Here is a 144,179-nt window from a genome sequence, read left to right on the forward strand (position 1 = left end):
TACAAGCTCTGTTTTGCAATGTCACTTTTCACATGGAATATGGTCAGCATAAAAACAAATCAAAGCTTGATATACTTGACACCCAATTAAGTTTTCAGGAATCAGTCATCCCTGCTCTTTGGGGATTATGAAATGTTTTGTTCGTTCCTCCTCTGCTATCTAGCTAGCTTATGCATCAATATATTTGGTGGCACACCAAGAGAACAGATAATCCTAGAACGCCTCTACATATATCATAGGCACTAACATGTCCAAAAGTCTATTGACTGTAATCTAATGCTAAAGAAAATTTGTTGACTGTGAGCAATATTTATTGAAAAAAATACTTTTAATGGTTAATCTTTAGAATTTGATGAAATATTTACAGTACATTCTGTTATAAGACCCTGTTTACGATGTCACCAATATAAGCCTTTTGAATGGAAATGTAAGAAACTGATGGGGCTGAATCTTCTGACTGACGTGCGGGTTGCAGAGCCTGCACGTCAACGCTTAAAATGTCGCGTGAGCATCCCGATGTCAGCGCGTGGTATTGCAGCACGACGTGCACCTGACTTTAATTAAAGACCTCGTTAAGGCCATTAAGTGACCAAAGTGACCAATCGACTAAGATTTTGAGGGGCCTGTGCGAATTTCGGCTCGGCGCACAGGCCCAACGGGCAGGCGGCTAAGTGATGTTTTCACAAAGCTCATCCAGTGGCGGGACGAGGTTTGATTTTGGTTTTAAAAAAGTTGGCTAAAGTTTTTGTGTACTTCATTAACATGTCCCATCTCGTGTGACATTTTCACATGAGGGGGACATGTTAATGAATATTTTATTTTTCTATTTTTAATGTCTCACAGACTTTCAGTGATCTCCCTGAGACAGCACTTTGCCTCAGGGAGATGTGCACTCTTCCGCGCACATGCGTGAAAGAGCGCACTCTCGCAGTTGGGGAATTCCCCCCCCCCACCCCCCACCAACAGGAAGTGCATAGCGCTTCCTGTCGGGCAGCCCGCCCACTTAAAATGGCGGTGGGACCCATTTCGGCGGCGGCGATTGGCTGCCCGCCTGCCGCTGAGTTGGTTGGGCCCGCCCGCCCATCAAGGGCAAAATTCTGCCCATGTAGACGCAAATTGAACTCCAGATGGATAAGTGCGACACTACAGAGCAAGGGAACAACAGGAATGGGCATGCAAATAAATAAAGTGAAGACTGAATAAGTTAATGGATTCTGCTGTTTGTGACTTTGGATCACAGAGTACAATAAAGGGATTAGTTTGCTCGAAGGATTAGATAAAATGTATATACTAACTGCATTTTGAGATGTTAGTTCGTGAGAATAGAGCCTGAATTACAAATACGTATAACAAACGTTAAGGCACCCATTCGTTGTGAGCTTTTTTTTATGCTTGCTAAGTAACAAATAACATGAAGCAAGCAACCGACTCAGGGTTTAATCAATTTACATGGTTTAATTTTCCCCGTTTGGAGCTGGTTAATGACACTAGAGGAACTGGGCAAAGTTCAAGGAGTGAGCAGAATAGAATAGTTTACCACCTAGGCCAAGAGGAGTCTTCCGGTGAACTTTGAAAATTGTGCAGACTCATTCTATCAATGGTTCACTGGTTGCTAGAGTCCTTCATTTTATCACAAGAAAGTATAACTGTCCCTCACAGTCCATCAAATTGCTACTCACAGTACACACATCTTGAACAATATCAAATGTTTTTATTATTATTAATCAGATGTGTGCAATACTAGAATGGCAGTATATAATTCCTAGCCCGAGTTAGCCTGAAGACATGAAAGATTAGGCACAAAATGTATGATTGCGGTCACATGTGGACCAGCCCAGGAAGATGTGGCAGGTCCATTCCCCAAAGAACATTACTTAGATTCTTGTGAATTGGTCATTTTTCTAGTGTCAACCCACATTGTACTATGCTTATTAAAATTTGCTTTCACAAATTATTATAATGGCACTTGAACTCACAACCACTGATTTATATTACCACAGTTACCGAGTCGTCTCAAACCTTCTCTGAACCTCAGGAAAAATTGTGAAAATGATTATTAAGGACAGTTAGTTACTTTTCTGTCACTGGTGGTTCGAGTTTAGTAGCTGATTTTCTCTTCACCCTTTTTCTTTCACCACACGGTCGTTATATGTTTTGGCACTGACTCTGGACCCGGGCTGCGATGTGTTTCAAGCTGCACACTGAAAAATGTGCTGTCTCCCAATGCTGTTTGTTTCTTGTTTGGAAGCTTTTTAAAGCCTTTTTTAAAGTTTGCTCATTCTCCCTCGGTCTTTGCTAGATTTTTTGACTCTGCCTTTTGATTGGGATTTTCACCAAACCTCCATGTGCTATGTGACATCATGGTGCAGGTCCCTTTTGAGCTGCACAGTTGATCTCTTCTCTGCCTTTCAGCCTTCACGTCTCTTTTGGAGCTTTTCTGGCGACTTCCAACTGTTTCATTGAATTCTTCCATTTTGGCGCTTTTTTTTCAGGTCAGACAGCAGCTTTTTCCATTTTTATTTTTGGAGATTTCAGGGTCCTTCACTGCTGCCTCCATGTTGTATGTTGTTGTGGTTGTCTAAGGAGGAGACCACATGATACTTACAAGACGGCCTTAATCACCTCAGAATTCATAGTAGCCAGGGCATGCTCAGCATTAGCTGGTTGCTGGTAATTGATGTAAGCATAGCCCAGGGAGCGACGAGTGACCACATCTCGACACACTCAGATAGACATGATGGGTCCTGCAGGGGAGAACTTCTCGTAGAGCATTGTTCAGTGACATCATAGTGCAGGTCCCCAACATACAGCGAGGCAATTGGATGACCCGGGCCAGTTGCATTCATTTTTGGTGGCTGTTTAACTTGATATAATGTGGCTATCCTTTGTTTATAAGGAGGTTTAGAGAATAGGCCAGGATTTTCCAGCCTCGCTGCAGGAGATTCGATGGCCCAGCCAAAAATCCATTGACTTTCAACAGGACCGGGTGATCGTGGGGGGCGGTGCCGGAAAATCCTGCCCCCTAGAATCTGAACAGTAACTATTTATTGTAGAACATAATTATGTACAGATTATACAAGACAGTAAGCTTCTTCTGTCCAGGTGATGAGCTTTCTCCATTCAGACTACTACCAGACGACTACTAGTCATGTGACTCCCTTTATATCATCAGGTGAACAGTGCTGTTTCCGCAGTCCCACATTAGCCCTTTCAGTCCTGAATATCCTAATACTACAACATTCTGTCTTGAGATGTCAGTGTGCGGGTGGTACAAATGCTTGCTGGAGAGGAGTTATATTAAGGCCCAGGTAACAGTTGACAGTGGGGTGAGGGAGGGGGTTGCGAGTGGGTCGGGGAGACATGGACTGCAGCAGTTGTGGCAAACATTCCTCAAGGATTCGTTTTTTTAATGAGAACTAAAAAGAAGCCTTTCTGAAAACAAAAGGACATAATGTAAAACTTTTAAACACATAACTAAACACAAAGCTAAAAACTGTAGAAACTGAAAACATCTCTTGTCTGGCACCTGCTCAAAGATGGGAGTGCTACAGGCTACAGAGGTACTTGTGATGACTCCCTTTACCGACTTCCTCTTCTGGCTTTACAACCTTTTTGTAAAAAAGATGCAGGATGAGCACATGGTTGCAAAGTTGTTGCTGGCTCATGCCATGTTTCACAAGAAATATAGACACTGAAACAGCACTGAAAATCCTTGATTCAGTTAATGCAGGGAAATACTTTTAAACAACAAGTAATGCTGTCATCTTGACAAATGCCCAATACAGCCTTGCAACCCATGGCCTTCAGAGTAGTTGAGACATGAGATGAGAAACCTTTTCACACAGGGAGTAGTTAGGGTTTGGAATGCACTTCCCGGAATTATGGCGGAGGCAGTTCAATTGAGGCATTCAAGAGGGCATTGGATGATTATTTAAATACAAACAATGTACAGGGTTATGGGGAAAAGGCAGGAGATTGGTACTAAGTTAAAATGCTCAGAGAGCTAGTGCAGGCATGATGGGCCGAATGGCCTCCTTCTACACTGTAACAGTTCTGTGATTCTGTAACATCTTATCTAATACATGCAACCAGCAGTATTATTGAGCCATTGGGTAGAATCTCGTCTGACAGCTTAGAGCTGGCAAAAGACCCACGCTGCCCGTTTTCGGGAGGCCTACTGAACTACATGTCACTCAGGCAGTGGTGTGACCACCAGCAGGCCTTTCCCTTGAATCAAGACCCCAGGGTGGAAGTCTTGTCAACCAAGAGCTAACAGCCAATCAGAGGCTAGCAGCTCTTGTGCTCAGCAGTGCAATTGGTTGCACAGTTCCGCATATGCCACATGCGACAGGCCCATCTGCAGCTGGGTTAATACCAGCGGCTGTTGTCAAAAGGGCAGGCACCAGAATCCCGGGCTATGGAGTGACATAGGTAAGTAATGGGGGATGTGGAGCGGTGGGGAGGTTTCATGCGGTGGGAATTGGGGAGGTTGAGGGATGCAGGGGGTCAGCGGCAAGGGCATGGGTGACTCTCAGTGGGGCCCCCACTTCCTGATGTCCAGTCTCTCAATCAAGCATTGAGTGCCTTTGATTCTACCTAATTAACTGCCCTTCCCGTCTCCTAGCACACCACCAGCGATTCTGGCCTTGGTCTATGTGCTGCCAAGAATTGTTGGAAAACAATCATTTTCGCTGCCAGTTACCTGCCTACATTTTCTCAAATGCCAACTGCATTACTTTTGTACTTTCCATATGTTAAGCGCTGGTTAAATTTGGGTTAAAGCTACTCAAAAAGAAACATGACTAACATTTGTAACCTTATTGGTTAATTCCCTATGTGAGATAATTGTTGTCATACACTATGTAGTAGTATTAAATACTTGACCATGGTTATCATTTCAGTCTTAGCACTTATATATGTGTTGCTACATGCAGAATGGGGTTTTGACACTCTGCTGACTTTCTGCCTAGTCATGATCCCTTTCTGCTAGACTCTCAGTTTTATTATGCTTGATGTTATCCATTCCCTTGTGCCATCTGCATTGCCTTACATGGCCCCATCCAGGAAATAAGCCTTTCTCTCAACTAGTGCTTCTATTTAGGCTTTTCACAATTTTTTTTTCATTCATGGGCCATGAGCATTGTGAGCAAGACAGGAATTTATTGCCCATTCCTAATTGCCATTGAGAAGGTGGTGGTGGGCTGCCTTCCAGAGCATCTGTGGTCCATGTGGTACACCCACAATGCTGTTAAGGAGGGAGTTCCAGGTTTTTGATCCAAAGATGATGATGGAGCAGCGATATATTTCCAAGACAGGATGGTGTGTCATTTGGAGGAAAACTTGCAGGTGCTGGTGTTCCTGCTGCTTGCTGCCCTTGTTCTTCAAGGTGGCACAGAACACAGGTTTGGAAGTTGTTGTTGAAGAAACCTTGGCAAGTTGCTAAAGTTCGGATAGTACACATTATTTTGCTCCAATAATAGCCTCAATTGGCAGTGGGGCAGGATTACATCCCAACCAAGATGTAATCAGTGCAGCTGGCACCCTCACACCTGTTTAATTGTCTCCCTCTGCCTCCAAACTTGCCTTGGGGAGGACATTAAATTTCAACCCCATGAAGTAATTAAAATGCCTTGTAAATGACATATCCACTGCTGTAAACATTCACTTCCTCCACCATTGGTGTATCTTTGGGTGTACCATCTGCAGGATGCACTCTAGCAACTTGCCAAGGATTTTTTGGCAGCCTTCCCAATCTTACAACCTCCACTGCTGAGGAGAACGAGGGAAGCACGTGCATGGGAACATTATCATCTCCAAACTCCTCTCCAAGTTACACACTAACCTGACTTGGAATATATCTCAACTATTCCTTCATGGTCAGTGAAAGGACAAAATTGTGGAACTCCCTATCTAACACCATTGTTGCAGCCCAAGAAGAAGGCCCAACAGTACCTTCACAAGGACAGCTAGGGCTGGGCAAAATGCTGGCCTTGCCAGCATCCTGAAAATGTATAATAAAAAGAAAATTCAGTCTCACATGAGAAGCTCTTGCTAAATGCGGGAGAGTTTCCAGTTGGGAAAAATCACAATTAATGTATTCTGGACTGTACTTCGCTAACAAGAGTCGATTAGCTTAGATGGCTGGAGTGTAATGCTGAATGGCACCAATGGTGTGGGTTCAACCCACATACAGCTATGGTAATTTATAGAGGCCCAGTCTCCTCGCCTTGCTCTGAGCTTGCAGAATGGCACCATGTGTTGCCAAAATTACGTCTCTCCAATGGAGGGAGATGCCTTTGGACAATAGCTAAGGTGAGATGAGATGATGATTCCTCTAACATTTTGCACTGACTTAGTACCCAAACAGTTAAAGAGATTGCACACTTTCATTCTATTTCTGTTGTAATCTGAGGTGCAATGCACCTTTAAGAGAATGTGAGCAGATTGTTCACATGACTGTATTACCCAATTGCTGTGTAGCACAGGCTATAATGTTAATCAGTCGTTTAGAATAGGGTCTGATTGGAGAAGCACACGTGTTAGTGCTCTGTTACTTGTGTTAATAAACAGCATGTGCTTCATCTTACATTGGTCTCTGCATCTGCAGTATATTGTAGACCAACTCACTCATTAGTACATAGGTGTGCAATCATGTTCATTGAGCAAAGCGACCCGACAGAAGGAATATAACAACTGGCGATGAGGCAAAACCTGACCAGTTGACACCAAAGAAAGCCGTGAAAATTAAACAGAAGTAAATCAGCCATACCTTGCAAGACAATTGTAAATGCAGCCTTCATCATAGTCATTGAAGTTTTATCCCCACACTGTGCCACATCTGGGCCGTATCAGACTGTTTGATCACACCACCGATGACTGGTCACAGTATATCGCATTCTTCCTTTTGCCCAATGACTTATCGGGGAGGAGAAGAGGCGAGCGATCCTCTTATTGACATGTGGTAGTAAAAAATATGGCCTAATTTGTAGTCTAACAGTACCCAATGCTCAAGATTCCAAGAGCTTTGATGAGTGGGTAAATCTCGTGAAAACCCATTTTCAGCCGAAACCCTCAGTAACAATGCAGCGTTTTAAATTTAATTCAAGGCATTGTGCCCCTGGAGAGACAGTAGCTTGCTATGTAGCAGCCTTAAAACAACTGACTGAGCACTATGAGTTTGGGACATCAATTAACGACATGTTAAGAGATCAATTAGTATGTGGGATTAATGAAAATGCCATTCAAAAAAGGTTGTTGTCAGAAATTAATTTAGACTTCAGCAAGGCGCTGGAGTTGGCGCTCATTGAAGAGCGCAGTCAGGGATTCAGGAGCAATCAAAATAGCGCTGCCCTTCAGGACAGGAGGAGAGCACCAGTTAGAAATGGTGCAAAATCGCAGGGCTGTGCAGAAAGGTGGGAAACAGCCACCATTAAGAGACCAGCAAAAAGCAGTGGTTTAACAGAGAAAACCCACAATACAATGGAACCAGAAAATTGACAGCCTGCAAGCGAATGACAATTAAAAGAATCGAGTATTTCTACTGCCATTGTTATGAGCATATTAAGTGATAGTGTAAAGAGAGATTAAGACATAGTTTTTGCAAAGAACTTTGGAGGTGGGCCTAAAATGCTATCAGGTGAAGTTAGTGCTGCGACAGGATCCCTTTCCTATTGGTCGAAGTTGGATAATTAGGAGATACATAGATTACCTCAGGAGAAGGGAGACATTCCCATTGGACTCTACACCACATGTGGAAGGAACTCCACTTGGTTTGGAAGTGCCTGTAGGAGGAACTCCAATCGGTTTGGAAGTGCCTGTAGGATCCATTGAGCCTGAGAGAGTTGATGAGACAAATTTACAGGTTCCTACTGGAGAGCCTAGTGGACAGATGACTCCTGAGAGCGAGGCCTCAGATAAACCATCCGAAGTCATAGAACTACAACGTTCAACCCCTTTTGAAGAAGCTTCCAGAGAGACGGAATTTGTAAATAGTTTATATAAATAGTTGATATATTGTAAAGATTGTAAATTGTACTTTCGAGTAAAAGGGGAGGGATGTGGGACCACGTGACTGTATTACCCAATTGCTGTGTAGTGCTGGCTACAATGTTACTCAGTAGTTTAGAATAGGGTCTGGTTGGAGAAGCACACATGTGTTAGTGTTCTGTTACTTGTGTTAATAAACAGTATGTGCTTCATCTTACATTGATCTCTGCATCTGCATTATATTGTAGACCAACTCACTCACCAGTTTATAGGCATGCAACCGTGTTCGCTGAACAAAGTGACCCAACAGGAGGAACATAACTATTTCTTTTTATTTTGTTCCTTTTTAAGGTCTAATACATGAGCGCTATTGTTTTTGAACTCTGTGTGGCATATTTACAAACTTCAGTGCTGAGTATGCTTGAATAATGAAAAATGGTGCTCTTTTATCTCTCTCTATTCTGCAGCCACCAGACACACATCCTTGCTTTTTTTATTTGCTTTTTGCAGTTAAAGTGCAGTCCTGGAGCTGACAAAATATTTTGAATTCAGTCCAATGGATGCACTCAGTTTTCACTTATTTTACTGTTAAGTGGTGCCTGACATCTTGGATCCAATTTGTCAGACACAGTATGATAGTGAAAAGTTTATAAAATCAAAGGATGAAGATCACAAGATAAAATCATTCAAACCATTTTAGTTCATTTATCTAGAAAAAAAGCCATCATTGCATCTGAGCTAAGGTTTTTCACTCAATTACTTTACCCAGAAGATCATTCTGAGAGCCAATCACTCTTTGAGTGAAGGTTGTTCTTCATGATGTCAGTTCTAAATTGACCCTTGACTAGTTCTTGCCCATGTGCCAATTATGTCTTCTTGCTCCCAGTAGTTCAAAATAATCACACATTTAGACTCAAAATGCTGGGAGTGTTTTTCTGTGGCCTGATACATTGTTGCTCGGCACCTGACAGTCATGTATCAGTAAATGTGGCACCTTGGATGCGCAGCCTCATAAGAATGAATTCCTATTTCTTTACAAATTATATAACAATAATATAACAGTGCCCATGCTCTAAAATGTTATTTATCTTGCAATAGTGTTCTGAATTTACTATTTTAATAACATTTAGTTTTTACCATATTTCTATAAGATTCCCTCTCAGTTGCCTCTCTTTAAGACTTGAGAGTGCCAGTTTCTCAGCCTTTTTCTATTAACTCAGTCTTCTGGTGCCGGAGGTCAGCTGCACAACTTTATACATCTTGATCAAAAGAGATGTGCAAGTCCTCAAAGCACTGAACTACCAAAGATCTTGCCATCACTTTAAAAAAAAATTCCTCCCTTTTCCTTTCTTTCTGCCATTTGGTGCCTTTACTCATAAGAAAGGATAAATAATACAACATGAATTAAAATAGTACCTTTTACTACTCCAAGCTCCTTCTCAGAGGTTAAATGGTTGCTGAAGGAAAGAATTAGGGGGCACGTAGCTTTGAGGAGGATTTCAAGGATGGGGAGAAAAATGCCTATGGCAGAGGGGTTTGAAGATAGGGTGCCAGAGAGCAAGGCGAGATTGCTGAAGGCACAGTCACTGGTAGTAGACTGGAGTAAGAGGACATGCACAGAAGCCAGAGGTGAAATAGTAAAGCGACTAGGGTCCAGCACTGGAATGAAATTGAAGAGGTTGCGTCTATTTAGCTAGAATGGATTGAGACATTGGATACATTTTCAAGTGAAGTGTAAGATTTTGAACAAAATATATTGAGGAAGGGGAGTAAATTGTGGCTGATGAGGTCGGGAGCAATGGATGAGCAGGCCAAATGCAACCAATGGAAATTATGTAGAGTGAATCACAGGAGGCCAGCAAGGAGAATCAGGCAATCAAACAGGAATTCTTGAAATTTCGTGCTGCTTTGTATAATTTATGCATTTTTTCATTTCTCAACCATATCTTAGTAACATCCTTAGATGTGAGAGAGAAAGGTATAAAGAAATGTTTAAAATGTAAGCTGTTGTCCTTCCACCCCTGTTTGTGTTCTGGGATGCATTAGCTTCATGCTTGTGAATAATCCTATTGCATATCGTGGTGACTGATATATGTGTCTGCTAGGCATTATGCTTGAAAACTTCTGAAGTGCCAGTATCCCAGAACAGACATTCTAGGCTGAATTATACTTTATTAATAGGATTTCAGACCCATAAAACTGCATTGCCCATAAATCTGAAGCATAAACTTTAATACCAATGAAGCATTCCAGAGTCACTAAAATCTTACTTTTTTCCAATTATATTTTTAACTGTGATTTGTAGCTAACTTTATTGATCCTGTTTATTGGAGTGAAAGTAGGCCACATTATTTGTTCACTTAATTGTATTCAGCTGCTTAAGAGTTAAAAAAACTTGACACAGCATTCACCGTGCAATTGATTACATCTTTGGGATAAAGGGTACAACCAGATTTCAACACAAAACAAATATGTAAATCAATCTGAGGCTACATTGCTGGCCAATGACAGTTTTATCACAATATTTGAATTATGGGTCATGCCAAAATTCACATTATTCTGGTAAACTGGGCGCCTGACATTTATCTTGCCCATATAAAACGAGCAAGTACATAAAGTTAGATTTTAGTTGTCAAAATTGATTTCAAGTAATTGCATTTATGGTTGAAACATGGATATTTAGTTATATTTCATTCATTTTTAAAAAAAAATCTATTCTTTCATGGTGTGTGGGCATCACTGGCAGTTGGCCACTTTAGGACCTCTTCCTGCCCTGCTGCAATTTTCCTCATGGTCGGCTGACGAGGAAGCCAAATTTGAAGTCAGATTCCCCTCCTCGGGCTACTGGCAGAAAAGGTGGGGGGGTGAAGGGGGTCCTCTTTTATGGATCTATCGATTCCCACTCCCTCAATGGGCTTCCTCTCCCTCTAGGCCTGTACATCCTGCACCTGCCCCCCCAGCCACCCCTCAAAATTTCCTCCTCGATGGGGCCTCCTAGCCTGGTTTCAACACACCCCCGCCCCCCCAGCCTGGTTTCAACCCCCCCCCCCCGACACTCCATAATTTACCTCTCCATCTAGATCCAGTGATGGTCTTTGCTGGGGCCTGCTGCAGTCCCAACAGTGGCCACTGCTCTCAGTGGTGCTGCTGAAACCAAAGAGCTGCCAGCCATTTGATTCGCCAGCAGCTCTTGGAGGCAGGACTTCTTTCCCAGATAGCGGCAGAAGTCTCTCCCTGAACCACTTAAGGCCCTTTCAAACGTTGAGCGGCTGCAGGGCAGCCTAGTTACACCTGATTGAACAAGGTGTAAAAGGCACAGGTGCCATCAACTTTTTCACTGGGGGAGCAAAAGGTACATAAAATCCTGCCCAAAGAGTGGAGAATGGGAACACTTTTATGGAGCTCCTACTGTACTCATTGATTTAGATGAAGAGGAAAAGTTCATGAAGTTGCACCAAACACAAGTTGTTTTGTCAAAATGTGTCACAACCCAGGAGACAATTTTGCAGTCACAGCCCTGTGCAGGTCTTTGCTAGCCTCAGCTTCATGAGGGAGGATATCACTGAGCTGTGCCAACTCTATAGATTGACATGTAGACAAATTTTAGAAGAGGCCAGCCATGGTGGTTACCTACTGGATCCTTCTAAGTCATTGGCTGGGGATTCTATTAAATCAGCCATCTCTTCTAGAAATTTTCTGCGGTTGAGCCTGAGAACAGGCTTTTGTCTGAGTTGTGTCAAGGACGCAATCGGCATTATGTTTGCAGAACAATTCCATTATCACTTGTAATTAAGAGAGAACACAGAATTTTCATCAGCTATCAGGACTTCCAACAGTGTATGGCGTGGGAAATGGGATCCATGTGGCAACATTACACCAACAGAACCTACGCAAACAGAGAGGTCTGCACCAGCGGCAGGAGACAAGCTTGTACTGAATTGGTAGCTGATTTTTCACTGTACCAGTTTTTATTGTCCATTTTAGCTTAAAAATCTATTAATAAGTCATTTAACAGCACTCCACAATGACAGAATTGTTTTTCAGAGCAAGTTCTATTGCTCATCAAACATTATTAATCACCTAGCCACTACAAACCTAGCTGCACCTGATTGAACAAGACATGACTTTTTATGGGGTTTCTAACAGTGATGTGGGAGTGGCAAAGTTGGAGTTTTCACTGATTTCAATGATCATTGGCTCTGGTGGTGAGGCAGGGGGAGTGAGGTGCTGGGTGGTGGGAGTTCACAGCGCAGCCTGTGTTGGAACCCTAAGTGACAGACCGTAACTTCAGAGGGAGAATTTTCTCCCCGTTGAAGGGGCAGAGCGGGAATGGGCGTGGGCGGGCCAATTAAGGCCCGCCCAGAGTGACGCACACCCAGGAGCACTGAGTGCTCCCTGTGCGGGCGGGGGGAAGGAGGCTGAGTCAGGGCCGCGCTTCTTTGTGCATGCACGCGAAAGAGCGCAGAAATCTCTGAGGCACAGAGCTGCCTCAGGGAGTTTAATTTCATTATCAAAATGTCAGTGAAAGATTTTTAAAATCTTTCCCCTCATGTGACAGTGTCACATGAGCTGGGACATGTCTATGAATTTTATTAAAAATTTTTATTAAGCTTTAAAAACCTTCATGAAACCTCATCGCAGCTCTGTTAATTCTTTTAATTGATATTTAAATGGCCTTAATAGGCCTTTGACAGTTTTGCGGGTGCGCAGCCAACTCTGGTGCGCGCCTGCTGAACTCAAGATCTGAATGACGCGCAGTGATGTCGGGATGCAGGGCTGACGTCACTGAGCGTCATTATACATGTCGCCAAGCGGGGCCCGTCCCTGCACGCCGACCAGAAGATTCTGGCCCAGGATTTCCATGCTACTCTGTGCAAGCACTACATCTTGACGCTGCAGTCAGTTTTTGAGGGGTTGTGATGGAGAACATTGATAGCTCATCATCAACTCCCCACCAGCCCTTGCAAAATCTGGCCCAATATATTATGTTCCGTGCTCCAGTTGTGCAATATAAACCTCTGGGTTGCTAAATCAAAAAGTGATTATGAGCAATAATGAGAATAATAAAAAGAATAAATAAAAAAAGCCAGGCTGTTCTGTGGAGCAAATATAAGACTTGCAGCACTGAGGCTAGTCTTTTTGACATGGTAATGCATACTATGTTCAAGTGTTAATAATATGTGGAAGGGACAGCACGTTTACCTTGGCATTGTTGATACAAGAAAACATCTTCTGCACTTGTTTCGAGCCCACTTTTGCCTCAACAGGTTGGATCTTAGCTTTAACAGAAAGGCTTTCCACAAGAAAGAGGACCATCTTCTTTTGCTGTATCTTATGCAATGGAATCTTCAAGCCACCTCCAGTAAATAGGAAAGTTTCTCCCCACCTCACTGTTGCTTGCAGATATTTACATAGCTTTAGGAACTTTTTCCAAAGCTTGTCAATGTTACTGCACACCATCACAAATTAAGAGAATGGGTTAGACTTGCGGAATTTGGATAGGTCAGCCAGTCACGCTGAGGATGCCAGAACACAGGATGGAGTCCATTAAGACACGCAAGGAAATTATTACATGCTTTTACAGATTTAAATATAGCAAATGTATAATCCACATATTGGAAGTTTGCAAGTGGTAGGAGGTTAGGTGTCATTCCATCGAAGGCTCAGTTATCATGGAAGCCAACAAAGATGTTTGCGAGAGCTGGGCCTGGAGAGGATCCCATGGTAACCCCATATATTTGGGCATACATGGTGACATTAAAGCTGAACTCAACTGGGTGAGTGCCGAGTTCATAAACTCAATGAATACTGGTTCTCGCGATGGTGACAGGTCTAGATCGCCATAATATAGTGGTGCAGCACAAGTACCTATGGCTTTCTTAAGTCAATCATTGGTGAATCGGGTAGTAATGTCAAATGAGCACATGGACATTGAATTACTAGCTATGCAAGTCCTGTATGGTCTTTGCATGTTCCATCCACTGTTTGCAACAGGTAAGGTACAGAATGTACCCAACCATTATTTGGACTTGCAGAATTCAAAACACAGTGTCCAACATCAGATGTGGTTCCATGATTGGGCAGCATTTGCTAAATAATTCTCAGTGTGCTAAGAATTACGCTGTCAACCAATTTAAGATTGTATACGCACATTTGCGTGTACTGCAAGTTACATATATTAAAACACAGGGCCCTATTCTTTGCAGACAGAAAGAACATGTTTGCACATTGTGCCTGTTTTGGCTAAAAAATGTGATAGCCATTTACTGGTTCAATCCTCAGGGTGATGTTTTGACCAATCAGAGCCAAACTGGCTGGCGTAAATTTCAAACAACGCTTGGCAGTCAACTGTCAGTCACCACTAACTGGAGCATTCTCCATGGCAACACCTCTACAAATCAGAATCTACTTGCCAACCAATCAGCATAAAGACATTGGTATCCTTGCGATTGTCCTGATGAGTGCAAGACAGAAAGCTTCGAAAAAGTGTCTTTTTTCAGCAATACCAAAGCTCTGCACTCCCAAAAGACTATTTATTTATTTATTTGTGATTCGTAAATCCATGAGAAGAGCCATGATAGCACCATGGTTCGAAAGAATAGTGGAGATGTTAAGGTAAGTCAAAAATAAATGATTATAGGACATCAAACTATAAGCTATATAAGAATGGAAGACTGAGAAAAAAGGAAATGTACAGCATTGTAACTAAGTTTCCTCCCCATTCTCTTGTTCAGCATTTCAGAGTATAATTAAACTAGACTTACACACCATGAACTGCAGTGATTAAACAAGATGGCTCTCCAACCCCTGCTCAAGGGTAATTAGGGGTGGGCAATAAATGCTGGCCTTGTCAGCAGTGCTCATATCCCAAGAACGAACAAAAAAAGACATGCTAGATTTTATGATGCTATAGCTGTGAATATTTCAATAATTAAAACAGCAGTATTTGGATCATAGCTGAATATTATTAATTAGTCTAATGAAAACTTTAGCACTGGCAAATCACAGAAGCACATTCTGATCTCAGCCACAGAGGACCTGTGATAGTGAATTTAAGGAAGAAAGATGAGAGAGCTACTGACCCCATTTAATGCCTTCAATAATAAATTCTACTTCCAGTTTGCAAAAATGCAAAAAGCGTTCCATTAGATGCTCCGTCCATGAAATGCTGGGTATATCCATTAGGGAAGATGCTGTCATTCTGGAACGTTCTCTGTTTTCTGCTGTTGCGTAATGGCTCCATTTCCTTATAGAGGAACTGCATTGCTTTAGTTCCTATAGATGACAGAAGGTTCAGATTATACGACTCTGGGGACGTGTGTGTTGCATTTGTGTTTTTAGCCACGACTGGAGTTCTATATAACTTCCTTGTTTTATATAAAGCAGTAGCAGACCTGCCTTGGCATTTTCTCACAGTGAAATTTTGTTTAATAGTATGTAATGCACAATGTTTTATCAGGACTAATGGTTTGGGGTGGCTAATTAAGTCAAATTGTGTTTTGATTACAGAGTGAGCAATGTTTGTGGGCATGAGGGGGCTGGGGATATGTGAACACTAACGCAATGGTTATTATGAATTGGAAGCACTGAGGCAGGCCTACAAAGTTCTGATAACAGTATGGGAGAGATTTAGGAATCTCCCACTTGTGGCATAACCTGAGTATGCAAAGATTGGAAGGTGAGTCCTCGGGTACGTGAGCATTGAAAGGGCAATGCCTACTGAGGCAGAAGTGTGGCTTGTACATGAGGTACAACAGTAATGGGATAGCAGTGGGGTGTGTGGGAACGTTGAGGTGACTTACAGATATTATGTTTTGTGCCTCGGAGATTTGCAGAGATGACACACACCAGGTTCTATGTATGAACAGAAGGTTTATTCAATGCTTTAAAATGCCTCTGCCCTGATGCTTCCAGTTTAGTTTCTCCTTCTCTAACCACACCTACAGGTTTGACCAAATGCACACAGCACAGAGAACAGCCAACTGACACACACAATTAAACACTGAACAATTGAACTCAACAGCAGTGATGGAGTTTTTTCTGATGAATAGGCCCGCAGTGGGGAACAAAAGCTTACATCCTTGTCATAGAGTAAGTGGAAATGCAGAAATCTGATAGGAGCTGGCAGTGACAGTAAAACATAGATGGAAATAAATGTAGCAGGGAAGTGTTACAGGAAGTAAATCCTGCTTGAGGAAATACACACACATAGCAAACTTTTAATAGATTATTATTGTATCTACTGTAGCCAGGCTTATGGAGTATTTTTTTAAAAATTAGGCTATATGAAATTTTAGGCATTACTAGTGAATTTTTCCTGGTATTGCTCATTGTGCGTTGGGATGTGCTATTTTAAAACAGGTGAATCACCAACAAAGTCTATTGAGAAAATGCTATAGGAAGTAAGAGGGACACAGAAAGTATGTGTTATATGCCAGACCTACATCTAAATAGGAAATGCCCCAAAACACAAAAAATGACAAATCACCATCATGAAATTAAACCTAATAGCATTTTTTAAAAAAAGAACCTGGTTGGTGTATGTAATTGTAATTAATTATTTTTCCTTCGCATGGCTTGTACTGAATAGACACCCCCCAGTTAAATCCAAGCTGGAAAGCATGAGCTTCAAAGTTTGTGCAAAACCCTGTGCATAGTTGGTTTTGGACACTTTAATGCTCCTTGATATTGACTGCAGGTTTTAGGCAGGCCTACACCACATGGCCTGCAGCAGTTCAAGAAGGCAGCTAGCTATCACCTTTGCAAGGACAATTAGGGATGGGCAATAAATGCTGGCCTAGGCAGTGATACCCAGGTTCCGTGAAAGAATAAAAACAACCTCATCTGTATCTGATTCCACTAACAGTCCAACACTCCTTACCTTTCTTCTATAACTTCAAACACAACATAAATGCATAACAAATATACTAATTTCCCTTGTATATTCCCTTAACACCCATCTGTTGCCTCTCCTGACCCTCCCATGAGACACTTCCCCGTGGCTGCAGAATGATAGTTGAAAGGCTGCTGCCCATCAATTGGGAGGATTGCAGATGGCTTTAGAGGATGACCACAAACAGCTCTGGGCCTAAAAGCCCAGGCTACAAGTCGCATCATCTATCAATAGTGTTGTCAAGTGGCACTTACTCAGCAATAACTTGCTCACTGATGCCCAGTTTGGATTCCACCAGGGCCACTCAGCTTTTGACCTCATTACAGCCTTAGTCCAAACATGGACAAAAGAGGTGAGGTGAGATTGACTGCCCTTGACACCTAGGCAGCATTTGACAGAGTTCAGCATCAAAGAGCCCTGGCAAAACTGGTTAATGGAATCAGGGGGAAAACTCTCTGCTGGTTGGAGTCATACATAGCACAAAGGAAGATGGTTGGAGTTGTTGAAGGTCATTTATCTCATTCCACAGACATCCCTGCAGGAGTTCCTCAGGGCAGTGTCCTAGGCCCAACCATCTTCAGCTGCTTTCATCAATGACCCTCCTTCCATCATATGATCAGAAGTGGGGATGTTCGCTGATGACTTCACAATGTTCAGCACCATTCGCAACTCCTCAGATACTGAACTGTCCGTGCCCATACACAGCAAGACCTGGACAACATTCAGGATTGGGCTGATGAGTGGCACGTAACATTCATTCCACACAAGTGCCAGGCAATGACCCTCTCCAACGAGAGAATTCAACCATCTCCCCTAGACATTCAGTGGCATTACCATCGCTAACTCCTCCACTTTCAACATCCTGGGGGTTGCCATTGACCAGGAGCTGAACTGGACCGTGGCTATAAAGGCAGGTCAGGGCTCGGAATTCTGAAGCAAGTTACTCATCCCCTTACTCACCAAAGCATGCCCACTTTTGACTGGGCAGATGCATCTGCGACTGGTAGATTGGTGAGGATGAGGTCAAATAAGTTCTTCCCTCTTTTTTGTTCCCTCACCACTTGCTGCGGGCCCAATCTAGCAGCTATGTCCTTTAGGACTTGGCCAGCTTGGTTAGTAGTGGTGCTACCGAGCCAACCTTGGTGATGGAAATTGAACTCCGCCAGTACATTTTGGGCCCTTTCCACCCTCAGTGTTTCCCCTAATTGGTGTTTAAGATGGAGGAGTACTGATTCATCAGCTGGGGGCGGTGGACATGTGGTTGTGGGTGGGTGGGGGCAGTAGATAGGTGATAACCAGCAGGAGGTTTCCTTGCCCATGTTTGACCCAAAGCGATGAAACTCCATGGGGTCCAGAGTTGATGTTGAGAACCCCCAGGGCAATTCCCTCCTGACTATATACCATTGTGCTGCCATCTCTGGTGGCTCTTTCCTGTTGGTAGGACAGGACATACCACGGATGGACATGATGGTGTCTGCAACATTGTAAGGTATGATTCCATCAGGCTGTTGCTTGACTAATCTGTGGGACAGCTGTCCCAGTTTTGGCACAAGCCCCCATATGTTAGTAAGGAAGACTTTGCCGGGTCGTCAGGGCTGGGTTTGCTATTTACATTTCCAGTACCTAGGTCGATGCTAGGTGATCCATCTGGTTTAATTCCTTTGGTAGGCTTTGTAGAAGTTTGATACAGCTAAATGAGGGCAGTCAATACATTGCTGTGGGTCAGGAGTCACATGTAGGCCAAACTAGGTAAGGGCAACAGATTTCCTTCCCTAAAGGGCAATAGTGAATCAGGTGGGTTTTAAAACTCCAGATTTATTAACTGAATTTAAACTCCACCACTTACCATGGACGCCTGTAGGATTTGAACACATGTCCCCAGAGTATTAGCTTAGACTTCTGGATTAGGGCTAGTTGAGCTGGTGGCATGACCACTATGCCACCGCCACCCCTTGTTGCTTTCACTTCTGCATAATCTAATTGCGTGGAGCCCTTGCAGTTGTAATTGTCTACATTGTAGCTTTCTTTAGTCTTCCTCTTCTTCCACTTTCTTTTCTACTTCCTCCTCCTCCTTGTGCTCCTACTCCTCAGCTGCTACGAATCTTCATACTTGTTGAGTTGAATGCTTCAGGGCTCCTCCTGAGCAGCTTAGGCAGCAGAAGCATTACTTAATGATGCCTATAGTCTGCTCTATAATGTTCCTTGTGACAGCATGGCTTTCATTGTCATGACAGGATAACCCTTGTTGTCCTGCAGCCAGCCTTTGACTTGCCATGCTAATTCAATTGTAGATGGAGCAGAGACTGCCACAGATTGATAGAATCTTGGCTATTGTCAGGATACTGCGCATCAAGCTACATGATACATGGCTTGTGGTCACATACTAGCTCCACAGTGAAGGAGTGCAATCCGTATGGTTCATGAAAATGGCTGAGCTCAGATGGGGAGCACAAAAAGCAACATGTGTAGGATCAGCAGTATTCTGCATCATGGAGAAGCCTGTAATCTGTGCAAATTCTACCCGCTTGTTTCTAGAGAGAGTGAAATGTACGTAGAAAGAACTTCAATGCTTAAAAAGCAGTGCACTGTAAGATATTGCCTATATCTCCAACAGAAGGCTGAAAGGAGCCAAAGGCTTAAAAATTAAAAGCCATGGTCACATTGATAGCCACAGGCAGTCCCTCCTTGCCCTACTTTGGAGCTGCAGTTGTTGAGAGACTTTGGACAACTATTTTGTGGTCCTCGCTAAAGTTGAGGTAAGATAATTGCTCCCTGAAGACCCTCAGGGGATATGGCCTCCTGCTGAGAACCCTTCTCTCCCATCTCTTCCACCTCCTTCTAGCAGCTTGTCTTGTTCTGCATGGTCTTTCTTTATTCTTCCAGTAATGTAGAGGAAGGCCTGGACCATCCATCTCTGGAAGTGACTTCTTTCAGCACAACAATTTATATGATGAAAAGAAAGTGCTTCAAAAAAAAAAACAGCCAGGTCAACTTCCTGCGGAGTAGTGAAACTTTAGAAATGCACAGGACTTCTCGAAGTACTATTGCACCAGCAACCATAAGAAATAATTGAGTGACTAACATATAAGTAGTTTATGATCCTTTTAAATAGCACTAGTGGAGGGGATCCTTAAGGTTAAGGTAGGGTTTTGAGTGTCCCAAAATGTCAGCTGTGACTTTAAATCAACTTTGCTGCACACTGGTGCATGATCTCAGCGATCATTAGGCATACATGTGCAAAGCCTTTTACCAAGAAGGTGTGCTGCACATTTCCATATGGAAGTGCACAGATTCAAAATCCATTTTAAAATCTTGGACTAAATTTTATGGGGTCTTTGGGTATGAGCTTGGAGTTGGGAAGGCTGGTGAAATGGCAAGGGAAGACATTGGTGGGAGGGGAACAGAGACCCTTACTGCGCTTCTCTTCCTCCAGATGTAGCCTCAGTGGCAAGCACGACTTAGGCTGCTGGGCAGCTGGCCCTCTAATTTGGGCTAGCAGCTCTTTAGAGCAGGCCGCAATCCTTAGGGTGAAAGGCCCAAAGGCAGACACTTAATTGGCTGCTCCCAAAAAATGCAGCCCTGGAGAGACAGTAGTGTAGCGGTAATGTCCCTGGGTGAGCAATCCAGATGCTAATACAGGTTTAAATCCCACCATTGCAGCTGGTGGAATTTAAATTCAATTGAAATGAACCCCATGTGTCCTGCTGGTTTCCCCAAGGTTTCTGACCTAGTGGCAGGACCCTTGCTGCCTCCTAACTGGACTTGTACTGCTTACAGAATCTATGCTCCAATATCCAATTTAACTCCTACTACTCTAAAAATTAAGCTAAGCCATTGTAAATACTTTTTAAAAAATGCATTATTTATTTATTTTTTATTTCCGAAAGAAACAGGTGGTTCCAGATGCATGGTTTTGGTGAAAGGCATCTCTACCTCATTTTACTTTAATCCCCATTAATCAGATGAAAATGGCTTTTTTACTGTCTTTGTTTACAGATAGAGAATAACCACTAAGCTACCTTCTGGAAGGTATGCTGTTCCTGTGGAACTATGCACCAACATAATTCAGCACCTTGACAAGAGGAAAGGCACAAATGGTGAAAAAAAAAAGGGGGGGAAGAAAAACCGAAAGGTGCAAAACAACATAAGCTTCCTAAAATCCTTCCCGGAGCCATTAATGAAGGAAAAATAAACAGCAAGCCAAAAAAGTGTGTAATTTTAAGGATAATTTAAACTGCATACTTTAAGAAGTGTCTAGAAAGGAGAAGAAGCTGAAGAGGCCGTATGTTTAAGGAGAAAATTCTAAGGGCAAAATTTTTTGCTGAGCGGGCAGGTGCGCGCTCATCCCACTCGACTGTAAAATGACACACGATGATGTCGGCCCTCATTGCACACGTGTGCGATATTTCGCTTGGCAGGCGCACGCGGGAGTCGGACCTGCGCCCGCCATTAATTAACATGCCAGTTAAGGCCCTTGCCAACCAAATTGATGGCGATTTGACGTTGCCTGTGTGATTTTTCGCTTGTCGCACGGGCAAAATGGGCAGGCCACAATTTACAAAACCTCATCCATGGGTGGGATTAGAAGGGTCAGCAGCTATGTGAGTAGTGAGGAGTTTTGGAGATAATTTGCTGCTGGTGGCTTGTTGGTACTTCTCAGCTTAATCCCTGTTTGGGGCTTCATTCTTAGCATTTCCATTTCTGGACTCATTGGTGTCTTCCAGGCCCCCGGAGGATTCAGACCATGTGGACCCTTCCAGAGATCAGAAAGCATTCCCTTATCCTGGTAATGGGGGTTGTGGTCTCTGCTGGAGGCACCTCCTCTGAGGAGGGAGAGAAGGGCAGGAGGGAGAGGAGGCCATCTGTCCCAATGCAGCTTCCTGGGGAGGGACCTGTGGGAGGAGAGGCGCAGGCACAAGGGGCTCAGGGCCAGCATGAAGTCCAAGGTGAAAGGGGCCACAGAAGATGCCACTATCCTGCTGCCAGGGTTTACAGGCAGCAATGCATTTACCTCAATATGTCTGAGGTGCAATGCCGAAGGAGGCTCTGCCTCTCAAGGGAGACCATGACCTCCCTCTATCAAAAGATCAGGCCTGAGAGCAGCTCCAACTGTGAGTGGACACCCCATGCCAGTGGCTCAGAAGGTCACAGTGGCCCTCAACCTTTCTGCTTCCGGCTCTTTCCAGAGGTCAGTAGGGGATCTGTGTGGAGTCTCCCAATCAGCTGTCCACTGTTGCGTCAAGCTGGTGACAGAAGCTCTGTTTGGGCGGATATTGACTTTTATTCATTTTCGTATGGATGAGGGCAGCCAGGCTGAGCGAGCCAGAGGATTCGTGGCCATTGCTGACTTCCTCCGCATCCAGGGTACAATAGACTGCACACATGTGGCCATCAAGGCGCCAGCAGGTGAGCCTGATGCCTTCATCAACAGAAGGAGCTTCCACTCCATGAACGTGCAGATAGTGTGTGACCACAAAATGCAGATTCTGCAAGTCTGTGCGAGGTACCCAGGCAGCTCCCTACGATGCCTACATCCTCAGACACTCCCAGATGCTGACACTCTTCAGTGCTCCAGCCCGGCTGGATAGATGGCTGCTGGGTGACAAGAGCCATCCGTTGAAAAGGGGGCTCATGACACCTCTCCACTATCCAAGAACAGAGGCTGAGCAGCAGTACAACAGGAGCTATGCCTCCACAAGAGCAATGATAGAACCATAGGTGTTCTCAAGATGCGCTTCCGATGCCTGGGCCGTTCAGGGGGCATACTGCAATACCCCCCAGAGCGGGTGTCACTGATAGTGGTTGCATGCTTTGCTCTCCACAATCTGGCTCTGGCAAGGAGGGAGCCACTAAGGAATAGGATATTGATGCAGCCGCACAGGCCACAGAGGATAAATCCAGTAGTGAGTTAGAAGAGGAGCACGGTTAGGAGAACGCTGAGGGTGTGGAGGCAGACCTCGGTAACCTCCAGGGAGGCAGTGATGCCAGGGATGCCTTGATCCAATGCTCTTTCAGCTAGGCTGCTAGATAAGAACTATCACCTCATGCCAGGTCTGCCGTCTCCATCGTGGATCACAGAAATGACCCTTTCCTTTGCCCCCAAGATACACTCATTGCCTGTGCAATAAAGGTTCGAGTCACCCACGTCCAGCATTACATACTTGCCTACCCTGCACCTACAAAATAAATGAAGCATACTCAAGCCAAAAACACAGAAGCAAATGTAATTTTATGTTGGAACTCATAGTCTTGAACAGAAAAAACTGGTCTTGGTAGTCCCACCATTAAAAAAAGAAAAACAAAATGGGGGGAACAAAAGATCACCCGTGACCAGTCCCTCTTGTGCTTATGGTGCTTTAAACTTACGTTCACGGGTGTTTCATCTAGGTGCTGCTCCCTCGCTGGCACCAGCATTGGAGACAGCCTGTTTCCTCTGCTATCTTGTTAGCCTTGATGACCTTGGTGGGCATCCTCTGGCCAGTGGAGCCTGTGCTGGCCCTGCCTGGGAGGGAGTGGCCATTCCACAGCTGGCATCTCCCCAGTTGCCGCAGCCTCATCAGATGCCGTGGTCACTGGCAGAGGGGCGAGGAGCTGCTGCCGACATCAGTACCCTGAGAGGAGCCCGCAGAGTCAACAGGCAGCTCGTGCACCAATGTGAGGTCTCTGTGGACCTCCCTGCTAGCCATTGATGGACGGGCACCTAGCTGGGATACTGGGTGCCCCAACCATCTCACACATGGACACTGACCAGCTGAGATCAGTGCCTGTGTGAGGGTTTGCAGGTCCGAGCACATCCCCAGTAATCCCTCATTCTGTCCCTGGAGCAGCCTCTCAATGACAGTCACCCCTCTCTCCATGGAGTAGGCATTGCACTCGGCCATGAGGGCCAACGCAGTGCTCACGCTCTGCAGGAGTCCTCCACAATGGAGACCATGGCACGCATACCCTTTTGGATCTCCTTCAGATCCTCCCACACATCCCACTGGACATCCAGCATCTGCTGCCTAATGGATGACTCGAGAGGCTCATTACCTGCCATCGACTGAGCATCATCCTGGTCTTCAGCAGTCCTCCGACTGCTGGCGCCTTGGGCACTCCCTGCCTCCACCTGCACCTCAAGTGAGCGTGAAGTGCCCTCACCAGTATGCACTGAGATATGAGCTGCTGAAATAATGCCCATCAAGGTGCTGGTATCTGCGCTGGTGCCTGTTTCGGAGAGCGGGTGTGACACAGGTGCTTGGGCAGCATGACTGTCCTCCAGTGTCTCGGTCCTTCAGGGTCCAGAGAGCGAACGCCGCTGGTGAACCTAAAAGGGAGAACAAGGACAGGTCATTAAAGTCATCACACTGACACTGTGCATGCCAGGCACCCTGGTGAGACAACAGAGATCTGCATCATGGTACCCTCGTCTTCCAATGATCAATGGGGACTCCAGGTTCGAGGTTCACATCAATGAAAGGACTACATTAGAATGGTTGCACAGGCTGAAATTCTCACCTCAGTGCACAGCACTCTTACATCCGTCTGACGCCTCAGCCTCACCGCAGCCGCTTGACCGAGATGCATGGCGCCTCTCGAGCTCCAGGGCTTCCTGTTCATACCAGGAGAAGATGGGGAGGTGTCGGGGTCCTCTGCCAATCCGCAGCCTCTCAATGTTGTTTTGGAGTGTCTTCTCCTGAAAGGACAGGGGAACATTGATTAGTCTGCTCTGTACCTCCAGCGCCATTGAAGCGCTTCTGGCAATGGACCCAGTTGCCGCTGCAGCACGTCATGCCTACTCACCTGGGCTGCCACCTCCTCCCATGCCCTCTTTGTGAGGTGTGGTGGCTTCCTCCTCCCATCCCTGGGGACAAGGGTGTCCCTTCTGGCAGCCACCCCCTCCAGGAGGGCAGCGAGGCACTTGTCGGAAAAATGGAAGCCCGAGTGCCCGCTCCCAACCCACCCTCCCACCTGGCATTTGCTGACACACTGGACTTCATCCTTGCAATGTCAAACAGACGCCCTTCCCTGGCAGCCTTTCTGGGGCTGCCTGGGTTGCTTTTAAACAGGCTGCCGGGTTGCCATTGGACCCTGCTCGGCCAGTGACGAGCCATGTTTCACACTGTGCTGTCTTTAATTAGCCCGTCAGCATGAAATCGCGGTCAGGCCCTGATTATGGGTGGCAGTCGGCTTCCCAACTGCCCCCAACATCCCCCTCCGAGTCCGCCCGACGAGGGCAAAATTTTGCCTTACAGCATGGAACCTGAGCTGCTGAAGGTTTTGGAATCCAATCTTAGGCTGAAGGGAAGGGGGATGCAGAAGAGTGTAGTGTAAGAAGAATGGAGGATTTTGAGGTATAGCAGTTGCACAGGTTACAGAGATAGGGAGGGTTGAGACCAGTGAGGAATTTAAACATGGGATGAGAGTTTAAAATTGTATGTGTAAGGAACAGGAAACCAAAGTATGTCATCAAGGACACATGAGCTAGATGATCAGGACTTGGAGACTAGGTTACAGACAACAGAATTCTGGTTCAACCTAAATAGTGATGTAACTTCATCTGGCATAGCTGGCACAATATTCATGGTTATCGGAACTTCAAACGTGCCCATTTCTAAGAGCTTCTGACTTAAGCGGAGCAGTACACAACCACCAGAAATATTACCATCGTGACTGTACAGAAGGCTCTTCAACTGTGTGCCAGCAAGTTCCCACAGTTTGACTCACAGGTAAAGTTAGCTGTAGGAATGAGACAGAATTTCAACATCTTAAAGATTCTGTACATCTCTTACTTACACAGCTGAACGTATATACTGGCCTGAATTTTCAGCGTGGCGTAGGTCAGCCCGGAAGTGGATGTGGAATCTGCCCCCGCCTGCAATCGGTTGTTGAACTCAACTTCATGCTGGCTGGCCAATTAACTGCCAGGTATCTGGAAATGTGCACTGCTAGCCGGGGGCTGAGAGGGGAAAAGGGCGGGTGTGGGGAACAGGAAGGGTGTGAGCGGGAGATTTAAATCCAAGTCCCTGAATGCTGGAAGTCTGTGTTTAGCGCCTCAGGGAGCTGGTTGGCAGTGGGAATTTTTTTGGTCTCCGTTACGGATTTGAAGTTCTGCTCCAATGTGCAAGGTGGCAGCAAGGCCTGGATTCCGTACCAGGCGTGTCAGGGATGCCCGGATTTACCTCCCCCAACCCACGATTTTCGGATGACTGCCTGAGGGTATTACTGGAGGCAGTAAATGATCATCATCACATTCTGCTGCCAAGGGGTGGCAAGAGGAGGCCACCTCATATCATGAAGAAGGCCTGGATGGAGGTGATTGGCCTGGTCAGCAGCCATAACGTGATGCACAGAACCTGGATCCAGTGCCGGAAAAGATTATTACCTTCTGTGCTCAGGCAGGGTGAGTACTGATTCCAGTTGGAACTTTGGATAGATGTCTTTGTGGGTGGCAGCACATGTTGGTGCTCAGGGCTGTGAAATGCAGAGTGGCATGTGACGATAGGCCATGGCTGGCATGTAGCTCAGAGTGATGTGCAACAATATGGTGGGTAACTGTACCTGTAACTTTGAGGTTGTGGTGGCATATTAGGGGGACTAATGGAAGCACTTTTTCCCCTTCAGGAGAAGAGAAGTCACAATTCGGTGGAGTGAGGACGGACTAGTGGGGGGAAATACCAAACCTACTTATCCTCAGTCATATGTAGGAGCAGGCTTTGAAATGGCCTGTGAGCATGGAGCCAGGTCAGAGAGAGGCAGGGGTGTCTGATGAGGGTAAGAGTCCAATGGAAAGGGACGAGATTGATGTAGGGTCTGAGAGATATGGGGCTGTGATTGTAAGACTGACATGTGAAATGCAGTTATTCCTGTTGCTCATCCATTTGAAAGCATTTACTCAGCCAGGTGTCCATTCTAATGAGAAAGCAGACTGTGTGCACTCTGACTTCGTAATGATGGTCGATGCTGACAATTTTACTTCCTTCCTCAGATGGCTCATTAGGATGACCTCAAAATGACCCTCAGGAACTCCATTGACACCTGAGAGGTGACAGCTGTCAGACACCCCCACGTCACATCCTCCCTCTGCACCATGCACCAGCACAGATTCGGGCACATTGGTGGGCATTAGTGTCTCGGCTCAGATAGTGGTGCACAGTGGTGAAGGCAGATCGCACTCACCAGAGAGTGCCCAGGACACTGGCAGTTGGAGGATTGCTGGAGATCAGGACGATACTGAGTCCGAGGCAGATGATGAGCCTCTGGAGTCGTCCATCCGGCAACAGATGCTGGATGTCCAGTGGGATGTGTGGGAAGATCTGGCAGAGAGCTCTGAGTGTCTGCATGCCATGGTCTCTGTCATGGAGGAGTCCATGCAGACTGTGAGCACTGCATTGACCTATCTGAGCTCACAGCCTCCTCCATGGAGAGAGTGGTGACTTTCATGGAGCGGCAGTTCCAGGAACAGCACCAGGGGTTTCTGGGGTTGCGCCCAGACCTGCAAGCCCTCACAATGGCAGTGGCCTCAGCAGGTCAATGCCAGTGTAGAGATGGATGAGGCACCTAGTAACTCTGCTAGGTGTCTGTCCATCAATAAGTGAGCAGGGAAGTTCAAACCAACCTCATGTTGTGGGACGAGCTGCAGCTCACTTCTGCGGGCTCCTCTCAGGGCGTTCTGGATGAAGGCAGCAGCTCTTCTGCCCCTCTGCCAGTGACTGTCACATCTGATGAGACTGTGATGACTGAGGAGTGCCCAGCCAAGATGCTGGACTTCCCTGTCTAGACGGGGCTACCTCCAATCCAGCTGCCGGGGCCGGAGGGTTCGGGGGTGGAGGGAGGGGGGGTACTGAGAGGTCACCAAGGCACGAGTGGAGGTTTAAGTTACTTTAATTAGATAAGGGGTTGATATGGGTGATTTGTGTTTCTTGGCACCTGTGTACTGATTCATTTGCATATTTGCCTTCATTATAAAAATGTCTCATTCTGTACAATGACCTTAGTGCGTTTCATGCATTTAATAGGGAAGAGGCCTGGGACTTGCATGTCACACCAAGGAAGGGCTGCAAAGTTTATTTCAGAGGTCAGATCTTGACTTAAGGGTGACAGGAGGACCTCATCAGGTACGATCTGTAGGGTGGTGCGCCTCTTGCCATCACTTTGACTCCTTGGTTTGGATGTCTAGCTGAAAGTTCTCTGAATCAAGGCCTCCCTGGTCTTCCTGCTTCCCATAAGGATCCTCACATCAGAATCCTGCTGCTCACCCTGGGGTTCCTCTGGATCCTCCTCAGACCCAGTACTTGAGTTATCCTCTACGGCCTATGGAGCAGAATCACTGTGTTCATTTTCCAGTGAGTTTCCCCTCGATAGAGCCAGATTGTGCAGTGCACAGCACGCAATGACAATAAGGGCAACACACTCAGGAAGATATTGGACCCTGAGCGGTCCAGGCAACAGCACCTCACCTTGAGTAGACCTATGACCCTCTCAGTTATAGCCCTTGTGGAGGCATGACCACAATTACAGCTCTCCTCAGCATCTGTCCTTGGGTGTCTTAGTGACGTCATGAGCCACCTTTTCAGCGGATAGCTTTTGTTCCCCAGGAGCCAACCATCCAAGCGAGCTGGGACAATGAAAAGCCTTGGTACCTGGGAGTGACAGAGGATGTAGGCATCATGACAACTTCCTGGGTACCTGGCACAGATCAGCAATATCTTGTGGTCACACACTATCTGTACAGTAAAGGAATGGAAGCCCTTTCTATTCACGAAGGCTCCCCCTTTGGTGCCTTTATGGCCACATGCGTGCAGTCGATGGCTCCTCGGATGCAGAGAAATCCTGCAATTGCTCGAAGCCTCTGGCTCACTCAGCTGGCTGGCTTTGTTGGGCTGGAAGTGATTGAAATCACTGACCCTTCACAACAGAGCATCAGTGAGCAGCTTGATGCAGCCGTGAGCAGCTGACTGGGTGACACCACATAGATTTGTCACTGACCCTTGAAAAAAGCCTGAGGCATGCAAGTTCAGGGCTACTGTAACCTTCAAAGCCACTGGCATAAGGTACCCACCTACACAGTTGGAGGCAATCTCTGGACCAATCATCTTACACTTGGAGTTGACAGTCTCCCTAGAGAGGCTTGTCTAGGTAGCAGAAGCACTGCCTGTAGACCCTGCCTGCTTTATAATGGTGTCTTCTTTGACCCTTTTGTCTTCCACTTCCTCCTGGCCCTGAACCCCTTCTGGCTGAACCTCTCAATCCTCGGATCCCACTCTGGGATGCTGCCTTCGGGCAACTGGCCTCCTCTCCTTCCTGTCACTCTGCTCCTCTTCTGAAGAGGTCCCTCCAGCATAGTAAGCATCCCCATTTTGTGCTGATATTTCCACAGGTTGATGCACCAAATGGAGCTTATTGGTAGAAGGCCTCTGGAAATGATCAGAAAACAGTGTTCTCCTGAACAACACAAAAATGCCAGAAACTATCTATAAATTAGATCCAAGCTACTCACAGACAAACTCCTAACTACTCACCTTTGCATCTGCCTGTAGGCCTTTTATCCCGCCTGGATGTAGAACCCATGAAAAAGCGCACAGGCCACACAAAATCACAGTCAATTGCCTGGGATTGGGGGTAGTGTATTGAGATGGATAGAAATGGCAGACAGGAAACAAAGAGTAGGAACAAACAGGTCTTTTTTCCGAATGGCAGGCAGTGACTAGAGGGGTACCGCAGAGATCGGTGCTGGGACCTCAGTTATTCAAAATATATATTAATGATTTAGATGAGGGAACTAAATGTAGTATCTCCAAATTTGCAGATGACCCAAAGCTGGGTGGGAGGGTGAGCTGTGAGGAGGATGCAGAGATGCTTTGGTGTGATTTGGACAAGCTGAGTGAGTGGGCAAATGCATGGCCGATGCAATATAATGTGGATAACTGTGAGGTTATCCACCTTGGTAGCAAATACAGAAAGGCAGATTATTATCTGAATGGCTACAATTTGAGAGAGGGGAATGTGCAACGAGACCTGGGTGTTCTCGTATACCAGTTGCTGAAGGTAAGCATGCAAGTGCAGCAGGTGGTAAAGAAGGCAAATGGTATGTTGGCCTTCATAACGAGAGGATTCGAGTACAGGAACAGGGATGTCTTGCTGCAATTATACAGGGCCTTGGGTGAGACTACACTTGAATATTGTGTGCAGTTTTGGTCTCCTTATCTGAGGAAGAATGTTCTTGCTATAGAGGGAGTGCAGCAAAGGTTTACCTGATTCCTGGGATGATGGGACTGACATATGAGCAGAGATTGAGTCGGTTAGAATTATATTTGCTAGAATTCAGAAGAACGAGGGGGGATCTCATAGAAACCTATAAAATTCTAACAGAGCTAGATGCAGGAAGGATGTTCCCGATGGTGGGGGAGTCCAGAATCAGGGGTCACAGTCTGAGGGTACGGGGTAGACCATTTAGGACTGAGATGAGGAGAAATTTCATCACCCAGAGAGTGGTGAGCCTGTGGAATTCACTACCACAGAAAGTAGCGGAGGTCAAAACATTGCATGTTTTCAAGAAGGAGTTAGATATAGCCTTGGGGCGAAAGGAATCGAAGGATATGGGGAGAAAGCGGGAGCAGGCTATTGAGTTGGATGATCAGCCATGATCACAATGAATGGTGGAGCAGGCTCGAAGGGCCGAATGGTCTACCCCTGCTCCTAGTTTCTATGTTTCTATGTTTAAATGATCTCAATTGGCTAATTGTTGGTGGACATGCTTCGACTTCCATTGCACTCTGGCCAACCAAAATATTGTGAGGCGGCGCAATGAGGTCAGGATACCCTCTCGACAGCATCGCGCCCCATGTCACAAATGATCGGGACAGCTGAGAGCTCAAAATTCTGGCCACTGTTTCTATCAAACTGAGCAGCTATGGAAAGGATGTTACTCAATGCATTAATGACATCAACTGGCTGACTACGGTACTGCACCCCCAACTTAAAGCTCCTGACTTACATTTTTTTTAGTTTTGAGCTGAAGAACAATCTCAGTGTTGGGTTGCTTTCCTTGACTTATATCCCATTTCTTTCCTTTAGTTTATTTGTGTTTTCCAGAAAACTTTCAATTTTGCTTTAGGCTTTTCCATACAATTGGCTGTGCCTTTTATATTTGATTGGGTCTTTCTGGTAACCCATAGGATGAGGGATGATATGGTGCTGTTCTAACATGTTGAATCCTGTTTAGGTTCACGAATCTCTGGAATTCCGTACTAGTGAAAGCAGTACCATTATCCAACACAGTGACTTCTAGTAGGCCATGTGTACTAAAACATCGTCGCCGTTTTTCAATAGCTGCACATGATGTAGATGATCCCACTCCATACACTTTCATCCACATAGAATACATGTCAATGATCACTAAAAACATGGTACCTAAAAATGGACCTACATAGTCCATATATAATCTAACCCAGGGTCGACCAGGCCACTCCCATGGTTGCAGTGGAGCTGAAACAGGCAACTTCTGCTGTTACTGAAACTGGAGACAGTGTTTCACCATTTTTTCTATATTGCTGTCTATACCTGGCTACCAGATATGACTTTGTGCAATCATCTTCATTTTTGAAATGCCTGGATGTGCGCTACGAAGCTCTGTCTATAGTGGTTCTCTCCCTTGCGAAGGGACAATGACTCTTGCTTCCCACAACAAGATTCCCCACCTTGACAACTTAGTTCAGGTTGGTTTTAATTCTTCTGAGATTGTGCATTTGACCATCCTTACAATACCTGTTCTCGAACTCTTGATAAAATTGATCCCAGTTTGACCAATTCTTTATCTACTTCGCATAGACCAGTGAGGAGTCCAGGAAATTCAACACAAGTACTGGAGCATGAGAAATGTTATCTGGAAAAGGAAAATGACTGATGGTGTCTGCATTTACTATATGAACCCCAGACGGTGCATAAAAGTGTACTTGTATGTCAACAAGATCAAAGCCCCATCTTTGAATACTACCAGAGGCTATTGGTGGCATTGCCTTATCTTCACTAAACAATCCTAACAGTGGTTTATGATCTGACACTATGGTGAAGTGTCAACCATCCAAATATTTATGGAACTTCTTTACTCCAAATACAATAGATAAGTCCTCTTTTTCAGTTTGTGAGTATCCTCTCTCAACTGCAGGAAGAGTTTTGGATACATATCCTATTGGCTCTTCTGATTTGATTTCTATTTTTTCTTCTTGTGTTTGGCACAGGGTTTTGTCTCATCCTTCATTCTGATTTCATAGTCAGCCAAATTTCTCTCTAGTGAAATCTTAACTTGGTTCAGTTTGGGGATGAGCTCTCCATTTGCATCTTGGAAAGTTCTATGACTTTTCCTTCTAATGCCTCTTTTATCTCAATCAACTTATTCTTCAGCTTTTCTGTCTTTTTTTTGTATCTTTTGGCTTCCTCTTGGAACATTGAACATTGTTGGGTTTTTTCTTCTGGCTGTTTCTTCATTTGGTTCAGAGTGGCACTGTATGTGTTTTGCTTCTTTTCATGATTTTCCAGTGGAACCAACTCTGACCTGAGGGATCCTTGCATCCTGTGAAGATCCTTCAGTGCTTTTAACTCATTCCAAAAGACACCATCATATTCCCTTGTCAACTCAGGATCTCTTCCTGTTCAGACTTGAAACATTTCTGACCAGTTGAGTTTAATTTATTTCAACCAATCACGACCCAGAAAGCTAGGTCCTTCACCTGTTACCACCACTATTGGTAGCTGGGCTGTCTGTTGCCTGTAGGATTCAGGTACAGAGGTGATGCCTTTCACCTGTATTGCCTCTCCAAAATATGTTTTTAATCGAGCTGTGGTTTGCTCCAATTTCAATGGCTGGGTACCTTCTCTGAGGCATTTAAAGAAGTGTCCTCTCACCAATATGTTCAATGCTCCTGTGTCAACCTCCATGACTAGAGGCTTCCCATTTACTTGAAGGGTAACAGTGATTGGTTCAGTTTTCTTTGTCTTGACATTGTATAAGGAATAAATATTAGTATCAGCAGCTTCTGGTGCATCTATATTGTGCACTACATTCAACTTGACCTGCTGTCTGAATGGCTGCCCTGATCTCACCCTGCATTGTTTAACAACATGCCCATTTTTGTGACAGTAGTGGCATTCTGCCTCTTTAAATCTGCAGGGGCAGAATTTTTTGCATGGGACGGGCGCATGTGCGCCCAACCCACTCGAGCGTGAAATGACGCACGATGATGTCGGCTGAGCGTGCCGCATCAACGTGCATCGTACGATATTTCAATAGGTGGGCACGCGATATAAATGGAGGTGCACCTGCCATTGATTAAGAGGCCAGTTAAGGCCCTTGAGAGACCAATTGTCTCCGACTTTCCGTACATAGCCTATGCGATTTTTTGGCTGTCGCAGGGGCAAAACGGGCAGGCGGGCGGGCCACAATTAGCAAAAGCTCATCCACGAGCAGGATAAGAAGGGTCAGTGGCATTATCAATGCAAGTAGCGAGGAGCTTTAGATCAAACTTGCTGCTGTGAACTGGACGGCTTCATCTCACTTCAGAACTGCATGCTGATTATTTCTAGGCTTTATTTCAGAACTCAGTGTTATCTTCCAAGCCCCAGGAGGATTCAGACCGTGTGGGCTCTCCCAGGTACCAGACAGACTTCCATAACCCTGGTAATGGGAATTGTGGTCTCCACTGGTGGCACCTCCTCTGAGGAGGAAGAGAGGAGCAGAGTCCAAGTGTCCCAATGCAGCTTCCAAGGGAGTGACCAGTGGGAGAAGAGGTGCAGGCACAAGGTGGGCAGGGCCAGTAGGTAGTCCAAGGCAGATGGGGCCGCAGAAGATGTCACTATCCTGCTGTCAGGGTTTACAGATGGTGATGCAGCTATCTCAATATGTCTGAGGCGCAATACCAAAAGACGCTCCACCTCTCAAGGGAGACAGTGACCTCCACCTGTCAGAGGATCGGCCATGAGACCTGCTCCGACTGTATGAGTGGACACCCCATGCCAGTGACTCTGAAGGTCACAGTGGCCCTTAACTTCTCTGCCTCTGGCTCTTTCCAGGGGTCAGTGGGGGACTTGTCTGGATTCTCCCAATCAGCTGTCCACAGTTGCATCAAGCTGGTGCCAGACACTCTGTTCAGATGTACATTGACTTTCATTAATGATCGCACGGATGAGGCCAGTCAGACACAGTGAGCCAGAGGCTTCACGGCCATTGCTGGCTTTCCCCGCGTCCAGGATGCTATAGACTGTACACATGTGGCCATCAAGGCACCAGCAGGTGAGCCCGGTGCCTTCATTAACAGAAAAGGCTTCCACTCCATGAATGTGCAGATAGTGTGTGATCACAGGATACAGATTCTACAAGTCTGTGCAAGGTACCCAGGCAGCTCCCACGACACCTACATCTGAGGCACTTTCTGGTGCCGAGGCTCTTCAGTCTCCGGCCCGACTAACCCAAAGGATATCCCCTCAAAAGGTGGCTCATGACGCCCCTCCACCACCCAAGAACAGAGGCCAAGCAGCGGTACAATAGGAGCCGCCCCTCCACAAGGGCTGTGGTAGAGAGAACCATCAGTCTTCTCAAGATGTGCTTCTAATGCCTGGACCGTTCAGGGGGCGCACTGCAATAACCCCCATATCACTGTGTTACTGATAGTGGTTGCATGCTACACTCCCCACAATCTGGAAAGGGGAGGTGCAGTGGATGAATAAGATCTTGACGCAGCTGCGCAGGCCACAGACAATGAGTCCAGTAGTGAGTCTGAGGACGAGCATGCTCAGGAGAATGCTGCGGGCATGGACGCTGACCTGGGCAACTTCCAGGGAGGCAGGGACACCTGGGAGGCTTTGATCCAACGCTCCTTCAGCTAGCCTATCAAATAAGAACCACCACCACATGCCAGGGCTGCAAGCTCTATCCTTGATACCTGACAGAACCATTTCCTTGGCCAGCAACATATACTCTATGCCTTTGCAATAAAGTTTCAGGAGACACGCGTCCATCATAGCATCATTGCCTACCCTGCACCAAAAGAACAAGTGAAGCATACAGAGGCAAATAGCACAAAATAACATCTTACTGTCTTTATTAATTTTTTAAACAGCTTAGGATTGAAGTGCTCTTTCTTGCGCATGCATGAACTGCACGCCTGGCCCGCTCGCCTTCCTCCCCCCATCTGTACAGGCAGCGCTCAGCGCTACCGCTCACGATCCATGCAGGTTGGGCCTTAATTGGCCTGTCCACGTGAAATCACAGTGCAGAGTCGATTGTGGGCGGCAGTCAACTTCCCGCCTGCCCCCGCTGAGCACCCCTGCCAAGGGCAAAAATCCTGCCCCTTTTTTGAACCCCCCCCTCCCCCTCCCATCAAGATTCTGTCTTTGTCACAGCACTGAAAGAGTTCAGATGAAAGTCACAAATGACATCCTATGTGACTGTGACAAAAGTAAACATTCCCTCCTCGATTTCCTTGACCTGTCTGCAGCCTTTGACCCAGGCCTCCTCCACTGTGTCCAGCTGGGCGGGACTGGTCTCACCTAGTTCCATTCATATCTATTTAATTGTCTCCGGAGTATCACTTGTAATGGCTTCTCTTCCTGCTCCGCACCACACCTTTATGCCTGGTGTCCTGCGTTGATCTCCTTCACCCCCTCCTATTTCTTGCCTAAATGCTGCCACTTGGTGACATTATCTAAAAGCAGTGTTCATTTTCATATGCCTGCTGATGACACCCAGCTCTACCTCACTGCCTCTTAACTCCTCCACCATGGTTAATTTGTCAGAACGTTTGTCCTACATCCAGTACAGGAGGAACATACTTTTTTCCATAAATATTGGGAAGGCTGAATCTCCTGTGTGGATCGTGAGTGGTAGCGCTGAGTGCTGCCTGTGTGGGTGGGGGGAGGAGGGCGAGTGGGCCTGGCACGCAGTTAGCACATGTGCGAGAAAGAGTGCTTCAATCTTGCACTGTTTAAAAAATTAATAAAGAATTTTTGGTTTCCACTCCAAACTCTGTTCCCTAGCTACCGAATCCTCTCCCTGGTAACAGTTTAAAATTAAACCAGTTTGTTCACAACCTTGGTGTCATATTTGACCTCAAGGTGAGCTTGTGACCTCATTTTTTTACACCATCACTAAGATTGCTTATTTCCACCTCCATAAAAATCAACCGATTGTGCACTGTCTCATCTCATCTTCTGCTGAAACCTTCATTAATTCCTTTGTTTATAGACTTGACCATTCCAATGTATTCCTGGCTGGTCTCCCCACATTCTACCCTCTACCCCGTACACTCGTTGTCATCCAAAGCTCTGCTGCCCATGTCTTAAATGGCACCAAGTCCCATTCACCTATCACCACAGTACTTGCTGATCTACATTGATTCCCGGTCAAGCAATGTTTTGATTTTAAAATTCTTATATCTGTTTTCAAATTCTTCTATGTCCTCATCTCACTATGTGTAATTTCCTCCAGTCCACAACACTCCAAGAAACCTGAGCTCATCTAATTCTGGCGTCTTAAGCTTCCCTGATTTTAATCAATCCACCATTGTTGGCTATGCCTTCGGTTGCCTAGGCCCTAAGCTTTGGAATTCCCTCCCTACACCTCTCTATCTCGCTTTTCTCCTTTAACATCCTCCTTAAAACATACCTCTTTGACCAAGCTTTTGGTCATCAGACCTAATATTTCCTTATGTGGCTCAGTATCATATTTAATTTTATAATGTCCCTGTGATACACCTTGAGAGGTTTTATGAGATTACAGGCACTATAAAATACATATTGTTATTCAAAGTCTTAAGCCTGAGTTAATAAAATAGGTGAATGTGATCACAATTTTTCTCTTAACTCAGGCTGGGAGCTTTTTATTCATGGTCAACCATTTCTTTAATAGATGTATAGGCCTAGACTGGAAGCTCATGCCCTTTGAGTCTATATCATGGGCTATTTGTGAAGGGGTTGGAAAGGAGGAAAGAGGGATACTGCCTTTGTCACTGGTTGGGTAAAATCACTCAGGGCCCCATTTCTCTTATGTATTCACTTCCATTGTGGATGTGATTAATTTAAGCTGCTGGCTTTCATCATTGTGTTGAGCTTTAGCATTAATATACTCATTGTGTTACCGGGGGCGGGGGGTCCCTGGATATTTTATAGCATGGGAACAGAGGAGCTTGGAAGCAAAAACATTGAGAACCCCTGCACTACAATATCATACTCTGATAATCACATGGACTGGAAGCCCATCGTTGACATAATCCAGGGATGACTAGCCAGCCAAGCAGAATTCTGAATAATTTTGAGCCTGCTTCTCCTGTGAAGCTGGGAACAGCTCAGAAGGTTCAATGTAAATAATTATAGAAACATCATGTACTTTATGAACAATCATAATCAAATATTACTGGCAAGGCACTGTGTGATTTCATAGGGTTTGGTTGCTCTGAACCAACTGAACTTGTGGCATCTACTGAAATGAATGGAGCCAATGATGAGGCAATACAACTAGACTCCTCCAACATGGGAAATGGAATTGTTTTTAAGCAGAGGGATTATTATTGTAATAATTGATTTTGGAAGAACACTAAACAAGGAATACTCCTCTCCAGCATTCCTTCATTTTTAAGTATTATTTGTGTAATAAGTTGACAGAATGATGCCGTCATGAAAAAGTAATCCAATGTAGATTGAAGGTCAACTGCTGTTCAAGGTGACATATGGAAGTGGCAAGTGGCTTAAGTGCATGTTTGACTAATAATGAGGCCCACATGCTACAGACATCACTATGATTTGCAGGGGCCTTTACATTTAGAAACTGCTTTTAAAGTTCAAGTTTTGTTTCTGACTGTCTCCTCTCGAGTGCCATGATGAGACGTTTAACTGGCAGAACACAATTGTTAATTGCTACAATTGTTTGTGTCTGCTGCAGATCAAATAACCATTGAAACCGCATTCCGAAATGAGAGAATCTAGTGAAATCAGAAACAACGAAGAGGTTCAGTGCTACTGGTGCCATTTTAGTACTAAAATGATGTCCGTGCTGCTTGTGCTCACTTTCGGTGGGGGCAGCACCATCTTGATGAGGGCTTTAGCAGAGGCATTATGAGCAAATGTGCCGGACGTACGCAGATTGTGGCACCAATCAGCAACTGATGCTGCTTTAATGCCAGAGTTGCCATTTCAGACCGTGTTGTTCTAGTTAACATCTTCACTTAAGTACACACAGATGAACATGTGGTCAGCAGCCAGAGGGACCTTCCATCAGTGCTATTTAAAGGGATCATCAACAACTTGCTGATTATTTTCTACTAGCTCTGTTTGAATCTGGGCATGCTGCATATTCTGTTTGAATATATGGGAATGGCGGGTGTTCTGTTTGATTTTCTGGGAATGCTGGCTGTTCTGTTTGAATTTGTGGGAAATGCTGGGTGTTCTGTTTGATTTTCTGGGCATGCTGGTTATGGTTTGTAGTAATTATGGTTTTATTTAGTGTGTAATATAGCTTTAAGAATAATACTTGTTAGGAAAGAACACATGGTCTGTAGCAACCGATAGGAGAGTAGCATGGGCTACCTCAGCAGATATTGTAGAGGTAGAGTTGGAGTTGAAAGCACACGTGTAGTTACTGCTGAGTATATTGTAAATAAACTTAATGTTTCCGCTTAAGAAGTGTCTGCCGTTCAACTCTATTACTAATAGTACAACTCAGCCACCCTACAACATGTTTGAATCTGGGAATGCTGGGTATTCTGTTTGATTTTCTGGGAATGCTTGCTGCTCTGTTTGATTTTCTGGGAATGCTGGGTGTTTTGAGGAGTTGATTATTGTTGGTGTAGTCTGCAGTTATTGCACATGGATTGTGACTGTAAGGGCTCCCAGTGATCGCTGCCAAAATAACAATCTCTCCTGGGCTGCAGCTTGAGAGGGAAATGATGCAAGGTAGAGAATAAGAAGACAATGGGCTCACAGTGGGAGCTGAAAGGGGAGAAAACTTTCAGCAGGAGGCTATATCCACCTAGGATCTTCCTGGAACACTTCTCCTGCCTCTACCTATGTGGGTGCGTCATCTGCAATTCATGAAGGAGGTGCTCAGTGAATTCTGCCACCTCTTGGAACCAAACATACAACTTCAGAACAGGTTAAAAATGGCACTGCCAGTGACTGTGAAGCTGACTGTGGCCCTGAATTTTTTTTTGCATCAGGATCCTCCCAGGCTGAAGCAATCAATGCCTTTAACATCTCGCAGTTCGCCTATCCATTGTTGCATCGGAGGGATGACAGGCTCTTTATACCAGCAGCGGGGACTTCATCATGTTCCCTTTGAACAGAAAGTAGGTGGAATCCACACATGTCTTTTCCAGGACACTGGTCTTCTCCATGGTGCAGGGCTCCATTGACTGCATGCATGTGGCTCTGCAGGCAACACATCTCAATGCTGAGATGTAACACCACCATAAAGATTATCACACACTGGGCAGTAGATGTGCAGCCACCCTGTATACCATGCTAATGAAAGCCCGCTATCCTGGCAACAGTCAAGTTCATTCTATGCCAGTCCCGCAGTCTTCCAGCCACCACATCAAACTAGAGGGTGGTTGCTGGGCAACAAGGACTCACCATGTTCTCATTCTGCCTCTATACTGATCTGAGCTGGTAGCTGCAAATGTCAGATCGGTTGACAATGTTTCTCCTTCATCGCTGTCTTCTTCCTCTAAGACTTCAGCTTCCTGCACCACTGCCTGTCCACGTGTCAGTTCTTGGGTATCTGGGTAGCCACAGTGCAGGTGTGGTTGAGGGAAGTGTGAGGAAGGCAAACGGTACATGCTTACACCATCTGCAGATTGTAAATCATAACGGATTGCAGGATGTGGGTGCAGTGGGATGTAACAAAGTGGATTAGGCAGGAATATTTGTCATCCTCTATGGTTTCAGACCCTGCAACTAGCCATGTCCTCAGTCATAGCCCCACCAATGATTGTCAGCACAGTTTCTTTCTTGGGGATGAGGACAGGCAGCTCTGCCTGTTCCACAATGCTTCGGTGCTGCTGCTGTCTCTAATTTTTCGGGTATGTGGGCATCACTGGCCAGGCCAGCCTTTGTTGTCTGACACTAATTGCCCTTGCTAGGCCATTTCAGAGGGCAGTTAAGAGCTTACCACGTTGATGTGGGTCTGGTGTTACTGAACCAGATGGGTTTTTATGACAATCAATGATAGTTTTATGGTTAGCATTACTGATACTAGCTTTATTATCTCAAATTTATTAATTGCATTCAAGTTTCACCAGCCGCCATGGTAGAATTTGGACCTGTGTCCTCAGAGGATTGGCCTGGACTAGCCTATGCCACCATCATCTTTGGATCACTCTAGTTATTGGCCACCTTGTCCTGCAAGAGAGAAGGAGGTGTGATAGTGAGTGTGGTGCAATCAATATGGGTGATGTGCTTGCCACAGTTGAATAGCTGGCAATGTGTGTGCAAGCTGTGGGATGTGAGTACAAAAGTTGTTGCAGCACCTGATAATGATGTAACTATGATGAAATGTCACATGGCTAAGAGACTGAGATCTTGTGGGAAGCAGAAGTATACCTTGTGCAGATTGCTGAGATGTATATAGATCTGTAAATAAACAAGAATAGTTTTTACGAATAACGGTCTATGATAGCATTCTTAGGATAACAGGCACACCCAAAGGGAACCCCATCTAGACCATAAACTCAGGGTAAAACATGGTGGCAGCTGGTGGTTTCTGTTGACTGTTCATGTGCAGCATTTAAAACATGGAGGCAGCAGATAGAGTGTAAAGATCCAGAAACACTCCAAGAGAAGACTACCGGCCTGAAAGACATGCAAATTCTTGTAAAAAGGACAAGGAGAAAAAAGATTGAAGACTCATCTGAGAACCAAGCAGATGCAGACAGACACACAGACATGGAGTCCAGACAACAATGAGCACAGACCCAGAGCTTAGGGTAAGCATGGAGTCTACATTGCTGCTTCCAGAACTGTTCTGAAGCACAGAAGGCTCACGATAGCCTCAACACTGGGACAATTGGAGAAAGTGACTCTCCAGTTACCAAACAGCTTTAGGTTTGCATCAGAAGGGCCAGAAGGATCAGGTCAGTACTTTACTCTATGAAATAGGGTCCATAGAAGATGATGTCATTGTCAATGAGTCTTCAAGGTCATATCAGAAAGTCCTCCAGGCATTCAATTCACACTTCAGATCTTGTAACAAATTGATTGTTGGGCAAGTGAATGTTAATTAGAGGAGGCAAAAACTGGGCAAATTCATGGAATCATTTATAAATGACCTGCACAGACTCATGGAAAATTGCAACTATGGGATCTTCAGGGATGAATTAATATATTAATATGAGACTATAGTGGTTGGGGTCTTGGATGAAACCCTGAAACCCTATCAGGTCTTTTGCAAATGTGTGAAGATTTAACTCTTACAAAGGCAGTACAAATAGCATAACAGACCAAGCTTAGGAAGCTAAACAGAGTGTTTTTTCATGGGAAAAGTGATGTCCCTTGAAAAAAAAAGCGAAACCACCCAATATATCAGAAAAAAAGAGAAAGCGCAGTGAAGCAAATTCCCGCGAAATGGGGAAAAAGTGCATCAATCACCATCTTGAGATGCTCTCAGTGTGGTGGGAAAACCCTACACAAGCAGGAAGAATGCCCAGCAGGGGGAGCTAAGTGCCACAACTGTGGGAAGTTAGGGCATTTTAAAATTGCCTAGAGACCCAAAGTTCCTATAGCTCAGGAAGAAAGAGATAATGAGAAAACCAAGTAAAATCCAGGAAGTGAAAGAGCCACAGAATAAACAAATAACCTTCTTAGGAGAAGTTAAGGACACAGAAAATAATTATTGGAGCATTAAATTAGAAGTTTATGGTCACCCCACAGAATTCAAGCTAGATACTGATGCAGGTGTACCAGTATTTTCTGATGAAGTTAAGTGGCTTAAAAATATCACCTTACAGCCATCCTCTGTCCAGTTGTAAGGTCTAGGAGGGGCAACAGTAAAAGTAATAGGCCAATACTTGACAGGATTAAGATACGAAGACAAAGAATTTGTGGAACCCTTGTATGTGGTAAAGAACCAGGAGTCATCATTATTAAGCAGAAAAGCATACTTGCAGCTAAGGCTCATTCACAAGGTTGGTGAAATGGCTGATGAGCAGTCCAGTGAGGCATTCAGGAATGACCTTCCATCCCTATTTTCAGGCTCAGGAAAGCTGAAAACAGAGTATAACACAACCCTTAGGGCAGATACTAAGCCTATATGTCTCTACAGAGTGCGGAAGGTCCCTCATCCACTCTTAGACAAAGTCAAGAGTGAGATTGAACATTTGTTCAACAAGGGGTCATCTCTCCAGTAACCATACCGCTGAAGGGTGTTCTGTGATTGTTACAGTACAGAAATCTAATACAAAAACAGAATTACCTGGAAAAACTCAGCAGGTCTGGCAGCATCGACGGAGAAGAAAAGAGTTGACGTTTCGAGTCCTCATGACCCTTCGACAGAACTTGAGTGAGTCCAAGAAAGAGTTGAGATATAAGCTGGTTTACGGTGTGTGGAGGGGGGGGGGGGTGGGGGGGGGGGGGGGGTGGGGGGGGGCAGGGGGAGAGAGAGAGAGAGAGAAGTGGAGGGAGTTGGTGTGGTTGTAGGGACAAACAAGCAGTGATAGAAGCAGATCATCAAAAAATGTCACAAACAACAGGACAAAAGAACACATAGGTGTTAAAGTTGGTGATATTATCTAAACAAATGTGCTAATTAAGAATGGATGGTAGGGCACTCAAGGTATAGCTCTAGTGGGGGTGGGGGGAGCATAAAAGATTTAAAATATTTAAAAATAATGGAAATAGGTGGGAAAAGAAAAATCTAAATAATTTATTGGAAATAAAAAGGAAAGGGGAAACAGAAAGGGGGTGGGGATGGAGGAGGGAGCTCAAGACCTAAAGTTGTTGAATTCAATATTCAGTCCGGAAGGCTGTAAAGTGCCTAGTCGGAAGATGAGGTGTTGTTCCTCCAGTTTGCGTTGGGCTTCACTGGAACAATGCAGCAAGCCAAGGACAGACATGTGGGCAAGAGAGCAGGGTGGAGTGTTAAAATGGCAAGCAACAGGGAGGTTTGGGTCATTCTTGCGGACAGATCGCAGATGTTCTGCAAAGCGGTCGCCCAGTTTACGTTTGGTCTCTCCAATGTAGAGGAGACCACATTGGGAGCAACGAATGCAGTAGACTAAGTTGGGGGAAATGCAAGTGAAATGCTGCTTCACTTGAAAGGAGCGTTTGGGCCCTTGGACGGTGAGGAGAGAGGAAGTGAAGGGGCAGGTGTTGCATCTTTTGCGTGGGCATGGGGTGGTGCCATAGGAGGGGGTTGAGGAGTAGGGGGTGATGGAGGAGTGGACCAGGGTGTCCCAGAGGGAGCGATCCCTACGGAATGCCGACAGGGGGGATGAAGGGAAGATGTGTTTGGTAGTGGCATCATGCTGGAGTTGGCGGAAATGGCGGAGGATGATCCTTTGAATGCGGAGGCTGGTGGGGTGATAAGTGAGGACAAGGGGGACCCTATCATGTTTCTGGGAGGGAGGAGAAGGCGTGAGGGCGGATGCGCGGGAGATGGGCCGGACACGGTTGAGGGCCCTGTCAACGACCGTGGGTGGAAAACCTCGGTTAAGGAAGAAGGAGGACATGTCAGAGGAACTGTTTTTGAATGTAGCATCATCGGAACAGATGCGACGGAGGCAAAGGAACTGAGAGAATGAGATGGAGTCCTTACAGGAAGCAGGGTCTGAGGAGCTGTAGTCGAGGTCGCTGTGGCAGTCGGTGGGTTTGTAATGGATATTGGTGGACAGTCTATCACCAGAGATTGAGACAGAGAGGTCAAGGAAGGGAAGGGAAGTGTCAGAGATGGAACACATGAAAATGATGGAGGGGTGGAGATTGGAAGCAAAATTAATAAATTTTTCCAAGTCCCGACGAGAGCATGAAGCAGCACCGAAGTAATCATCGATGTACCGGAGAAAGAATTGTGGAAGGGGGCCAGAGTAGGACTGGAACAAGGAATGTTCCACATACCCCATAAAGAGACAGGCATAGCTGGGGCTCATGCGGGTACCCATAGCCACACCTTTTATTTGGAGGAAGTGAGAGGAGTTGAAGGAGAAATTGTTCAGTGTGAGAACAAGTTCAGCCAGATGGAGGAGAGTAGTGGTGGATGGGGATTGTTCGGGCCTCTGTTCGAGGAAGAAGCTAAGGGCCCTCAGACCATCCTGGTGGGGGATGGAGGTGTAGAGGGATTGGACATCCGTGGTGAAGAGGAAGCGGACCAGGGAACTGGAATTTGTTGATGTGACCTAAGGTGTCAGAGGAATCACGGATGTAGGTGGGAAGGGACTGGACAAGGAGAAAGAGAAGGGAGTCAAGATAACAAGAAATGAGTTCTGTGGAGCAGGAGCAAGCTGAGATGATCGGTCTACCGGGTCAGTTCTGTTTGTGGATTTTGGGTAGGAGATAGAAGCGGGCCGTCTGAGGTTGGGCGACTATCAGGTTGGAAGCTGTGGGAGGAAGATCCCCAGAGGAGATGAGGTCAGTGACAGTCCTGGAAACAATGGCTTGATGGTCAGTGGTGGGGTCATGGTCCAGGGAGAGGTAGGAGGAAGTGTCTGCGAGTTGACGCTCAGCCTCCGCGAGGCAGATGTCAGTGCGCCAGACAACAACAGCACCACCCTTGTCAGCGGGTTTGATGACAATGTCAGGGCTGGACCTGAGAGAATGGAGTGCAGTAAGTTCAGAGAGAGAGAGATTAGAATGGGTGAGAGGAGCAGAGAAATTGAGACAACTAATGTCGCGCCGACAGTTCTCAGTGAAAAGATCAAGAGAAGGTAAGAATCCAGAGGGAGGGGTCCAGGTGGAGGGAGAATATTGGAGGTGGGTGAAAGGATCTGTTGAACGGGGAGAGGACTCCTGCCAAAAGAAGTGAGCCCGGAGACGAAGACGGCGGAAGAAGGGTTCAGCATCATGCTGAGCCCGAAATTCATTGAGGTGAGGGCGTAAATGTATGAAACTAAGTCCTTTGCTGAGCACTGAATGTTCAGCATCGGAGAGGGGAAGGTCAGCGGGTATAGTGAATACACGGCTGGGGCTGGGATTGGAAGATGGGGTGGGGACGGAGGGACAGGCAAGGGTGGAGGGTCCTAGATTGGTGTTGGTGTCGATGAGTTGTTGGAGCTTGCGTTCCTTAGCACTTGAGAGAAAGAGAAAAAGTTTCTTGTTGAGTCGAAGAATAAAATGAAACTGGGGGCACGCGCAGCTTTGAAAAAGGGTACGGCGGTGCTGCTGGAGGGAGAAGTCGAGTGTGTTCATATGGCAGCGCATGGCACTGAGTGTGGATTTCAGAAATTTAATAGTTCAATTAGAATTTATGTGGTCTTGACTCAATTAAACAAGCCAGTAGAGAGCAAGACTCATCCAGTGAAAACAGTGGATGAAAGTCTCGGCAAATTAGCAAAAAGTAACCTCTTCACAAAATTAGATGCTAATAGTGCCTTTTGGTAATTGCCCCTGGACAAAGAATCCAAATTGTTAACTACTTTTACCACCCCTGCTAGTCATTATTGTTTTAACAGGTTACCACTCAGAATTTTTTCTGCGCCTGAGATATCCCAAAGAACAATGCTTCAGACCCTGGAAGGCATGGAATGAGTAATATGCCATTTGGATGACATTCTCGCACATGGTTCATTGAGGGAGGAACATAATCGTCGTATGAGATCAATCCTCAAAGTTCTACAAGAAGCTGGTTTGACATTAAATGACCAATGTGAATTTGCAAAACGTATGATAAAAGTCTTTGGCCACATTATCCAAGCTTCGGATATTACGGACAATCCACAGGAAACCAAGGTTGCTGTAAAAAGATACATACTATCGAAGCTTTTCATCTTGAACTCATCAAGACAGCTATGCAAGATAAATCAACAGCAAAAGGAATAACAATTTATACTGCATGGGAAGAGAGTGCTGATTGGAGGGCAAGTGGATTCTGATTGGCAGAGGCATTGCCATAGAGAATGTAACAGAGAACAGTTATCTGTTTTAATTCAAACTAGGCGGGTCTGGTTGGCCAAGGCATTGAAAGACAGTTGAAGGCATTGAACAGTTAACTGTTCTCTGCTGCATTCTCCATGGTAATGCCTCTACTAATTAGAGTCCAGTTGCCAACCAATCAGCACTCTCTTCTTGTGCAATATAAATTGTTGTTCCCTTTACTGTTGGTTTATCTTGCGTAGCTGTCCTGTTGAGTGCAAGATGAAAAGCTTTGATAATATGTCTCTTTTTTCAGCAATACTCAAGTTCTGTGCTCCCAAACAACTATTTAAAACCAAGGTCATTAGAGATTTCCAACAGCCTAAAAACATCACAGCATTACAAAGATTCCTTGGGATTGTCAATCAAGTAGGGACATTCCTACCAAACTTGGCAGAAATCACTGAGCAGGTAGGACAGCTGTTGAGGCAAAGTCAGCAGTGATGTTGGAACCTGGACCAGCAAAATGCTTTTGACAAGAGCAAAAGTCTCCTAATTTCACCAGTAATTCTAGCACACTATGATCCAAAGTTTCCAACAATTGAAGCAATGCTTGCATCATCTACAGGTTTGGGGGCAGTACTACTTCAAGTTCAAAAGGTGGACAAAGCAGATCAGTTTATTACACCTCAAGATCTCTCACAGACACAGAGAAGAAGTATGCAACAATTGAGAAAGAAGCATTAGCAGCCACAAAGGCCTACAAGTAATTCTCTGAATAAATGATGGAATTACTGTTTAAAATTGAAACATCCATAAACCTTTGGTTACTCTTCTTAACCTAAAGGAAATTGCACAAATGCTGCCTGGAATTCAACATTTTAGACTGAGAATAATGAGATTCGATTCAGTTACTGAAAATGTTCAAGGGAAGTAGCAGGCGACAGTGGGTGCATTGTCAAGAATACCAGTGGAAGGAGTTAAGCTGGAAGATTTAAATTTTATTGATGAAATGGAAGCATATGCTTCACTAATTACCAAACACTTTACCAGCCACTGAGAAATGATTACAATAAATTAACAAGTGCAACAGCAGGATGACAAGTGCATAAAAATAAGAGGGTCGCCAGAATGGATGGCCGGATTATAGTCCTAACGACCCAGTACTTCGCCAATACTTAGAACAGAGAAAACATCTCACAATCATCAACAATTTGACTCAACATTTTCCATCAAGCTCACTTGGGAATAGTGAAATGCTGAGCATGAGCCCAGCAGTCAATCTGGTGGCCAGACATCTGTCAGCTCTTTGAAGAGTTAATCACAAATTGCCTTGTGTGTGCAGTGAATAGCTAACAGCAGAGTGAACCACTGTCACCCTCCACTTTACCTTTGAGGCTATGGCAGTGCCTGGGAATTGATTTATTTATGTTCCAAGGCAAAGTTTTCATCATTGTCATTGACTACTACTCCAGATGGTTAGGAGTAAGTAGACTGCATAGCATCATGGTGGAGGAAGTCATTACATCACTGAGGAGAACCTTTGGGACACATGGCATCTTGGATGTTGTGGTGTCAGACAATGGTCCTCGGTTTGTTAACAAGCTGTTCTACAACTTTGCGCAGGAATATGGTTTCATGTATGTGACTAGTTCGCCTAGATGCCCTCAGTCGAACGGAGAAGCAGAAAGAGGAGTTTAAGCAATCAAGGAATTGATGAAAATGAACTTAGCTCTTCTTAACTACAGAACCACACCACTAAAAAAAATGGGTTCTCACCACCAGAACTATAGATGGAAAGACAGCTGTGAACACAACTCCAGTTCTACAACAAACGCTAAAATCTAATGTTACCTCAGATGATAGTGAGAAAGTTAGGAAGTGTGAGGAGCAACAAAGAGACAGTCAAGTTTGTAATTTCAACGTCAGGCACAAAGCACAAGACTTAAAAGTGCTACAGCCCAGGGAGAGAGTGTGGACATAAGACCATCAGAAAGAAGGCATTGTAATAGAACGAGCTCCACAGATGAGATCTTATGAGATGGAGCAGGGAAATATCAGAAGGAATCGAAGAGCCTTGACATCATTAGAAAGGAAACCAATGGAACCTTGAATATACTATTTACGTCCAGATGGAGACAAGGAATCAGAAATAAGGAATCTACAACCTCCCAGGTGGAAGCTGCTCCTATCAACCAGCGAAAGAGCACAGTTTGTCCTCAACAGCAAAACAAAATCAGGACCAGATCAAGAAGATTGGTCAAGTCACCTCAGAGGCTAACCCTGTGAAGTCTGAGGCTTTGAGAGGAGATGTAGGAGGAAGTATACAGTTGGGATAAAGAGTTGGGGGGAGATGTAGAGTAAAGAGTTAACATCAGAGCACCTGATTCTGAAGTAACTTGAGTATTGCTAAAAAAAGGACATGTCTAAGCTTTTCTTCTTGCACTCATCAGGACACTCGCAAGAATACCAATATAAGGGGAAAACAACAGTTTATACTACATGTGAAGAATGTGCTGATTGGTTGGCAAATGGTGTTGCCATGGAGAATGCATCACTGGTAGTGACTGACAGTTAATTGCCGCGTATTATTTGAAATTTAATTTAGGTAGCTTGACCCTGATTGGTCAAGGCATTGCCCTGAGGAGTGAGTCAGTGAATGGCTGTCACTTATTTTGTTTAGCTGAAACAGGGCACAATGTACAAACATATTCTTTCTGTCTACAAGGAGTTTGATGCTGTATGTTTCATATTTAACCATTTTAAATGTAACCCTGTCAGGCCAGGCTTTCCAGACTAGGGATCCCTGCTGGCTAAAGTGAGACCATGACTGCTGGATCCAGGAGGCAAATGCCTTTCCACTTACCTGCTGGATTCAGTTTATCTATTTCCCCAAGTTCTCTTGTTTGGAGACACCCCCTGGCCAAACCCAACCCTTCTGATCTCCTCCACGAGACCTCTAATCTCCCCAACCCACCCTCTGATTTGCCTGTTGTCTTCCTATCCACCCCCTGCTCCAGACCCCAATCTTCCTACTTCCTTCCCACCCTATCTCCAGCCTTTATGATCCTTCTCTCCCTCCTCCCTGCTCCCTCGCTATGCTCTGGTGCTGAAGGCCTACTTGACAGACAGCCATCCCACCTCTGAATTTGGCTGGCTGCTGCTGGGAAACAGAGACATAAGATGGTGATCTGGCCATATCTTTAAGTTTGGCAGGACTTCTGGGAAACTTCTTAGTTCGAGCTGCCTGACTTCAAAGCAGCCATTGATCCCTTCCTTCATCTGGGACAATGTCCAGCCCATGTGTTTCCATTAATTCTTGAAGGAAGTGCCTTTCCTTCATAATAAAAAAATCTTTCTCCTAAATTTACATTCATTCTGTCTCTTTTACTTCTGTCCAAGCAACTATATACAGATTACAGTGCAAATTGACCTGTTTGGGAGCTACAGTTGCGCTTAATGTTCCAGGGTTCTGGAAGAGAAAAATCAGCTTTGTTCTTCCTGAAGAATTAACACTCAGACAATGGATTGTAATTACTGCCAATGAAACCATATTCCAGTGACAGTCAACATCTTTGGGAGAAAAGAAAATCGGTTAAAAAAAGTGTAATAAATAAATTGGAATTTTACTAGTGGATCTCCTGATACTGGTCCAGACTCAGCACTGTTCCCTAGTAAGAGGAGGGTACCAGGCTGTGAAAATAGGAGCAAAATTCCATATTGAAAGATTGTAAAGAAGTTTGTAAGAGGTCCCAGGGACAGGGAAATGTTATTTGATTGTTCACTGAAGGATGACTAGTGCCTTCCTTACTCACCACTGTAGATAACTTCTCCTTATCCCCTTATAATGTGGGACCACCAATTAGAGTTGCTGCTGTTCTGCATTTGGGTTTTTATATTGACACCAAGTATTATACAAAATTTGAGAAAGTATTACACAGTTTCATCGTTCCTTTTTTATCAAACTATCTAACTTCACTTGTATTACCTAAGTGTTCTACTTGTACATACATGTTTAAATCAGTACTTTTAATTCAGACTAGCCTCCAAACTTGATTAATGATACATCACTTCCCATCTTGCTGTCTATATGAGCAATAATTGAAGTTGAGTTCCCAGTATAAAGCAAAAATAAAAGGTAACTGTTGCAACCATTTACTAACTTTATGAAATATAATGGCCTTTTTTCCTTACTCGTTATTAATTTGTCACATTGTACCTTCCAGCTGTAATTCCAGCAGATGACCTTTTGTTTCGTATGCTTTGCTTTCGCTGTCAGTATTACAGTCATTTTTCTGAGAGTTTAGCCTATTTGCTTTAGAAGGGATTTTGGATTAATTTATATTTATATTAAAGTGATGCTATCAAATTAACTTCAGCTTTCAAAGGGTTAAATCTGCATTGGATAACCCCTCTGGGTATGAGATTAGTTTCAGAGTGACTGTGTAAAATGGTGTTTTGTGTATGCAATATCAGTGGGGCATTGGGATTCATTAACAACTTTCTGTAACAGATACAAAATTTGATCCAAACAAGAGGGAGGGGGTTGGAGGTTTTGGGAGAGTTTGGTAGATTGCTATGGGAGCTCAAACCAAAGAGGTAATAAATTTGGCAAGCAGCTCAAGTGGCCAATCACTGACATGTCAAGCTGGGAGCTAGTTAAAAGACAGTGTACTGTTATGGGTACTGGGAACAGTCACAGAGGGTCAATTCTGACTTTTCAAGGTTGGAATCAAGTATCTTCAGATTTCTGGCAGTCAATAAAATAAAATTAATCTGCTATTAGAGAATGGAGTGATTTGCTTTTTTTTTATCATGCAAGGGGTATTTGATGTAAATTGAAATTCCTTATAAGCTTTAAAGTGTTTTGTCTATATTATGTACAGAATAAACCCATTTGTTGGCTTATAATATGCCATTGTTTCAACAGCGTGTTTGTCAGTCCACCTACTGGAAGATAGGGCAACTGCATATGGAGTTCTCATAACATCTGGGGTGGAACCTTTCCCTCTCTCCATGAGTTCAGTGGTGTGTTGGGAAATGGGAGTAATTCCCATTGCGGAGCGGGGTGGAGTTTTAATAAAATTGGAGTCAATGGGAATCGGGGGGGTGTAATGATTGTGGGTAAAATTTTTCCTACTGTTTTATGGGTTATGTGATTGTACTGATGAATCAGCCCTAAGTGCGAGTAATATTAGGGACGGAGCTTTCTAGTCATGGACCTGGTTCAAGCATGTAGCTTCTTCAAGAGCTCTGTAGATGAAGTTACCTGTTTTAAGTAAGAAACCTGTCTGGTCCATCAAGTTTATTACAATTGGCAATGAGGATAAACAGCTCCGAAGCTGCACCTCGCCTTGTGAATATGAGTACATCAATTCTTAAGGAAAGAAAGGAAAGTATACTCACCAGTCATGCCACTGTTCAGCAGAATCAACCCTTAGGACTCATCTATAGAAAACTGGAGCCAGTACGTAGAGCGCCTAGGTTTTTATTTTGTCTCAATTATAATAACAGCGAAGAATTAGAAGGAAGCAATTCTTTTAAGTGTCTGGGGGAGCAAGACATATAACCTCATCCGTAGTCTGACTGCCCTGAATGCACCCAATTCTAAATCTTTTAGCGAGCTAGTAGATCTTGTGAAGATATATTTTCAGCTGAGGCCATTGGTAATTATACAGAGAACTCCAGAGTAAGGGCCTGGGTGAGTCAGTCAAACCTTATATCACAAAGTTAAAACAGTTGACTGAGCACTGCGACTTCAGAGATACACTCAAAGACATGTTGCGAGATCGTTTGGTTTGTGACGAACACGATGATGCCATTTAGCACAGAAGTTGATATTGATCTGAAGTGCTCCATGGAAATAGCGCTAGCAACGGAGAGTGCTGAGAGGGACTCGCAGGCTTTGCAGACTGTGCAAGGTGGAGCCATTCTTCAGTTGGGGCAGGAACCTACTGCAGGCCTGGTGAGAAAACCAGAGAGGCAGTTGTGAAGTGGGAGACAGTCTGTGCTGCTTGAGAAATGAAAAGGCATGCTGGAAGCATCTCCTCAGCAATTCAGAAATTAATTTATCACTAATGTGGGGTAACCACGTACCGGAAACCTGCAGATTTGAAGAGACAGAATGCCACTACTGTCACAAAAAAGGGCATGTAATAAAGCAACATAGGGAGAAATCAAGATGGTCAATCAGACAGCAGACCAAGATGATTGAAGTGCACAATATAACAGAACAGAAGCTGCAGATATTGATATCTATTCCCTATGCAATGTCAAAGCAGTAAAAACTGAACCAATCACCGTCACCCTTCAAATGAATGGGAAGCCTCTAGTCATGGAGGTAGACACAAAAGCATTGACCACAGTGGTGGGAGAGCACACATTTAAATACCTAAATGAAGGTGCCCGGCTACTGAATCTGGAACAAACCACGGCTCAGCTGAATACGTACACTGGAGATGTAATACAGGTAAAAGGCATCGCCACTGTACCTGTGTACTATATACAACAGACAGCCCAGCATCTAGTGATCATTGTAACAGGTGAAGGACCTAGTCATCTGAGCCGTGATTGGTTACAAAAAATTAAGCTCAACTGGTCAGAGGTATTTCAAGTGAGAACAGTAGGAATTCCTGAGCTGTTAAGCAAATATGACAGTGTATTTCATGATGAATTGGGAAAGATAGAAGGCCTACAAGCAAGAATGAATGTAGACTTGGAGGTGTCACCCTGGTTATTTAAGGCCAGACTGTGCCTTATGCCCTAAAGGAGAAGGTGGATGCAGAATTGTGTCGCTTAGAACAACTAGGCATCATCCAGTCAGTCTAATTTTCAGAATGGGCAGCGCCCATAGTCCCTGTGATGAAACCAGATCAAATTATTTGCATTTGTGGAGATAGAAATTAACTGTGAACAAGGCTGCTAAGTTTGCTAAGTTTGATAAATATCCTATCCCGAGGATCAAAGATTTGTACACTAATCTAGCTGGAGCAAAATCCATCACCAAACTGGACATGAGCCAAGCTTACCAACAGCTAGAGATGGACAGCACATCTAGAGGGTATGTAACCATCAACACGCACAAAGGTCTGTATCAATATACACGCCTACCCTTTGATGTATCATCTGCATGTGCAATCTTCCAAAGGACCATGGCAAGGGCTTCCCCGAGTAGAGTGTACATGGATGATGTCCTGATCACAGGATCAATGGAAGCTGGATATTTGGCCAACCTAGAAGAGGTTTTAGGGAGATTTTTGGAATCTGTAGTATGATTGAAGAAAGAGAAGTGCACTTTCCAAGCAGCTGAAGTCACTTACTTGGGTCATCAAGTGGATGCCCAAGGATTGCATCCAGAAGAGGTGAAAGTCAGGGCAATCAAGGAGGTGCCTTCTTCTACCAGTGTGACTGAACTCAAGTATTTTCTGGGCATGATAAATTATTATGGTCGCTTCTTGCCAATTTTGTCAACAGGGTTAGTTCCTTTATCTTATTATTGAAAAAGAATAATCGTTGGTCATGGAATGCACAACAAGAAGAAGCCTTCATGAAAATTAAGAAGCTGTTACACTCACCATGTTTACTAATACATTATGACCCATCAAAATAATTAATATTAACCCATGACACATCTCCTTAAGATGTGGGAGCTGTGTTGTCACACAGGATGGAAGATGGTTCCGAAAGCCCAATAAGCTAAGTCTCCAGAACCCTCTCTGCAGCCAAGAAGGGTTATTCACAACTTGAAAAAGCATGGATATCAGTTATTTGGAGTAAAGAAATTCCAACAATATCTTCATGGTGAGCATTTCACCATAGTGTCAGATCATAAACCATAAATGGGTTTATATAGTGAAGATAAAGCAATTCTACTGATAGCCTCTGCAGAATTCAACATTGGGCTTTGATATTATCTGCGTATGAGTATACCTTTCTGCACTGTCCTGGCTTGCATATTGCAAATGTGGACACACTCAGTCATCTTCCATTACCAGAGAGCATTTTACATGCTCCAGAACCACAAGAAGTACTTGTGCTGAATTTCCTGGACTTTTTACTGGTCTATGTGGAGCAAATAAAGAATTGAACAAACTGGGGCCCAATTTTATCAACAGTCCGAGACTAGGTATTGAAAGGATGGTCAAACGCATCAGTCTCTGAAGAGATAACTCAGTTTTATGGAGATAGGATGGTTTTAAGTTGTCAAGATGGAATCTTGTTGTGGGAATCAAGAGTTGTTGTTCCTTTGCGAGGAAGATACCACTCTTTACAGAGCTTCACATTGTGCATCCAGGCATTTCGAAGATAAAGATGCTTGCACGAAGCTATGTCTTGGTGCCCAGGTATAGACAGTGATATTTTAAAAATGGTTAAATGCTGTCTCCAGTGTCAGAAACAACAGAAGTTGCCTGTGTCATCTCCTCTGCATCCATGGGAGTGGCCTGGTCAAACCTGGGTTAGATTACACGCAACTATGTAGGTCCATTTTTAGGTACCATGTTTTTATTGATCATTGGTGCGCATTTTAAGTGGATGGATGTGTAAGAGGTTAGACCACCAACATCATGTGCAAGTATTGAAAAGCTGTGTCAACGTTTTAGTATACACGGTCTCCAAGAACTCATTGTTTCGGATAACGATGCTGCCTTCACCAGTCCTGAATTTCAGAGATTCATGAGTTTAGATGGAATTAAACATATTAAAACAGCACCATATCATCCCTCATCCAATGGGTTAGCAGAATGAGCAGTGCAAACTTTCAAAATTGCAATGAAGAAGCTATCTGAAGGAACGTTAGAAACTTGACTTTCACATATTCTTCTCAAATATTGAACGACTCATCATGTAACTGTGGGTTCAACACTGTCTGAATTACTGATGAAATGCTGTCTTCATACCAGATGAAGTCTTGTGTTTCCAAACTTAGAGGGAAAGGTAGAGAAGAACTAGAGTAGGCAGAAAGTGAATCATGATATTCATTGTAAAGCTTGAAAATTTACTGTGGGTGAGACCGTTTTCATGTGCAATTTTGAAAATGGAGCCCTAGTTGGGTTTCTGGCATAATTGTCTCTGAAACTGGACCCTTGTCATTCCAAGTGGAAATGGAAGACCGGATTGTTCGAAAACATGTGGATCATCTAAGGAGTAGAGAGACTTTCTAACAGCCAGTTATTCCACCAGTAATTGATGTTGAACCTTTAATCTATGAGGTGACATATCGACCTAGAATAGACACATCTGATGTCTCTGTTGAATTAAATAATTCTGAACTGACGTTGTCTAAGGATGTCCCTGATGCTGCAGTTCCACAGTTCCTGATCATGTCAATCCAGTTGGAGAATCTCTAGTCGTAGAGCTATGTTGCACTAACCAAAACCACCTCAGAGACTTAATCTATAATAGCATGACCTCTATATATATGTATATGTTGTGGCTTAAGATATCCTTATTAATAAGATATGTAAACAAATTAAAGGCAGAGGAATGTAGTGATTGCAGGTAAAATCTTTTCACTGTTTTAGGGGTCACATGATTATACTGACAAATCATCCCTAAGCACCCGTAATCTTAGGGTCCGAGCTTTCTAGTCGTGGACCTGGTTCAAGCATGTAGCTTCTTCAAGAGTACTGTAAATAAAGTTATCTCTTTCAAGTAAGAAACTTGTCCAGTACACCAAGTTTATTACAGGGGGCAAAACCTCCTCACAAAAAAAGATGGTTGTAGTTGTTGAAGGTCAATCATCTCAGTTCCAAGGCATCACTGCAGGAGTTCCTCAGGGCAGTGTCCTCGGCCCAATCACCTTCAACTGCTTCATCAATGACCTTCTTTCCATTATAAGGTCAGAAGTGGGGATGTTCGTTGATGATTGCACAATGTTGCGCACCATTCATGACTCCTCAGATACTGAAGCAGTCCATATGCAAATGCAGCAAGACCTGGACAACATCCAGGCTTGGGCTGCCAAGTGGCAAGTAACATTCACGGCTCACATGTGCCAGGCAATGACCATCTCCAACAAGAGAGAACCTAACCATCACCCCTTTACATTCAATGGCATTACCATCACTGAATCCCCCACTACAACATCCTGGGGGTTACTGACTAGAAACTGAACTGGACTACCCATTTAAATACTGTGGCTATAAGAGCAGGTCAGAGGTAGGAATCGTGCAACAAGTAACTCACTTCCTGACTCCCCAAAGCATGTCTGCCATCTACAAGGCACAAGTTAGGAGTGTGATGGAATGCTCTCCACTTGCCTGGATGAGTCCAACTCCAACAGCACTGAAAAAGCTTGACACCATCCAGGACAAAGCAACTCGTTTGATTGGCACCCTATCCACAAACATTCAATCCTTCCACCATCGATGCAAAGTAGCAGCAGTGTATACCATCTACAAGACGCATTGCAGGAGCTCACCAAGCCTCCTAAGACAGCACCTTCCAAACCCAGGACCACTACCATCTGGAAGGACAAGGGCAGCAGACACATGGGAACACCATCACCTGGAAGTTCCCCTCCAAGTCACTCACCACCCTGACTTGGAAATATATCGCAGTTCCTTCACTGTCGCTGGGTCAAAATTCTGGGACTCTCTTCCTAACAGCACTGTAGGTGCACCTACACCACAGGGATTGCTGCGGTTCAAGAAGGCAGCTCACCACCACCTTCTCAAGGGCAATTAAGGATGGGAAATAAATGCTGGCCTAGCCAGTGATGCCCACATCCCATGAATGAATAATTTAAAAAAAAAAATCGGCGCTCCCTGCCCCATTTATTCATGCATGTAATCCGCATTGAGTCTCGTGGCTGGGCGGGCATGAAGTCGGGCATGCCTCCATCATATCCATGTGGCATATTTGAAAGGCACCCGGACAGCCCTTCACTAACAGGAAGAAGGCAAGGGTGAGCAGGGGAAGACAGCAAGCCATGGCTCCCCGCTTCAGTGATGCCTCCATGGAGCATCTCCTGGAGGCAGTGCAAGAAAGGCCTGACATCCTCATCTCCAGAGTTAGCTGCAGGAGGCCACCCCAGCTGGCCACTATGACCTGGAGGGAGGTAGCCAGGCCAATCAATACCTGTGGGATTCAGAGGAGGACCGCCCTGCAGTGCAGGAATAGAGAGAATGATTTAATCCGTGCTGCTATGGTAAGTGAACCCTCTACCCTTCCAACTCACCTCACCACACCTCTATCTGTCTCATCGGACTTGGGCACTACTGACAAAGCCAACATTTCTCTTGTCCATCCCTAAATGTCCTTGACAAGGTGATGGGCTGCTGCCTTATTAAGCCCCTTCAGTCCATGCGCTTGCTATTAGCGAGGGAACTGTCAGGTTTTCGCCCAGCCACAGTAAAGGCACAGCCATTGACTGTGGAGTGGAGGGCAACTCTCAGGTGCTGCTGCCCCCATGCATCTGCTGCCCTTCACGTTCTAGCAGGTAGAACTTGCGGGGTGGGAGGGTGCTGTTCATGGACTCTTGGTGACTTACTGCAGTGCATCTTGTACATGGTACATACTGCTGCCACTGTGCACAGGTGGTGGAGGAACCTAATGCTGAAGGTGCTGCATGGGCTGTCAATCAATTGGGCTGCTTTATCCTGGGTGGTGTGCAGCTTCCTGAGTGTTCTTGGAGCTACACTCATCCAGGTAACTGCACACTATTCCATCTCACTCCACACTTGTGCCATGCACATGGTGGTCAGGTTTTGGAGAGTCATTAGGTCAGTTAGCAGCCACAGCATTAGCAGCCTGCGACCTGCTCTTTCATTAAACTACAATCCATCTATCTGTCTTTATGCAGGAGAAGGCAGCTCACAATAGGAGGGAGAGAGAGAGAGAAAATGGGAGGTGAGGATGCCTGAGCTTTTGCCCCTCACACAATTTGAGCAGCAGGCTAATGAGCTGACAGGGGAGGTTTGTGACCGTGCCTTTGCTGATGGCGAGGTTGGCATTCCCCAACCGTCCAGTGAGGCAGTATGCATAATCCAGGTGATTGATGGGTGGCAAATTTGAGCCAGCCTGGGTAGCCACTTGTTCCCTCCTCTCTCCATTCTAGGTGCCAGCAGAAAGAGGGAGAAGCCAGCCCCCGCACTGAAGTCAGCCCAGCCCACAGGAGACCTCAAAAGAGGATGAGGATGAGAGCGTCTTCTCACCTGGACAGCCACCACAGCATTCACCTGTACTCTCCGCCAGCCCAGAGACACACACCTCAGTGGCTCATAGATCCAGTTTAGGCTCAGGCTCACATTCTGGTGGTCACCGCACAGACACAAACCCACAGCAGGAGGAGGCAGTGACAGCCAAGGTCTCTGGCACTCTGGGGACTGCTGGCGAAGAGGTATCTGCTAAGTCCGAGTCAGATGCTGAGCCTCTGAAAGCGGCCATGGAGAGGACGCTGGGGCATCAATGAGAGGCAGGGGAACATCAGGCCCTCAGCAGAGTGGCACGAGAGACGGAGGAGTGCATCTATGTACTCTGGCATGTGAGCACTTCAAAGTCTCAACGGGGAGAATGGCAGACACCATGGAGAACTTGGTCCAGCAGAACACCCAGTTTCTGCCGGAGATGCACACAGACCTTCACTCCGTCGCTGTAGCCACGGGTGAGCTTTTGTACTGGTTACGTGAGATGGTGATGGGGCACCTCCACCTCCCTCCAGGTGCCCTTTCTCTCCAGGGGGTCAGGGAGGGCACCTTGGGCACCAAAATCGAAGAGGAGCATCAGGCAGACACACCGGGAGCATCCACCCAGAACAGTCCAAGGGTGTCCAGGCGTTCCCAATTCAGTCTGCCTGTGACCTCACCTGCTCCAGCTGCTTAGGCCGGGAAGGGTTGACCTGCACCTGAGCAGGAGACCCAAAGCAGGCCAGGGCCCACCAGCCCTCGGACCCCCAGAGGATGCCCGCCGTCAACAGGGCATGGTAGTCAGCAGGCTGCTTCTACCTCTGCTGTGGATGTTGAAAAAGCATCTAGATGTAGCTGTAGAGCAAGGAAACTTTGCACTAATGCTAATGAACACTGGTGGCAGGGGTGTTCAATGACAGTAAATAGTTTCTGCACTCCCAAATATGTTGCACTGACTGGAAGTATCCTGGATTCATTTTTGCTGTTAGTAATTTTAATGGCCATGTGCACTCCACCCCTTCTGGGGGGACTAAGGATGGGTCTTCCTCCCCCTAATACATGGCTGCACATGGAGACATCATTCTTTGACAAGGGTGATGACTGCAATATGCGGGAGGCCTCCCACTCACACTATTACACTTGCCTTCACTGCCCTCGAGACTCTATGAATAGATCTTCTCACAATGGAAAGACTAACCAGATAAGTCCTTGTCAGGCAGGTCCATTCTCCCGGGAGGGTGGAGGTTTGCATTCGTGACTTGGCTGCCATTCAACTGCATGCCCTTTGTAGTTTTGGAAGGTCACAAACAATGCAATCTACTATATCAACAGCCACTTCTTCCACAGGGGAATTGTCAGTCTTTAGTTCCAATTGTGTTCCCAGTACCTATTCCCTTGTGATTGTGATTGTTTTAAGTTCCTCCCTCTCTTTAACTTTTTGATTTTCAAGTATTCTTGGGATTTTTTTTTTAATGTTTCCTACAGTGAAGGCAGACATAAAGATTTTCAGGGAGTTGGGGAAACTCAATGGGCTTTTATGCCCATGTAAGGAGGGGTAAAAATGACTCCCCTATTCCAGATCTGGCTGTATCAAGGATTCTTTTTTGTTAATTTATAAGGATGAAGCCATTATGTCAATGTCTGTTCTTAACCATTTACGTGCTGATTGCAAAGAAACCAGTCTGACAGGCATAATTGAGTTTAAAACACAAGGATTTAGATTTTTTATTGAGCTAAAAACCCACCCGTGTAAAGATATAAATGTATTTAAAAAGGTAAATGACCTTTGCAACACACACAAAGACAAGCATGCAAAAGTACGAGTTCTACAGTAGGAAGCTACTCTTTTAATTGAATTAAAATTCATGGATAAAAGGTAAAAAAATAGAGAGTTCACTGTTTATGAGTCCTTCACTGGCTTCCGTGGTTGTAGAACAATTTTTCTGTGTGGTCTTGAAATTTCAGTAGAGTCGAAGCCAGTGAAAACTGTAATTTCTGGAGAGACTCATTTTTCTAAAATGTAATCTGCCTAGTCTATAAGTTGATGATATTATGCCTGATGTTCCTTTTGATGGAAACTTTCTATCTCTGTTCAAACTATAACAGAGGTAGGGGTGGAATTTTACACCTGCAGGATTTTATGGTCCTGCCAAAGTCAATGGACTTTTAAACAGCTTGCCATACTTTACAGCCCTGCCTCTGCTCCGATGGGGCTGTAAAATTCCATCCAAGGAGAGTGTTACTATTCCATTGTCAGATTTCTTCCAGACCTCTTCTAAACAGCTTGCGTATTGTAGTAAAAAAAATTCAAAAATGGTTATTCTAGTCACATGACCTCTCTCCCCATGATGATTTCAGAAAGTAATTGATTATCCCATATCTGGACAGACCATGGCTATTGTTTACAGCTAAGATGATTAGATTCTGTAATGTCCCAGACATTAACTCCTGAATGAGCCATGATGCATCTTGATGAGATACGAAGAACACCTTCCATGTAGCTGTTGTCCTGGTAAACATTTTCCCTCCATTTGAAAGGTAGCTTTATAGAAATGTAAATAGCGAGCCCCAGTACAGTTTCATTTGATCTTTTGAAGTAGTTCTTGACATCAGCAGGCATGAAATTCCATAGGGAGATGTCTTGGCATGTCTTGGTTGTAATCCGCATGTCTTAGTTGGAACCTTCCAGAAACTGGTCAACTGGTAATACCAGAGGTCAGGTGACTTGTAGCAGCCATCTCAAGTCAGTATAATAGCTTGCTTTTTTAAAAAGTCCTTTTAAAGCAGTTCAATATGTTTGATCAGCTGATGAAATTAAAGATTAACATCACATATACACACGTCATATCATTGTGACAGGACTTTAAGAATGCATAATGAGGCTTGGCTGAGACACCAGACATCCATTAGTCTGTTGAAACAGATGTACCCAAGTGAAAACATTGCTTAATTGACAGCATTCTCCCTTGTACCTATTTCTCGGTTGCTTAAAGTTTATTTACACAAGATAAAATGATGCCCAGAGAACCATGGATTACCAGAGATATTCAGGTTACGATGAAAAGGAAAAGAGGCTTTTAGCAGGTACAAGGGAAGCAAATCAGCAGAGGCATTAGTGGAGTACAGAAAGTGCAGGGCGGTGTTTAAGAAAAAAGTTAGGAGAGCAAAGAGGGGATATGAGAAAGCTCTGGAAAAGTAGGGAAAATCCCAAGATATTCTATCAGTATATAAATGGGAAGAGGATAACCAGGGAAAGAGTAGGGCCCATAAGGGACCAAGGGGGCAATCTATGGGTGGAGCCAGATGACATTGCTAGAGTGTTGAATAAATACTTCACATCTGTCTTCACTCAAGAGAATGAGGATGAAGGTATGGAACTCGGGGAGAGAGAATGCGAGGTTCTTGAGCAAATTGATGTAGGGAGTGATACTGTATTGGAGGTGTTGGCAGGCTTAAAAGTGGACAAATCTCCAGGTCTGGATGATTTGTGTCACAGACTGCTGAGGGAGGCAAGGGAGAGGCTCTGACCCAAATTTTTAATTCCTCTCTGGCCACGGGGGAGGTGCCAGAGGACTGGAGAACAGCTAATGTGGTTCCGCTATTTAAAAAGGGCTGTAGAGATAAGCCAGGGAACTACAGGCCAGTGAGTCTCATGTCAGTGGTAGGGAGACTATTTGAGAAAATTCTGAAGGAGAGAATCTATCTCCACATGGAGAGGCAAGGTTTGATCAGGGATGGCATGGCTTTGTCAGAGGGAGGTCATGCCTAACAAATTTGATTGACTTTTTTGAGGTGGTGACCAGGTATGTAGATAAGGGTAGTGTAGTTGATGTAGTTTATATGGATTTCAGCAAAGCCTTTGACAAGGTCCCACGTGGGAGACTTATAGAGAAGGCAAATGCACATAGGATACAGGGCAATTTGATAAGGTGGATTCAAAATTGGCTTAGTTGTAGGAGACAGAGCGTGATGACAGAAGGATGCTTCAGTGACTAGAAGCCAGGGTCCAGTGGCATACCACAGGGATCTGTGCTGGGTCCCCTATTATTTGTCATTTATATAAATGACATAGATGACTATGTTGGGGAGTAGGATTAGCAAATTTGCAGTCAACACAAAGATTGGCTGGGTGTTTAACAGTGATGTTGAGTGTCTAGGGCTACAGGAAGATATAGACAGAGTGGCCAAATGGGTAGATAAGTGGCAGAAGGAATTTAACCCTGAAAAGTGTGAGGTGATACACTTTGGAAGGAGTAATTTAACAAGGAAGTATGCAATGAACGGCATGACACTAGGAAGTTCTGAGGAACAAATGGACCTGGGCGTGTGTGTCCATAGATCTCTGAAGGCAGAGGGGCATGCTAGTGGGGTGGTGAAAAAGGCATATGGGACATTTGCCTTTATCCATCGAGGCATAGACTACAAAAGTAGGGAGGTCATGTTGGAGTTGTTTGGAAGGCCACAGCAGGAGTACTGTGTGCAATTCTGGTGACCACATTATAGGAAGGATGTGATTGCACTGGAGGGGGTGCAGAGGAGATTCACCAGGAGGTTGCCTAGGATGAAACATTTAAGTTATGAGGAGAGGTTGGATTGATTGGGTTGTTTTTGTTGGAGTAGAGAAGACTGAGGGGCGACCTGACCGAGGTGTACAAGATTATGAGGGGCATGGACAGGGTGGATAGGGAGCAGCTGTTACCCTTAGTTGAAGGGTAAGTCACGAGGGGGCATAAGTTCAAGGTGAGGGGCAGGAGGTTTGGGGGGATATGAGGAAAAACTTTTTTACCCAGAGGGTGGTGATGGTCTGGAATGCACTGCCTGGGAGGGTGGTGGAGACGGGTTGCCTCACATCCTTTAAAAAGTACCTGGATGAGCACTTGGCATGTCAAAACATTCAAGGCTATGGGCTAAGTGCTGGTAAATGGGATTAGGTAGGTAGGTCAGGTGTTTCTCATGTGTCGATGCAGACTCGATGGGCCGAAGGGCCTCTTCTGCACTCTGTGATTCTGTGATTCTGTGATGTGATGTGCTTATAGTTTCTGCAATTGATAATTTAAAGTGTTGGTTGATAGACACTTTTATAGGGCTGTAGCAAAAGGAGTTTTTGCAAGAAAGCTATGAATTAATAGCTTTTTTAAAGCTTTTTCACACATGTCATTGTTACTATAGGGTTTATTGGTTTTGTAGAGTGGACACTAGGTAAATAGGCATTGAAGTGCCATAGTTTGGCATGGTGGGTATAAGGAGTCATAGGGGTGTAGGAGGGCTCACAGGTTCACATGATGGGCATGAGTGGCCATGAAGATTGAATGGAGGGGCATAGAGTATATGAGTGGCCATGGGGTTGGATGAAAGGGCGACGATTGGCATGGAGGTTATGAGGGGCCATTAGAGGTGGCTGAAGGAGCATGAGGCATCATGCATTGACATGGGGATGGCATGGGTGGGCTGAGGGCTAGAGGGATGTTTTCTGTTTTATTGATTTTATTGTAACTGGGGCAAATTCCCAAAGCACCGAGGTGGGCCTTTTAAAGAGCCTCCTTCCACACCCAGCAGAGCCTGTGGATGCCTCCGAACTGTTTCTTGGGTTGGTGGGCCTGACTCCAGTTAGCATTTGAGTCTGTAGCTGCATGTAAGAATTTCAGTACACACCTTAAAATGCAACATCCCATGCTCAAACTCACTTTTGAGATGGAGCAGTCTTATGTGCTTCCTTTCCTCAATTTGCTAGTGGAGAAATCCACTAATGAGTTCTCCACTACTGTCTCCTGCAAGCCTACCTTCACCAGTCAATATACTTATTGGGATTCATATAGCTCCATGTGTTATAATATTGGCCTTATCAACAATCTTGTAAATAGGGCCCTAGGCATTTGCTCACCTAGCAAGCTTGATGTTGAAATAGAACGGATCAAAGCTATCCTACTTGCCAATGACAATCCTGATGAGAACATTGTCCACTGCTTATCATGCAAACTCACAAATGGGCTAAAGGCAGCCATTATTTGACCTGAAAAGTGCCTGATCTACATCAATTACCCTGCAAAGGCAAAGTATCTCAAAGATTTGAACAGGTTAAGCAAGCCACTTCACACAGCTACAGTGCTGTTACCACACAAGTGGTAATTTCTACTAACAGGATTCTGCCCTCAGTCCAAAAAGTTGTTCTGCCTACCATACAATTGAGCAGCATCATGCATGATTTTCTGTGCCAGTGCAATGTCACATATGTAGGCCATACATCTCAGTGATTGACTGATTGAATCAAACAGTGTGTTCCTTCAGTATTCTGTAATAGGCAGACTACAGACTGTACTCAACCAGCCTATGCTTGCAAAACCCAAAACAAAATATCTACTGTTAGATGTGATTCTGTGATTGAATAGCACTTGCTGAGCAATCCTGAGTGTGCTAACAACTACATTAACAACCGATTTCAAATAATCAGTTGATCTTGTAATGTGGCTCATTTATGCTTGCTAGAAGTGGCATACATTCATATGTAGGTGCCCGTTCTCTGCAAACAAAAGGAATATGTTCAAGCCTTGCACCTTTTTTTAATTACCTGGAAGCTTTGACAGCCTATAGTTTCCTGTTGCTTTCTCCATGGCAATGCCTTGACCAATCAGCCAACCAATCAGCTCCCTTTCCTCCTGTCATATAAATTGCTGTGACTGTTTGAAATTTGGCATTCTTCCATTTGTCCTGATGATTGCAAGACAAAAAGCTTTGACAACATGTCTCTCTTTTCAAGTTCTGTACTACCAAGTGACAGTTTGTTTACTACCTACAGGAATGAGACACCACAGTTTCAATTGTTCCCTTTCTGGGCCTCTAAGTTTGAGTGGCATTGCAGCACCATACATCTCATTATTAGATGAGTCCTTATGCAGTTAAATATAGCTAACTTTTTGAAAAAAGTGTAATTCTCTTTGAAGCATAAGTACAACAATTTCTTGAAACTTACAAGAAGGTTGATGGCAAGATAGGGAGACTAGGGTTTGTGGTGAATCACAACTCATGCCACATGTCTCCCTTGCCACATGTGTATATTTGACACATTAATATCACAATGCACATTAACTCACTGTTACTTTTCCGACAAAACCTTGGCCATTTAAAAAATTTCTAACCTTCGCCAGCCCCTTGACCTGTTTCCTCATGCCAAATTCTCTTTCTCTGAGCTTGGTCTTTTGCGAACTCTCCCCTGTCATGTCACTAAGCCTCTCCTATCCACCGCATCCCTCCATCTTTGAATGCTGTGTTTTCAGCCTCTAGGCTCTCTGCTCTGGAAATCCCTCCTTCAAACCTTCTAGCTAATCTTCTTCTAAGACCTTCGTAAAACACATTTTCAGTTTAGTTCTCATTACCTTCCTGATATTCTCTCTTTTGGCTTAGCATTCCATGAACTCCATTTTTCCCTTATGCCTCTGTGAAATGCTGTTTGCCATGTGCGTGCACATTTTTATTTCACATGGTTTATTAGTAAGTTGACTAACTATCTCATACTTTTTTAAAAGCCCAGGATATAAAGGGAGATGAATATGTCACATGAGCACCAGTCTGTGTGCTGTGGGCTGGGGGGCGATGCTGTCAAAAAAGGGTACAACAGGGAGGGGTGAGTGAGATGAAACCCTATTTTCAATGTTTTTTAAATCTCTGTGTAAAATAAACTAAAACTAATCTGATTTATTGACTATTCATTCTTAAAGTTGTTACCTGTTGGTGTTTTCAAATACAAAGTTATGATGCCTCAGTTGTGGCATTCGAGAATGACACGGGAAGTGAGAGGAGCAAGAATTGCAGGCAGGCATTTTTATAACCTTACTCGAAGATCTCCTGTGCCATTGGCTGTGATGCTTCTGTGGAAAAAACAGATTGTGAACAATCAATGTCAAAACTCACAAATGAAGAATGATCATTGATGCAGCGAATGTGTTCAGCTCCTGTGGAACTGTAGTTCAGCAATAGCCAATGCCTTGAGGAGAAAGATGAACAATGGAAAACTGAAACAAGAGCCTATGGCGAGCACAGCTGTTAACTTTCTTAGCTTAAAAATCTACATCAGTAAACAACAATGGAACTCACTGTGCATAAATTTTTTAATGATGTATGAATATTGCAATTGCTTGCCACCGCTCTGCCTTGCCCAATTTAGGACATTTCTGTTTCCATTAATATCAGCCTCCCCAGTTATTCTGTGACAGGCTTTGACGTGTGACAATAATTCTGGTGCTTAAACAGCTTTGCACCTTAGAAGAGAGAGAGAGAGAAACCTGATCCAGCAGACTGTCACACGAAGCACTTGAGAGTAAATCTGGAGAGGGAGTGAGAGCAGAAAGAGAGAAGCGAACTAAATTTTAGCAGCTAAGATTAAATAGAAGTCTGTGAAATATTCATGCAAACTTGTTTGTAGATACTTTGCCACTGATCGGGAGTTTCAGTGGCTCCTCTGTCAAATTTCTGTGGTTGTTATTGTGAGAGAAGAGAAGGTTGAGAGGAGACTGTTGACTGTTGCGGCTGCTGAATCCACAATGGCACTCCCTTTTTTGAAATCAAATTAAGGCAATTTGGAACTAGCAGTCAAAAAATGTTGGATGAACTTTTGCAGAAATTCTCCCGCTTGTCCATTGAAAGTTCATAAAATCATAGGGCTGAATTTTGTGTTTGATGGGCGGGTGGGCCCGACCAACTTGGTGGCGGGCGAGCAGCTGATCGCCGCTGTCGCAACATGCCCCGCTGCCATTTTAAGTGGGCGGGCCAATTAAGGCCCGCCCAGCATGACGCTCGGCAGGAAGCGCTATGCGCTTCCTGTGCGGGTGGATGGGGCTTTCCCCAAACGTGAGAGTGTGCACTTTCATGTATGCATGCAAAAGAGCGCACATCTCCCTGAGGCTAAGTGATGCCTCAGGGAGAGCGCTGAAAGGTTTTCAAAGTTTAAAAATAAAAATATCATTAACATGCCCCTCTCATGTGACAATGTCACACGAGATGGGACATGTTAATAAAGTGCACAAAAACTTTATTCAACTTTTTTAAAGCCGACATGAAATCTCATCCCGCCCGTGGATGAGGTTTGTTAAAAACTCACTTACCTGCCTGTCCGTTGGGTCCGTGCACCGAGCTGAAGTTCACAAGGGCTCCTCAAAATCGGCGTCAATTGCCGAGTTAAGGGCCTTAACAAGGCCTTTAATTAATGTCGGGTGCGGGACGCGCTGCATAGCACGCCTGCCCACTTCAATATCGCGAGGCCGCGCGCTGACATGGGGACACTTGCATGACGACAGCGTGCGACATTTTAAGCGCTGACGTGTGGGCTCCGCCACCCACGCATCAGCCAGAATATTCAGCCCATAGAATCGATTCAGCACAGTATGAGACCACTTAGGCCATGGAGTCCGTGTCGACTCTGTGCAAGAGCAATTTACTAGTCCCACTCCTCTGCCCTTTCAGCAGAGCCTTACAGCTTCTTTTCTTTCAGGTGCTTATCCAATTCCCTTTTGAAAGCCGCAATTGAATCTGCCTCCATCACCCTCTCAGGCAGTGCGTTCGGGACCTAACCATTACCCCTTAGAATTTTTTCCCCTTGCACTTCTGGTTCTTTTGCCAATCACTTTAAATTGATGGGGCAAAACCTTGCCCTTGTGGGGCGGGCTCGGCCGGGGCTGGCAGGGGCAGTTGGGAAGCTGACTGCTGCCTGCAATTGGGGCCGGAAGGCGATTTCATGCTGGTGGATCAGTTAAGGCCCACCCAGCTTGAAACACGAGGGGCAGTGCTCAGCACTGCCTGTGCGGGCAGGGAGAGGAGGGTGAGCGCAAACTTTGTTCATGTGTGTGAGTGCATGCTTCAGAATCTCCCCAAGGTTCAGAGCTACCACAGGGAGATGAAGAGATTTTTTTAAAAAAATAAAGAAATTTAAAATGTTATAAAGCATGTCCCCTCATGTGACTCTGCCACATGAATAGGGACATGTTGTTAATTAAGTTTTAAAATTTTTATTTTATTTTTATTTATCAAAGGAAACCTCATCTTACCCATGAATGAGGTTTCCTAAAAAGTGCAAAGGCCACTTAGCCTTTTTGCCTGCCCTTCAACTGTAAGGTTGGATGATCAGGGAAAAATTTCATTCAATTATCTTTTTATTGGCCTTAACAGGCCCTTTAATTGTCTGTGGGTGCACTGCCGACTCTGGCGTGGGCCTGCCGAACGTAATATCACGCGGCTGCGCGTTGATGTCGAGATGCTTGCCCGATGTCAATGGGCATCATTTTACGCTCAAGCGGGTTGGGCGCGCGCCTGCCCACCAAGCTAAAAATTTTGCCCATGGTCTCTGGTTCTCAATTATTCTGTCAATGGTATGATTCTCACTCTATCTACTCTGTCTAATTCACTCATGATTTAGCACCTCTATCAAACCTTTTCTCACCCCTCACTTCTCTCAAGAGAACAGCCCCAGAAATTTAGCGAAGATGCTGCAGAAACCCCAGAACAATGGCAAAAAGAGATGTTTTGTAGAGTTTCCCAGCACTTCCATCATAGTTACATTGGACAATCTGGAGAACCTCAGTGGAAATTCATCCCTTAAGCTTTGTTGTAATTTTGACTGGAATTGTGAACCATTTTCACCAATAAGTGCTGTCTATTGGATATTAAACTGAGGTCTATTTGCCTATTCAAGATCCCATGGCAGTATTTGATGAGAGCAGAGAGGTATCCCAGTGTCCTGGTCAATATTCCCTTCCTCAATCTATCCCATCAGAAAACAGGTTAGCTGGTCATTTATCTGGTTGATGTTTGTGGAACATTGAACTACAGAATGACTGCCATATTTTCCTATATTAGGGTTGTTACATTCCAAAAATGATTTTTTGTGGGAAATATTTCCTGGCATTTGATGGCATGATAACTCTTTTTTATTCATTTATGGAAAATGGGCATCACTGGCCAGGTCAGCATTTATTGCCCATCCCTAACTGCCCTTGAGAAGGTGGTGGTGAGTTGTCTTCTTGAACCGCTGCAGTCCCTGTGGTGTACATGCACCCACAGTGCTGTTAGGGAGGGAGTTCCAGCATGTAGACCCAGCAATAGTGATATATTTCCAAGTCAGGATAGTGACTGGCTTGGAGGAGAACTTGCAGGTGGTGGTGTTCTCGTATGTCTGTTGTCTAAGGAGGCTCAGTGAGCTCCTGCAGTGCAATATAAATGCAAATATTTTCTACTTTCTATTATGCGAAAGCATATGATTATAGCTCTGAGATTTGTCCACAAGTGGGTGCTGTGAGACCACATTGATGCAGCCTGTGCATTCCTTCAACACAATTCAACACAAAGCTCACAGATTTCAACTCTTACGACAGACAAATGCTGCAAGAGCTGGGGTACAACTGTACTCACTTTGATCCTACCCCCAGCACTAGCCCTTTTGATGTAGACCACACTGGCTATGACAGCATCACTCTTTCTGCCAGATCCTCTTTAATCATGAAATAGCCTCAAACCCTCACTAAAATAATTTAAGTTACAGTAAGATCTTTATTATCTAGCATGCGCAGGGAATGGGTGGTGCCAGTTAATCAAAAATGCCAGTTAACGGAGAGTTCCATTTATCGATGGAATTCAGCGCAATACTTGTAACATGAATCAATATGCAACTACTCAGAAAGTACAATATTCTTTTTACTTCTAATATTCAACAGTAAATTAAGACATAAATTAAAGTATAAAATAATACAGTATACAGGTATTCAAGTAAAGTATTCCTCAGCATCTCTTATAACTTGATCTGAAAATGTTGATGGTGTCGGCGAGTTAATTGGGCCATAGTATAAGCCTTGGATGCTTTATTGAATAAATCCCTGATGTCAGCTTGCCTAATTGCTTTCTGCTTTTTCTGCATGGCAGTAGAGTGCAAAATGTGCAGTTGCATGACCTCTTGTGCAGAGTAACAAGTCTGCCTTTCAGTATATTTAATCAATGTATCAACAGCTGAAGCAGCATTAGCCCAAGTTAGTTTCTCTCCTTTATTGAAACCTTCTTCTTCAGAATCTTTTTCACTCTCCTTCAGATTTTGAGGATTCACAACAGTCTTTGTAATTTCTGTAACACTAACAGTAACAATGTGTCACTTCAGCCTCCGTGTCAGCTTCAAACCACTCTTCTATCTTGCTTTTGCAAAAGTTTGGTGACTGGGTGTATAGAAGGCTTGAGTATCATTCACCATTTCCCTCATTTTGAATGATGTTTTTGTTCTAGGCCTTACATTAAATCGTTCAAAATGTTCTTCAACAGAAGAGCCTTCCACAAACATAACACTGGGCAACAATCTTCTCCATGCCCTCCTCAGTGTTGCACTTTTCACTGATTTCCAGGCACAGGCTGCATTGATAATTTCATCTTTTATGCTATAAACAGATTGAAAGTTTTGTATAGTGTCTCATGATTGATTAACATTCTCATGAAATTTCTTCTGTAATAACACTTCATATTCTGGATGACACCCTGATCAATTGGTTGAGTTAATGAGGTTGCATCAGGAGGTAGGAAAGTGGTAATATGTTCCTGTTCACTACCTGAGATTCATGAGGGGGAGCTGGACAATTGTCTAGCAAAGGAATAGCTTTGCCTATTTTTCTAAAATGTTCATTCACTGTGGGTGTAAAGACATGATGAAACCATTCTTGAAAAATGTCATTCTCCATCCATGCATTATTCTTTGCATTGTAATTAATAGGTAACTGTGCAAGAGCTTTAGAGGACCTAGGACGCTTCCAACCATCCAAAGCTTTACTTTATGTGAGCCGGCAACATTTGCACACGTAACTTTGTAGCTCTTTCTTTATTTTGCTTAAAGCCAGTAGAACCAGATTCGCTCGCACCTGCCAGGGCAGAGTATGGCAAACATCGCCAGCTTGAGCCTGTTTCACCTGCATTAGAAATTTGATCAAGGGTTAGATTATGTTCAGCAATTATTTTTTTAAATTTCACACTATTTTTTTCTGCAGCTTTTGTGGCCATCTGGTTTTTGTTCATCAGATACATCTAACGTTTTAATGCCATGTCAAAGTTTAAGACATGAAAGCCATTCATCAGAAAATGCACATGGTTCAGTCAATTTCATTTCCTCATGGTTGTTTTTTTTTGCCTTTTCAATGAACATTGGGTTGAGATAGAGGCATCCTCTGAATATTTCAACAAAAGCACTGTCTAGCTGCTCTAATTTAGGTGCATGTAGAGTATGGCATCCTTCTACAGCTTTATTTGATTCAGAGCTAGTGAAAAATTTCACCAGTTGTTCTTTTTGACTCCTGATATCATATATTGTGGATAAACCAACATTATATGCACTCATCAAAACCCTGATTCTCGCCCTCTTAATACATCTACAGATGCCAAATTTTTGCTTTAGTGCTAACGCAACTCTTTTGCGCATCTCACCTCTGCTGATTCCTGGTTCATTTGGTGCAATAGTTACTGGGTGTGGTTTATTATTCACACAACAGCAAAAGCAAAAATTACAATGGCAGCTATGAACAAGAAGGACTACCAGGACCTCTACCACAAGCTTGCTGAGTCGTAACAAGGTGACCTGGGAAATTTTCGGGTCTTGGTCAACTTCATGATTGCTTCTGGTTGGTAAAGTGATGATTTATATCAGGGGGACCATCAGAAATTCTGGTTAGTAGAGAATTCCAGTTGATAGAATGCAGGATAACACAAAGTTTACTATATTATTAAGACTTCAGCTCTGACTTAGTCACCCAAACTTTCCTTTAAATGCGCACAAAACAAAATCAGTCTAATGCCAATTTCTGGTGTACAAAATTCAATACATTTGGGCATTTTTACCCCACATCTAAATTTCCACAAAACATCTGCTGCTGGATAACATAGCTGCAAAAGTGCAGCTCAGATTAACTTTCTGCATTTACACTAGTTCATGAATTTTGGGTGCAACAAGTGATTTTTTTGTGCTAAGGTTTTGTTTATTTCACCTTGCTAAGATGCACAATATATTTTTTGTACTTTTGAATGCATGGCATCAGATGGATTTGCACCAAATTTGAAAATCTTCCATATTTGCATTTCCTTAAACCTGTTGAGCCTAATGTGAATATATGATGGTTTGATGTGCAAAGATAGACTTATAGAATGAAGATAGAATAAATTGGCTGCACTCAGGCCACAATTACTGCTGCTGATTTCCGCATGTTTTACATCAGTTTTTTTATGCTCCAATTATTGGCAGCAGAATCTTTCATGTTTAATTTTATAATAAATATACAATATAGATTTTTGTAATTTTTAAGGCATGATCATCTTTATGAAAAAGCATTTGGCACATTTTGGAACACAGGAGAAAAGTCATCCTTCACAATAACATCAAGAAAAGCAATGACGCATTTAAAAAAGACTGATATTATATTGGCGTCCTATTGTAGACACATCATTCAGGACAATAGGTCCTCTGTTTTCTCTAGAGGCTGGTTAAAAATACTGCTGCTTTGAATTAATTTTCTAATGTTTATCTTATTATCATCTAAATCATGATCGTTCCACTGGCCTCACTTTCAAATTATATTAAAAACTGACTTCCTGAAGATAAAAGGTTGTAATTAATATTAATTAAAATTAAATAAGGTGTCAAGAAGAAAATTAATCAGGTCTATGTCTTGCATTCATCATTATTGAGCAATTTTCTGAGCTTCCTGTGTTCCTGAATGTACTGACTCTTGCTGGCTTGGTTTCATGGGTGCAAACCATCACCTAGTACCTTGCCTTGTGTGGGTTCTGTAGGTGCTGGCCACCATCTAGTATGTTGCCATTTGTAGTTTCCTTGGGTGCTGGCCACCTTCTCATGCCTTGCCTTGTGTGGGTTCCATGATTGCTGGTCACCATCTAATGCCTTCTCCTGAGCCTTATTGTGCTCTCAACTGACATTCTGCACACTTTGACTTGAGAGCAGGGGACACTGGGCAGTGATCAAGGAGCAGAAGTGGTTCATTTTCTCTCCTTGAACCCTGAGTCCAATGGTAGCTCCACTACTGGCAGTGAATTATCTCTCCTTATCCTTTTTAACTTCTCTCTAACCTTTGGCATCTCCCAACTTAGTGTTACAACCCTTCTGTGGCTTCGCCGCAACTTATTTCAATATAATCGGCACACCCCTGACAAAGACTTTTCTGCCAATTTTCCTCCCTTAGAATACAACAAGGATCCATCCTTGTCTCCCCTAACCTCCATTACCATTTGTCGCTCAGGATTTTAACTGCATCAATACCCCATAGAATATTTTTAAGTGATTTAAATGGTTATGTATCTCAGTGGGCTTTACGTTTAAGAGTTTAGACTGAAAGCAGTGCGGTGGAAGGGAGAAAATGCTGGAAGAAACTTAACAGGTCAGGCAGCTTCTGGAGAGAAACAGAGGGTGGAATTTTCCATTCCAGGACTAAGTCCCCTGGCTGGGGTGGGAATGAGCAGTGTTTCCCTCCAGGAAGGCTGGTGGGAATTTGCACTGAATCTCATGATGCCATCCTAATTAGTTACCCAGTTGGGGGTTTCCCGACGTTTTTCAGTGGGGAGGTGGGAGTTGGGAGTTGGCTGGATGGCACAAGCCCCGCCGTCATACCCGGGCACCATAGTTAAAAGGCGCCGGGACATCAACTTACCCACAATTGAAGAAGGAGGTGACCTGCCGATCACGGGGAGCTCCAGCCCCCAGATTCAGTGACACGTTCCTCGAAGCGCTGCTCAATGCAGTGGAGACCAGGAGGGGCGTTCTCTGCTCAGGGGATGGGAGGAGGAGGGTGAGCCCCCAGACAAACCCTGCATGGGAGGAAGCCTCCAGCATGGTCAGTGCCCAGGGCCTCCATCAGAGGGCTGCCTGGCAATGCTGGAAACAGATGAATGTTTCACCCATGCCACCAAGGTAAGTGAACCCTCAACTGCTCACACTCACCTCACTGAATGGCAGAGGGGACAAGGGCTTCAGTGTCAAGGGCACCATTTGTGCGGGTCATGTATAACAGAGCTACTCAATGTGATAAGGTGCAGTCCATCTAGTCTGGAGAGGCCACTGTGAGTGCACCCTTCCACACGGAGAGCTCGGATGCTGACTAGGAGTCGGGGGGGTTGTTGGTGGTTAGGCATTGAGGGAACCTGCAAGCACCGCTAATGATATGCCTCTGTCAGCCTTATCCTTCTATCTGCATGGACTCACTGGTCTGGTGGGTGCAGCCCTAGAAACCTTGTGGACAACCTTCAGTGCATCAATCAGCTGGCACACAATCCAGTGGGTTATTTGTAAGACTGGAAGCATGAGGAAGATACCTGAAACCCAATTGCTGTCAACCCTATCTTCTCTCTTTGCATAGCAAAAATTAATGCACAACAGGAGAGAGAGAGAGAGAGGGAAGACGGGAGGGGGCCAGCCTGACCTTATGAACCTCACTGAGTTCGAGGAGTGGGCAGCCCAGCTGGCAGGAGAGGGTCCGGACCGAGCCTGTGCAGCGGGCAGGCAGCCTCCATCCAGTAAGGATCCGTGAATAATGTAGTCGCATAGAAACCCAAGGGTCATGTGTTCCTCCATGTTGGAGGCAGCTGATGCAGTCACTCCGTCTCTCCTCTCTCACTTACAGGGACCACCAGGAAGAGGGCAAGGGGAGAAGAGGAAGCCCTGTCCAGTAGGTTCTGCAGCCCACAGAAGACGAGGATATTAGGGTGGAGGAAGAACATGCACCTACAGAGGCATCACAGCAGACACCTCCACCCTCCACCCTCCACCAGCTCAGAGACACACACCTCAATAGGAATTAGATGTCGTTCAGACAGGGTCTCACATTCTGGTGGTCACTGCATGAATACGTGTCCACAGCAGGAGGAGGCAGGGTCAGCCAAGCTCACTGGCACTCAGAGCACTGCTGGGGAAAAGGCATCTGTGACACGCAAGTTGAATGATGAGTCTCTGGGATGGGCCCTGCATGAGATGCTGGGGAGGATGCGAGAAGTGGGGGAACATCAGGCAGAGTTGTTGGGGGCCCTCAATATGGTAGCACATGAGGCAGAGGAATCTGTCCACCAGCTGGCTGATAAAGTGGTGCCAACATGTGCACGTATCGAGGTCTCCATGGGGAGGGTGGCAGATGCCATGGAGAATCTGGTCCAGCAGAATGCCCAGTTTCTGCCAGAGATGTGTGCAGTCCTGCATTCCATTGCTGTAGCCATGGGTAAGTTTTTGCAGTGGCTACACAAGGTGGGTATGAGGCAATTCCATGTGCCCCTTCTCCTCAAGGAGTGAGGCTAGGCCCTCGGGCACCAGAAGGGAAGAGGAGCAGCTGTTGGACACCCCTGGAGCCTCTACTCAGGACTCTCTCAGGGTGTCCGGCCGCTCCAAATCCCCCTTGCCTGTGACCCCTTCAGCTTCACCCTCTGTGACCACAGTCCGAGCCGCTGCCCCACTACAGGACAGCCAAAATAAGCTGAGGTACTCCAGGCCTCAGGTCTCCAGAGGACGGCCGCCAAGGTCATCTGAGACAACAGCGACAACTGGCCAGCAGGCTGCCTCCACCCCTGCTGCGGATGTCAGGGGAGCACCTAGAAAGTCTTGATTCCACATGTGGTTGCACAGGTGCTCTATGATTGCTAATGTTATGACACTCTTGTAAATAGAGTATACTTGCATTTTAATGAGGTCTGATGTGGCTTATTTGCGATTCATAGCCTTTAAGCCTGTGCCTACGCCACCCCCACCACAACACCACCCCACCCTCCATCTTCTTCAGAGGGACATCACAGGCTGAATCCACGTCCCTGTTATGACACAGCAGTTGGTAAAGGATGAGTTATTTAAAATCCCAGAGGGAAACTTTAAATAACTGTCATAAGCTATATTTTCAATTGGTATGTTCGAGATGCAACTCTGAATTCAGGAATAAAAACCACCAAGCTTCCAGAGGTTTTTTAATATAAATTAAATTAAACATTTATTAAGTTTACAAGGTATTAAACACATACACATCTACAAATTACTAGCATAATAAGTATTAAACAAATCCCCAAATTAATCACTCCCAGGTAATCTTCCCCAGGCAACAATATCTTAATACTTAAACAGACACCAGGCAAAGCACATTTTGTCTTACAAATTCAAAATGAGGTTCCTTACAATTAGTTTCCTCACAGACACTGTGGTAGGCTAATAGGCTTAGATCTACATGCCTCTGACTTCCATATACAAAACTCTTCTGTATATACCTAGCCTTCCCTTTGAATGCAAATTCTCATTTCATCACCAGGCTCTTTGAACTCCACCTCTTCTAGCAATAAAACCCCTTTCATTTTACCAATTTTATTAATAATGTAACATATTGCTTGGTGTCTTCTATCTAGGCGCAAGATTTCACCCCCTGTCTTTAAATGGTTTATTCAACAAAATGCAAATGTACTCTTTACCTTTTAACTTACTGTTCACTCAATTAACATCTCAAAACTATGATACATCAAAGCATCCAGACTATCTGGCTTTAATTCAGTCAAGCCACACACAGACACCCACAGACACAGACCCCACTACAAGTCCAATTTAAAATAATTTCCATTGACATTATTTACATTAATATCTCTTCATGATAGAAGTCCCTTGGAATCATGCATGCGCAGGGAGGCAAAGGTATTTACCAGTGCCCTTCTCAAGATCTTGACCATGAGGCTCTTCATCGTTGCAAGCAGCCATGGTTTGTATAACATTTGATGTCCAGTCCAATACCTTTACCACTCCCTCCTGGACCCACACCCTACAACCCCATAACCATTGACCACCACCCTCCAGGTGTAACATTCGACCTTCTCACAGTTACCCTTCAACCTGCACTCATCAACCTCTGTCCCATGCAGGTGAATGTCCATGTCCCCTACCTTCCTGAGGAGCCCATCCCTATCACAGTAGACCTGCCCTCCTGTCCATCCCCAGAATCAGCTTCTTCTTCTGTATCCCCTCCAACAACCCTCAGTGCACCTTCATTCATCATCACCGAACCCTAACTCTCCCCTGCCTACCAGGTCCCACTGCCCCCTTTAATGCTCATCATCCCCTCTATCAATAATTGCTTCAGTAAAGCCTGAGGACTCATCAGTTAACACCACGGACCCCTCCCTCTGAACCCCTATCCCCTCCTCCACCGCACCCCCCCCCCCCACCCCCCCGCATGCCCATTCATACCTGCACACCCTCCCTCATGCCTGTTTGCACCTGGGGGGTCGGGGGTGGGGGGGTGGGGGTGAAATTCCAGCCAGGCCTTTATCTGTTTCCCATTAGCACGCTGGCCTCTGGCGGGAATGGTGACCCACTATGAAAAATGGGAGCACAAGTTCCCACTGTCACTTCACGCTGGTGAGAAACCAATTTTTCAGCCCCCGCCACATTGTCTGCCACAGGGGACCTGGAAAGTTCTGCCAGAGTTATTGGGCTGGATTTTCACCAAGTCATCACTTTAAAAATGGCCGGCAGATGCCGATTCTGGGATTCCTGATCTCATTCCCAGGGTTTCCGATTTTCAGGAGCACCTGCACCCTACACTCCTGACCTGGTCATTGCAGGGATCTCTGTAATTTTCATGGAGTCAAGCCAGCTTTTCAAAAAGTTGTGGTTCATGGCACCTCAGAGGTGTGAACCATAGCCTGCAGGTAAGGTGAGTGAAAGATAAGTTCAAAAGGTTCTCTTCATGCCCCCCCCATGCCAAGTTATGCCACCCCAAACAACCCCTATGGCCCTAATGCCCCCCAGGCCAAGGTAGTTTCCTCCTGAGCATGGGAAGTGTGTGGATGTGTGGGGTGGGGGGGAAGTGGAAATGAGAGAATGCGAGGAGTCTCAGCTGGAGAGCCCTCTTGTTTTTATTATATCTGGAACAAAGTCCCCCAGCACTGAGGTCAGTCTTTTGAACAGCCTATAGCCCACCCAGGCATCTGACAGCACCTGAGCCTGCCTCCAAAATTTTTTCCAGGACAGCTGGCACAACTGCATGCAGTACACACCTACCCTCCCACAATGAAAATCCTCTTCTTGTGGGCACTTTGTCCCAAAATGGGTGTGCCAAGCACAGAGGGCATGAGAGGGTGGGTGGGGGCCAAACCTTGGCATGGGGATGTAGTAATTATGGTTTTATTTAGTGTGTAATGTACCTTTAAGAATAATACTTGATAGGCAAGATCACATGATCTGTAGCAACCAATAGGAGAGTAGTGTGGGCTACCTCCGCAGTCAGAGCAGAGTTAGAGTTGGAGTTGAAAGCACACATGTATTTGCTGCTGAGTATATTGCAAATAAACTTAGTGCTTGCAGATCAGCAGAGAATTTTTAGCTCGTTCGGTGGGCACGCGCCTGACCCTACCAAATGTAAAATGATGCACGATGACAGTGGGCAAGTGTTCCAACGTCATCGCGCATTTGCGCGATAATTTGGTCGGCTGGCGCGCTGCCAACTCCGGTGTTAAAAGGCATTTCCAAAAATCAGAAATCCTGGGGATGGGGTCAGGAATCCAGGAAACAGGCCCTGGCCATTTTTTAAAGGGTTCCCAATTTCATCCCAATGAAAATCCAGCCCACAATGCTCAAATTCCATGCAGTTTATATATGTTTCTTGTTTTTCATTTATTTACAAATCCAACTTTACCATTGACTTCCTATTCCAAAGAGGATTCTTGACCCAAACTTTTGAAATTTGGGAAAGGACCTTGACCCATCTGGGTCTGACTCTGAGGAGAAGTTTCCTCCAACCAAACCTGATTTTGCCCTTAACCTTAAATGAAATTTTCCATTTTATTGGACATGGCTGTCTGACTCTGACTCAATCCTGAAGGAAGGGTGAATGGGAATTCAATCTTGTTCTTGGTGCTTGTGGACAATGGAAGCTAGCAACAGAGAATACTGAAGTTCCCTTAGCTTAACTTCTAGGTCAAGGGAGGACCCTTACCTAGATAAGAAAGCTGGTTGCTAGAAGACCTATATGCCCAGCATGGGAAACTTGTAGGACTTGATGGCCATGATGTGCTTAGATAATTACTCACATCCCTGAGGGTTGTGACCACAACATCAGCTGTTGGCTAAAGCAGAGCTAGAATGATGGGATATGACTAGAAGAGTAGGAGTTGAGTTCATGCAGCCTAAAGCAGCTGCTTAGTGTACGGAATGAGCTTTCAACTTTTGAAGTTAGAATTCTCAGGAAGGCAGTCTAGAAATTTGGAACTAATCACTCTGTGGCTGTAATATTTGCATGTCATTTTCTTGCTTGTGATTTCAAGTATTCTGCAGACAGTTGTTGAATCATTAAACATGTTGAATAAGCCCTCGAGCCTGAGTCATGTAGAAATTATTGGTGATGGACTAACAACCCTTTTTGTGACAATAACTAGGTTAGTCTAATCAGCTTTAATTAATTCATCTCCTCCAACACTTTCCTCAACATCACAATCATTTCTGTGCTTGCTCTCATATTGCCTGTTTGGCATTGTGATGAATGTACAAGAAATTCATACGGTTGAATATTAGGAAAATTAAAGCTGTTGTTTTTGACCCTTGCCAAAACTGCCTTATCCTTGCCATTGACTCCAACTCCTTTCCTGCCTGTTCATGCAAGCTATATATGGAAACTTGGTGTTCCACTGATCCAGAGTTGCCTTGAACACGAAGGATGTATATATCCATATTCTGTAGCAATCCTTTCATTCCTCCTTTCTTCTCAGAGACCAACCCATCAGAAATCTCTCTTTACTTTGGGACTCCCCTATCTCCAGAGTAGAAATTCATCTGCAATGGAAGGAGAGGGGAACAGAAAGACTAATCCTGTTTGTCCAAGCAGAGATCAGAGGTCGTAGGTGCAGGGAAACCTGGAGAAACCCAATTAGGATTGGCTTTGCTATGAAATTTATTTAGGAAACACTTCTGAACTCTTTCAAACTCAGTGTACTCGCTTTTTGACTACACTCTACAGACCAATTTGTGAGTACAAGTATTCTGAGTGTTGAGAGGAGAAATCAGACTAAACATCTATAAACCACAGTTAAGGCCCACTGTACCGCCTCAAATCTAATGGCTTTTTAATGGGTGGATGGTTAAAATAACAGTGGAGCACCTAACAGCATGTTCCTGATATCTTGTAGCCCATGCACATTTTATCTGTAGCCTTATTAGAAGCTGCACTTGCTGCTGCTCTGTGAGGTGTTGTCATGTGCCCTTGTGGACAAATCTATCCAGGAGGATGGGGTGGAAGGAATGTTATTAGGTGCTATAGAGATATGGGAGATGAAAAGCTGGTACTGCTCTTCTGCTGTGTTTGAACGTCTCCCTAAACCCAGGTCTTAGATTCTGCATGCGTTGGCCCTAGCTATCAGATACCTCCTCCTGGGCCTGCTGCATAGTTGCCCTGGGAATACTGCTGTGGATTACTTCTTGCTCTGACCACCTCCACCAGGACCTCCAGGGGAGGCATTAGAAAACATAAGGTTATCCCTTCCACTCATGTCTACTGTCATAAATATTTCCACAGTTCTTGAGTTGAAAATTACAATATGGAATGCAACCTTGCTTTTATTAATTACTGCTCTTACTAGGCCTTGGGTGGCTTACCGGAAATTGTGTGCTTCATGTGGATCGGGTGCCCAATTCTCAATGCAATTGGGAGGGCTGCCTGTTATTTAAATATAAATGAGGGTCTCACAGTATTGGGTTGCCCACTTAACACTTCCATCACCTGATCAACTCATGTCTCCATTTAAAATTGGGACTTCTGCCTTTTCATCATGTTAATAAAATGTTTATTAATCCCATGAAATTACTAATGTCATGATAGTAATTAAGAAAACATAGTTTATGTTTTGTTACTGAATGAGTGGTGCATTCAGATTTTAATCTAGTTTGGCTTTTACATTGGTCAACTTGGCTTTGACAACACCTGCTGTGAAATATTTGCAATGCTGTCTGTAGTGATAACTGAATGCACACAGACATAGGTAACTTGTCCATTCACATTACTACATTGTACGGCTGTCAGCTTTACCAAAAACAGTATTCCTTGAACCATGCCAAGGTAAACAGAGCCTACAGGGACTGCTAAGATAGGTCTGTATTACCACAATTCTGTCAATGTACAGAGTGTGCAGTGTTGTCAGGGCACTGGCAAGGTAGAGAAATGTAGCAAGTTATGATAGGTCTCAAGTAGACTTTGACTTGGTTGACTGAACCATCCTCTTTCAAAACCTCTTCTCTATTGTCCAGCTGGGTGGGACTGTTCTTGTCTGGTTCCATTTGTATCTATCCAGGCATAGCCAGAGAATCACATGCCATGACTTCTCTTTCCACTCCCTCATTATCTTTAGCATCCTCCAAGCATTGAACCTTAGTCCTGTCCTATTTCTGATCTATATGTTACCCCTCAGTGACATTATCAGAAAGCACAATGCCACACTGATGGCTCCCAGCTCTACCTCACCACTGCCTCTCCCAATCCCTCCACTATCCCTGATTTGTCACATTGCGTGCCTGACATCCAGTACTGGATGAGCAGAAATTTCCTCTAGCTAAATATTGCGAGGATCAAATGCATTGCCTTCAGTCGCTGCCACAAGCTCCATGTCCATCCCTCTCCCTGGCAACTGTGAGACGGGACCACACTGTTCACAACCTTGATGTCACGCTTGACCCTGAGATGACCTTCATTGCCAAGACTGTCTACTTCCACCTCCATTACACCATTTGACTTCACCTCTGTATCAGGTCATCTGCTGCTGAAACCCTCATTCATTCCTTTGCTACCTCTGAACTTGACTATTCACAACACTCCTGGCTAGCCTAATATCTTACACCCTCCTTAACCTGAAATTCATCCAAAACTCTGCTGGTTATATCACGGTTAGCATCAGGTCGCAATTACTCATCACCTCATGCTCACTGACCTACATTCACCTCCAGGTGAGCAACACCTCATTTTAAAATTCTCATCCTTGTTTTCAAATCTTGCCATGGCCTCAATCCTCTCTGTCATTGTAACCTCCTCCTGCCCTACAGCCCTCCGAAATATCAGCAATGCTCCAATTCTGGTGTCTTATATATTCCCACTTTCAATTGATCCACCCTTGGTGGTCGGGCCTGCAGCTACTGAAGCCCTAAGCTCTGGAATTCTTCGCCTATACTTTTCTGCCTTTCTACCTCTCTTTCCTCCTTTAAAATACTCCTTAAAACCCATCACTTTGACTAAGCTTTTGGTCATCAACCCTAACATTTTCTTATATAGCTCAATTTCAAATTGTGTTTGATAACTGTGAAGAGCCTTGAGACATTTTACAATGTTAAAGGCTCTCTCTCTCTCTCTCTATATATATATATATATATATATATTTATGAGTGTATATATACATATATGCAAGTTGTGTTGCTCTGTGAGATAGTTTGGGATCAGTGAAGCTTGAGTCCCACATGAAGTATTGGATCATCAGAACTGCTGTCATTCAGATGAGAAGTTAAACTGAGGACCAATTGGCTGGCTCAGAACAGAATGGAAGGAGTTCTCTCCACACCCCAGCTAACAATGACAAAACAGATTAACTGGTTATTAATCTTATCCATTGTTTTAGGAAAATTCTTGGCCTAGAAAGGTTGTAGTCTTCAATAAAATATAATGAGTAACAAGTTACTGTATTTCAAATAAGGTGCCGCAACATTATATAAAGTGAGAATTGCAATATAGATGCATAAACAGAGTCAGCCATAATAATGAAAATCAGATACATAGCTTGTTACGTTCTTGGGGTTTAATGCTAAATATGTCACTTGAGTTCAGCATCAAAGACTACTTTCATAAGTGATGTGTTCCCTATGAACTGAAGCGTATCTTTATTTTTCCACTGCGTAATTGCAGTGAAATGCAGGAATCAAACAGAGGAGCCTTGTCACTCTATTTTACAGCAATAGATAATGCACCACTACATGGCCTCTTTTATCTTTTAGGCTGATTTTATATCATCGCAATGCTCAGGCTATAAACCAAAAAGACAAATTTGTTGAACATTATTCAGCATTTAGTACACAATTTATTTACAGTACTTACGATGATTATTGTTTACCTCAAAATGTTAAGAAAATAGCAATCGCGCTTTGCAACACAGAACTGATCCTTGAAACATGATTGCTTTCTTCTTATACAGTGAAACCACAGAACCACTGACTAGCTCAATCTTCCTGTTGCCTTCAGATTGATTCCTGATCCGAGCATTAGCCATTGCCTGGACTGTCACAATTGGAGGCTCCAAACCCCAGAACAATCTGTCATAGAGACTCCAAAGGAACATTAACCTTACCATCTCACAGACCCAACCTGCAACATCAACCTGATGTCTAGCCCAGGATGTCGAGCAGTGAGGATCACAAGATGGTTACTGAGGAAGGCCATTTGTTCAGGTTTAGTTCAGCCATCTAGTCAGATCCTAAAGTCTCTCTGTTTCTGCATTCAATTGTTAAAAATTCTAGGGTTTTTGCATCCAATGCTGTTCCTGAAAATCTTTTTCAAACGTTGATCAGTCTTCATTTAATGGAGAATTTCATGACATCAGTCTTAAATTGATCTTTTACCAGTTTGAATCTGTGTCCTTTATCCATTATAACCTAGCATAATGTTCTGGATTTACCTATTCCAGAATTTTATGACCCACAGGCGGGCAAGTGGCCGACCCGATCGGGAGTAAAATTGCTTATGATGATGTCGAATGAGTGACTGACATCATTGCGAACTCGCGCGATATTTCAGTCAGCGGGTGCACGTGAATGCTGGAGCCATGCCTGCCATTAATTAAGAGGCCAGTTAAGGCCCTTAATAGTCCAATTGATGGTGATTTTTCCTTGCCCATGCAATTTCCCGCTTGTCGCACAGGCAAAACAGGCAAGCCGCCAGGTGACATTTTCAAAAATCTCATCCACGGGCAGGATAAAAAGGGTCAGCAGCATTGCAAGGGTGAGTAGTGAGGAATTTGGTGCTGGTCACTTATTGGTATTTGGCAGCCTCATTCCTGTTTGGGGTTTCATTCTTAGCATTTCCAGGCTTCATTTCAGGACTCATTGGTGTCTGCAAGCTCCTGGAGCATTCAAACAGCCTGGTAATGGGGATTGTGGTCTGCTGGAGGCACCTCCTCTGAGGAGGAAGAGAGGGGCAGAAGGGAAAGGAGGCCAGGTGTCCCAATGCAGCTTCCTGGGGAGGAGAAGCGCAGGCACAAGGGGCGCATGAACCCCACGAATGTGCAAGTAGTGGTGTGACCACAGGATGCAGATTCTGTAAGTCTGATCAAGGTACCCTGGCAGCTCCCATGACGCCTACATCCTGAGACACTCCCAGGTGCTGACGCTCTTCAGTGCTCCAGCCTGCCTAAATTGATGGCTGCTGGGTTACAAAGGATATCCGTTGAAGAGGTGGTTCATCCTGCCTCTCAGCCACCCACTGACCTCTGGAAAGATCCAGAGGCTTAGAAGTTGAGGGACATTGTGACCTTCAGAGCCACTGGCATGGGGTGTCCACCCACATAGTTGGAGCTGATCTCAGGCCCAATCATCTGGTAAATGGAGGTCACTGTCTCCCTTGAGAGACAGAGCCTCGTTGGACCTTATACCTTGGACATTTTGAGGTAGTCACATCGCTGCCTGTAAACCCTGGCAGCTGGATAGTGGCATCTTCTGCCGTCTCTTCCGTTTTGGACTTCCTGTTGGCTGTGAGGGATCTGTGTGGACTCTCCGAATCAGCTGTCCACAGTTATGTCAAGCTGGTGACAGACACTCAGTTCAGGTGGGTACTGATCTTCATTCTTTACCGTATGGACGAGGCCAGCCAGGCTTAGCGAGCCAGAGGCTTTGCAGCGATTGTTGAGTTGCCCTGCATCCAGGGTGCCATCGACTGCACACATATGGTATCAAGACACCTGCGGGTCAGCCTTAGTCAACTAGAAGAGATTCCACCCCAAGAACGTGCAAGTAGTGGTGCGACCACAGGATACAGATTCTGCAAGTCTGTGCAAGGTACCCTGGCAGCTCCCATGATGCCTACATCCTGTGACACTCCCAGGTGCTGACGCTCTTCAGTGCCCCAGCTTGACTAGGTTGATGGCTACTGGGTGACAAGGGATATCCATTGAAGAGGTGGCTCATGATCCCTCTCTGCCACCCAAGAACGGAGGCAGAGAAGCATTACAATGCGAGTTATGCCTCCACAAGGGTGGTGGTAGAGAGGATCATAGATCTTCTCAAGATGCGCTTCGGATGCCTAGACCATTCAGGGGGAGCACTACAATACCCCCCAGGGCAGGTGTCATTGATTGTGGTTGCATGCTGCACTCTCCACAATCTGACACTGGCAAGGGGGGACCCACTGGAGGAAGAGGATTTGATGCAGCTCCACAGGTCACAGATGATGATGAGTCCAGTAATGAGTGCGAAGATGAACATGGTGAGGAGGATGCTGATGGCATGGAGCCAGACCTTGGTAACCTGCAGGGAGGTAGGGGGGCACCAGGGATACCTTGATTCAAAGTTCCTTCAGCTAGGCTACCAAAGCTTAACTTCAACTGCATGCCTCCACCCGATGTCTGAAAGGACCCTTTCATTTGAACACAAAGAACACTCAGTGCCTGTGCAATGAAGTTCAGAGCCACCCACGTCCAGCATTACATACTGGCGTACCCTGCACCAATAAAATACAAAGTTGAAGCATACCCAGGCCATGACGACAAAAACACAAATTATCACATTCTGACAGTTCAATAATATTTGCATAAACGTTTCTGGTCTTCCAACCCAGTCTAAAGAAAATATAAATTAACATAAAATCACCTGTGACCTGTCCCCCGTCTGCTCATGGTGCCTTTAACTTGTGAGTGCTACGCCTTGGTGCTACCCGCTTGCTGGCACTGGCATTGGAGACTGCCTGCTGACTCTGCTTTCCTGTAGGCCTTGATGACCTTGGTGGTCGTCCTCTGGCCAGTGGAGCCTGTGCTGGCCCCGCCTGGGAGGGAGCATCCAGTGCCACAGCTGGTATCTCTCCAGTCATGGCAGCCTCATCAGATGCCACGGTCACTGGTGGAGAGCGGAGGAGCTGCTGCCATCATCTAGAATGTCCTGAGAGGAGCCCATAGAGAAGATAGGCAGCTTGTGCACCAACGTGAGGTCACTCTGGACCTCCCTGCTCACCACTGATGGTCGGGCACCTAGCTGGGATAATGGGTGCCTCACCCATCACCCACATGGGCATTGACAACCTGAGGTCATTCCCTGCGTGTGGGCTTGCAGGTCCGAGTACAACCCCACGAACTCCTGATTCTGTTTCTGGAGTTGCCCTTCCATGAGAGTTGCCACTCTCTCAATGGAGGAGGCAGTGTGCTCAGCCATGAGGGTCAATGCTGATGCTCCGCATGGGCCCTTCCATCATGGAGACCATGACACGCATACCTCATGGATCTCCGCCAGATCCTCCTGCACACCCCGCTGGACTTCCAGCATCTGCTGCTTAATGGACGACTCCAGAGGCTCATCATCAGCCTTTGATTGAGCATCATCTTGGCCTCCAGCAGTCCTCCGACTGCTGGCGTCCTGGGCACTCTCTGCCTCTGCTTGCAACCAAGCAAGTGTGAAGTGCCCTCACCAATTTGCACTGTGATACTAGATGCTGATCTAATGCCCACTGAGGTGCTGGTGTCTGTGCTGGTGACTGCTTTAGAAAGCAGGTGTGATGCATGTGCAACAGAGGCTCGGTGGTCCTCCAGTATCAGGGATGGCCCTTTGGGGCCCACAGAGCGAACGCCTGCTGGCGAACCTAAAAGGGGGAACAAGGGCATATCATTAGTTAAAGTCATCACACTGTCACTGTGCATGCCAGGCAGCTTGGTGAGACAATGGAGATCTGCATCACGGTGCCCTCGTCTTCCAATAATCAATAGGGACTCCAGGTTCGAGACTCACATCAGCGAAGAGACTACACTAGAATGCTTGCACAACCTGAAAGTCTCACCTCTGTGCACTGCACCCTTACCTTCGTCTGGGACCCCCACCTCTCCACGCCTGGTTGCCTGGGGCACGTGCCAGCTCCAGGCCATGTTGCTTGTAACTGGAAAGGATAAGGAGGCTAGTGTGGCCTCCACTGGTCTGCAACCTTTCAATATTGCTGTGGGCCATCTTCTCCTGAAACAACAGAGGAGCATTGATTAGCCCACTCTCTACCTGCAGCTCCATTGCAGCCTGGCCAACCCCAGTTGAGGACCACCTGGCAGGGCACATCCAAGTCGTAGCCTTCAGTCCAAGCAGCCAGGGCTCAACCCCTTGGGTAGTTCCTGCGTCATTGACAGTTGGCACTCAGACTCTCGTACCCCTGAGTTCCATGGGGGGATGGCCACACCTTAACACTTCTATTCACTGACACATATCAACATGGTACTCACCCTCCCTGAGCGCAGCAGGTCTTTGAAGTGCTTCCGGCACTGGACCCAGGTGTGTGGCACCATATCATGGCTGCTCACCATTGCTGCCACCTCCTCCCATGCCCTCTTGGTGAGGTGAGGTGGCCTCCTCCTCCCGTACCTGGGGACAATGCTATCTCTCCTGGCAGCATCTCCTCCAGGAGGATGGCGAGGCACTCATCAGCAAAGCAGGGAGCTGAGTGCCCACCTGACCTGCCCTCCTGCCTGCCATGCTCAGCAGCAGTCAACTGCGTAGTGAATGTACAGGAGAGGTCCTTCCATGGCAGCCTTCCAGGGGTTGCCTGGGCCGCTTTTAATCACCAGCCGGGCCGCCATTGGACTGGTGGCCGACAGACCCCCGACCCATTCAGCCCTTCCCGGCAAGTGTGGAGCCACGTTTCACACTGGGCAGGCTTTAATTGGCCCACCAGCGGGAAACTGGGGTTGGGGCCCAATCATGGGCAGCGGACTATTTCCCAGACGATCCTGGGCCCGCCTGTCGCGCCCACCCAATGACCTCAAAACCCTGCCCCATATCTTTAAACTAATTTATATACATCTAAGATGTCTCCTTTCTAGTTGAAAAGCCAAAAGTTTCTCCAGTTTTTCATTGCGTTGACACTAAGGTTCAGCTCTTCTTACACTGTCTGTACTTGGCAACTATAACTGTCCACTGTAGAGTTTGTTCATGTCTTCCTCTGCCTTGTATTTTACTGTTTTGTTTCCATGTTTTATTGACTTTATTGATTACTGCTCCACATTGATTTAACACATTGAGCCCTCAGTCTACTAAGATCCCAAGGCCTCTTTTAGATTGATTCTTAGCTATTCCAACACCATTCACAAAGTAACTATGGTGCTTACTTCCTTTGTAGTACTTAATACTTGTCTGCATTAACCTTCACTTGCCTGTGCCCTACACATTTATAAGGGGGGCTTGATTACATAGTGCATTTCACAACCTCAGGGCATCCCAAAGTGTTTTACAGCAAATGAAGCACTTTTGATAGGTAATCACTGTTGTAAAGTAGGGAACAGGGCAGCCAATTTACATGCAGCATGGTCCCACAAGCAGCAATGTGACAATGACCAGGAAGCTTGTTTACTGATGGATTAATATTAGCCAGGTCGCATATTTTATCTCCTGATTCTGTAATTTGCCAGCTGCCTCCTCCAGTTCCAATGACTTGGCCACTTTGCATTGAATATCTGAAACCAAATCATTAATGTAAATTAGAAACATACTCCCAACACTCAGCTTTTAAGCATCCCACTCAGTACTTTCCCTGGCCACAAAAGGACACTGCTTTATTCTATCCTTCAGCAAATTTCTTATCCATTCTTAAGGTTTACCCTGACTCCCGATAGCTTTATGCACAATAATAGCCTTTTTTATGGAACTTTGTGAAATTTCATTTGGAATTTTGGTTACACTACAGTTCAGGGCTTTCTACAATCACTCCTTGAAGGGTTATCACTTGAAAATATGAAGGTTGGTCATGCAGGATATTTCTGCGTCTATGTAGACTTCTGTTAATTGGTTTATTATTATGCTTCTAATATTTAATGCCATTATTTTGAAATAGAACTAATGTGTCTCTAGCTGTCTGTATCTGCTTTGTCCACCTTTTTGAATACAAAATGGCTGCCAGAGTAATTCATTGTAGGTGGAGCTCTTTCATTCTTAGAGGTTTGATAAGGGACTGTATAAATACAAGTCATTTTCCTCCTACAGCTTTAAGTACTCTCATTCAGACTACTGTGTTTTATGTGTCATACTTCACCCTAAATATTTTAGTTCTAAGTTTATAGTTTTATATTGAGCAGTAAGTTGATGGCTGTCATTCTCAAATTATTAGAATTGTTATTATCTTGCCCCAGCAGCACAGAATAGCAAGGGAACCACATTAGCCAGTTTTCAATCCACCAGAATAGCCTCAGTGTCCACCAACTATCTTACAACGCAAATTTGTTCCCTAATCTCTGTCAGCAGTCTGGGATAATGGTATCAATTCTTAAATGTATTCTTTTTGAACCAAAACAAAAACAGAATTACCTGGAAAAACTCAGCAGGTCTGGCAGCATCGGTTTTTTGTTTTTATTTCTTTTTGAACCAGTCTAGTCTTGTTGAAATTAAATGGATGGCTTAATCATTGATTTGTGCTAAATTCTTGAATTACCCATTAGGTGAGTCTCCATCCACTTATAACTGAAAAATCAAACCATGCATGCCAAGGATTTCTAATATGTTCCTCATACTGCGGTGGATATTAGCTAGATGGCAATGCAACTTCAGTCCACCTTTAAAAATCCCCATAACCCTGGGTGTAACGTTTACAGCAATAAATTATTCAGCAAAGACAAAAAATGGTTTTTCACAAATTAATTGATATCCTTCATCAGAGTGTTGCTGGCTGAGTTCTTGGAACAGGACTCTATCAAAGTCAGAGCCAGGCGTGATAGTTCAAGGCACTTTTGTGTGCAATGTTGCTGGAGCAGTGACAAGTTTCTGCTAATGAAGGGCAGGGCTAAATGGCATACCTTCAAGCATGTTAAATATTCCCTCATTAACAATACCTCCTAACAATTAACAGCTGTATACAAATTCAGCGTATGTTATTTAACTAATGGTACAGTTCATACCCACCTCTTTCTCTTAATCTCATAAATCTTGTAAATTATTTATTGCACACCCAACCAACCAGCACCCATCTCCATTATTTTGCAATTAAATTGTGGCACAGGACCTCACTTGCCCCAGGGTGAAACAAGCTGTATAAGTACCAAAGTAAATTGCTTGAAACTTATAGATGGCGGAGGTTAAGCTCTGATGCGCCAAATAACTGTACATATAAGGTTCTTACATGTTTAATCTACAAAATGTTTCAGTTTTGCTCCAGGCACTTCAGTTAATCTTCAACAGTTTTCAGAGTCTGTGGTTCTTTCCTTACAATAATATTTCCAAATGAGGGATGTGATATTCCTTGCTATTCTGTGCTGCTGGGACAGAATAATAACAAATCTGAGAATGACAGCCATCAACTTACTGCTTAATATTAAACTATAAACTTAGAATTAAAATATTTAGGGTGAAGTCTGACACATAAAACACAGTAGTCTGAAGGAGAGTACTTCGAGCTGTAGGAGAAAAAGGACTTGTATTTATACAGTCCCTTATCAAACCTCTGATAGAATGAAAGAGCTCCACCTACAACAAATTACTCTGGCATAAAAACAAAAAAACTGCGGATGCTGGAAATCCAAAACAAAAACAGAATTACCTGGAAAAACTCAGCAGGTCTGGCAGCATCGGCGGAGAAGAAAAGAGTTGACGTTTCGAGTCCTCATGACCCTTCGACAGAACTTGAGTTCGAGTCCAGGATCATCCTCCGCCATTTCCGCCAACTCCAGCATGATGCCACCACCAAACACATCTTCCCTTCACCCCCCCTATCGGCATTCCGTAGGGATCGCTCCCTCCGGGACACCCTGGTCCACTCCTCCATCACCCCCTACTCCTCAACCCCCTCCTATGGCACAACCCCTTGCCCACGCAAAAGATGCAACACCTGCCCCTTCACTTCCTCTCTCCTCACCGTCCAAGGACCCAAACACTCCTTTCAAGTGAAGCAGCATTTCACTTGCATTTCCCCCAACTTAGTCTACTGCATTCGTTGCTCCCAATGTGGTCTCCTCTACATTGGAGAGACCAAACGTAAACTGGGCGACCGCTTTGCAGAACACCTGCGGTCTGTCCGCAAGAATGACCCAAACCTCCCTGTCGCTTGCCATTTTAACATTCCACCCTGCTCTCTTGCCCACATGTCTGTCCTTGACTTGCTGCATTGTTCCAGTGAAGCCCAACGCAAACTGGAGGAACAACACCTCATCTTCCGACTAGGGACTTTACAGCCTTCCGGACTGAATATTGAATTCAACAACTTTAGGTCGTGAGTCCCCTCCCCCATCCCCACCCCCTTTCTGTTTCCCCCTTCTTTTTTTTTTTCCCAATAAATTATAAAGATTTTCCTTTTCCCACCTATTTCCATTATATAAAATAAAAAAAAAAACCCACTAGAGCTATACCTTGAGTGCCCTACCATCCATTCTTAATTAGCACATTCGTTTAGATAATATCACCAACTTTAACTTTAACACCTATGTGTTCTATTGTACTATTGTTGTTGACATCTTTTGATGATCTGCTTCTATCACTGCTTGTTTGTCGCTACAACCACACCAACCCCCTCCACCTCTCTGTCTCTCCATCTCTCCGCCCCCCACACACACACCTTAAACCAGCTTATATTTCAGCTCTTTCCTGGACTCGAACTCAAGTTCTGTCGAAGGGTCATGAGGACTCGAAACGTCAACAAATTACTCTGGCAGCCATTTTGTAAGATCCTGAAAACAGCACTGAGATGAGTGATCAGTGAATCTGTATTCGTCGCTGGAAATTAAAGAAAGCCATGTATTCTGGTCACACTTACTGTGGTTCCTTTCCAGATTTAGTTTCAGAATTGCCTCAAATTGGGCACACAATGGCCAGAGTTCTTCACTCTAGGACTGGGCATGCGACCGACCTGAACTCACATGAAATTGCGCGAGAAAATACCAGGCATGTGGCCCAATGTCATTGCGCTGTCACGCCATATTGCAGTCAGCATGGGAGTCAGAAGCACACCTGCCGACAATTAAACGGGCAAATAAGCCCATTAAAAAAGCAATTTTGTGAAATTTTACGTGGTCTGTGTGATTTTTCAGTCTCCACATGGGCCACATGGCCAAACGGCCATCCTGTTTTTAATTGAAACTCAATCCAGAAAGGATGAAAGTCGACCAGAGACGTGGCTATGTGAGTAGATAGGAGTTTAAGTGAGAGTTGGTTGTAGGTGCTTTTCTGATAATTATTTACATTATCTGTATTTTCTGGAGGATTCTTTGACTTACAAGCTTTCTTAGAGACTTTCTGCCAAGTGCCCCTTTCAGGGCATTATCCTCATCTGTTTACCAGCAAATGGGGATTGTCTACTCCACTGGAGGGTCCAGCTCTGAAGAGGAGGAGAGGGTCAGAAGGGGGAAGAGGCCTAGTGTCCGCTGGCAGCATTCAAGACCTGTGGGAAAAGAGACACAGCTACATGGGTTGCAGGGCCAGTAGGAAGTGCAAGGCGGAAGGATCCGCAGAAAACACTTATCCTGCAGCCAGAGTTTACAGGCAGAGCTCCAGCTACCTGGAAATGTCAGAGGTCCAGTGCTGAAGGAGGCTTTGCCCCTCTAGGGAAACTGTGATCTCCATTTGCCAGATGATTGGCCCAGAGATTGCCTCAAATTGTGTTGGTGGCCAACCAATGCCAATGGCTCTTAAGTTTACAGTGGCCCTGAACTTTTTCACTTCTGTTTTTTTCCAAGGGTCAGTGGGTGATCTATGTGATGTTTTCCAATCTGCTGCCCACAGCTGCTTCAAACTGGTGACAGACGCTGTCTTCAGATATGTGCAGAACTTCATTCATTTCCGGACCTATGAAACCAGCCAAGGCTCTTCATCGCCCAGCATGGTTGGATGATTGGCTCCTGGGCGATGAAGGCTATCCCCTGAAAAGGTGGCTTATGACGCCACTCAGACACCCTAGGACAGAAGAGGAGGAGAGGTACAATAGAAGTCACTCCTCTACAAGAGCTGTAATTGAGGGGACTATTGGTATGTTCAAGATGAGGTTCTGCTGCCTGGACAAATCAGGGGGAGCACTGCAATACCCTCCAGATCGTGTCTCACTTATTGTTGTTGTGTGCTGTGCTCTGCACAATTTGGCACTGTCAAGAGGGTCTTTTTGGAGGATGAAGCAAGACAGCTCGCCAGGCCACAGAGAACAACTCAACTGGGTCTGATGAGGAGCCGGAGGGGGCCCAGGGTGAGGACATGGCTGCAGAAGTGAGGGACGTTGTGGGAGGCAGGGAGACCATTCATTCAGCTAGGGATTCAAGACATGGATTGAAAGTGAGGGCAAGGGTGATGCCTCCTTACTGAACATTCCTGATAAGGCCATCCTGTGACCCTTATGTCAACAAACTACCTCTGAAGTAAAGTTTATGAACATATGAACAAGGAGCAGGAGTAGGCCATTCAGCCACTCGAGGCTGCTCCACCATTTAATAAGATCATGGCTGATCTGATAGTAACCTCAAATCTGCATCCCACCTACCACTGATAACCTATCACCCCCTTGCTTACCAAGAATCTATCCATCTCCGCCTTAAAAATATTCAAAGGCTCTGCTACCACCATCTTTTCAGAGAGTTTCAAAGATTCATGACCCTCTGAGTGAAACGATTTTGCCTCATCTCTGTTTTAAATGGGCGACCCATTATTTTTAAACAGTGACCCCTAGTTCTAGATTCTTCCACAAGAGGAAACATCCTATCCACATCCACCCTGTCAAGATCCTCAAGATGTTATATGTTTCAATCAAGTCATCTCTTACTCTTCCAACCTCCAGCAGATACAAGCCTAGTTTGTCCAACCTTTCCTCATAAGACAACCCACCCATTCCAGGTAATAGTCTGGTAAACTTTCTCTGAACTGCTTCCAATTTTCTGTTTTCAATTGAAGACAGTTGATGTCCCAGCACTGATCCCTGTGACACACCACTTGCCAACCTGAAAATGACCCATTTTTGCCTACTCTCTGCTTCCTGTTAGCCAGCCAATCTTCTACCCATGCCAATATGTTACTCTCTATACCATGAGCTTTTATTTTTCACAATAACCTTTGATGTGGCACTTTATAAAATGCCTTCTGGAAATCTAAGTACAGTATATCCACTGGCTCCCCTTTATCCACAGCACATGTTACTTTCTCAAAGAATTTCAATAAGTTGGTTAAACATGATTTCCCTTTCACAAAACCTTTACAGCCCTTCCTGTCACTCATAAGCCACTCCCATGCCCAACACCTAAGACAAACATGAAGCACATTCAGACCATGAGACACAATAACATCTTTAAATGGTGGTCAGATTTACACAATTTGAACATAGAACGCATATCAGCTGAAGTAATATCATCCATGACAACCCCTTTTGTGTTTTAAACTTCTGCTTGCAAGTGCTGCACTTGTGCCCCCCCCATGCCCATCACTGGCAGTGGCATTAGCAGCAGCCTGCTGACTGTGATGTCCTGTCGGTCCTGATGACCTTGGCAGATGTTCTCTGACCTTCAAAACCTGTGCAGACACCACAGAGGAGGGAGCATCCAGCACCATGGCTGGGTGCTCCTCAATCATTGCAGCCTCATCAGATGCCACTGGGCACTGGCAGAGGGTGGAGGAGCTGCTGCCTTCATCTGGAGCGCCCTGAGAGAAGCTTGCAGATGCAACATGTAACTGGTCCGCCAGCATGAGGTTGGTTTGAACCTCCCTGCTCACCATTTATGGACAGGCACCTAGCAGAGATACGAGGTGCCTCATCGATCTCTCACACTGGCATTGACCTGCTGAAGTGGGCTTGTAGGTCTGAGTCCAGCCCTGGAAACCCCTGATTGAGTTCCTGGAGCTGCCTCTCCATGAGAGTCATCACTGTGTCAATGGAGGAAGCTGTGCACTCAGAGCTTTGGGTCAATGCAGTGTTCATGCTCTACATGGCCTCCTCTAAGACAGAGAACATGGCATTTTCGCCAGATCTTCCCGCTGGACATCCAGCATCTGCCGCTTGATGGCTTGATCTACTTTGGACTCAGCATGTTCCTGGTCTCCAGCAGTCCTCCGACTGCTGGTGCCCTGGGCACTCTCTGCCTCTGCCAGCTCCTCATGCGAGTGTGATGTGCCCTCACCACTGTTCAATATCATCTGAACCGATGTGCTATTGCCGACCGATGCACTGGTGCTTGGAACAGGGAGACAAAGTGACGTGGGTGCATCTGTCTGTGGCTCCTCCTAGGGTGTCAAGGGAGGGTCCTCAGGGTCTCTCAGGCATGGCGCATTTGAGGGAGGAAGACAATATGTCAGTTTATAACATGGTAATAAAGTGACTATGCATGCATGACGGTTGCTTGTCACTGAGGCACTGTGGTTGGATGAGTAATGGATGGATACAGTTGATTTGAACTTCTCATTGGGGATGATACGATCCCACAGCTCTTACACACTTGCCCAGTCTCTCACCTATCCACTGGACTCGTACTTTCATCGGAGACCCCTGCCTCCTGTGGACCTAGCTCCATGCTCACATTCCATGTCCAGGGTGTCCATCTCAAACTTGAAAAGTATCAGTATGTTGGGGACGTCACCAACTGCTCATGTGCATGCCAGCACATAGTGACTTCTCTTCTCCTGTATGGGTAAAAGTGCATTCATTGGTGCACCCACTACCTGCCACACCATCTCAGCCTTGGCCCCCACCCCTAGGAGACCCAAGCTGAGGTGCCCTTCAGATTAGCACACCTCACCCTTCTAAATGCTGAAGGCCAATCAGGCACATCTCCCAGCCTTGGCACACACAGTGATATGTACCATTTGATACTCTGCATCTCATATCCCTGAGTGCCAGGAAGAATGGCCACCCTCAAGACATCTATACACAGTTTCATGTCAAGTTGGTACTCACCCTTGAGGAGCGTAGAAGATCATTGAACCTTTTCTGGTACTGTGCAGCACACAACATCATGCCCACTCATCTGGGCAGCCGCCTCTGTCCAGGCCTTCTTTGTCTGGTGGGGTGTCCTCCTCTTGCCATCCCACAGCATGAGGATGTCATGTCGGGCACTTACTGCCTTCACAAGAGTATGCAGGCATTCATCAGAGAACCAGAGGCCAGAGTGTCCACCAGCATTGCTCCCCTGCCTGGCATGCACATGTGATAACTTCTGCCAAATTGAAAATCTTACACTCTCCAGTGGACAGCTCCCTGAGGCTCCTCCCCAATTCCTGGCAGTCTTCAGTGAGCTGCCTGTACTCTTTTAAATGTCGCCTCCGGGTCACCATTGGTCCTGGCACCTGCGCATTTCACGCTGGCCAGCTTTTAATTTGCCAGCCAATGTGAAATCGCGTCCAAGTTGCGATTGCGGGTGGAAGCGGATAACGCATACATTTCTGGGCCTGCCAATCACACATGCATGATGTGTGGAAAATTCAGGCCAATGTTCTGTTACAGTTACAGAGTGTGGATCTACATTAGAATTACCCAGATGGTGGCTACCCAGAGGTCATGGTCGCAAGCAATTGTTTTAATTACAAAAGAGATGGAAAGAGCATCACAGGTGAAACATCCTAACTTAATCTCATTAGACTTTTGAAAGTCTGGATAAGAATTGAGTGTCACAGCGACATGCAGTTTCTATCCTTTCTCTATGGTAACAGCATAGGTGGTTTGGTTTTAATGCCAGGAACCTCTTTTTCGCTCATGCTGATTTTCTGTTAACATTGCCAATTAGAGCACAATATATTTGCTGCCTTTTCACTCTTGGGTTTTAATTCAGAATCCAACCAAGAATTTAAATAAATTAGATGGAGAATGGGAAGGAGAAGAACAAAAAAATAAGGATAATAGAGCAAGCAAAATGAAGGTGCATTTTTATTTTTGGTTAAAATGGTGTTTAATTTACTACTTTAGTATCTACCTGTGATACTAAAAGCTTTTCCTGATGTTAGAGCAGGTTATCATTGTAATATTAGTGCTTATTTCAGTCACTGAAAGAGAGAGAAAAACATCTCTGGAGAGAGGAATGCCTTTGGACTGCCAACAGTTTGGAGGTTAACAGGCCAGATTTTCATGTGTATCAATTGTGGAAATACTAAATTGATGCCATTTTACGTGAAATAAAGCAAACTTATCTAGAGAACTGTTTTGTTTCAAATATTATTTTTCACTGCTCCAGATCCCCTTGGGTAATCTCCAAACATTTTTCTTTTAGAAGCATAAAGTGCTAGCAAATAGACTTTCCTCTACAAAATAACAAAAGGCATTTATTAAAGGTTAGCTCAGTGGGTTAAGTGCTATGATATGGGATTTAATGAGAATTAATAGCAATGCTTTGAAAGGGCGAAAAGAAATTGTACTGTGGTAATGCAGCTCATACAGGACGTCTGCTTCATTCTCAACTGAATTCTGCTCTTTATATGAAGGAAGCTTAAAATAAATGGGGCTAAAAACCTACCTAACAACAGCCAAGATGTACAGGATTCTACCTTCTGCTTAATATGAAATCACCTGGGACATTGGGATCAGAGCTCTATACAATGGGAGGACTTTAAAACAAATTGCTGTATATATAAAGAGAAGCAAAACTAACCCATTCACATGCTGTTAAGGGTTCTATTTAAATAAAGGTGTTTGCCGTCGAGTTGTCAGTTAATTAAAATGACCTTGAAACCACCCTCGACATCAATCTGTCCCAGCCTGAGTGCAACCGGTGGGAGGAGTAAGCGGGATTTGTGTTCCCAGATTTCTTTGGCATGGGCTGTAGGAATTGGCCATCACATTGCTCCAAATCTTAGTTCCACCTAACATTTACGTTGTTGGGCATTTCCAAAGATTTCTCTTCTTCCTCAGAATATCTTTTAAGAGTTCACTTCAATGCTACAATAACAATGCAATGTAACATTAATATATTTAATACTTTATAATACTATAAATACAGTGTTCTGAAACACCTTCCGCCTTGCACCAAGCACTTGAAAGATAGTGTTAGGTACAGTCCTGCTACAGCCACAAGGAAAGACAGAAGCAAAATACTACAGATGCTGGAAATCTTAAATAAAAACAAAAATTACTGTAAATACTCTGCATCCATGAAGAGAGAAACAAGTCTAATTTCACACTCCTGGACTTGCCAGACACAATGTAAGCTGACAACTATAGCTTTCTGCTGTATCATGTATTTAATTCAGATAATAAGTATTTTTAATATATTTTCTGAGGCCTTCAGCTTATTAATGTAGACTTCAACAAAGCTTAAAGGTGCTGATAAAGTACACCGTGATTCAATTGTCAATCCTGAGTCTCTCAGGCTGCTTAGTTGGGGAACAGCATTCAGATTCAAACAATTAAAAGTAGGCAGGAAATTCTCTTCTTGCTCGTTGCGTTCCATGGCGTAACTTTGCCAAAAGAACTATGACAGCATTGCCACAAAGTCTGCCAGCACACCTGAGGTACCAAAGTATGAAGCTTGGGGAAAGCAAATTATTTTTCTTCAGGGTTGCTAGTTGACAGCAGAGCAATTCTGGGAGACCTCCAGACAATCCTGGAAGGTCCACCTTACTCAGACACTAGGGGCAGAATTTTCAGCGTGATGTGTGGGGAGCAAGCCCTGCACGTCAGCGAGTAAAATGACGTGCGGTGATGACGGGCGAGTGTCCCTATGTCACCATGCGCAATTGCGATATTTCTTTGGGCGGGCACGTGATGAAGTGCAACGTGTGCCCGCCATTAATTAACGGGCTAGTTAAGGCCCTTAACTCGGCAAGCAACACCGATTTTCAGGTGACCGTGCGATCTTCGGGTCGGCGCACGGGTGCAACGGGCAGGTGGGTAAGCGGCTTTTTAATAAAACTCATCCACGGGCGGGATAAGAGGGCTCAGTGGGGTTGTCAATCTGATCTGTGAAATAATTATTGCAGAAAGTTTTTTAAACTTGCCTGTGTGATCTATAGCCGTTCAGAACAAATTTCAGCAGCTTTTTCTGGACTCTTAACCTTCAGATCAGTACTCTTCAGTCAGGAATCTTTATTGGGCCTGCAGCTTCCTGGAGGCCTACCTTTAGCCTGAGGAGGAAGGGAGGGTTAGAATGAGGAGGAAGCCACGAGTGCACAATCAGCCTCCAGGGGAGCCACCTTTGGGGATAATGGCACAGGTACAAGGGGCGCAGAGCCAAAAGGTTGTCCAAGGTGGAAGGGGCCGCAGAAGATGCCACTATCCTGCTGCCGGGGTATACAGGCGGCGAAGCAGCTACCTCAATATGACTGAATTGCAGTGCCGAAGGAGGCTCCGACTATCAAGGGAGACAGTGAACTATATCTGTCAGATGATTGGCCCTGAGATCTCTCCTAACTGTGTGGGTGGACACCCCATGTCAGTGGCTCTAAAGGTCACAGTTGCCCTCAACTTCTATGCCTCTGGCTCCTTCCAGGGCTCGGTGATCTTTGCGGTGTCTCCCAAAAGGCTGTCCAAAATTGTGTCAAGCAGGTCACAGACGCTCTGTTCAGATGGGCATTAACCATCATCCATTTCCGCTGTGACCAGGAAAGTCAGACACAGCAAGCCAGAGGCTTTGCGGCCATTGCTGGCTTCCCCCGCGTCCAGGGTACAATAGGCTGCACACATGTGGCCATCAAGTGAGCCTGGTACCATTATCAACAGGAAGGGTTTCCACTCCATGAACGTGCAGATAGTGTGAAATCACACAATACTGATTCTACAAATCTGTGCAAGGTACCCAGGCTGCTCCCATGATGCCTACATCCTCAGACACTCCCAGGGGCTCTTCAGTGCTCCAGCTCGGCTGGATGGATGGCTGCTGGGTGACAAGGGCCATCCCCTCAGAAGGTGGCTCATGGCGCCTCTCCACCATCTAAGAACAGAAGCTGAGCAGTGCTACAATAGGAGCCACACCTCCACATGGGCTGTGGTGGAGAGAGCCTTTGGTCTTCTTAAGATGTGCTTCCAATGCCTGGACCACTCATGGGGCGCACTCCAGTACCCCCCAGATCATGTCTCGGTGATAGTGGTTACATGCTGAGCCCTGCACCAAATTGTGCTGGAAAAGGGGGACACAGTAGACGATGAGGACATTGATGCAGTGGATGCGGCTACACACGATGAGTCCAGCACTGACTTGGAGGATGAGGAAACATAGGGCAATGATGAGGGGCTGAACGCCGACCTGGCACTACACCAAGGAGGCAGGGACACCTGGGAGATTTTAATCCAAGAATTTTCAGCTAGCTCCACACAAATGGATCAGAAGTACCAGCCTTGCCTGGTGCTTCCATATGCAGCACTTAAGTGCTACATCTGCCTCTTTATCAGCTGTAACTAAGGGCTTTGAACATAAACCTCAATGTCCACTCAAGCACTCTTGACATGTCTGTAAAACATACAAATGCAGCACAAAGGAGCCACCCTCAGCTATGGTAACACATCTGGATTTAATTTCATCCATGATATGGTGCAACAAAATGAAAGCAAATCATTTTTACAACAGCAAAAAATAATTATTCCCTAACCTAAGGCCAAAAAGCACCAGTGAGAACATTGTGGTGTGCCTAAGGTGCCTTATGCTTATGTTTACAGGTGCTACATCTTAGTGCCACCCCATCGCTCGGAGTGGCTTCTGAGGCAGCCTGCTGACCTGTCCTGGTCCAACAGAGGGAGGTAGTGAGAAGTGACTGAGAAGCATTCTGGGAGAAGTCAGCGCAGTCACCACAACTCGGAAGGGGATCGAGGAGAAGGACCCTTGCACTCAACAGGAGGAAGAGCATCCAACAGAGGGCAGTAATGAGAAGTGACTGAGAAGTATTCTGGGAGAAGTCAGAGCAGTCACCACTACTCAGAAGGGGATCGAGGAGGGCCCACTGTCAAAGAACGGAATATCTCCAAACGTTACATTGCTGTAGTGCTTCCATCCCTCTCTCCTCCTCCTCAAACCAAAAAGAAAAGAAAAAGAGAGAAGGAGAGGCAGTACCTTTAGGAGCACCAGACCTGTGAGGGACACTCTTCTGAAAGTGGATTTTTTAAAAAGCAGCTGATTGGTGAGTAAATTCTGGTGAGTTTTTTTTCAATCTATTAAAGTAATTCATTGTTTAATACTGAGGTAGGAGCTAAAATAAAAGCATAGAGTAGTACTGTACAAGTACAATTAGTCAGGAAATAAGCTAACATAAATAAAGCTCCGAGCTAGCGTATTTTTTAAGGGAATAACTAGCTTAATCGAGAGGGACGTCATGGCAGGAGAACTCAGACCTGTAATATGCTCCTCCCGCAGGATGTGGGAAATGAGGGACTCTTCCAGCATCCCTGGTGACCGTGTGTGCGGAAGATGTGTCCAAATGCAGCTTCTAGTTAATCGGATTTCGGAGCTGGAGCTGTGGGTGGACTCAATGTGGAGCATCCACGATGCTGAGCAAGTCATGGATAGCACGTTTAGTGAAGTGGCCACATTGCAGGTGAAGATTACACAGGCAGAAAGGGAAAGGGTGACCATCAGGAACAGTAAAAGACTCAGGAAGGTAGTGCAGGAGTCCCCTGTGGTCATCCCCCTCTCTAACAGATGTACCGCTTTGGATACTGTTGGGGGGGATGGCCTCTCAGGGGAGAGCAGCAACAGCCAAGTTCACAGCATCGTGGGTGTTTCTGCTGCTCAGAGGGGTGGGAGGAAAACAAGTGGCAGGGCTATAGTGATAGGGGATTCAATAGTTAGGGGCACAGACAGATGCTTCTGTGGCCGCAAACGTGAATCAAGGATGGTATGTTGCCTCCCTGGTGCCAGGGTCCAGGATGTCACGGAGCGGCTGCAGGACATTCTGGGGAGGGAAGGTAAACAGCCAGTGGTCATGGTACACATTGGTACCAACAACATAGAATAACTAAGGGATGAGGACCTGCAAGCTCAGTACAGGAAGTTAGGAGATAAATTAAAATGCAGAACCTCAAATGTAGTAATCTCAGGATTACTCCCAGTTCCACGTGCTAGCGAGAGCAGGAATAAGAGGATAGACCAAATGAACAGATGGGTGGAGAGATGGTGTAGCCGGGAGGGATTCAGATTCTTGAGGCACTGGGATTGGTTCCAGGGAAGCTGGGACCTGTACAAACTGGACAGGCTGCACCCAGGCAGTGCTGGGACCAGTGTCCTTGTGGGGGCTTTTGCTAGTTCTGTTGGGGAGTATTTAAACTAGTGTGGCAGGGGGATGGGATTCCAGCAGTAGGGTCGGATAGATCAGATTCAGATCAGAAAAATGGAGGTAGAACATTAGCTAGGGACATTGTGATAGACATGGAGTTACAGGAGAAGCAAAGTTTACAAAGTGTCCAGCAAGGGAAATTGACGGGGTTAAACTGTTTATATTTCAATGCAAGGAGTATTACAAACAAGGTAGATGAGCTAAGGGCACAGGTAGACACATAGCAGCAGGATGTCATTGCTATAATGGAGACCTGGCTAAAGGAGGGACAAAACAGGCAGCTTAATATCCCTGGTTATAGAATCTTCAGACATGATAGAGTGGGAGATAAAAAAGGAGAGGGGGCAGGGGAGTGGGGTAGCACTTATGGTAAAAGAATCAATTCCAGTTGTGAGAAGGGATTATTTACAAAATGGGTTAACAAACAAGGCTTTATGGATTGAGCTTGGAAATAAAAAAGGGGCAGTCACACTACTGGGAATATTCTACAGACCCCCAAATAGAAGAACAAATATGTAGAACCTTTATGCTTATAAGAACAAGAGGGCAATAATAGTAGGAGACTTCAACTATCCTAATATCAACTGGGATTCAAACAATGTAAGGGGCACTGAGGGAGAAAAAATCATGCAGTGTGTCCAGGAAAATTTTTTCAACCAATTAGTGACAAACCCAACAAGTGGAGATGCAATTCTAGACCTAGTCTTGGGGAACAAAGAAAGGCAAGTGGGTGAAGTGACAGTTGGCGACCATATTGGGGACAGTGATCACAATTCAGTTAGATTTAGCATCACCATGGAAAAGGACAGAGAAACTCTAAATTCCTTTAAAAAGTACCTGGATCTGCACCTTAAGTGCTGTAAGCTGCAGGGTTATGGGCCGGGTGCAGGAAGGTGGGATTAGAAAGGGCACCTGGGTGTCCTCGCGCTGGCATGGTCAAGATGGGCGGAACGGCCTCCTTCTGTGCTGTAACTTTTCTATGGTTCTGTGGTGGCCTTGATGACCTTGGCAGATGTCCTCCGGCCCATGGAGCCTGTGCTGGGCCCGCCTGGGATGGAGTGGCCAATTCCACAGCTGGCATCTCCCCAGTCGTCACAGCCTCAATGGATGCATCAGTCACTGGCAGAGGGGCGGAGGAGCCACTGCCTTCATCCAGAGTGCCCTGAAAGGAGCCCACAGAGATGACAGGCAGCTGCTGTGCCGACGTGAGGTCGCTTCGGACCTCCCTGCTCACCATGGATGGATGGGCACCAAGCTGGGAAACTTGGTGCCCAGACCATCCCCCACACTGCCACTGACCAGCTGTAGCCACTGGCACTGTGAGAGCTTGCAGGTCCAAGCGTATCCCCAGGAGAAGCTGCTTGTTCTCTTGAAAGTCCCTCTCCAGGAGAGTCGCCACTCTCTCCTTGGAGGGAGCATGATGCTCTGACATGAGGCTCATGGCATCATTCATGCTCGGTGTTGGCTCCTGCACCATGGACACCAAGTGAAGCATGGTCTCATGCTACACTCCCAGGTGCTCCTGCACACCCGGCCACATTTCCTGCAGCTGCTGCATTGTGGTCGACTCCAGAGGCACATCATCGCACCCCAACTCAGCATGTGCCTGGTCCCCTGCAGTCCTCCGATTGCTGGCACCATCCGCACTCTCTGTCTCTGCCATCTCCTCCAGTGATTGTGAAGTGCCCTTTCCACTGTGCCCCGGGACACTAGCCGATGTTGCTATTCCCACCGAGGTGCTAGTATCTGTGCTGATGCCTGCCTAGCAGAAATAATGTGATGCAGGTGACAGTTGAGGGCTCTCAGGCGTGAGAGGGGCCATCTGTAATGGAGTCTGGTCGCCAGCCTCTGATGATGCTGAAAATAACAACAAGAACAGTGGATCAGTTAGCCTGCACACAGTGACACACTTCATCCCTTTCCCCCAGGCTCATTATGCGCTCAACCTTACAGAACCTAAGGAGATGAACATTGGTGTGGTGGCACATAGTCAGGAGGAGGCCCAAACATTACAGGCAGATACAGACAGGCTGGTCAGATGGCCTAAGGATTGCCAAATGGAATGTTATGTGGATAAGTGTGAGGTGATGCACTTGGGCAGGACAAACAATGTACGGGAATACACAAGGAATGGTAGCACCATGGAAAGTAAGCAGGATCAGAGGGACCTTGCTGGGCATCTCAACAGGTCTGTTAAGGCGTTTAAGAAGGTAAATGCCATACTTGCCTTTATTAGCTGAGAAGTAGAATGTAGGAACAGGGAGGTCATGTTGCAAGTGCAGAAAACATTGCCGAGGCCACAGCTATATTTATCTGTGCAGTTGTGATCAGCGCTTCATGGGAGGGATGTGATTGGAGTGGAGAGAGTGTAGAGGTCGCTCACCAGGATGCATGCTGGGCTGGAGAGTTGGAATTATTAGGACACATAGCATAGACTGTGGAGGACAGGAGTTTGAGGGGTGACATTAATGAGCTTCATAACATCATGAGGGACATGGATAGCGTGGACAAGGCACTTTTCCCTTTGGTGGAGGGATGACTAAACGGGTGGCATTTATTTAAGGTAAGGGACATGAGGTTGACAGTTGAGGTGATGAGGAACTCTTGCACACAGTAATGTGGGATGCACTGGCTGAAAGGGTGGTGGATGCAAAAACCCTCCTAACATGTAATAAGTATTTGGATGTGCAGTTGCGATGCCATGGCATACAAGGCCATGGGGATAGTGGTCAGAAATGGAATAAGGCAATTTTGGAAGGTGCTGGACACGTGCATCTTCGAAGGGCCGAGGGACCTTTGTCTATGACCCACACCTCTGACTCTATCAGTCTGTGAATGAACAGTGTTGCTATATTAACAATTCCAGCAATTATCCAATATTATGGATGGTGGAGGACATAGCGGATGTCACTGTGGACCTCAAATACCTGGCCGCTTCACTGACACCTGTGGACCTGGGCGCATGGCGCGTTTCAAGCTCCAGGGCCTCCTGCTCAAAACAGCTCAATAACACCAACTGGGCCTGGCCGCCTCCAGTGCGCAAATGTTCAGAAGCATTGTGCACCTTTTTTTCCTGCAAAACAGAGAAGACCATTCATTGGGGCTAATTGCACATGTTCTCTGCACATGCACACTACACCCCAACCACAGTGGCCCATCTGAGGCCTCCAGTGCCTCCTCCCCATGCTACTGCTGATCAGTCACAAAAATATAATACGACTGCTCCTAACCCCTCCAACTCCAACGGCCACCTTGGATGCATTCTGCATCCATCACTTTCAGTAACACATGGCCTTAGCTCCCATGGCAAAGAAGCACAACTAGGTGCGGTGCCGAAGGCACCAGATGGCTCTTGGCCATGAGACCTTGAGGCTGCCCTTCCAACATGAATAGGATATGTGTTGGAGTTCTGAGTCTGCGCCTAGCTGCAACTCCTGCAGGTTACCCCCAGCCTAGTCATGTGCGGCTAAGAGCAACTCATGGTGTGGGGGAGAACCCATCTTCTCATGAACAACTGAGGCTGATGTAAGCATGGACCTATCTGCTTGCCACCCAGCGTGCAACAAATGTCCAATGAGTCAATGCAGTCTCAACAGTAAGACTTGGGGGGGTGGGGAGAGTGCCCTCAAAGGCAAAGGCTACCTGCTGGGTTAAATTCCCAATGCCAGCCTGGTACTCACCCTTCCAGAGCCCAACAAATTGTTGAAGCGGTTGTGACACTGGATCCAGGTGTGCCATACCACGCCTTGGGAGCTCACCACCTCCGCCATCTCCTCCCAGGCACGTTTCATCAAGTGTGGGGGCCTCCTCCTTCCATCCTGGGGAAACAGCACCTCCTGCCGTGCTGCCATCTCCTCGCCAAGGGCAGCAAGGCAATCATCAGCAAAGCAAGCGGCACATTGGCCACCCGCTGGCCTACCCTGCAGCCTGCCCTCCTCCTCTGGCCTTCCCTCAATATTGGCCTGCTGTGCAGACCCCCTGCAGCTGGCCATAGATGGCAGCCTAAAGGAGGCTGCCAGGCCTTTTGTTAAACAGGCTGCCGGGTTGCCTTTGGACCTGGTGGTCTATACACCCCCGGTGCAAACCTCAGACTTTCGCTCTCCATGGGATTCGAAAATGTGCTGGGCAGGCCTTAATTGGCCCGCTCACGCAAAATGGTGGCACGGCCCCGATTGGGGGTGGCTATCGGGTCCGCAGCCGCCTGCTTCAGAGCCTGCTCTGCCTGCCGGAAAATTTTGGCCTATCTTTTAATGAAAACCAATTCAAAAGGCCAATTGCCAAACTAATCTTTAAAACTTGACGTAGTTACACTTTTAGAGTGATCGGTCAATCTTTCCTTGCATTTTCCAGTGATCCCAGGATGTAGAAAGAACCCAGCAAAATTACACGTGTGTGTCCATGTGAATAGTTACAGAAAGGCAAATTATCACAAGAATATCATTCCCTTTTGTTAAAGCTGCTTAAATCAATGGGCAACCAACCATGGTGGATGTGGAGTGTTACAATTGGCCTTCCTGTCCCTGCACCCTTGCTAGAAACTGAATGGAATTTGGAAAAAGGATTGAGCTGAGCTATAATGTTCTCAACAGTTGAACAGCTCTCCCTTCTTCCCCCGCCCGTCCATGCAGCCTTGCTTCTCACATGAAGAACTGTTGTCAGGATGAGGTGCTTCAGAGTTGTTGGCAGACATTCTGCTCTACAATAACATGAGTCATTGTAAAGCATAGGGAAAACTGCCAGGGAAAAAAATCACAGTAAACAGAAAACAAGAAGTCAGATGACAGGAATTTAATCTACAGCCTCCTCACATTTCATTTCTAAATTGGATTTTCTTAATTTATTTTGTTTCCATTATTTTGAAACTTTAATTTACCCTCAGGCAAATCTAACATTGTCTCTTTATTTATCACACATTAACCTAGTCCGCACAACACGCCGTCCCTGTACATTTTTTTATTTCAGTGATATATTGCTTATTTCACTCATCTGAGAATTTGGCAACCAAACAACAACAACTGACATTCATTTGGCCCCTTTAATTGATTGTAGACCCAATGTGACTCACAAGAACATTATCAAACAAAATGTGGTACTGAAGCATACAAACAGATATTAGGACAATTGATCAAAAGCTTCGTCAAAGTAAAGAATAGGTTTGAAGAGTTACGACCGGGGTGGGAGGAGTGCACAGCTTTGCGAGCCTCACTACTCCACAGGTCGCACCATTAGTTTAAAAGTTTGATTCACTCACCAAAGTGGCCAATTGTTTACCTTTGCTACTGTTACCCCGATTGAAAAAAGACTTTAACCAGGCTTCTTTCAATAAACAACAAACTTATTTATTATAAAACCAGTCTTGTCAAATAGAAAGGCAAAGTTTATTAACCAACAGTATAAAATATGAAACTATACCAATTACTCTTGAGAGATGCCCTAAGTTTAATGCACATACATGCGCACACACACAGACACATACACAGGCACACACAGATACAGGTACACACACACACACACATACACAGACACTCACACACTCACACAGACACATACACACACACACATGCCCAGACATATACACAGAAACACACACACACACACAAACACAGACACATACACTTACACACACAGACACAGCACACACACACACAGACAGACACACACACACACACACGCACAGAGCAAAAAATAGAGGTATTCTGCCAAAGGCTAAAAGTCAATGGCTCAAGGGAAGAGGAAAGATGACGGAGACCTTAAAATGACTTTTGGTTTATATGGTTGGTCTCTCAGCACTGATCCACGAAACAATTGATGACTCTTGCACTGTTCATCAGGCAGACTCAAGGAACACTCACAGGTACTCAATTCCAGCATGCAGAACAACTTAGGAGTAGCTTATATTCACATCCGGCTGTGGACTGGCTTTGGACTGCAAAAAGGCTGCTGTCCTCCTGCACAAGTTGGTCCTTCTTTGTCTCCTGAAAACAAAACGAAAATCAGCTTTTAAACACAGTTCCTGGCATGTCTTTTTTTCAGAGCCATGAACTATCATGTGACCCCTTTTATACACAGTCCACCAGGTCACGAGGTTACCGGCTTCTTTAAACCTACTTAATTACCTTTTCTTATAAATGGGTGTCTCTTCCAAGAAAAGCAATCAGAGTCCTTGCATTAACCCTATAAGGAACAGTGTATTTTAAAACACAAACGCTTCCAGAATGTTCTTCGTCCTTGAAAATGAACCATTTTCACAGAAGAAACATCATAAAGGAGGAGACAGAATAGGCACAGTAGTAGATGGGAATGGTTAGATTTGCTACCTTAGTCATATGAATGTAATCTTCAGCAAAGGACTTTCATACTCACAAATGGCTAGTGCAGCCCCTGATGGGTAACTAAGTCACCCTTGTAGCTCCATGATTTTATGGAGCTACAAGGGTGAAACAGGGCATGTGGCATGACTTAATTAGGCAAGGTGGGAAATTTAGAATTCCCAATAGTAGGTTGGTTCGCAGAGATAAAGTCAGTGGGCAGAATTTCCCGTTAGTGTGCAGGGTCGGGACCCGCACTCCCCCGTGTAAAATGACGCACGGTGATGTCAGGTGAACTTCCGACGTCACCGCGCACCTTCGCGATGTTTCGTTGGACGGGCGGGTGATGATCACCAATGCACGCCCACCATTAATTAACGGGCCACTTAAGGCCCTTGAGGTGCCAAATGACGGTGAATTTTCAGCGCCCGTGCGATCTTTGGGTTGTTGCATGGGCACAACAGGCAGACGGGTAGGACACATTTGTATAAACCTCATCTACATGCGGGATAAGGGGGCTCAGTGGGATCCCAAGTGAGCTCTATTGATATTTCAAAGTTACTGATACTTGCCTGTGTGACTTGCAATACTTCAAAATGCATACCAGCTGCTTGGACTGGACTCAAAACCTTCAGGTCAGCACTCTGCACTGATGAATTGTTTTTGGGGCTGCAGATTTCAGGAAGCCTCCCCTTAGCCTGGAATGGGAGTTGTGCTCTGCACTGGAGGCACCACCTCTGAGGAGGAATGGAGGGCTAAAAGGGAGAGGAAGCCAGGGCTGTACATTCAGGGGAGCCACCTTTGGGAGGACAAGCGCAGGCACAAGGGGCGCAGGGCCAAGAGGTAGTCCAAGGTGGAAGGGGCCTCAGAAGACGCCACTATTCTGCTGCCAAGATATGCAGGCAGCAAAGCAGCTACCTCAATACGTCTGAGGTGCAGTGCCGAAGGAGGCTCCGTTTCTCAAGGGAAACAATCAACTATACCTGTCAGATGATTGGGCCTGTTATCTGCACTGTGTGGGTGGACACCCATGCCAGTGGCTCTGAAGGTCACAGTTGCCCTCCACATCTATGCCTCTGGCGCCTTCCAGGGCTCAGTGGGTGATCTTTGTGGTGTCTCCCAATCAGCTGTCCACACTTGTGTCAAGCAGGTCACAGACGCTCTGTTCAGGTGCGCATTGATCTTCATCCACTACCGTTGGGACCAGGCAAGCCAGACACAGTGAGACAGAGGCTTTGCATCTGTCTTTACCAAGGAAGAAGGCACAGCTCAGATCATGGTGAAAGAGGAGGTAGTTCAGACACTTGAGGGGTTTAAAATTGAAATGGAGGTGATATTGGATAGGCTGTTGCTACTTAAATTAGATAAGGCCCCAAGATTAGATAAGAAGGATACTGAGGGAAGTGAGAGTGGAAATTGTGGAGGCACTGGACATAATTTTCCAATCTTCCTTATACTCAGGGGTGGTGTCAGAAGACTGGAGAATTGCAAAAGTTATACCCTTGCTCAAAAAAAGAATGGAAAGATAAGCCCAGAAACCACAGGCCAGTCAGTTTAACCTGGGTGGTGGAAAAAATTCTAGAAACAATGGCTTGGGTCTTCCAAGATGCAGCAGTTATCATCAGATTGCTGCTCCATTCAAACTTTAGCTTAGAACCAGACAAATTTGCGGAGGGTCCTGGGAGCAGGGGAATTGCCCATGGGAGCTGAAATTTCCTAAGAAATTCCAATGTAGGTCTGTGCATTGGGACTTCCGCAGGGTCCTGACGCACATCATCCATCGTACATTCGGTCTCCGATGATTCGGAGACCAGAAGATTTGGGTTGATATTTTGGGATATCCGGGCAATTATAGATTAATTAAGGGGAGCCAGCGCAATTTTTTAAAGAGCAAATCATATTTAACTAACTTGCTTGAGTTTTTTTAATGAGGTAACAGAGAGGGTTGATGAGGGTAATGCTGTTGATGTGGCATACATGGACTTCCAATAGGCATTTGATAAAGTGCCCCACAACAGACTAGCGAGCAAAGTTTATAGAATAAAAGGGAAAGTAGCTACATGGATACAAAATTGGCTGAGTGACCAGAAACAGAACAGTGGTTAATGGTTGTTTTTTGGACTGGAGGAAAGTTTAAGAACATAAAAAATAGCAGCAGGAGAAGGCCATTCAGCCTTTTGAGTCTGCCCCACCATTCAATGAGATCATGGCTGATCTTCTACTTCAACACCATTTTCCTGCATTATCCCCTATCCCCTAATGTCTTTAATATGTAGAAATCTTTCGATTTCAATCTTGAACACACTCAATGGCTGAGCCTCCACAGCCCTCTGGGGCAGAGAATTCTAAAGATTCACCACCAACTAAGTAAAGAAATTCTTCCTCATCTCAGTCCTAAATGGTCTGCCACTTATTCTGAGATTGCGTCCCCTAGATCTGGACACCCCAGCCAAGGGAAACATCCTTCCTGCATCTGTCCTGTCGAGCTCTGTAAGAATTTCGTATGTTTGAATGAGATCACCTCTCATTTTTCTAAACTCCAGAGAATAAAAGCCCAGTCTATTTAATCTTTCCTCGCAAGGCAATCCATCCATCCCAGGAATTAGTTTGGTGAACCTACATTGCATTCCCTCTATGGCAAGTATATCCTTCCTTAGGTAAGGAGACCAAAACTAAATTTCAAAATTTAGGAACAATACAAAACTTGGAAGTATTGGGAACTGTGAGGAGGGTAGTGTAGAACTTCAAAAGGACACAGACATTTGGTGAAATGGGTGCGCAAGTGGCAGATGAAATTTAATGCAGAGAAGTGATTCATTTTGGTAGAAAGGATGCAGAGGGTCTAACTTTAAAGGGGCTGCAATATGTGCATAAAATATTGAAGATGGCAGCACAGGTTGAGAGAGCAGTTAATAAAGCATATGACAACCTGGGCTTTATCAATAGAGGTATAGAGTACAAAAGCAGGGAAGCAATGTTAAACTTGTATAGAACACTGCTTCAGCCTCAACTGGAGTATTGCCACCAGTTCTGGGCATCACACTTTAGGAAGGATGTGAAGGCATTAGAGAGGGTACAAAAAAGATTCGTGAGAATGGTTACAGGGATGAGGAACTATAGCCTTGTACATAGATTGGAGAAGTTGGTTCTGTTCTTCTTAGAGAAGAGAAGATCGAGAGGAGTTTTGATAGAGGTATTCAAGATCATGAGGGGCTTGGACAGAGTAGACAGGGAGAAACTGTTCCCACTGGTGGAAGGATCAAAAACCAGAGGTCACCGATTTTTTGTAATTGTCAAAAAAAGTAATGACAACATGAGGAAAACCGTTTTTACAGTGAGTGGATAGGATCTGGAATGTACTGCCTGAGACTGTGTTGGGGGCAGGATCAATGGAGGCATTCAAGAGGGAATTGGATTATTATCTGAAAAGGAAGAATATGCAAGGCTATAGGGAGAAGGCGAGAGAGTGCCACTGGGTGAATTGCTCCTTTGGAGGGCCAGTACATACACGACAGGCCAAATGGCCTCATTCTATGCTGTAACCATTCTGTGATTCTATACATTGAAATAGAGTTACTGTTGTTACATTGAACTCAACTAACTGCTGTTAGTTCTTCCCCTCCTTTCAATATGGATTTGGTTCACATGCAGCTGATAAAAAAAAGCCTCAAAATTCCTATGCCTAGTTTTAGTGTTGGAAAACTTAAATGTATGTATAAGATTCTTCTGTGCAAGATTTAGCAGAGGCATGAACCCATTTATTTTAACACAGAGCCACACACTTGTTTGGAGCAATGGTATGCTAGTCTAGAAAGAGAAATAAAACACTGAGATGTAAGGTTTTGATTTATCCCTACACCTGAATAACTTTTCCGAGGATTTAAGAATGAACAAATTGCTTTTATGCAGTGCCTTTCATTACCTCAGGATATCACATAGTGCTTCACAGTGAAAGTACTTTCGAAGTGTACTCTTAGTTGCAATACACAAAATACAGCAGCCAGCTTGCACACAGCAAGGTTGTCACAAACAGGAATATGACATTGAGCTGCTTGAATGGTGTTAGTTGAGAGATAAATATTGGCAGATCATCAGGGATAACTTCCTACTCTTCTCTAAAACACTGTCATGAGAGGGCAGACAAGGCCTTGGTTTAACATACAATCCAGATAACAGTCCAGCTCTTCCTCAATACTGCAGTGGGGTGTCAGCCTAAATTTTGTGCTCAAGGGCAGAATTTTCTGGATGGTGGGGATGGCCAATTAAGGCCCGCCCAGCGGACTTCACGACCCTTGTACATAGCGGGAGTGTGCGGGCGGCAGTGGGCACACTCAGCCTGCCGGGTCCAAAGGCAACCTGACAGCCTGTATAAAGGAAGGCCTGGCAGCATTGGAAACGTTTGGAGGTTATGCAAGTCTGGAGGGTAAGCCATCGGGGCAGGCTAGGCTGAAGGGTAGGCAGGGGGCCAGTGTGCCCTTCGTTTTTCTGATGAATGCCTTGCTGCCTTCCTCAAGCGGGTGGCAGCACGGCGCAAGGTGCTCATACCCCAGGACGGGAGGAGGAGGCACCCCCACATGACAAAATGTGCCTGGGAGGAGGTGGCGGAGGTGGTGAGCTCCCGCAACATGGTCCAGTGCATCTGGATCCAGCGTCACAAGCGCTTCAATGACTTGTTGCGCTTGGGAAGGGTGAGGGAAATGTTGGCATTTGTCACTTAACCCAGCAGGTGGGCTTTCCCCCATGCTGCACCCCACCCCCAGCAAATCTGGGTGTAGTGACTACATTGAATCATTGACGGCATGTGGCCTTCACTGGGTGGGCCAGCTGATAATGTCCACGCCGAGGACAGCCTGAGAGGGTGGTGAAGAGATGGGTTCTGCACCTGCAGCATGTGGTACACTGAGACGTGCATGACTGTTTTGGGGGCAACCTGGAGGAGCTGCACCTAGGCGCAGTGCTGGAACTTCAGGACATGTCCAAGTCAGGGTGATGAGATGCTGGGAGGGGAGCTTCAAGGTGGCAACGAACCATCTGCTGCCCTCTGCGCTCCATGTGCTTGTGCTTTCTTGCTATGGAAGGAAATACCGTGTGGTGCCTAATGTGATGTGGGCAGCATGTGGCCAAGGGAAGGGGGTGGGGGCAACAGACCAAGCATCTTTGTGTGAGTGTTCGACAGCAGCAGGGTGAAGAGGCACTGGAGCCCTGATATATCCCACTCTGTTTGGGGTGGGCTGTGCGAGAAGAGAGTCCATGTACAACTTGCACAAATCAACGCTCTTCTCTCATTTCAGGAGAAGAATGTTCATAATGCCGCCAAGTGGGTGAGGACTGGCGGTGGCCGGGCACAGTTAGCCATTCTCAGCCGGTTTGAACAGGATGCCCTGGATTTGGAAAGGTGCCATGCGCCCAGTGTCAGTGAGGCTGGGGTACCATGCCAAGCAGTACGTATGCCCAGCAGTGAGGTCACCATTGTTCTCACAATAGCCATGGCAGTGCTGAATGCTAAGTGATTTAATTTTGCAACATGGCTTGTCATTGCTTATGGAAGTATGAATGCATAATGATCCGGGGGACAAGGATGCACTTTGCCATTGTCTCCACATTAACTGATTCAATGTCCTTGTTCTTCCTTTCAACATCAACAGAGCAGGGCTGGGAGGAGGAGCAGCAGAGGCTCCCTCTCACACCTGAGGGCCCTGAAGTCTTAACGGCGTCACACCATCTCTGTCAGGCAGGTACCAGCGCACCTCGGTGGGAATTAGAACATCGGCTACTGTCCCGGGTCACAGCGGTGAGGACACTTCACAGTCGCTGGAGGAGCTGGCAGAGACAGAGAGTGACCATGGTGCCAGCAGTTGGAGGACTGCAGGGGGCCAGGCACATGCTCAGTCGGTTTCTGATGATGTGCCTCTGGAGTCACCAACAACACAGCAGATGCAGGAAATGCAGCCGGATGTGCGTGACCATCTGGGGGAGATACATGTGGCTATGCTTGACTTGGTCTCTGTGGTGGAGGAGTCTACGCGAATGCTCACCGAAGCAATCAGCCACAGGTCCGAGTGTCAAGCGTCCTCCATGGAGAGAGTGGTGACTCTCATGGTTAGGCTCCTCCAGGTGACCCTTCGAGGCTTCCTGGGGATGCGCTCTGATCAGCAAGCCCTCACATCAGCATTGACCTCAGCTGGTCAGTGCCAGTGTGGGAGATGGTGTGAGCACCAAGTTTCCCAGCTTGGTGCCCATCCATCCACAGTGAGCAGAGAGGTCTGAAGCGACCTCACATTGGTGCAGCAGCTGCCTGTCATCTCTGCGGGCTCCTCTCAGGGCACTCCAGATGAGGGCGGCTGCTCCTCTGCCCCTCTGCCAGTGACGGTAGCATCCGGTGAGGCTGCGACGACTGGGGAGATGCCAGCTGTGGAACTGGCAGCTCCCCCCCAGGCGCAGCCACCACAGGTTCCACGCTCTAGAGGACGACTGCTAAGGTCAAGGCCAACAGGACAGCAGAGTCAGCAGGACGACTCAGATGCCACTCACAGCGAGGGGGGCAGCACCAAGATGTAGCACCGGGAAACATAAACATAAGGCACCTTAGGCACACCACCGGTTTATCAGCTTTTGTGTTGACCCGAGATGAGGTCTTTATGATTTGCTTTGAATTTAAACACCTTGTCATTTTATTTCATTAAGTTTCCTTGCCTTTGATATTAAATTCAGACATGTGACCATGGCTGAGTGTGCCTCTTTTCTTCTGCATGTGTATGGTTTCCAAAAATGTTAGAAGTATTTTGTGGGATATTCAGCTTTATAAACAAGGCCCTTAGTTACTGTTCCTAAACTGGAAGATTTGGCACTTAGATATCGAATATGGAGCCAACAGCCCAGGCTTGTGCTGGAGGTCCATCAGTGGTGCTCTAACTGAAGATGCATTGGATTAAAGTATCCCAGGTGTCCCTGCCTCCCTGCAGTATGCCTGGGTCAGCGTCCACCCCCTCAGCATTTCTCTGTGTATGCTCATCCTCGGACTCACTGCTGGACTCATCATGTGCAGCCGTAGCCACTGTGTCAACATCTTCATCACCCACTGCGTCCCCCCTTTGCAGCACAGGATTGTGGAGAGTGCAGCATGCAATCACTATCACCGACACACAATCTGGGGGGTACTAGAGTGCGGCCCCTGAGTGGTCCAGGCATCGGAAGCGTATCCTGAGAAGACCGATGGTTCTCTCCACCACAGCCCTTGTGGAGGCATGGCTCCTATTGTACCGCTGTTCAGCTTCTGTTCTTGGATGGCAGAGAGGTGTCATGAGCCACCTTCTGAGGGGATAGCCCTTGTCACCCAGCAGCCATCCATCAAGCCGAGCCGGAGCACTGAAGAGCCCCGGCACCTGGGAGTGTCTGAGGATGTGGGCGTTGTGGGAGCTGACAGAGCACCTTGCACAGACTTGTAGAATCTGCATCCTGTGGTCACACACTATCTGTACATTCATGGAGTGGAAGCCCTTCCTGTTGACGAAGGCACCGGGCTCACCTGCTGGTGCCTTGCTAGCCACATGTGTGCAGCCTATTGCACCCTGGACGCAGGGGACGCCAGCAATGGAAGCCTCTGGCTCGCTGTGTCTGGCTGGCCTGGTCCCAAGGGAAGTGGATGAAGGTCAATGCACGCCTGAACAGAGCTTCTGTAACCTGCTTGACACAAGTGTGGACAGCTGATTGGGAGACACTGCAAAGATCACCCACCGAGTCCTGGAAGGAGCCAGAGGTATAGAAGTGGAGGGCAACTGTGACCCATGGAGTGTCCACCCACACAGTTAGGGGAGATCTTAGGCCCAATCATCTGACAGATATAGTTGACGGTCTGCCTTGAGAGATGGAGACTCCTTCGGCACTGCACCTCAGACATATTGAGGTAGCTGCTTCACCGCCTGTATACCCTGGCAGCAGGATAGTGGCATCTTCTGCGGCCTCTTCCACCTTGGTGTACCTTTTGGCCCTGCGCCCCTTTTGCCTGTGCCTCTCCTCAACATTCTGGCCCTCCTTTCCTCCTCAGAACAGATGCTTCCAGTGGAGTGTTCTGCTCCCATTCCCAGGCTATGGGAAGGCTTCCAGAAACCTGCATGCCCAAAGAAGATTCCTCACTGCAGAGTGTTTATCTGAAGGTTAAGAGTCCAGACAAAGCAGCTGGTATGCGTTTCGAAGTGTTGCAGATCACACAGGCAAGTTTCAAAAACTTCAAAAAAATCAATACTTCACAGAGTACACTCGTGACCCCAGTGAGCCCTCTTGTCCCGCCCGTGGGTGAGGTTTATACAAATGTGTCCTATCAGCCCGCCCATTGTGCCCGTGCACCAACCCGAAGATTGCATGAGTGCCGAAAAATTGGGGTCGCTTGGTGAGTCAAGGGCTTTAAGTAGCCTGTTAATTAATAGCGGGCGCGCAGTGGATATCATCACACGCCCGCCCAACAAAATATCGCGATGGTGCGCAGTGACATTGGGATGCCCGCCCGACATCACCGCGCATCATTTTATGCGCAGGCGTGTGGGGTGGTCCCCGCATGCCAATGGGAAAATTCTGCCTCAAGTCTCTAGAGTTGGTCTTGAACTCACAACTTTTTTACTCAGAGATAAGAGGGCTACTAACTGAACCGCACCTAGTGTACCAAAGCATTCTGAACTGCCACTATAGCTCTGCCATCTGTGGAATATTAATATAGAATTATTTATGCAGTCTCACTCATCAAAACATCAGGGACATGCATATTTTCTAGAGGTCAATATTTCTGCTTCATTCCAAAATGTGTGATTTAAAATGTGTCATTATTGGTTAATAAAACATTAGAATTCCTTGTACTTTAGCAATGACTCCCTTGAGCACAAGACTATAAGACATAGGAGCAGAAATTAGGCCATTCGGCCCATCGAGTCTGCTCCGCCATTCAATCATGGCTGATAAGTTTCTCAACCCCATTCTCCTGCCTTCTCCCCATAACCTTTGATCCCCTTACCAATCAAGAACCTATCCATCTCGGTCTTAAATACACTCAATGACCTGGCCTCCACAGTCTTATGTGGTAATGAATTCCAGAGATTCACCACTCTCTGGCTAAAGAAGTTTCTCCTCATCTCTGTCCTAAAAGGTCTTCCCTTTACTCTGATGCTGTGCCCTCGGGTCCTAGTCTCTCCTACTAATGGAAACACCTTCCCCACATCTGCTTTATCCAGGCCTCTCAGTATTCTGTAAGTTTCAATCAGATCCCTCCTCATCCTTCTAAACTCCATCGAGTGTAGACCCAGAGTCCTCAAACGTTCCTCATATGTTAAGCCTTTCATTCCTGGGATCATTCTCGTGAACCTGAGCAGTTTTCTTTAAGCATTGTGTTTTCATTAGTTTATTTGTGGTGTCCCTTTAAGAAGAGGTTACATATTGCCTCTGCTAATTGATAAACACCAGTAATTAGTTGAGTATAAAAGAGGTGAACTTCAGGGTTATAGTCACATGAAGTGAGCCAAGCTGACAGATGTAATCTGCTTAGACCCATGGTTACGCAGATTTTATGCTAGCACTGAGGAAATTGTCCTATGAGTTAATGTTAAATTATAAACAAAAACAAAAACAGAATTACCTGGAAAAACTCAGCAGGTCTGGCAGCATCGGCGGAGAAGAAAAGAGTTGACATTTCGAGTCCTCATGACCCTTCGACAGAAATTGAGTTCGAGTCCAAGAAAGAGTTGAAATATAAGCTGGTTTAAGGTGTGTGTGTGGGGGGCGGAGAGAGAGAGAGAGAGAGGTGGAGTGGGGGTGTGGTTGTAGGGACAAACAAGCAGTGATAGAAGCAGATCATCAAAAGATGTCAACAACAATAATACAAAAGAACACATAGGTGTTAAAGTTAAAGTTGATGATATTATCTAAACGAATGTGCTAATTAAGAATGGATGGTAGAGCACTCAAGGTATAGCTCTAGTGGGGGTGGGGGGAGCATAAAAGATGTAAAAAAAAACAAACAAATAAATAAATAAATATTTTTTTTCTCTTTTTTTTTCTTCTTTTTCTCTTTTTATAATGGAAATAGGTGGGAAAAGGAAAATCTATATAATTTATTGGAAAAAAAAGAAAAGGAAGGGGGAAACAGAAAGGGGGTGGGGATGGGGGAGGGAGCTCACGACCTAAAGTTGTTGAATTCAATATTCAGTCCGGATGGCTGTAAAGTGCCTAGTCGGAAGATGAGGTGTTGTTCCTCCAGTTTGCGTTGGGCTTCACTGGAACAATGCAGCAAGCCAAGGACAGACATGTGGGCAAGAGAGCAGGGTGGAGTGTTAAAATGGCAAGCAACAGGGAGGTTTGGGTCATTCTTGCGGACAGACCGCAGGTGTTCTGCAAAGCGGTCGCCCAGTTTACGTTTGGTCTCTCCAATGTAGAGGAGACCACATTGGGAGCAACGAATACAGTAGACTAAGTTGGGGGAAATGCAAGTGAAATGCTGCTTCACTTGAAAGGAGTGTTTGGGTCCTTGGACGGTGAGGAGAGAGGAAGTGAAGGGGCAGGTATTGCATCTTTTGCGTGGGCATGGGGTGGTGCCATAGGAGGGGGTTGAGGAGTAGGGGGTGATGGAGGAGTGGACCAGGGTGTCCCGGAGGGAGCGATCCCTACGGAATGCCGATAGGGGGGGTGAAGGGAAGATGTGTTTGGTGGTGGCATCATGCTGGAGTTGGCGGAAATGGCGGAGGATGATCCTTTGAATGCGGAGGCTGGTGGGGTGATAAGTGAGGACAAGGGGGACCCTATCATGTTTCTGGGAGGGAGGAGAAGGCGTGAGGGTGGATGCGCAGGAGATGGGCCGGACACGGTTGAGGGCCCTGTCAACCACCGTGGGTGGAAAACCTCGGTTAAGGAAGAAAGAGGACATGTCAGAGGAACTGTTTTTGAAGGTAGTGTCATCGGAACAGATGCGACGGAGGCAAAGGAACTGAGAGAATGGGATGGAGTCCTTACAGGAAGCGGGGTGTGAGGAGCTGTAGTCGAGATAGCTGTGGGAGTCGGTGGGTTTGTAATGGATATTGGTGGACAGTCTATCACCAGAGATTGAGACAGAGAGGTCAAGGAAGGGAAGGGAAGTGTCAGAGATGGACCACGTGAAAATGATGCAGGGGTGGAGATTGGAAGCAAAATTAATAAATTTTTCCAAGTCCCGACGAGAGCATGAAGCGGCACCGAAGTAATCATCGATGTACCGGAGAAAGAATTGTGGAAGGGGGCCGGAGTAGGACTGGAACAAGGAATGTTCCACATACCCCATAAAGAGACAGGCATAGCTGGGGCCCATGCGGGTACCCATAGCCACACCTTTTATTTGGAGGAAGTGAGAGGAGTTGAAGGAGAAATTGTTCAGCGTGAGAACAAGTTCAGCCAGACGGAGGAGAGTAGTGGTGGATGGGGATTGTTCGGGCCTCTGTTCGAGGAAGAAGCTAAGGGCCCTCAGACCATCCTGGTGGGGGCTGGAGGTGTAGAGGGATTGGACGTCCATGGTGAAGAGGAAGCGGTTGGGGCCAGGGAACTGGAAATTGTTGATGTGACATAAGGTGTCAGAGGAATCACGGATGTAGGTGGGAAGGGACTGGACAAGGGGAGAGAGAAGGGAGTCAAGATAACGAGAAATGAGTTCTGTGGGACAGGAGCAAGCTGAGACGATCGGTCTACCGGGGCAGTTCTGTTTGTGGATTTTGGGTAGGAGATAGAAGCGGGCCATCCGAGGTTGGGCGACTATCAGGTTTTTTTTAATGTTAAATTATGTTTTTTATAGTAAAAGGATCCCACATAAAGTAGCTTCTGCTGGGGAAAGATACAATGGAAACATTTACAGACGTCGTACAGATTCTGTAACTGTCAAAGTGGAAGTGACTTCAGTGCAGTCAATGGTAAAGAAAGAATTGGCTTTCATTGACCTCAAGATGTTTATATGCACTTCATAGTCAATTAAATACTTTTGAGGTGTAGTCACTATGGAATGTCGGGAGCAATTTGCATACTGCAAGATGCCACCACAGCTGGAAGGTAAATGTCTAGGTCATCTCTTCTGTGATAAGATTGAGGGGTAAATGTTAATCAGGATTATTCTCCTGTTCTTCAACTGTTCCTATGGAATATTTTACTTTCACCTGAGAGGGAAGATAGGCCTTGATTTAGCATCTCATCTGAAAGATGGCACCCCAACAGTGCAGCATCCCTCAACTGAGATGATATGCTCATGCTGCTGGAACGTGACTTAAACCTCCACTCTTCTGATTTCAGAGGTAAGACTGCTACCACAGAACCAAAATTGATCCCTATCAGGGCAAGATTTGGTTGGGCTCCAATGCTTTTCACATTTGAGTATTCTGCCTATGCACAATATCTAGGTTCAACTGTGAAGAATAACCACTTGGGCTAGCAATGTATTTGGGAAATTGTATTTCAGTGAGTTATTGCCTTCAGAAACAGAGTTTTAGAAACCTTATTAAAAAGCAACAAAAATTCTTCCTTTAGCTAACATATGGGCTTGAATCTTGCGCTTGTTGGGCGCGGGCAATCAGTGGGCCCGGAAGCAGTGGCAATATGTTCTTCCAGCTGTGATCGGCCTCTGACCAAAATTTCAGGTTGGCTGGCCAATTAACTGGCAGCCAGCACGAAACGTGGTCTGAGAAAGGCTCAGCACTGCCGGGGAGGGGCAGGAAGAGAGCGGGTGCTGAGAGAAATAAGGATGTGGCTGGGCACTCCCTGAAGGCTGACAGCTGCTGTGGAGCAGCCTCAGGGAGTTGCAGTACTGTAAAAATGCAATGCGCTCAATAAACTGCAGCAAATGTGTCAATACTGTAAATTCAAGCAGCTGACAGCAGACCACATAGCACCTCATCCCTCAAATGCCATTTATTTTATTTAATCCTGAACATTTTAACCCGTCCTGGATGGAGATTGTAGTGAAAGCGTGAAGACCACCTGGCTGATTGGCCCATCCATCACTATAAAAGTGGAAGGGCCACGTAAAATCGCTGACAATTGGCTCCTTAATGGGTTTAATTGCCCACTTAATTGCCGGCAGGCACGCTTCGGACTCCTGTGTGCACCTGTCGACTGTAATATTGCGTGCGAGCGCAATGACATCGGGACGCATGCTTGATGTCTTCTCAATCAATTTCACGCAATTCAGGGTCAGGCGCACACACATTGAATGTAAAATTCTGGCCATGAATATCACAATTGTTTCAGAAAATACTGCTTATAGTATGATGTACATCTCTTTCACAGTAGATGGCACTAAAGCCTGCTGTAAAATGTCTCTATCCATAGAGCAATAGCAATCCCAAATGACTTGGGCTGCTTGAGCTCCAGATGTGTTGGGTTTAAACAGACAGATGTTAATATGGATTGAGGAGTAGAGACAATTAAAGAGATTTCACCCTTGACACCCTCACCATCCACTTCAGCTTCACCCCTGAGAAATGAATAGAACACATATTTTGTAACATATGCCGTGCAGTTTTGAGACAATTAAACATTAATCACAGGTACAGGTGGCAGATTGAAATATCGCACAGCACAGGGGTTCTATTAAGTTACTGTATGAATGCAGCTGCCTCTTTAACTGCCAAATATTGTTTTTACCAGCAGTCATCTGTATAATGTTTAAAAGTTAAGAAGCATATGCTGTTTTGATGGCTTAGCCTCTAATGCCTGGTAGGCCACATGGACTAAAAAGATAACTAAAGCTCCACCCTTACTCATGTCAAGCTGGCTGATCTGAAACCGGGGCAGCAACTGTAGTGACATAGTTGGCTTCAATGTTCCTAGCCTAGGACAAGCTGTGGGAAGAAATCAATCAGGATTGTCACTATTGATCGCTAACCACCAGTGTCAACTATATTCTTCATGTGGCAGGGATGTGATCAGGCTCTTGCAGGATGGTGTACATGTGTGAATGTCAGCTAAGGCTGGGACTGTGCTTGGAGGTATACCTCCCCATTGTCAAATAGCCTGTTGAGCATGTGAAGGTTGAAGGACTTTGAAGGTACCTATCGAACTGTCAGATGAGTCAGTGTTTTTAGAAGGGCAGGGTAGAATATTGGAAAAAGAATATTCTGCTACCTGATCAAAGGTGTAATTTTTACCAAGGTATACGGACCACACAATCACACTCACAACCTGATTCCATTGACAAAGTATACAATGGAGTCACCACATCTGTCTTTCTACCTGATTCCGGTTCAGGGTAGCAGAAAGTGGAAAAGGATGAGTGCAAATGTACTAGCATGCAGTGTATTCCAGAATACTTTCTGCAACCAATGTTGAAAAACGTTAAACAAACCTTTCCCTAATCACCAAATGGTTAAACTTTACTTCACACTTTACTCAAACAGATGACCCTATTTGCAACTCAGACTTGACAACGCATGAAATCACGACCCAACAAAAATTAAGGTACATCACGATTCAATTCATTGATACTAGTGCTAATGTGACAATGTTTTTGAGCTTAAAATTAAATAATGTCAAGTGTGCACAAGCCTCTTGTTAGTTGTTTGTTAAATCACTAGAGTGGGTAACTTTATAAACAGATGGTTCCCTGTCTGCCTCTCTTTCAAATTAAAATCTTGCTTCTGTCATTCCCTGTGACTGACTCACCAACACAATCTGTTCATACTCCGTGAGTTCCTTTATGCAGTTCCCTAAGAAGTTGTTAAGTTCCTGGTTTCCAAGGTCACTCCTATTACCTCATCCAACTGATCAAAATAATGTATGTTTCTTTCCAAATTTAACATTAGGCTGAGAAATTATTCTTTACCAATTCATTGGTACAGGATTAGATGTGAGACAGAGCAATCATGCACTGCGTTATGTCTGTGTGTGAAGTAAAGTTTAACCATTTGGTGATTAGGAAAAGGTTTGTTTAACCATTTTCAACATTGGTTGCAGAAAGTATTCTGGAATACACTGCATGCTAGTACATTTATCACTCATCCTTTTCCACTTTCTGCTACCCTGAATCGGAATCAGGTAGAAAGACAGATGTAGTGACTCAATTTTCTACTTTGTCAATGTAATTAGGTTGTGAGTGTGTTATGTCGGTTGTAGCAAGTAGCATTTCAAACAACTCCCCCACCATTTTTCTCATACCCTCAGCTATTTGTGCCTCCGCTCCCTGGAGAATTGTTCCACCAGTGCAAGTAGGCCTTCGTCACATGACCCAGATTGGCTTTCTCTCATGTATGCATCTTGACAGGTGATTTCAATCTGGTTTAACTTTAAAACTGATTCTGATTCTGTCCCTATCCTCATCCAATGTCTAAATGTGTGTGCAAAAGCAAATATACTGCAGGTGCAGGAAATTGAAAAGGAAAATAGAAAATAGTGGAATGGTTAGCCTTGATATTAATTTGGAACTCTCTGTGGAAACTCAGGTGTAAATTAATCTCCTTTGTCTCTGGCTCTTTAACACCTGATTATTGTCTGAGTTCCAGGTTGATAGGGGCTCCTCCATGCTGCTTCCCATTGACTTGAAGCTTTCTGGCAGACCTGCCAATGTGCCAAGCATTTCATTGTGCATACCCATCAGCATTCTTCTGTACATCACTCCATCAAAGTCATCTGAATCCATCTGAGCCAAACTCATGTGTGAACTCACCATCTGGTGAGCTGGCACCTATGTTATGCCCTGCCTTGGCCCCAGGCCACTCATGCCTGGTGTCCCACCATGTGCACATCCCGCCTCTAAGCTATCCTCTAAAGAATGTCCCAGTTTCTGAGCTGGTGGCTGAGAATGTGGGAGTGATAGACAATTTTCCTCCTTCATCAGTGTCACCCTGTTCTTCTGCCCTTTTAACCACTTCCTGAGCAGATTGCAGTTCTTGGGTAACTGAAAGGAGAAAGGCACAATGATCACGTTGTGGTGAAGGGAGGGTTGGAAGGCAAGAGGTGCAAGCTCACACCATCATTTGTAAATCAAAAAAGGTTGTGTGATAGCTAATAAGTGGGATCTAAGTAAGAGGATTAAGTTGACTATACCAACATCTATGATAGTTTAATCCACACTGCTGACCACAGCTTTAGTCATTGCCAATGCAGGAATGATGAGCACTGCCTCCTCCATGCCTGTAAGGACAGGCAGCCATGCCTGCCACCCCAGCTGTGTGCTGCTACTCCTGATTGCGTGCCACCTTCTCCTGTAAGAGAGAGGGAAGTGGGTCAGTGAGTGTGGTGCAATCTGGGTGATGTGGCTGTCACAGATGAATAGTGTGTGCAAGCTCTGTGAGATGTGTGGACCATGTGTGAGGATGAGGTAAAGCTCAGAATGTTGGGCATGAGTCATGATTGATTGAGATTATGAGCCAGTGGTTCATTTGATAGGATGTCAAATTTGAAGATGCATTCACTGACCTTGACCACTTGTGTCAGTTCATTGAACCTTTTATAGCACTGCATCCAGGTCCTCAGGGCTTCCCATTCAGCAACAGTGCTGCACCTCCTCTGTCATTACAATCACAACGTCCTCTAGGCCACTTTATAAAAATAAAAGCCAACACAAAATAAGCATTCAAAAAAAAATGAAATCATGCCATATTGCGTACTGTCAACTAATCATTTGTGCATTCCCTTAGTTCATGTCTTAGTTCGTGCCTTTCTGTCCTAGTGCTCCTACAGAGTGCTACCTCAGTGACTTCACCACAGCTGTTGAAAGGCTGCTGACTTTCAGTGGGGAGGCTGCTGATGACCTTGCAGGATGACTGCATGATCTCAAACAACTCCAGCCCTAGAAGGCCTGGCTACAAACTGTAACATCTTGGCAAGGGCAACAGCAGTCTCAGCTGGCTGGCTGAGAGGGCAACAGCAAGGGCACGGCAGAGTGGTAGTAGAGGGAGGATAAACATTGTCATTCTGAGAGAGAACAGAGGTTTCATACTCCATAGAGTCACTATCACTCCCCCAGGGCAGCGCCTCAGTGATCTTAGTAATTTGTTGGAGGGCAAGATGCCAGCCTGCTCTGACATTATGTAAGCCCCTTCAAACACTGGTTTCCACAGAGATGATAGCAGCAGTTTAAACTTGCATGACAATAAGCTGAGTTGCCATCATTTCCATTGCAGCACACAGACTTCTGGTAGAAGCTGTTTGTGCTGCAATGGAAGCTGAGACGTCAGCCATCATGGCTGGGTCCACATTTGTGTTGATGGAGTTGGCCACAAGTTCCATGCTGGAAAAGATGAGCTCCAAGCTGCGTACAAAGCCCTGTGTCAATCTGATGCCAGGCTCCTCCACAGTCCTTGACAGTGAATGCAGCTTTTCTGGCAAGCTTCCCAATGCATCAAGCTTTGTTGTGTATTCCCATTATCCTTCTTCTGTAGCCTGGCCCATTGACACCCTCATCCGAATCCTGTGCAGCAGAAGTCCTGTTCAACCTTGCCTTCCAGCAAAGATCCTTTTAAATAGTGCTGGTGGGGAATATTTCCTGCCGCTTAATGTGAGTTCAGCTATTCCAGTTTAAGAACATTAGCTGGAGCATTAAGCTGGTGTCAAATTAACATTACATTCTGATGATGTCATGATTTGCTTGTTCTGCACACTGCTGGCGGATGTTCATTAAGATGGCATCCGGCAATCTTCACGTCACAAGTGTGCGTGTGTGCCCTGGTTGTCATTTTGGAGCTCGAAGGGCATTTATTTCACCCAAAGAACTGGCACTACCGAGCTCAATATCTTAACCTTGGTTTGGTAAACAAAACTGACTTTCCCAGCCTTCTAACAGGATCCAATGTAGCAGGCAAGTCATAAATTAAATAAATTAATAGAAAAGAAACCCATTTCTTACAATCCCAATGTCTATTTGAAGGAAATTGCATCATATCTAGTTCTAGATGTCAGGCTAGTATGCTGACACCACAGATGCAATGATATGTCTATAGGGGTAAATTGGTAAAATTGGGTGTTGTCAACGTACCTGTGGAACCAATGCCATGACAGTTTCCTGATGCACGTCATTGAGAAATAAGAGAGAGCCATGGGTAGAACATTGACAGATTCCAGGGCAGCAGTGTCGGGGCAAGAAGAGATGCCATTGCAGGAGATTCTCTGGCTACAACTGCATAGGAACCAGACAAGGGCAGTCCCACTCAGCTGGATGACAGTTTAGAGACATTGGAGGAAGATGGCATTTTTGATAATGCCAAAGGCTGCAAAGGGATGGAGAAGGATGAGGAAGGATATTGTGCTGTAATCATAATCAGAGAGGATATTATTTTTGCCTTTGATTCAGTGTTGTTTCTGTGTTCTGGCAGGGGTGGAAACCTGCTTAGAAAAGGTCAAAATTGAAGTTATGGTAAAGACTGGATATAGCTCTGGGAGGCAACATTATGTTCAAGGACTTTGGAGAGGAAATGGAGCTTGGGGCTGGGACTCTCGTTAAATCATCTTTTAGTCCACTCAGCTCCAAAATTGCTCCTCATGATTATATTTTCCAATCCTTGCCATTATCCTGGTGGGTCAACATAATATGTTCTTCATGACTTAAATACACTTTTTAGATTTGGGCACCTAAAACTGTACCTCACACCAAACTGTGATCTCACCAATGTTTTGTAAAGATTTATCATTATCTTTTACTCCTGTATTCTATTCTTTTATTTACAATATGCACAAGACTCTTAGCCTTTTTTTATGACTTTATCTTCTTGAATTGAAGCTTTTGGGAAATAATACACATGATCCCTCTAGATATTTTTGTTCCTGCATATACTTCAGCATCTTCCTGATGTGTGTACAGTCTAATTCCAACTTTCCTTTCCAAATATATAGCTTCACATGTATCCAGGTTAAGTTGCAGACAATTGCCTATTCTGCCCATCCACTTGTCTCATTATTACATCTGTTGTTGTTTGGACATGTGGTGTACCTGTTCTAACCCTTCTCCAATCCAAGCAATATCCAATTACTTTAGCTTTGCATTTGCTCTGGCAACCAACATTCTATCAAAAGCTGCATCATTTTCTTATACCATGCACCTGAATTTTTTTAACAAGCTTCATGAGACACCTCATCAAGTGCCTTCTATATCAGAACAGAATTAAAGAAGCCAATATGACGGTAAATGTCAGACAAAAATGTTTCCCTTTTGTTACAGGTATCTCCTTGGAGGACTTAATTCAGAAGAATTTTCAGAGGCAACCTTAACAGCATGCACTTTAATCCCTTTTAGGTAGAAAGATGCCCCAAGGCACTTTACAGAGATATCAAAAGAATACAGATTTTGGTGGGGGCTGAAAACAATGACTTTGATCTATTCACTTTTCATTTGAAGAAAATTTTGGCTCATTCATAATTTATGTCAGATAAACTATCTGAAAGCACAGAGACATTTGTAGGGTAAAAAGAAGTCAAAAGATAGACCTGGGTCAGGTTAGACCTTTCCACCAGCTGGCCAACAAATTATACACGCCCCAGCCTGACCAATACTGCTACTTCCAAATAGTCATACTTTCTGAATCCAGCAATAGTCTATCAGAAATAAAAACAGAAAATGCTGGAAAATCTCAACAGGTCTGACATTATCTGTGAGAGAAAAACAGAATTAGCAGAAGGGTCATACAGATTTGAAATGTTAACCCTGTTTCTCTCTCCACAGATTTTCTAATTTTATTTCAGATTTCCAGCATCCGCAGTGTTTTTTTTTACAATAATCTATCAGACTTCAGCATGAGTCATCCACCCAACCGACAACCATCAACTTCTCTCCATTCTGCATACGACACTCAACTCCATGGCAAAAGGTAGCTCAAAAGCTCTGAGGAAGTGGGCTTGAGAACAATACCATAGTTTCCTGTTCTAAGAGGGGGAACCAGCATGGGAACAGACTATCAGGATCATCATCATAGACAAATCACAGTCCACAAATTTCATCCTTTGTACTAAACAACTGCTGTGACCAGGAGCAGCCTCTTACACAAGTTTTGTTCAAGTCTTTGCATACAGCCATTATGGACAGGAGTTCAGGGAACAAGAGGCCTTACATTTCTAGCTTACACAGCCTAATATTTGAAAGCACTTCCCACTGGAAATTGAGGATGTTTTGCCATATCCCTATTTCCCTCCTCAACAAGCAAGCTGCAAATTTCACACTGCTGGTTGCAAGAGATAGGCACACACAGGCCCATACATATGGATGCTGTCCATGTCTCAGCAAGGAAGGAAGACACCATACTTCAGGAAAGATATTAAGGCCTTAGAGAGGGTACAAAGGAGACTCATCAAATGATAGCAGAGATTAAACATTGCAGTTACATGAGAGACTGGAGAAACTGAAGTCTTTCTTCGTAGTGCAGAGAAGATTAAAGGAAGATTTGATAGAAGTGCCCAAAACCTTGAAGGCTTTTAATAGAGAAAATAAGGACAAGGGATGGTAACCAGGCGACATAAATTTAAGATAATTGGTTAAAGAATCAGAGACAACATGAGGAAACAGCTTTTCATATAGCAAATTATGATCTGCAATGCATTGCCTGAATGGCTGGTGGAAGAAGATTCAACAAGAACTTTTAAAAGGATAAATTTATTACAAGGGGAAACATGCTAGACTATGAGGAAAGAGCAGTGGACTGAGACTATTTGGAGTACTAAGAGCTGGTACAAGCAAAATGGGCCAAATGGCCATCTTCTGCGCTGAAGGACCTATGTAAATGATCAGAAGATGAATTGAATTTGTGGGCTCAGACTTGATCTGGAGAAATATCAAGTAGTTTAGGGCTTGCTTGAGGAGCTTCACCTGCCACAACCTGTCCCCAACATAATTGTTCAACCACTGACCATTATAAATATGATTAGTGGTAAAACCAGACAATTGATTCACAAAGGACCATAATGATATAGGAACAGAAGTAGGCCATTTAGGCCATTCTCACTGAATGACTGATCTGTGAAATAATTCCATATACCTGCCTTTTAACACTTCAATCTCAATTTTAAAATTTAAAATTGATCTAACATCAATTGTCATTGTGGATGATGGCAGAATTTTTAGCTTGGAGGACGGGCATGTGTCCGATCCGCTTGAGTGATAAATAAAGCGCGATGATGTCGGCCGAGCGTACCGACGTCAATCTGCACTCTCGTGATATTTTGTTAGGTGGGCGCACAATGGAGATGGAAGTGCATCTGCTGTTAATTAAGTGGCCAGGTAAGGCTCAATTGTCTGTGACTTTACGTAGCCCCTATGATTTTTAGGCCATCACATAGGCTAAACATACAGGTGGGCAGGGCACAATTATCAAAAGCTTATCCACCGGTGGGATAAGAGGGATCATTGGCATTGTCAAAATGATTAGTGAGTAGTTTTGGATATCAATTGCTGCTCATTGCTTCTGTGTACAGGACAGCATCATTTCGCTTCAGAGCTGCATTCAGAGAACTTAGAGGCTTCAGTTCAGGACTCAGTGGTGTCTTCCAGGCCCCTGGAGGATTCATACCGCGTGGGGCCTTCCAGGTATCAGACAGCCTTCCCTTGCCCTGGGAATGGGGATCATGGTCTCCACTGGAGGCACCTCCTCTGAGGAGGAAGAGAGGGCCAGAAGGGAGAGGAGGCCAGGCATCCCAATGCAGCTTCCACGGGAGCGACCTGTGGGAGGAGAGGTGCATGCACAAGGGGGGCAGAGCCAGCAGGAAGTCCAAGGTGGAAGGGGCCGCAGAAGATGCCGCTATCCTGCTGCCAGGGTTTACAGACGGCAACGCAGCTACCTCAACATGTCCGAGGTGCAATGCAGAAGGAGGCTCCACCTCTCAAGGGAGACTGTGACCTCCATCTGTCAGAGGGTTGGCCCTGAGATCACCTCCAACTGTGTGGGTGGACACCCCATGCCAGTGGCTCTGAAGGTCACAGTGGCCCTCAACGTCTATGCCTCTGGCTCATTCCAGGGCTCAGTGGGGGATCTGTGTGGAGTCTCCCAATCAGCTCTCTACAGTTATGTGAGGTTAGTGACTGACTCTCTGTTCAGGCATACATTGACTTTCCTTCATGATAGTATGGACAAGGCCAGCCAGGCACCTCCCTTCTGGCCCTCTCTTCCTCCTCAGAGGAGGTGTCACCAGCAGAGACCACAATCCCCATTACCACCTCCTCTTCCTGTCCCTGGGGATAAGTGTTCCTCTCCTCACTGCCACCTCCTCCAGAAGGGCTGCGAGGCACTCATCTGAGAAACACAGAGCTGACTGCCCTGCTGACCTGCCCTCCTGCCTGTCATGTCCACCCGCTATGGTTTCCATTGACCAGGTTTCGGCGTCCTTCCATAGCAGCCTTCCAAGGGCTGCCGAGGCCACTTTTGAAACGGTGGACATTAAGCCCCCGGCTGCCCCTTCTCGCTCATTCACAAGCCACGTATCATGCTGGGTGGGCCTTAATTAGCCTTCCAGCATAAAATTGCGGCGCACTGCCGATCACAGTCGCAGGTCGGCTTCCCGAACACCCCTGCCTGTCCCTGCCAATTCCACACGCCAAGGGCAAGATTCTGTGCTTGGTTTCAAACTTCTACCACCCTTTGTAGAAGCATTTCCTAATTTCAGTCCTGAAAAGCCTGACTCTAATTTTTAGACTATGCTCCCTGGTCCTGGACTCACTAACCAGCAGAAATAATTTCTGTTTGTCTATCCCGTATGTTTTCCTCAATATCTTAAACTTCAATCAAATCGCCCTTTAACCTTTTACATTCCAGGGAATGCAACCTTAGTTTGTTTAATATCTCCTTGTAATTTAATCTTTGGTCTCCAGGTATCATTCTGGTCAACCTATGCCGCACTCCCTCCAAAACCAATATATCCTTCCTAAGATGTGGTGCCCAGAAATGCTCACAGTACACAGAAGAGATCTAACAGGGCTTTTTACGGTGAAGCGTGGCCAATGCCTTCTTGTATTCTTGTTTTCTAGATAAAAGGCTAGCATCCATTAGCCTTTTGATTATTTCCTGTAAGCATTTTCCTGATGTTTTACTGTATTATTTTCTGGACCTCCAAGGTCCAGCTTTTCACCATTTAGAAAGTAGCCAGTCCTATCTTTTTAAAGCCCAAAGTAGGTGAACTCATATTTGCCTACATTGAAATCAATTTGCCACAGTCTTGTTCATTCATTTAATCTAATAATATCTTTTTGTAATTTTATGCTTCCATTTAAACTGTTTGCAATGCCACCAATTTGGTGACATTGGAAATTTAGATAAGTGGTTTCTATTCATCATCTAAGTCATCAACTAATGCAGTGAATCACTGTGATCTTTGCAGATCTTTGTGGGACACCACTAATCACAACCTCCCAGTTATCTAACTCTTGCTGTTCAGCCAGTTTTCTAACTTGGCCAATAATTTTCTTTCAAATTATTGGGCTTCAAGTTTAGTTTAAAGTATCTTTTGAATGTCTTTGTCAAATGCCTGTTGGATGTCCACCTAAATAACATGCATTGACATTCCTTTGTCCTCTACTTCAGTCAACTCTTAAAAATTCAATTGGTTCATCAAGTATGACCTACCCTATACAAACCCATGCTAGCTGTCTCTGATCAGTTTAAATTTTTCAAGGTGTTTTGTCACCACATGCTTATAGAATCTAGTAATTTACCAACAGCAGATGTTAGGCTAACTGATCCATAATTCCCTGGTTTTACCCTCTCGTCCTTCTTATATGGCAGAGTGACATGTGTTGTAATTTGCCTTTAAGGGATAGCAGCATGCCATCACTAGAAGGGATGTGTGTTATGTGATCCCGTCTCAGTTTCACTTTGGCTTGTGAGAAGAACACAGCATACACAGCTCTGCTGCTGATGTCTTCAAGTTTCCTATCCATGCATATCTGTCATTTGCCTGGTCTAAATAAATGAATCCACCAAGCCTTTACAAAATCCCTTGAGTGATTGATGCTTATATCATTATTGTAACACAGTGATGGTCAAACTGCAGCAGCAAGATTAAGTACAGATAAGACGTGGTAAACAGCCTTAGATTGAACTACATGCCATGAAATGAGCCTTGGCATTTTGATCAGACTGCAATAAGTTCATAGCATTGATGAGTGTTAAAATTGCAGCCTGGTGACTGCAGGGAAAAGTTTTGAAGACACTGTGCAGAGTTAGTGCTCAAGTAAAGAGCTGGTAAGCAGACAGATCCCTCATGGTGAGATTGCAGTGCACGGCCTGTCAGTTGTGTGAGTGGGACAGTGCATCGAGAGGACCAACTCTGGGTTAGCTCAGTCGGGAAAGGCGAGTGACCAGTGGGCTGGATCGATAGCGAGCAAGGGAGAGTCAAACAAAAAAAAATCAAAACATAAAATTGGGCCAGAGAAGGTTGTGATTATAACAGGTGGAGCTTCAGCAAAGCGTGTGACACTCATCCCAGGTACTATAGGGGCAGGATTTTTCGCTGAACAGGCGGGCATGTACCTCACCCACTCGAGCATAAAATGACAGAGTCACATGAGGGGACATGTTTATTTACACCTTAAAGTTCTTTATTTTTTATTTTGAAAACTGTTCATCTCCCTGAGGCAGCTCTGTGCCTCAGGGAGCTTTGCCAGTGTGCACCCACACATATGCGTGAAGTTTGTGCTTACCCTCTTTCCCCACTCCACCAACACAGGCAGCGCTGATGCTGCAGTACGCATGTCATGCTGGGCGGGCCTTAATTAGTCCACCAGCGTGGAGTCGCAGTCCAGCCCCGATTGCGAACGGTGGTCAGCTTCCCAACCGTCCCCACCGAGCCTGCCCAACGAGGGCAAAATTCTGCCCTAGGAAAAGGAAGGTCAAGGGATATTTATAAGAATGTCCACAAAATTCCCAAGTTTGAATTGGAATGCAGCTGTCTTACCAACCAAAGTCAAAATGTTTAAACAGTTACACAGTTATGGTTGCTTGATTCAGGTGCGTCTGAGCCAAATATGCAAGCCATAAAAATTCACTTAGCAATTAGGGATGAAGGCCTATACAGGCTGAACATGTCAGCATTAACAGCAGAAGAGCTAAAGGATCCCTGAAAGATAGGGACAACTTTGGGAGACCATTTCAGAATCGGATTAAACTTCAGTATTCCTCAACTGCATTTCATGTCATTTCGACAACAGCCTGCAGCAGATAGAATTGTTGGCCTGAATTCTTCGCTCGTCGGCGCGCGCAATCGGCAGGCTCAGGAGTGGATGGGAAGCAGACCCCCAACCGCAATTGGACCCCTACTACGATTTCATTCTGGATCGCCAATTAACAGCCAGCCAACATGAATCGCGGGTTGAGAAAGGCTCAGCTCTGCCAATGGGGGTGGGAAGAGGATGGGCGCTGACGTCATTGTGGGTGTGGGTCCGGGTCCGGGTGAGCGCTCCCAGTGAGCTCCGTGAAGGCAGACAGCTGTCTCAGGGAGCTGCAGACCGCCACAGAATAAACAATTAACACAAAAATGCTGCAAAATATGTCCAGCACAACCAAGCATCTGAAAGTGTACCTTATAAAAAAACAGACCCCAGATATCTCTTTTTATTTTCTCCCCACAGAGATTTCATCCCGCCCTAGATCGAAGTTTGTGCAAAAATTGCCTGGCTGATTGGCCCATCTGCCAACCGTAAAAGTGGACGGGCCACGAAAAATTTGCTTTCAGTTGCCTCCTTAAAGGGCTTAATTGCCTCCTTAACTGTCGGCGGGCACACTTCTGACTGCTGCCCGTGCCCGCTAAGCAAGATATTGTGCCTGACATCATCTCGCACTATTTCGTGGCCGGATGGGTCAGGCACGTGCCCACCTGCGGGATGTAAAATCCTGGCCGTTGAGTTGGTGGTCACATCCACTCCCATGGAAGCATTCCAGAAAGATCTGCTAGACAAGCCCAAATCATCTAGTGTCGAAGAGCTACTCAAAGATGGACGTAAGTGTGCGGTGATTCTTGCATTCTGACAAAGCTTACAAGCCCTAAGTATAACCCCAATTGATGCACTTATTAGGACACCCAAACCTAGTAAAACATGTGGAAAGTGTGGCCTTCTGCATGCACCAGAGAAATGCCCAGTTTTTCTGCAATCCTGCAAGACATCTGGCAGAAAGGGCCATTGACAGTGGCAGTGCACTAGAGCAAAGGCTGAGGCAGCTAAAAGGGGCCATGCACTGATCCAAACAGACCATGCATGGTGCCTTCACGCAATAAGAATGACCGTCCTGTCTGAAACATATACATGAGGTGATTGACAAACCAGAAAGTGATAATGATGTGCATGACATCCTTGGTCCAAAATTACATCTGACATCTTTCATGTCCATGGCACTGATTTCATCATCATAGTCAACTACATTACCAAATACCCCATCATTCGACAATGACATAATACATAAAGCACAACTGTCACACATACTCTTAAGTGCTATTTTCAGTTTATTTGATGTGCCTAGAGAGATTATTATAGATAACGGTCCTCAATTTATTGGTAAGCCATTTCAGGATATGTGTGAGAAGTGGAATATCGATCACACAACTTCTTCTCCTCATTACCTTAGATCTAACGGCCTAGCTGAATGAGTGATTCACATGGTAAAATCCCTAATTCTTTTAGACAGACCTAGCAAGATCTGCACATTGCAACATTACACTTTGGAGTGAAACCTTTAAGTGCAACTATTCCAACACGGGCAGAGCTCATATAAATTTGTCTGGCAGACCCAGTGCATATCAATTTACCTACTCTTACCCATTCTACTCTCGCTGACACTAGTCAGCAAATTTTAAAACTGCAAGAGAAGCTGACCAACATGAACAATAAAAATACGGTATAGGATTGCCAAATTTACAAATGGGACAACAAGTTTGCATCCGGGATCTTACAGAATGTATGTGGCAACCAGCCAAGGTGACGAGAATTTGTTCAGAACCAAGGTCCTATGAAGTCATTACACACAAAGGCACAACAGTAAGGCATAACTGAGGACAAATCAGATCCATTCCAGCCACTAAACCACCATACATTTCTATTGCACCTAGGACAAGATCCCAAAAGAAACAGGAACAACACCCAAGAATGACAATCCCACAGATCATAAGCAATTAAACAAACCTCCAGGCAAGGTTATCCTTACAAGATCTGGACATAACAGCAGATTACCTCCATGCTTTACAGACTCATAGATTCATCAGTTCTATTCACTTATGTAATGGCAACTAAACATGAACGTGTGTTGTAAATAGGTATACATCTTTGGAAGGGGAAAAGCATCTTTAAAAAGAAAGGTGAATCTTGTAATATGCCCTTAAGGAATAGCAGGATGCCATCACTGGAAAGGAAGTGAGACATGTGATCCAATCTCAGTTTCACTTTGATCTGTATGCAGAACACAGCACACAAAGCTTTGCTGATGATATCTTCAAGATTTCTAACTATACATATTTGTTCTCATGTGCTTAGTTTAAATGAATGAACCCACATTATGTTTATACAATTATACAAGTGATTGGTGCTTATATCATAACAACAGAGCAACATGTACCGTTTTTCAATCTAATGGCCTGGTGCCCAAACCTAGAGAACTTAGGAAGATTATTAAAAACAAAAAAACTGCGGATGCTGGAAATCCAAAACAAAAACAGAATTACCTGGAAAAACTCAGCAGGTCTGGCAGCATCGGCGGAGAAGAAAAGAGTTGACGTTTCGAGTCCTCATGACCCTTCGACAGAACTTGAGTTCGAGTCCAGGAAAGAGCTGAAATATAAGCTGGTTTAAGGTGTGTGTGTGGGGGGGCGGAGAGATAGAGAGACAGAGAGGTGGAGGGGGTTGGTGTGGTTGTAGCGACAAACAAGCAGTGATAGAAGCAGATCATCAAAAGATGTCAACAACAATAGTACAATAGAACACATAGGTGTTAAAGTTAAAGTTGGTGATATTATCTAAACGAATGTGCTAATTAAGAATGGATGGTAGGGCACTCAAGGTATAGCTCTAGTGGGTTTTTTTTTATTTTATATAATGGAAATAGGTGGGAAAAGGAAAATCTTTATAATTTATTGGGAAAAAAAAGAAGGGGGAAACAGAAAGGGGGTGGGGATGGGGGAGGGGACTCACGACCTAAAGTTGTTGAATTCAATATTCAGTCCGGAAGGCTGTAAAGTCCCTAGTCGGAAGATGAGGTGTTGTTCCTCCAGTTTGCGTTGGGCTTCACTGGAACAATGCAGCAAGCCAAGGACAGACATGTGGGCAAGAGAGCAGGGTGGAGTGTTAAAATGGCAAGCGACAGGGAGGTTTGGGTCATTCTTGCGGACAGACCGCAGGTGTTCTGCAAAGCGGTCGCCCAGTTTACGTTTGGTCTCTCCAATGTAGAGGAGACCACATTGGGAGCAACGAATGCAGTAGACTAAGTTGGGGGAAATGCAAGTGAAATGCTGCTTCACTTGAAAGGAGTGTTTGGGTCCTTGGACGGTGAGGAGAGAAGATTATTGTTAGGGCACCTATCACTTTCTCAATTACTTCCATTGAAAGCCTGGGATAGAACCATCTCATGCTGGGGATTTGTTGCTTTTCATTACTGATATCTTGCTTCCATTTGGTGAGCTGCTGTCTCTGATTTAACAGTAATTTATTTTGGATGTCCAGCATGCTAATCTTCTCTTTTCTGTAGGAACTGATGCAGAGTAACTATTCAATATGTTAGCCACTTCCTTACTTTCATTGACAATATTACTGTTAGTAGTTGCCAAGTGACCCACATTGCCTCTACCAGTCTCTTTTTCCAAATATAATTGTAATGTTTTTGTTTTGATTTAGATGTCCTTTGCAAGCTTCTTTTCATGCAACCTTTTTATAGATGTTACTGGTTTTTTTCCACCCTTTGCTGTCTTTTTTAATAAGTAGAGCTATCGCTCCTTAAGGGTATAAACTGGCTCTGTATCATATTCAATTCTTTTTGAATTTGCCTCTGATCTTCCATCGTTTTCCCCATGAACAGGCTTGCCTAGTTCAGGGTGTATAATCTCTCTCTCATCACAGTCAACCTCACCTAAATTTAGAACCTTTGTAGCTCTTTCATGTTTCTCCCTTTCAAACACAAGATTGAATTTAATCATATTATGATTGCTATGAGATAAACGTTCATGCTGTAAACTAAATCTGGCTCATTACTTATTACTGAATCTAATATGGCCTGTCCCTTTATTGGTCCCAGGACATACTGTTGTAAAAAAACTATCCCAGACACACTCAGGAAGTTCACTACTGATCTGAAATGTGCCAACTGCTTGTCTCAATTTAAAATCCCCCATTCTGCCTTTCCTACCTGCTTGTTTAATCTCTGCATTTATGCATTGTATTACATCACAGAAGTGCCCCTAGTCAAGCTGTTCCAGTACAGCTACAACACTGGCATCTGCCCAGCTATGGGTAAAATTGCCCAGGTATGTCCTGTACACAATAAAAAGCAGGACAAATCCAACCAGGCCAATTACTGAGCCATCAGTCTACTCTCGATCATCAGTAAAGTGTATGAAGGGGTCATCAACAGTTCTATCAAGTGGCGCTTGCTTTGCAATAACCCGCTCACTGATGCACCATTTGGGTTCTGCCAAGGCCACTTAGCTCCTGACCTCATTACAGCCTTGGTTCAAACATGGACAGAAGAGCTGAACTCCAGTGATGAGATGAGAGTGACTGCCCTTGACATTAAATCCGCATTTGACCCAGTGTGGCATCAAGGAGCCCAAGCAAAATTGGAGTCAATAGGAATCAGGAGGAAAGGTTGGTTGAAATCACACCCAGCACATAGGAAGATGGTTGTGGTTGTTAGAGGTCAATTATCTAAGGACATCACTGCAGGAGTTCCTCAGGGTAGTGTCCTAGGCCCAACCACCTTCAACTGCTTCATCAATGACCTTCCTTCCATCGTAAGGTCAGAAGCATGGATGTTTGCTGATGATTGCACAATGTTCAGCACCATTCACGACGCCTCAGACACTGAAGCAGCCCATGTCTAAATGCAGCAAGACCTGGACAATATCTAGGCTTTGGCTGACAAGTGGCAAGTAACATTCGCTCCGTACAAATGCCAGGCAATGACCATCATCAACAAGAGAGAATCTAATCATCACCCCTTGATATTCAATGGCATTACCATTGCTGAATCCCCACTATCAACAACCTGGGGGTTACCATTGATCAGAAACTGTGCTGGACTAGCCATATAAATACTGTGGCTACAAGAGCAGGCCAGAGGCTGAGAATTCTGCAAAGAGCAACTCACTTCCTGGCTCCCCAATGTCTGTCCACTATCTACAAGGCACAAGTCAGGATTGTGATGGAATACTCCCCACTTGTCTGGATGAGTACAGTTGCAACAAGACTCAAGAAGCTGGACAGCATCCAGGACAAAGCAGTCCGCTTGATTGACACCACATCCACAAACATTCACTCCGTCTACCACCGATGCACAGTAGCAGCAGTGTGTACCATCTACAAGATGCACTGCAGGAACTCACCAATGTTCCTTAGACAGCACCTTTGCATATCGCTTGAGGAACAATCCAGAGGTTTAATCCTGAGGTCTTGTTCTTTAATTTAGCTCTTAGTACCCAAACAGGTCCTCTAATCCTCCCTATGTTGTTGGACCTAACATAAACCACAACAATTTGATCCCCCACCTCCAAATTCTTTCAACCGGCTTAGGTGCCCCTCACCCTGGCACCAAGGAATTAAAATGCTATCTGAGAGTCTGGATTCTGTTTTCAAAGGATGTCCTAGACTTGCATAGTCTTGCACAGAAAACTAAGTGTATTCAAATTGAGCAAAATACTGCACACCTGGAAATCTGAAATAAAAACATTAAATGCTGGAAACACTCAGCAGACCAGGCAGCATCTGTTGAGAGACAAACTGTTAATGGGGTGAATTTGAACTCCCAAACAAATGAGTGAGTTGATATTAGATGAGATGTTAAAATTTAAAATCTCAAACTTGACCCCAATCCACCTTCAACCTGGCCACTTGCAGGTTTAACGGAAGTAGGACCAAGGGGCAGGCAGCCAACCTGTTCTCAGGAGGTGGGTTGTCCAAGTAAATATTATAACAAGACTGGGAGACTTAGATTTATCCTGCCTCACAGTTTTAATTCAGACCAGTCGGGTTTCCCAGGCCTTGCAAAACCAACAGTTGACGCAAGGTGAGGACTGATTTAGGAAGAAGTTAAGTCTTTTTTTACAGCACTGCTTGTGTATCAGAAGCAGAGGGGTGATTTTCCCTGGCCTCCTGGCTTACCATCTTGCTTTGGATCAGAACACCTACCCCAATCAGATCCCATCATACAAAGGCTCCCATAGATCAGCCCCCTCCTCCATGCTGCCAGTATTCTGCAGGCTGTGGCTTACTTTGGAGTACTCCCCGTCCAACTGGAAGTCAAGCCTGTGTAGCTGGCTGACTTTCAGGTGGGAATACTGGCACCAAAAAACACACAAGCTGCAGTCAAAGGTCCACAGCTTATGGGGAGCTGGACTCCCAGTCTGAAACCCCACCCTCCCCCTCTACATAGTCTACTTCTGTCAAGATCGCAACCAAATTAGGGAAGTTATGCGAGATAGGGTGGAAGGCAAGTTTGATTTACTGACAAGAATGATGGTGGTACGAGACAAAAGGCGATGATACAGGACAGGAAAAGAAACAAAAGATAGACCAAAATGACGAGGGCAGAATCATTACCAAAGCTACTGCCTGAGAAAATGGGAACAGAGGTTGTGATCAGAAATAATTAAATTCCATGTTAAGTCCATAAATTTGTGAAGTGCTTAATTGAAACAACAGGTTAAACAATAAAAGGCCCGAGGCATCTGAAATCAAACTTCAATACAACAAATCCTATACTTGTAAGTCTCTTGTTCAATGAAACTTTTCCTTTACCATCAATAAAAGAACTCCACTCTTGATACAATGAGCCTCTGATGAGAACTACTTTGCTCATATTAATATTTTATAATGAGGTTTGACTATCCTGGTGATGATAGATAAGCATTGAACAGGACAGAGAGAGAAATATGGTTATAAAAACAAAAAACTGCGGATGCTGGAAATCCAAAACAAAGACAGAATTACCTGGAAAAACTCAGCAGGTCTGGCAGCATCGGCGGAGAAGAAAAGAGTTGACGTTTCGAGTCCTCATGACCCTTCAACAGAACTGATCTTTCTTTACAAGGAGAGGGAAATATAAGCTGGTTTAAGATGGGCGGGCGGGGGGCGGGGAAAAGTGGAGGGGCGGGGTGTTAGGATAGGAGCAGATCATCAAAAGATGTCACAGACAAAAGAACAAAAGAACACAGAGGTGTTGAAGTTGGTGATATTATCTAAACGAATGTGCTAATTAAGAATGGATGGTAATCCTGGGTGGGTTCAAAACATGAGAGGTGGAATTTCAGTTGAAATCCATGTGGGATAAGTTGGAGACGGAGACAGTCATTGAGAAAGGAGATATGGCTGTTAAAGCGGGTTTTAGTAAACACCTTGTCAAACACCAGGAGAGAAATGGAAAGCAATGAAGGTACTGGATCTCTTGTTAAAGAACTGGCTGCTGTAATCCAAGTTTCCAACTTTGATCTTCAGGTGAGGCGAATGGTCCGCTGCATTATATTAAGCTGCCTTTCTCTTTCACATCTTGATTGTCCTCCTGGACTTCCTACCTCGGGGAGGTGTGGGGTGGGTGGGGCAGCTGGGGGAGGTGGCAGGGTGGGACGTTGGGATGGTGGTGACTTGGCTGGGGTAACATAAAAGCATTGCATTAAAAGCAATGCATCAAAGTACCTTTTTGAATTGAATGTATCACATTGTACTACAGTCACTTCCCTACATCCTATCTCAGCATAAAGATGTTCACATTTATTATAATCACAGCAGTATCTGCTTCAGTATTACATATCAGTAGTAGTTTTACAAATTCATGCTCCCAACACGGAGCATCGCCAGTTGCAAGTATAATTTTTTCCCATAATTTTCCATCTATTAATATTAATGGCCCGTGAATCATGGAAGGACACGCAGCCAAAGAACTGGTTTGTGCTCCAGGCATCCGGCATCCTTGAAAGAAGGGCAAATACATTAAATTATCTCTACAAAATTGATTGGCCAGTGATTGGTGATTGCATTTCTGGCACAGATAGTTTAAGCAAAATTAGTTACAACAATTTGAATTGTATTATTCTTGCATAAGGTCCTAAATAAAATTTAAAATACTCGCACATAAAATGTAACCTGTGTCCATGGTAAAATAATATATCCTAACAGGAGGTTACAATAAACCCCTGTCTCGCATTCCAGTGGATATTAATGGTAGTGTGACGTTATTTAAAAAAAAGCAAGGAATATTCCTGAAAAATATTCCTCTCTCAACCAATTCCGTGCTGGGAGTGCACACCTGGCCTGAGGAAATCAGAAGCCAGAAGAACAGGAATTGCTGATGGTGTATAATTCATTGGGGAACTAGGTCACTCAGGTTTGCTGGGATGCTCTCTGAGTTTATCCACCTGATTGCAATTTTCAAAATGGTCAAAGCAGAAAATGAGCCAATGAGCAGGGAGCAACACTGCATCCTTTAAATCAGTTTTGAACGGTGATTTGAAAGTATTTTTAAGCATCTAAAATGGAAAGGCAAAATTTGTAATTTTTCTCCCAAATTCATCCACCTACTAAAAACATTAAAGTTGCTGCATGGCTTGCAATGCTCCATTTCAAAATGCACTGAAAACTCCTGTGTCAACAACAAAAACTTCTATTTATATTGCCCATTTAACGTGTCCAAAGGCCCTTCATAGGAGGATCATAAAAATAGACAATGGGCGGGATTTTCCACACCCGCCCGGCGCCATGACCTTCCGGTCCCGCTGCAAGTCAATGGACTTCTGGCTGGGGCACCGCCTCTCCCATGGCAGGGTCGGAAAATCCTGGCCATTGAGTCACGTCATATTAGGGCAATTGGCCTTAAGCTTGATTAAAGGGTCAGCTTTTAAGGAATATCTGAAAGGAAGGAAAAGAGTTAGAGAGGCAGAGAGATTTAGGAACTCTAGAACCTAGCCAAAGACATAACCATCAATAGTGAAGCAATTAAATTTAAGAATACTCCAGAGGTTATAATTAGTTGGGCATGGGTAGCTTGGATATTAATCCAGGAACGCACCCCTCCCCCCGACCTCCACAACCACCCCGAGGGCTCACCATGTAGGAAGCATGAAAAGCAAACCCAAGGCCGGGTTGTTTGTGGACTCCCAGTGGGTTCCCTTGATCAAAGGCACTCAATATCTGATGGGGGGTCCTGGCCCACTGAGCGTGACCATGCCCCACCCCCATCCTTGCTAATGACCCCATTCCCACTCATGATCCCCACACATCAAACCCCCTACTGGTATCATTCACCTGGGGCCTGGGATCCAGTGACAATATTAGGCATCAGGTTTGATGTCCTACCAGCAGCAGCCACTGCCTCCCTGGTGCCGTTGCTGTTCAATGGATCCACTGGCCTCTTGGCAGGTGGGACTTCTGTCCCATGGGTCCTTGATCCCAGGCAAGCCCTACTGTTGTCCAGTTAAATGCCTGAGCGGCACTTAATGAAGTGGGCCTGCTTAGAAGAGGTGACACAGGTCTCAATTGATATGTTTGAGAGGCAGCTAGGAATTCAGGAATAAGACCACCGAGCCTCATGAGTTTTTTTATATAAAACTAAATTAAACATTTATATAATTTAACAACAAATTAAATGCCTACACACCTACAAATTGCTACCATAAAAATTTTTAAACAAATCCTCAAATTAATCGCTCCCAGTCAATACTCCACCAAGGCAACAGTAACCCAAAGGTAGGATCTTCCACTTGGTGGATGACTGCATGCCTGATCCACTCGAACGTGGGATGACGCATGTTGTTGTTGGCCGAGTGTGCTGACGTCAATACGCAGTCACACGATAGTTCATTCGGTGGGCATGCGCTGGAGCCAGCAGCATACCCACCGACAATCAAAAGGTTTATTCAGGCCATTAAATAATCAATTAACTTAAAATTTTCACTGCCCATCCAGCACCTGTTGCAAGTTAGGACAGAGGCAGCAGAGTTTTAACTAAACTGAAATTTATGAAGAATGGAAGATGGGAGGCCCACCAGGGCAGCATTGGAACAGTCAAGTCTGGCAATTAAAAAAAAACAGATGAGGGTTTCAGCAGCAGATGGGTTAAAACATGGGCGTAGTGGATGATATTACAGAGGTGTAAGTTTGCAGTCTTTGTAATGGGACCATAGCTTAGTTCAGGGAATATACAGTTCCGAAGTTTCAAAGAGCCTGTTTCAGCATGAGGCAGCGGTTGGTGGTGAAGGAATGGAGTATCTGTTGCTGCCCAATATCAATGATTTCAGTAATCTTGTGGGGAATGGGTATTCTTATTTATAAATTTACAAGTTATTCCACAAAACTTTCATAGGAATTCAGCCTGCAATGATGATGATTATTAACAAAGGCG

The sequence above is a fragment of the Carcharodon carcharias genome, chromosome 10, assembly GCF_017639515.1.
Source record: "Carcharodon carcharias isolate sCarCar2 chromosome 10, sCarCar2.pri, whole genome shotgun sequence".
Lineage (NCBI taxonomy): Eukaryota > Metazoa > Chordata > Chondrichthyes > Lamniformes > Lamnidae > Carcharodon > Carcharodon carcharias.